The sequence below is a fragment of the Anas platyrhynchos genome, chromosome 27, assembly GCF_047663525.1.
Source record: "Anas platyrhynchos isolate ZD024472 breed Pekin duck chromosome 27, IASCAAS_PekinDuck_T2T, whole genome shotgun sequence".
Taxonomy (NCBI): domain Eukaryota; kingdom Metazoa; phylum Chordata; class Aves; order Anseriformes; family Anatidae; genus Anas; species Anas platyrhynchos.
Window position 1 is genome coordinate 3,783,330 of NC_092613.1, and position 129,655 is coordinate 3,912,984.

Genomic DNA, 129,655 nt, shown 5'->3' on the forward strand with positions numbered 1-129,655 from the left:
CTGCTCAGGAGCTTGTGTGGAAGCCACGAAGAGGCAACGAGTGCGGGGCTGTGGCTGGGCAGCCCAGCGAGGGCGGCTGTGCAACGCCCTAGCTCTTGGGCAATGCGTGGGGACGGATGGGGAGCGGAGCTCACCCCTCGCCCTCCATGTCCCTGACACTGTCTGCCCTTGTGGCCCGCAGCGAGGGTACAGCTGGCAGCCCCAGACCCTGCGCCACCCCACAATTACCCTATGTTTGCTTATTAGGGAAGTTACAGGCCTGTGCAAACACTTCCATTTGCTCTTGATAAAGTCAAGGGAGAAAAAATTGTGCCTGTGAGGTGCGGCCAGTCCCGGCGGGCTGCACACCGGGTGCGAGGGCCCTGTGGGGTCAGCTCGGCCGAGGACCAGAGGTGCCCCCGGTCCCCACTGTCACCTGGGCACTGCCCTGGCCCCGCAGCTCCCCAGACAGCCGCGGCGTTTGTCCCGAAGTGGGCCCGGCGTCGCTAACGGCAACTGCTAATTGTTCTCTTGCTCTGTACTATATTTAATTCCCCACTATTATTTTTTCCCCTTTTAATCATAAAAAGCCTAAATTTCCCTCGGGGAAGGTTATTGGCTCGGCTGTGGAAATATACCTGCAACTTGCACGGAGCTACACCACGGGGGGATTGGCTGTATTTTTAAACCCAAGTACAAAGTGTCTTCAAGCTGGCTTTGCTTAACCCTTTTTGGGGAGGCTGGGTGGGATTGGGGGGCTTTTTCCCCTCTGCTGGGCTCCAGCTGCTTTGCCTACCCGTCCTTGGGGCAGGGTGGTCCTGGGGGACAGGAAGATGGGCAAGGGGTAAAGGTAGGACTGGAGGAATTGCCCTTTTTCCCTATTTTCCTATGTCTTCATCATTTCTGTCTTGTTGGTGTCAGGGATGCTTTTTGTGCACCGGCGGGTTCCAGCCACCCTTGAGGGGTCAGAGGGGCTCGGGTTAGCACACGTAACCTGGAGCCACGACACCTTTGAGGATGTGGGCCAAAGTCATTCAGTCTGCAGCTATTTTGGGGAGCTGCTCCCGCGAGGCTGCACAGTGCCACCGTTGGGGCCAGCCGGGCGGGAGAGGAGGCACAGATGGGACAGACAGGAGGGAGCTGGCCCTTGTCCCTGCTGTTAATGAAGTTGTCTGCGGGGGTTTCAGCCCTGCCCTGACAGACCTTGGGTCCCCTTTCAGCTGGCTGCTGGTGGGGAGGTTTGGGGTTTGGGTTTGCAGCTCAAACCAAGGAGATTTGGGGTCACCACGTCACGCGGATGCACGTAGCATCTTCTGCACCAAAAGGACGTGTTTTTGTTTGTTTGTTTGTTTTGTGTTTGTTTTTTTTTGTTTGTTTTGTTTTGTCTTGTTTTGTTTTGTTTTGTATTTTGGTGTTGGTTAAACTGGACTCTGAAATCCTCACCAAGGAGGAAAAACATCTCCTGTTTGCTGGTAGCTGTAGCCTGCAGTCAGTCCTGGCCTGATTCTGTGGGGTGGCTGGGGCAGGAGGAGGGTGCAGTGGTGTGACGGGCACCGTGCAGACCCCAGGGTGGCCTCTGCATTGCATCCGTGGGCAGCAGCGGGGTCAGCGTGCCCGGCGCCCACAGGACAAGGGGGGCAAACTCGCCTCCTGGCCAAGAATCCCCCTGTTATGTGCATCTGCTGACAGCCTTCCCGCTCTGCACACAAGGGCCTGAGTGTCTCCCTCTTTCCTCCCCTAACAAAGGAGCCTACAGTTATTTTTTGCTTTCCTCTTGCATGCGGCTTCACCCTTGAGTTCCCAGCCTGGATTTGGGATGCCCAAGGAGATCCAGCAGGGCTCTGGGATTCTGCTTGAATACCACGACCTGCCCAGCATCCCCACTGCATGGCCAGCAGTGTTCCTGCTCCCACAGGCTCTGGCCAAACTCAAGCTCCAGCTGGGCTCCTGCCCAACCTGGGGGGGGGCTCTTGAGGCTGTCCAGCTTTTTGGAGGGTCGGGAAGCCAACACGGTGCAGCTGCAGACTCAGGGAACTCTCACCGCGAAGCCCGGCAGCCGAGGGCCGTCGTGGGAAGGGTGTGCGGGAGGTGTGGGTGGAGGGGATCTGTTGCCAAAGGAGCATCCTGCGGACGAGGCTGGGGGGCCCGGGGGAGGGAGGCGGCCCCGCAGTTTGAGAGGCTGCCCGCAAAGGAGCAATTTCAGCATGTGAAAGGAATGTGGCCCCGGCCCCGCCAGGGATGAAGGCTGTGCCTGGGAGCGGGGATGGCCGCTGCTGGCCTGACTCACCGGCCGCCTCTCCGCAGCCGCTTCCTCTCCGGGAGGCAGAAACTCCCAGTTTTTATTTATCGCGTGGCCTAAAGTAGGGGGTAAGGAAGGAAACGCTCTTATTTTTAACTCCTCTATCTCCCCGGGGTGTGGGGGGAGCAAGGCAGCCACTTGGCTGCGTGCGCCTGGGAGCATCCTCACGGCCAGGGCCGCTCCGCTCACCTGGGGCTGCAGCCTCTCTGCAGCTCCCCCCAGCACCTCGGAGTCTGCACCCATGCCAAAATATCCCTACGGGTTGGGAGCAGCCCAGAGACCACCCTGGGGGCACACATGGGGTTGACAGCGTGATGGCTCCGTGCGGTTGTGCCCGCATTGAGGTGGGTGCAGAACAGGCAGGGGTGTGTCCCCAAAACACATTCTGCTCCCCATCCCTGATGGAGCTGAGCGGGGACACAAGGCCCAGAGCGTGGGCTGGATGCGGTGCTCACCACCCCCAGCGTGGGGACGGGGCTGCCTCCTGTTCTGGGGGTGCAAAGGAGCCCGCGAGGGGCTTCACCTGTTTGTCCTTCTGGATGGCAGAAAGCTGGCCAGATGTATGTTTGCTTAGTGCAGTGGGATGTTTTGTTTTTTTTGCACTTCCAAGAGATTTTTACCACCCAGCGCTCTGCAAACATGAGCAGTCCCAGGGGTGCAGGAGGATGGGTGTGTTGGGAGCCCAGCTTGGGCCAGTGGTGCCCGGCAGTGCCCAATGATGCCGGTGGGCGCACCGCATGCTGGCTGAGATGCCACTCGTGCCTTTGATCAGAGAGGCTGATTTGTGCACAAAGTTTTGGTCTCTGATTCCTTGGGGGCTTTCTTTGAGCTCCTGTTGTGAAACCTTCATTTGCTTTTAACAGCAGCGAGTTTTTTTTTTTCTTATGATCTTCTCTTTCCCCCCTCTGTTGCCCTGAGATAAAGGCTTCTAAATTTGTCCTGTGCTGAAAACGCAGCTAATCCTGATGGACCTGAATTCGCATCTTCCCCGAAGGAATTGCACTAATTTTTTTTTCCCCTTTGTTCTGCCAGGGGACCTGTCCGTTTCCTCGTGGAAAAAAAAATCACTATTTAGGGCAAGGTTTAGATTCCTGAAACCTGTGTGTTTGTTTGCAAGGAAGGAGGACAGGAGGGAAATAAATGAGAAAAGCATCATGCTTTTTTTTTTTTTTTCCCCTTCCAATATTGTTTTTACAGCAGACAAGTTTTAATTAAATTGTGGAACTAGGGCAGTTGTGCTGTCCAGAAGATGCTCTGAGGACTCGATCCTTTTCCGCTGGTCCTTTTCCTTTTGCACTGGGAGCTCGGAGCTGCTTGTCCAGCCCCAGGTTCACCACGAAAAGGCTCCTGATGGGATTTAGGCACCGGGACGGGGGGGGCTTTGGGGTGTGTGTGGGACCTCCTGCTGCTGGCGGTGATGGGTGGGCTGGGTGCTGGATGGGGCTGGCAGCTGGGGGGGTTTGGGTGATGGTGCATGGGTGTGAGGGGCACAGAGAGGTGGCAGGAGGTGAAGCAGGATCTGCTTCAGCAGGGGACCTGCCTGCTGGCACCCGCACTTCAGGAAGCCCGTCTGACCACAAACACTTGCCTGGGGCAGAAAAATCCAGCGAGAGCTGCCTTGCCCTCAGCCCGGGGCTTTCCCCTGCTCCCAGGTGGTGCGGGATAGCCAGGCTGGGGGAGCGCTGCCTGAAGGGGGGCTTAGGAGCGGGGATGGAGGGCTGGGGGTCCTGGGTCTGTTCCTGGGGAGGATGGAGCAGATGGAGGGGTGGTGAGAGCAGCGCCCTCACTGCTGGGGCAGCCGCAGAGGGGCTGGGTGGGACGGGGTGGTCGCAGCAGCCTCAGTTTCCCCCTGGCAGGTGCTGGGGGCGATGTCACATCCCACCTGCACGGGGAATTTGGTTTGGTGAGGGACGCAAAGTGCAGCTGCCAGCTCCCAGCACCTCCCTTTCTCCTGTGTTTGTGTACGGGCAGCACCCCGAGAGCCCCCACGGCTGGCAAGGAAGCACCCGGTGCTTTTCCGAGGAGAGGAGTCCAGGGCAAAGGGGGCGAGAAGGAGACCCCGGAGGGGCTGGTGGTGGGGCTGGGGGCTCTGCTGTGGGGCTGGGGGGCCAAGAGCCCTGGGGAGCTGCATCGTGGGGTGAACCCAGGGCAGCTGGCGTGCGGTGGAAGTGCTCGCTTCTGCCGGGCTGCTGCGAGTGTGGCGTGCCCAGCCTCGGCGATGCGGGGACTGGGGGCCGCTCGATGGCTTTGGGGTGCTGCCCCCCCCCACCCCAGCCCACGCTCCCCCAAGCCGGGAGGCGGGGAGCAGAGGGTGGGGCCTCTTTTTGGGCATCCCCCCCCTCACACACACACACACACCCAGGCAGCTCCGGTTCTCCTCCCAGGCCAAAATTATTTGCATGCTTTTTCGAGCAGGACTTCCTGATTGCTCTCTATTGGCTGCAGGTAGAAAGCTGTGCGGAGACGGAGACACGGACAGCCGGACAGATCTCATGCAAACCTCTAGTTGAGCCTCTTCCCCACTCTTCTCCTCCTTCTTCTCCTCCTCCTCCTCCTCCTCGCAGCACGCCCGCGGCTGCCTGGCTCCCTTGGCTCGCGTCCTGCCCAGCACATGTAAAAGTTGTGCGAGAGCCCGTGCCCGCGTCCCGCTCCCCTCCGCTGTTCGCAGGGAGCCGGCGAGGAGAAGGGGGCGAGAGCCGGGCTGGAAGAAGCCCCCCTGGGCTGGTTCCCGTGAGCCCCGCTTGCCCCATGGTGGATTTCTGCGAGGGAAGGTGACTTGGGGAAGAAGCGGCGCTGCGCCGGGTCGAAGGCAACCATGAATGAGATGTCAAGTTTCCTGCACATCGGGGACATCGTCTCCCTGTACGCCGAGGGCTCGGTCAATGGCTTCATCAGCACTTTGGGGTGAGTGAGCCCTGTCCCGGAGCCTGCTCAGCACCGTGGGTTTGTTTCTCCGGGCAGAAGGGGAAGGGGAGGTGGTGCCGGGGCTGACCCCGCTGGGAACAGGGGCTGGGGACCTCTTCCTGCAGGTGCGGGGCCATGGGGAGTGCAGGCTGTGCCGAGGGAGCCCCTTCCACCCTGGATGGTCACTGCTGGGGCAGGATGTGGCCCTGGGGCTGGGGGGGCGGACCTGCAGCCCACGCTCTGGCAGCCGTGGCCAGAAGTTTGGGGACTGGAGGGGACGAGGTGGGCTCAAGCAGCAGGAGGGTCCTTGGGCTTGTGCATGGGGCTTGGGCAGCCACAGTCCCTCTGTGGGGCACAGCGGGAGGAGAGCTGCCAGCCCTGCCCCGTGTGGCTGCTGGTGGCTGTCCCCTGGGCCAGGCACCGGTAGATCTCCAGCTCTCGCTGCCCGCTTTGTGGTCCCACGGAGCCAAGCTCGCAGCGGGCGTCGCTGTGGGGTCACCACCCGTGGGTGCCCATGGGCACCAAGCCCTGCTGGGTGCTAGGGGCAGTGTGGGCACGGCCAGGTCCAGGCTGAGCCATCTCCTTACAGCCCCTTCCCACAGCAGAGCAGGAGGGGATCTCGCAGCCCCACCTGGGGACACGCAGGAACCTCAGGGACCTGTCCCTTGTCCCTGCAGTTTCTGTGCCTAAGCAGGAGCGTGGGAGCATTTGCCCAGGGAGATGCTCCGTCCCTGTTGAGGACAGGGCTGGTGGGTGCCCTTGGGCACAGAAGGGTTTGTACCTCACCGTGGGGTGCCTCGATACGATGGGGATCACTGGAAATGCCGCTGCCCCTGGGCTGCCCAAAGCAGGGACCCAAATCTTGCCCGCAGCTCCGAGCGGTGCCGGCGCCGCTTCCAGGACGTGGGTCTGTGCCAGCACCTGCCCCATCGCGCATGTAGGAGAGGCTGAGATCAGCCAGGAATGTTGCCTTGGATGGGATTCCTGGGGCAGGAGCTGCCTGGCCCTATAATCTGCGATGAATGCACTTGCTCCCACATGCCTGTGTATAACCGGAGCCGTACATACCGGCGCCCACACGTGTACGCGCACCCACTGCTGGGCACACGCAGCCTCCCGCTTAATGCCCTGGTGCCCAAAGCCCCGCTGCTGGGCAGGAGTGGGCGAGGGCACGGGCACAAAATCTCCGTGTGCCCACCTGCGTGGTACCAACCTCGGGTCCTGCACGTGCAGGATGCGGCCGCTCTGCGCCCAGCCCTCCCTGCTGGGCTGGGTGGGAGGACGCCCCCCAGGTCCCTTTCGGAGGGGTCTCCTGGCGGCTCGCTCGCTTTCCCAGCACGGGGATGTCCCAGGGCAGGGGCTGCGAGCTCGGCAGCGCGGCACTGAGCGCGCCTCCATCCCGGTGGGAGCCGGTGCTGGTTATTAGCCCACGCAGCGTGTCCCAGGGGCTCGCCAGGAGCCAAATTAAGAGGTGTTTAGACACTCTGGAGCTCCAGTCTCTTTGTAGCTCTCGTCCCCAGATCCCTCTATTTTATTTTATTTTTTTTTCAAAATGCTTCTCTAGTTTTATAAACATCTCAAAAGCAGGGCTTGCTTGGAGAGACCGTTCTCCCAGGCCCCAGCGTAGCTTTTGCTGGGCAGCCTCGCTTTCCCAGGACTCTGTTTCCTCTGGGTTGTTTCCCACCCTCCGAAACTGTTTTCCCTTGTGCCCCGCGACCTGGGAGACCCAACCGCACCTTAAATCACTCCTGCGATAAGGGAGTGGGTGACTCACTGAGAGTGCTTCTCCCCAGCCCTACTGCTGCCTGTTTGGGACCTTGTTTGGCTCATTTGCAAGGCAAATAGCTCTGCCAGCCCCAAGCTGGGCGCTGCGTGCCCAGCTGAGCACCCCACGGAAGTGCTCCCTCCATCCTTCCTCGATGAAGGCAGGAGGGTTCGGACTGGTGTGGTCCGCAGTGGGATCCCCAGTTTATATGGGATGACACGGAGAGTTTCCAGGTGCTGGTCCCAAAAGTTAAAGAATGCACCCCAATGTCCTGGTGCTGTGGTTCCCCATCCTGGCAGGGCAGTGAGCTCTTCCCAGGAGAACTTCTGGGGCCTTTGGGGCATCCTGGCGGATGTGGGTTTGAACGCCACCAAAATACAAAGCCGGGGGTGCCTGCAGGTGATGCCGCAGGATGCGCAGGGCTCTGTGCTTGGATGCACCCCAGGTGGGAGGCGCAGTGGTGCTGGCAGTCCCCGAGGCCATGGCTGCAGGACACCCGGACAGGCTGCAGCGGGGTGCGTGGCTCTGCAGCCGCTGAATTAAACCCAGTGAGCCCGGTGTTGTTCTGGACCAGGAGCAGCGAGCGGGGGAGTCCTTCACCTCCAGCCCAGGGTGAAGCCCTGCAGGGGAACAGACCCAGAAGACATAGGGGGTGCTGGCCGTTCTCACTGTCCTCGCTTTGAAGAACTCAGCCCCATCATTTGGGAGATCTTGCGGGGCTCTTAGCAGCCCCCATGAGTCCTGGGTGTGGGGGTCCAGCAGCCCTGCAGTGCATCAGGGAGCAGGATGCCCTGAAAAGCAGCAGGGAAGCAGGACCAGGTCCCTCATTAACACTAAGCCTTAACTTTTATTTCTTTTCTTTTTCTTTTTTTTTCTTTTTTTTAAAGTGGTCTCTTTTCCCTGTTCATCCAATGGACTTGCAATGGGGGTTGGTGGCACGGGGAGCCCTGCAGCCCCCCCCGGCTGAGCCTGTTCTGTTCATGGGCCCCATCAAAGCCCCAGGGCACGAACCCTTCCTCCTGCAGACGCTGCCTGCAGTGGGCGTTTGCTCTGCAGGAGGAAAAACCACCCGCTGAAGGGTGGGGAGGACTCATGTGCGCTCCAGTGCTCGGCTAAGTGGGGGAACGTTGGCCAAAACTCCCCAAGTCACTAAAATGCTAAAGATAAACCAAAAGGAGGAGGTTATTTAAGAAGGGCAGGGCAGGAGCTGAGCACTGAAGCAACACTGATGGGTCAGGGCAGCCGCGTTGCTGGAGGCATCCCTGGGCTGTTCAGTGCCCAACACATTCCCTTTGTGGCGATGGGAGAGTGGGACGGGTGTATCGGAGCTGCCAGAAGGGGTCTGGGATGTGGGAAGCTACCCAGGGGGTGCAGAGAGGTGCAGGACCCAGGGCTGGGCTCCTCTTCCCCCTTGGCTCCATTCAAGGCTGTTCCCAGCAGGGAGGATAGAAAGGGCTCTGTGGGGCTCTGCTGCTGAAAATTCGAGGTGTCCAAAGGAACGGTGCTTTTTATGCTCAGGGAAAACGACCAGGAACCAATCACCAGTAACTCCTGGCGGCTTTGTGCTCATGGAGCTGGAATTTCCAGAGCTGGGTCCGTGAAGGGGAAACGGCTGCTGCCATGGGATGCTCTGTGGGCATCATCCGTGCAAACCAAACCAGCGCCAAGCAGGGAGAGGAGCTGGGAGACCTCAGTTTGGGTCCTGCTGGATGCGGTGATGCCGTGAGCTCTGGGTGAAACTGCTGCCTGGAGTGTCCCCATCTCACCTTGTGTCCCCAGTGAGCCAGCACCCAATGGCTGGAGCTAGAAAGTAGCAGAAGGACGCGGGTGGGGACCCCATCTCCACCATCCCGGGGGTCTTGGGGACCTGCACTGTGGGCTGGTGGAGGGGCTGAGCCAGTGGTAAGCCCGCCTGGATGGCAGTTGGCTGTTGAACATGAAATACCACCTTTGATGGCTGTAATTGTGATTGCAGGTGGATTTACAGGGTGGAGCAGTTCAGGGAAACACAGCTGGTTAAAGGGTAACTTCAGGCCTGCTGGGTCAGGATGAACTCGCTCCTGCGGGGAGGAGAAGCACGCGAGGCGCAGAGCGGTGTCCTCCCCATGGTGTGGGGACAAGGCTGTGTTTTTGTGGCCGTGCCACGTTCACTTGCTTTATTTTTACTCCCGTTGCTCTGCCAGGCTGACCAACCCATGGGCTCTGTGCCGGAGGGGCTGACCCAGCCCTGTGCCTGATGGCAAGCTCTTCTCCTTCTCCTTCTCCTTCTCCTTCTCCTTCTCCTTCTCCTTCTCCTTCTCCTTCTCCTTCTCCTTCTCCTTCTCCTTCTCCTTCTCCTTCTCCTTCTCCTTCTCCTTCTCCTTCTCCTTCTCCTTCTCCTTCTCCTTCTCCTTCTCCTTCTCCTTCTCCTTCTCCTTCTCCTTCTCCTTCTCCTTCTCCTTCTCCTTCTCCTTCTCCTTCTCCTTCTCCTTCTCCTTCTCCTTCTTCTCCTCCTCGCCACCAGGACAGCCCCAGCTGGCCGCCGTCCCTGCTTGGGTTCAGGGCTGCCTGGCCTGGAGGCGCTGGAGGAGCTGCGTCCCCTGACCTCCGGCGAAGGCTCAGCCTTGCACGAGGCCAAGTGCACTGGCCGGGGGCCAGGGAATCACTTTGTGCTCGGTTTTTAGGCACGCAGCACAAACCCCACTGGACCCGCCGTGACGATTCACAGGGCTTAAAGCTAACCAGATGCAGCAGGCTCAGCGAGGCGCAGGATCAGGCCCCCGGTGCTCCCAAGGGGCGCCTTGGAAAGGCGAAGTGTGGGGTTTTCAGCAGTGCCTCCAGCCTGCTGCTTCTCCCTGCATCATCCTCCAGGTGCTCGGACGCTGATGAAGTTTTCTCATTAACACCTGGGAGATGAAAGCCGCGGTGGCCGTGCCCCACGCTGAGCAGCACCACTGCACTGAGAGCAGAGGGAGCCCCCCTTTGTGCCATCCCCCCGCGCTGATGCGGGTTTTTAGAGCAAACACAGCCCAGCCCCAGCAGTAACCCAGGTGACTCATGTCCACCGCGTCAGGATCCTTTCTGTTTTCAGTGATTTTTAACCCAACAAGGCTCGTCCCAAGTATCAGTTTAATAAAAACAGTGCTTTGCATTCCTGCAGAGCGTGTAATTCCGGGATTAAAGACACTGCGACTGCTCTGAGCTCATTAACTAATTAAGGTTTCCAGCCTGGCAGGTCGCTATCTGCAGCCTGGCGTCGCAGAGCGATAGTGCCAGGCACAAAAGTTCGAGGCAGTGGCTTGAGATGGAGCTGGCATGGGTAGGAAACGCCTGCGCCATTTGCTCTGGTTCTGGAAATAGGCTGCGTGGACCCTTAGCTGCAATGGAGAACTTAAATTTTACTTTTTTTAATAAATGGACCAAGCCTTCTGCTGCTGTAGGTGCTGGTAGGCACTGGCTGAGGGCTGGTGCTTTGCTCCGTTGCTCTCATTTGAGTGGTGCTGGGGGTGCAAAGCAGCGTTTCAGAGCAATAGAAACCAAATGAGCTTACGGCTGGCATTGGGCTGGGCTGAGGCTTTGCATATCTCCTGTGCGGTGAGATACGTGCGGTAAAACCCCTGTCCGCAGCTGCCTCTTCTCCTCCTGGCACTGCTTTGTCCCATACTTCCCTACCTCTCTCCCTGCCCTCCTGAGAGCCTGTGCCCTGCAGGAGCTCGGGGACGGTCCCGGGTCCTTCCCCAGGCAGCCCGGGCTGGGCAGGAGTGGGTCTGGAGCCCAGCACCCCCCTGCTGCCAACCACGAGTGTGGGCACAGCCGAGGCAGCGCTGCCTAGCGAAAAGCTCAATGTTTGATTACCAAAACCTCAGGGCTGGGTTTATTTGTTTGCCTTTTCCAGTCTTCTGGGGCTTTGCTAGTTGTTCTTAAGCTGTTGCTGCCACCAAAACGTTAGAGAAATGGTTGTTGTTGTTTTTTTTTTTTCTTGTTACTTGAAATCTAAGGTTAATCTGCTCCGAGCCCCAGGAGCTGGGGCTTCGGCAAACTTTTCTCCTGCCAGCACCGTGACCCCTGGGTACCACAGTGCGAGGTTTGGCTGCGCCTTCGTGGCCTGCTGGTTCCCTGAGCTGTACGAGGGATGGGTCCTCCCAGCGGGCAGAGGGGAGCTCCTCCAAACCCCCCTGAAGCGGCTGGGAGAGGCTGCGCACGACAGCCAGGAGAAACAAGCTCTGGCTCGAGAAGCAAAGGCCCCGCGGTGCCGCTGGCTGTGTGGTGGGACGCTGCTCCTGCTCCAGCACCTCCACTGCCAAGGACGCAGCAGCCTTGGGGTCCCCGGGGCCCCAATCCATCAGCACCGAGGCCAAATTCCTCTCTGCCGAGCTACGGAGAGGAATTTTCCCCTCCTCTGGAGAGCGGCTGGGGTAGGGGAGGGAGGCCGGATCGGCAGAGCGGCACCTGGGATTTTTCTTTCCATTGAAAACCCAGCAGCACTTTGCCTGTTGGGTTTGTTGGCTGCATCGAGAGCCCCCAAGGAGCGGGGAGAGCAGCGTGGGCTCCGCCGTGCCCTTCGCTGCCGTGCTATGTGCCCACCACACTTCTCCTGTCCCCATTGCGGCGCTCCCCCCAGGATGCTCCCTCTCCTGCACCCAGCCCCTCGCTTCCCAGCTGCCCGGCTTCAGGTGGGGACACGCTCCTCGCTTCCTCGCCCGGGGCAGGAGCGTGGTTTCTCTCCCTGCGTCTCCTCCTGGGGGCTGGCAGAAAGCAGGCGAGCGAGCCCAGCCTGTCTCGCTGCAGCACCCGGCGCCCGGCAGCCCTCGGGTGATGCTCACCCCTCCGCGATTTTGGGGCCGAGCACAGGGGTGCCTCGTCCCCAGCTGTGCTTCGCTGGCCTCGGAAACTTTGGAGCAATGTCCTGGCCTGAAATCATGGGGAAGGGCTGCAGCACCCAAGGCCAAGCCCACAGGAATTTGCTTAATGCTGGGAAATGAGGAGGGGGCAGGTAGGAGGTGCAGAGCCCTTTGTGTCTGATGGGCAGAGCCAGCATCCCTGGTAATAATTAATTTGTTTACAATTAACAACTGCTTCCAGGGGGCCCTACCACCTCCATCTACAACAGTTACACCCCCTGTGTCCTGGTGGGGTAGCTCCTGGCTGGAGGAGAAGAACCGTTCAGAGAAAGCTGAACCCCTCACGTTTTTACCAGTTTAACGGAGACCTGGGGCCGGGGGCTGTGAGCAGTAACCTCAGCCTCCAGCTCGGGCAGAAAGCCTGGCTCCACGCAGTGCCCATCGCCCCGGGGCAGATTTGGCTCAGCTGAGTGCTGAGCAAGGCAGGATCCGCTCCTGCAGGGTGTGGGCATCAGAGCCTCCCGCACGGGTCACTGAGCAAAGGCCCCGGCACCCAGCATCACCGTGCTTCGAATGTCGCTGCCATTCATCCCCGCGGTGTGCCCTAAAGGGCTGTAGGAAAAACACAAGCAGCAAAATCTGGAGGGTGGCGGCGAGCAGGGGGCGATGCCTTTGGGGCAGGCACCCATGAGAGGCTGCAGGAGCTGAGTGTCATCGAGCCCAATATTTATATAAATATAAACGCAAAGGGGTAGGGGGCAGGAGGCGCAGGTTTTGATGCTGTCCTTTTGAGGCCGGTGCCAATGCGCGTCTGCCCTCTTGGTGCTGTGGGTTCTGGGGAAGGCACTTGGCTTGCTCAGGCCCCGCTGCTGCCTTGTTGTCTCTGAAGCTCTGTCCCTGCTTGGTCCTGCAGGCTGGTGGACGACCGGTGCGTGGTGGAGCCGGCGGCTGGAGACCTGGACAACCCTCCCAAGAAGTTTCGAGGTGAGATTGGGGCTGTGCTGGGGCAGCTCGGTCACTGCAGTGACACCGTGGGGACACCACAGCCCTGAGCATCTGTGCCAGGGATGGGGACTGCGGTCCCAGCTCGCCCAGGACCGGGGTGAGCCCTTTCCAGAGGAGCCCGGAGGGATTTTAGCTGCTGTAGTTTGTCACCATGGCTTGGCCAAAGCCACCCTCCTCAGTTCACCTCTGGGTGCGTTTATACATTTACTGGAACCGCCTCCATGCTGGGGTGGTCCTTGGGACCCCATAACCCAGCCCTACGGAGCGGGGAGCTGCCCTCTGCAAAGGTGGGTCCGTACCCAAACACATCTCTAGGGATGCTGGCAGCTGGGTATCTGCCAGCTGGGAGCAGGGGGGAGAAAAAAAAAACAGGAGGGGACAGAGAGAGGGGCAGTTGCAACAGGCAAACTACTTCAAGGCAAGCCTGTTAGCGCTCAGCGCTAATTACATCTGCCCTGCTTGGCTGCACCTCAGAGGGAGCCGGGGGATTAAGGCACCCTTTTACGAGGCGGGCAGGGTTTAGGTAAATCCCTACCCAGCCTCGGCGGTCACGTTTTGGGCCGCGCCATCTCGTCGAGCGCTCGGGGCCGTGCTCGTTGTTCCCCGTGCTGGCAGCGCCGAGCGGGAGCGAGCTGCGACGGCCGGGCCGGGCGGAAAAGGGGATGAGTCACCCGAGGGCTGGGATGGATCCCGGCGTGTGGGAATGCTCGGGAGAAGCCCGGCCAGGCTGCTGGGGAGAGCCTCCTGCTCCCAGGCTGTGTTAGCCCCTGGGGAGAGACCTTTGGGCTCTGCGGGAGCAAAACGCTGCACCTGGGGCATCTCCTTTTTGTGCCCAGCGCTGGGAAATGGTGTTTTTGTGCCTGGCACACTGCAGGGAGGGGTCCCCAAGGGCATCCTGGTGGGTCTGGGTGCCTGGAGCACCCCGCAGGTCCTGCGGGTGATGTGGCAGATAGGGACCGAGGCATGGCTGTGCTCTGGGAAAACTTCCCCAAACCAGTGATTGCGTTGTTGGATTTGGGGGTTGGTTTACGGCAGCCGTTCTTTATATACCAGCTACCGTAATTTCAAGCCCCTTGGAAAAAAAAATCTGTTTAAATACTGGTTTCCCACTCTGCTTTGTGCCCCAGGCCCATTCATTTTTTTAATTAATTTTTTTTAACTGCCTGCAGTGGGGTGCTGTGCAGATGCCTTCCCCACTGCCAAGCAGCGACCTGGCTCTCCGTGGAAGCCGCTGCCACTTGTTTGGGTTTGGGGCTGACTTTGGGGACATCTGACAGCCCCGCAGAGCCCAGCAGCCCTGGCACACCCGGCAGCCATCCTGCTCCAAGCGGACTTTCACCTGGGGCTGCCTGGGAACAGCTGGGAGCTGGGCGCAAACCGGCACCAGTTCCGCGGGCTTGCTGGTCCCAGCAGCCGCAGCGTCTCCCTTCCTGGACATGGGCGGGTGTTGAATCTCTTTTCCAGACTAAGGTCTGCTCTAGACGTAGCCCTGCTCCCGGCAAACCGTATCAGGATATCCAGCCGCTTGTTTTAATGGCCGGAAAAGTAGCAGTCTGCCTTGTCGATAGCTATCACCGCGAGGGAGGTAAAAACAACGGGCTGGTGCTGTTTCCCTGCTGCAGCAGCAAGAGGCTTAAGAGGATTTTAATGGGTTGTTGCCGTCCCCGTATCCTGTGGCTGGACCCTGCCCTTCCCGGCTCAGCTCCCTGGTGCTCGTTGCCTCGCCGTCGGGGGGTTTTTGGGCACAGAGCGGGGAGCAGGGCCCTTCCCCACGCAGTCAGACCCAGGTGGGATTTGGAAGTGCCCAAAGCCAGCCAGGAGCCTGGCTCTGCAGCGAGGGGCTCCGGCTGGGCTGCCTGCATCGTGCCCTCCGAGCCTCTGAAAGGCACCTGGTGCTTCTCGGATATTTGCTTTTCGTTGGGTTTCCTCCCCCCCAAGCCTCTTTTTGGCCCTGTGTTCAGGCACGTTGGGAAGAAACAAATAAAACACCAAGTCCTGCGCTCAGCGGGGCAAATGCCTGAGTTGGGGCTTGGAGCAGAGACTGCGATGATTGCAGGCCAAGGGGGCAGCTGGAGCCTGGGTGCTGGTGCCCCAAATACCCTGGATCCTCCCCGGTGGACACGCAGGAGGTTTCATCTCCATGGCTGTGCCCATCAGGAGCTGCTCAGCCCCATCCCTGATCCACATCTGGGCGCTGCTCCGGCTTGGTGCTCGCCGGGCAGTGCTAACATGGGAGCTTTCCTCAGCTTCCCTGCTTTCCGCCCACCATCCGTCTTGCAAAAGCTCCTCGGCACGTACACCTGGGTGCCAAAACCTCCGGCTTCCAGCACGAGCCTTGCTGAAGCCTTTCCGTGTGCAACTGACTCCGTGCCTCAGTTTCCTTCCTTGCAAAACCTGGCTTGGCGTGCAGCAATGGGATGTGAGCAGCCCCTGCGGACAGGGCGTGCTTGGAGGCAGGGGGTTGATTTGCACCTCTGTCTTAATAGCTACGCTGGATTTTTTTTCCCCTCCCGCATTCCTCAGTTTCTCCTTTCTACCAGGTCCTTTTGCAACCTAATTAGCAATTTAATGAAAACGATTCAAGGTGCTGCAGGTGGCCCAGAGTGTTTCTGTGGCCCTGCTTGGAGGCAGTGGGAGAATGCAGCCAGGCATTACAGCAGCTACACTCGAGTCCCTGATTAAAAGCCCAGCGTCACAAAGCCTCCTTGGCACGGGACATGCCATTAGCAAATAGACCTGTAAAATGAAATGTGAAACTTGGCCCCTAACCAGCAGCCCAAGCCGGTGAGAACTGTGCTCTGTGCTTGTTTGTTCGTCACTCCCAGGTAAATAAATACGTGCTTGCCAGCGAGCTGGGACCGGGGCCAGAGATGGAAGTGATTTTTCTTTTTGTGTCTGAAGGTTCTGGGCTGCTATTTCAGGCGTAATTCGGGTGACCCAGGCTGCAGGTCCCTTCCTGCCGTCGCCCCCTGTCCCAGCGCAGCTTCATACTGTGAGCTGAATCAGATGCATGATGGAGCTGCCTCCTGGCTTCTAGAGGGCCGCTCTTGTGCCTGGATTCACAAATCCCAGCCCTGGGGGTCTGCACCCCCCCATTTGGCCACAGCAGCGTGGGGAATAGCAGCAAACTGGGGAGCAGAGCACATCCACGCTGCCAGTGTCTGCGGGAGCCAGGATCCCTTTGCATCCCCAGAGCGTTTCTTTTAGGACTGGAAGTGCAGCTGTTTGCAATCCAGATTTTAGGAGCGCTGGCTCGTAGCTTCCAGCACTGTTAATTAAGTCTCGTTGTGAGCAGGCACGGGAGAGCAGCAGCGTGTTTGCAGAGTCCTGGTGGCACGGCCACCGAGGGGACAGCATCCCACGGCCTTGCTGCCTCGGTTCAGGGGCTGCAGAGCAGTGAGGGTGGTGTGGGGACGCCTGCTCCTGTCCCTATCCCGCTGCCTCTGCTCCCTTCCTCCAGCAGGATCTGCTCCCGGTTCAGCCCAGCTGTGCTTCATCAATACGTTTTCTCCCCCTGAAGATTTCCTTCCCAAATTGCGTGGCCGTTTCCGATGGGAATGCTTCTATCGCGAGTCCAAGCAGTGGAGTCACTCCTGGCCTCTTTATTTATTACCCAAAACTAGTCCATCAGCTACCAGCGAGTGGCTCGACCTTCTACCTGTCCGCTTTGGACCCCTAGCAGTGGACGGGGTGGCAGTGGGCTGGGAGGATGCTGCTGGGTTGGGAGCAGGGACCCGCAGGGGCGCTGGGTGACGCTGGTCCCAAGCTGCTGCGGCTTCACGTGTGCCTCCCTCTGCTCCCAGATTGCCTCTTCAAAGTATGTCCCATGAACCGCTACTCTGCCCAGAAGCAGTACTGGAAGGCCAAGCAGACCAAGCAGGACAAGGAGAAGATCGCCGATGTGGTGCTGCTGCAGAAGCTGCAGGTGAGCGGAGCTCCCGGCGCGAGGCACTGGCCAGCGGGGACGGTCCCCATGGGCAGGGAGGGTGGCAGCCACGAAACCCCTCTCTGTGCAAACCCAGAGACATTCTGCTTCCTGGAAAACATGCCTGGGAAGCCAGGACCTGCCCTGGGTTTTTCTGGTTTTGGGTGTCCCCCTGTTTGGCTCTGCTGCCTCCTGTCCCGCTGCCTTCCCCCCGGCACCCAGGGGTGCCCGGCACGGAGCCGTTGTGAGCAGGACCTGCTCCAACGGGCTGGGGAAGTGAAAGGCTCCTGTTGACTTCCACGAGGTTTGGAAAAGGCCCATGTTAAACATTGCATAATCACCTCAGACAGCTGGCGAGGCCCTGAGGATGATTCATAGCACCGAAGCTCAGGCAGGATTCATTAAATCATCTCGCCAGGCTTCAAGCTGGTCCCCGCAGCTCCCCCAGCTTTGCTTTTGGTGAGCGAAGTCCGAGGCAGTGTCCAGCCAGGGCGTCCTGGCTTGGGTTGGAGATGCCGAGACAGGGTCAGCGCCTCCTTGACCACGCTCAGAAACATGCATTTTCCTGCTCTGCTTAGGCAGTAATTTGTAACGTTGACAGCCGTACTGGCCACGACTGGACAGAGAGGCTCATTTCTGAGCCTGATTGATTGAACCTTGCTTCAGTTTTGTCTTCAAGAGATCCTGTAATATCCTTGCTCTGTCCTGCTGCTCCCGGTGTTGCTCTTTTGGCACATGCCTCCGGCACCGGGAGCGGGCTGAAGGCAGCAGCAACCCCCAGAGAGCTTCCTGAAACAGCAGCAGCCCAGGTCCCGACAGGAGAAACCCTTCCCTGTACCCACTGGTGACTTTCTGTGCTTTTGCTCCTGCCCCTTTGCTTTTAAGGGGTTTTAAGGCTCAGTGTTTTCTCGGCCGACTAATTGCAAGTGCAGCCAGATGCACCACAGAGGTTTTCCTCCCACCCCTGACATCTTTGGAGCCACCCCGCAGCCTCTGGGGCTGCCCCTGTGCACATCCCTGGTGCCCCATCCCTACAGGGGACAGACCCCATTCCCTATGAGGGGACAGGCTGCCAACGCCAGCCCCTGTTGGCTCGGGGCAGCCTGTCCCCACTCCTAGCTCCGTGGCTTTCAGCAAGGGAGGAGCTGAGATCTGGGTGCAGATTTAGGAGCCGCCGTGGTGCCTGATGTCTCACCGGGGCCGTGTTGCTGCATGGGGTGGTTGTTAAACTCCCAGCTCGGCAGCAGAGCGAGTTTCCCCATGCTCTTGGTTTGTTTTCCCGATGGCATCAGCCACCGCTGTGGTCCCTGGCCAGGTGGGAGCACATCCCATGGGCGGCACCCAGCCCTGCGTGGGGATGGAGAATTTACCAAAGCGGTGGCGATGCCCAAAAGAGCGAAGGGGCTGGAGCCCAGTGCCGTGCGCCGGGCAGATTCGAAGCCCTGATTCGCATCAGAGACCGCCTGCCCCATCCTCCCGCAGAGTACAGGCTGTGATTCCAGCTTTCTTTCCCAATTCCTCATGCAAGAGGGGGAGGAAGCAGGACGGGCAGGGGCGGATGCTCTCCCAGCCCCATCCCTCGCTGTGGTTTTCCCATCCCAGCTCCATGGGAGCACGGGGCTGGTGCTGCCCGGGCTGTGCCCATGCCGGGGCCGGTGCCGCACCCTCGCCGTTCCCAGACGGATCCGCTGCCGGAGCAGATTCCTGCCTTGCACCACGTCTGTTGACAGCACCCCTCTGGCTGCCAGAGCCGCCACGTTGAAAATGTCTGTGGTTTAGGAGAGAGGGGCTGGCAGGAGCAGCCCGTGGCAGATCTGAAAATGCTGACAGCTCCGGGCACGGCACTGCTGATGTGCAGCCTTCTGCTCGTCGGTGTCGGTGCTGCCAGGAGCCCCCAGTGCCACTGGTCCACTGGGCAGGAGCATCGCCCCAGCCCTTGGTCTCTTTGTGGTGCCACCCCGTATTGGGGAATTTTGGAGAAGCCTCTCCAAATTTTTAAATCTTTGGCTTAAAGCTCCCATGTGCTTCATGTCGTTGCGTAGGGCCACAGCAGGGTCCTGGGCTCAGCTCTCTGATGCTGAGGACCGTCTTAGGGACCGTGGTACCTGGGGGACAGAGGGATGCTGAGGCCATGTCACAGCCTGTCCCCTGCCCTCCCCGTAGCTCAGGGTGCCGGTGGTGCCCCTGGGGCTTGCTCTGGGTGGGATGGGGCTGCTTCCACCCTGAGCTCTTCTCCTTTTGGCATCCAGCACGCGGCCCAGATGGAGCAGAAGCAGAATGAGACTGAGAACAAGAAAGTGCATGGGGACGTGGTGAAGTACGGCAGCGTCATACAGGTACAGCACTCACAGCTCCTCTGCCCCCAGGCTGCTCGGGCTGCTGGGTTTTGGGGAAAAAAAGCACAGATCCAGTGAATGTGAGCTGGGCACCTGGTGGGCAGGGGCTCGTGGTGCCCCTCCTGGGTAGGACCGGCACCGGGGACCTGGGGCTGTGCCAGGTCACCCCAGCTCACCCCAACGTTTGCTCCTCAGCTCCTGCACATGAAGAGCAACAAGTACCTGACGGTGAACAAGCGGCTGCCGGCCCTGCTGGAGAAGAACGCCATGCGGGTAACGCTGGATGCCACCGGCAACGAGGGGTCCTGGCTCTTCATCCAGCCCTTCTGGAAGCTGAGGAGCAACGGAGATAATGTGAGCGCAGGGCTGCAAAGCCCCCAGAAGAAGCTGGGCTGAGCGGTGCTCAGGCACGCCAGGGCTCACATCCCCACTGAGCACCTTTCTCATGCTCTCTCCCCTGTTCTCCTTTTGCTCCCCAGGTAGTCGTGGGAGACAAAGTGATCCTGAACCCCGTGAACGCCGGGCAGCCGCTGCACGCCAGCAACTACGAGCTTGCAGACAACGCCGGCTGCAAGGAGGTGCTGGGGCTGGCTGGGGGCTTGAATGGTTTTCTTTTTTTTTTTGTTCTTTTCTTGTCCCATTTCCCTTCTGGGATTGTGACCTTGCTCTCTTGCTGCCTAGGTGAACTCAGTCAATTGTAACACCAGCTGGAAAATCAACCTTTTCATGCAGTTCCGCGACCACATGGAGGAAGTGCTGAAGGGGGTAAGGAAGGAGATTCGGCCGCCGGCCGCTTGGGACACGACGGGCTCAGGGGATCCATCCCCATCCCCTGCTCGGGCAGGACACTGTAGCTGTTTGGCTGTGTGACAAGGGCAGGATGCCTCGAGGGGCTTGGTTTCTAGGGGAATTCATCACTCAGAGCACTTAACAGGGAGCTGGAGCTGGGATTTTCGGTATCTATGGGCAGGAGGTGCCCAGGGGGCATCAGGTTACCCCCTGCCTTATTGTATTCAATCGGCTCCCAAGGACAATATGAGGCACACATGGTGCCAGCTCTGGTTCCAGCTACGAGGACAATTTCTGGCTGTTCAGCCATGCAGCAGGGCTGGCTGCTGCCTGGGAAAGGAACTTTCCCTGCAGAGCTATTGTTCGGGTCGGAGGTCCTCCAGGAAGCAGCTGGCTGGATATTGATTGTTAGGACCTCACAGATCTTCATCCCCAGGCGCCTGCTTATCCCCAGCTTCCTCTGCATCCTCCTCCTGGGGTGTTAATGCCATAAATGTGTTGGTGAGCAGAGCCTCTGCCCGCTCTGGGGGTGCGAACAGGGGGTTTGTACCCATTTCACAGCCCGGGGAGTAGAGGCAGAGAGAAGCAGTTGGTGCAAGTAAACAGAGTGATGGCATCGCAAAGCACAGGGTGCCCCCGTGTCCCCACCACCCCATGCACAGGCAAGGTGCCCTCCCCTGAGCTTGGAGGAGCATTTGTGCTGCTAGAAGTGGCTTTTAGCAGAGCCACAGCCACCCTCCTTCATGGGGCTGGGGGGGGGAATGCTGCCTCCGTGTCCTCACTGCCATGTCCCGGTGCCAGGGGGACGTGGTGAGGCTCTTCCACGCCGAGCAGGAGAAGTTCCTCACCTGCGACGAGTACAAAGGCAAGCTGCACGTCTTCCTCCGCACCACCCTGAGGCAGTCGGCCACCTCGGCCACCAGCTCCAACGCCCTGTGGGAGGTGGAGGTAAGCGGGGCCGTGGGCATCCGGGGTGCCTGACCGCGCCTGGGGAGGCTGTTGGAAACAGTGCTTGTTTCGGTATGTTCCTGGCCTTGAATTTCCACTTTCTGGTGGCCTGAGTGCCCTAGTGAAAGCCAGCAGAAGGCTTGAGCTCTGAGAGGGAGCTGGAAGCCGCAGGTGCTGATGGACAGGCGATTTTATAGCTCGGGCTGCCCTGGAGGAGATGGGTGTCCCTCAGCCCCTCGGTGGCTCAGCGCCCCAAGCTTCTTCGCTTGTGGGCGCCTTTGGGACAGGATGGGGATCTTGTCACTGGTGGCTTTGCTGGGGGCCAGGACCAGGACTGGTATCACAGCTGAGTGCTCCTCTGCTCCTTCCAGGTGGTCCACCACGACCCGTGCCGAGGGGGCGCCGGGCACTGGAACGGCTTGTACCGCTTCAAGCACCTTGCCACGGGCAACTACCTGGCAGCCGAGGTAAGGGGGCGAGCACAGGGGTGCAGAAAGCTGCCCTGCCCTCGAGAGGCTGTCAACAGAAGTAGAACCCACCCTTAGATAGAGCAGCGATGTCCAAAATGCTCCTGGCTGCCTCCCCTCTGGCCCTGGCACACGTAACCGGGGGGCAGGAGGGGGTGGCTGGGATTTTTCTCTGTTTGCTCACTCTGGGCCAAGCGACTGTACTGGCACAACCTCCTTGTGGGATGGAAGCAGCAGATAGCTCATCCGGCTGCATTTAACTCTTCCTGTCCAGGTTTTGTCCTTCCTCATCCTCTGGTCAGTGGAGGCATCCAGGGCTGGGAAGGGCTGGGGGAGGTTTAGGCAAAGCCTGAGCCTGGAAACCCCCAAATGGGTTTTGCTCCCATTTAAGGCCAGCGTAAGGCCTCCTGACAGAGGCACAAAGAGGTTTCTGCTCTTAGGTAATGTGGTTTATATGACACTAATGCCCAAGGGAAAAGTGTTAGACCTGCTGCCGGGGGAGCAGGGACGTGCTGGGGGAGCTGGGTGCACCCCGTGCCGAAGGCGTGCCGTCACTGTGGAAGGTGACCCAAGGGGGCCCCTTCTGCCACGGGCAGGATGGAAATAGCACTTACTGGATCCAATGCTGAGCCTCTGAAATTTGGGTGCTTTAAACCAAAAGACATTCAGCTGACCTCTGCAGAGGAAAGAAGATCCCCATCCTGGGCTGCTGCTGCCTGGCTTGTGGTGCTCAGCGAGACCCTAACCTGGGGCCTCGAGGGATTTGCAGCGAGAGCTTGTCTTGCTGCCATGCAGAGCCCCGCGGCTCGCTCTGCCCCTGTCCTCCTCTGTGGGGCTGCAACGCTGTGCCCTGGGCGTGGGTCGCGTCCTCCAGCCCCATCCGGGCAGGTTTTGTCTCTCTGCAGTGTGCATGAGCAAGGAAGGAACAGAAACAACGCCCCATGCTTAGGGCTTTGGAGGGACTGAGGGGGAGGGCTGGGAGCTGTCTTTCATCTCCCTCTTTAACTTTTCAGGAAAACCCAAGTTATAAAGGAGACGTGGCTGAGCCCAAAGCAGCGCCCACGGTGAGCTGTGTGCAGCCTTGCTAGCAGAAATGCTGCTGCCGCTGCCTGAAACCACGCTGCCTCTTAGACTCTGCCTGACAGCAGGGAAATGCCCCAAAAAAAGAGCCCGCCACGGGGACAGTGCCCGCGCTGTGCCACCGGGTCCCGCTTGGTGCTGAGGTTGTGGCTGGAGGCTGTCCTGGCACAGGGCTGCCGAGCAGAGCATCCCGCATCCCGCACTCTAGAGTAGCATCCCCATGTCCCGCTTGCAAGAGGACCCCGCCGAAATCTGTCGGAGAGGGGTCCCAGTGCATGTTGGATCCCCAGGCCACGGGGGTGTGCAGATGAAGTGCTGGTAGAAGAGAGATTTGGACTTATTTTTTTTTTCCTCTCCGGTGAGGTTTGGAGAAGGGGTGTCCCCGTAGCTCAGGGGCATTGTGCCATGCTTGTGCTCTTGCAGCCCCTCGTTTGCCTCCGCACTGCGAGGCTCAGCCCGGCACCCGAGCCAAAGCTTCTGCACTGAGCGTAGCCGCTGCGTGTCCTCCGATGCTGCGTGCACAGAGAGGCTGGGCTCGGCGGGGCGACCTCCCCACTTGGGGCTCAAAGCCATTTTCCCTGGTGCAGGGGGGCAGCAGCCGCTCCAGCCGCAGGAACACGGGGGAGAAGATCAAGTACCGGCTGGTGGCCGTGCCCCACGGCAATGACATCGCCTCCCTCTTCGAGCTGGACCCCACCACGCTGCAGAAGACGGACTCCTTCGTCCCGCGGTACGTGAGCATGCGCCAGCATGGAGGGGTGGAAATAAAGAAGGGAGGATTCATCCACGGTGGGAGGTTTTGTCACAAGGGGAGCTTTGCTGGGTGCTGGGGGAAGTGGTGGGTGCCAGCATGTCTGCGCGGGGGCTGCTGACCAAGGCACCGTGCTGTCTGCAGGAACTCGTACGTGCGGCTGCGCCACCTCTGCACCAACACGTGGATCCAGAGCACCTACGTGCCCATCGACATTGATGAGGAGAGACCCATCCGCCTCATGGTGCGGCCCCACGCCCTCCTCCCATCCATGGATTTACCCCCTGGCTCCTTCCTCCTTCCCACCCCGCTGTGCCCAGGGGCACCCCAACCTTCATCCAGGGACCGTGATGACCCAAGGGGGCAGTGGGACGCCAGCCCACAGCCTCCCCCAGTCACCTTGAGCCCATCCCAGTCCTTCCAGTGGGGACAAACTGGGCCCCTGGTGCCAGCTGGGTGGATGCGGGGACACTTGGTGCTGCCCTGCCTCTGTGACACCGCTTCCCTGTTCCTTCCCAGCTGGGCACGTGTCCCACCAAAGAAGACAAAGAAGCGTTCGCCATCGTCTCCGTGCCCGTGTCTGAGATCCGGGACCTGGACTTTGCCAACGATGCCAGCTCGATGCTGGCCAATGTGGTGGAGAAGATGAACGAAGGTTTTCTCAGCCAGAACGACCGGAGGTAAAAAGTCATTTCCCTGTGGAGATGGGGCTGTGCTGGAGCCCTCCAGCATCTCTGCAGGATGGGGCCCCTGCCTGGGTCATGGTGCCGGCTCTGCCTTGCTTTCCTGCTCGTGACCCAAATCCACGCCTGCTTCTCCCAAGGATCTGGCGAGGAAATCAGATAACAGCACAGACCCGCTCTGGCCCCTCCTTTGCTGCTAGAAAAATAACTGAGGGGCTGGGAGATGGCCCCATGATAGGGGCAGCCTGGTTAGTCACGGTGTTATTTTTAGGTGGGTGGGTTCTTGGCGTTTCCTGAGCAAACACAGATACCCGGTGGGACAGAGCGAGCCGCTGCCGCCCTGCCAGCCCGCCCCACGCTGGTCCCATGGTGCTTGCACCGCTCTGAATGTGACTCAAGGGGCAGAGGCACTGAACGCAAAATCCCCGGCATGAATCACGAGCACAAACCCATGACATTTACCATGGCACCTGACTTGAGACAATAATTTCCGTAGGAACTGCAGGGGCTGCAAAGCCTCACGCTTCAGGGCAGCCACTGGCCTCTAGCAGTAGGGAGGATCGGCCAGCAGCTTCCCCGGCAGTGTTTTGAGCCCTGAACGTGGGCTTTTTGGTGCTACAAAATGTGCCAGCAGCATTGCAGGCACCTGAGCACGGGTGGGCTGTGTGCGGTGGGTGAGTGGCCTCCCTGGAAGGAGGGTCCCACCGCCCCGCTGGCACCGTGCCCCTTGCAGGTTTGTGATCCAGCTGCTGGAGGACTTGGTGTTCTTCGTCAGCGATGTCCCCAACAATGGCCAGAACGTGCTGGACATTGTGGTGACCAAGCCCAACCGGGAGCGGCAGAAGCTCATGCGGGAGCAGAACATCCTGAAGCAGGTGAGGGGCCAGGACCGTGCACCTGGGCAAGGCTGAGGTCTGATGCCCAGCCATGCATGGGAGGCTGTGTGGACGGTGACACAGCACTTACATCCCTGCTTTGGGGGCAGATCTTTGGGATTCTGAAAGCCCCCTTCAAGGACAAGGGTGGCGAAGGGCCCCTGGTGCGGCTGGAGGAGCTGTCAGACCAGAAGAATGCTCCCTACCAGTACATGTTTCGGCTGTGCTACCGTGTGCTGCGGCACTCCCAGGAGGATTATCGCAAAAACCAGGTGGGTTGGGGGGTAGAAGTGGGGAGCCCCCATCCCACCTCGTGTTGCACAGCCCTGGGGGGCTGCAGAGGTCGCGGTGGGGTAGGGGAGCATCGGCAGACCCTGCTGTGCAGCCTCACACTCACCATCTCTCTGCCCGCTCCAGGAACACATAGCCAAGCAGTTCGGGATGATGCAGTCCCAGATTGGCTACGACATCCTGGCCGAGGACACCATCACGGCCCTGCTGCACAACAACCGCAAGCTGCTGGAGAAGCACATCACGAAGACCGAGGTGGAGACCTTCGTCAGCCTGGTGCGCAAGAACCGCGAGCCACGGTGCGTGCCCAGCACCCCCATCCCGAGGGGCTTTGAGCAGCTTGACGGGTGGGATGTGCCTTGAGCAGAGGCAAAAAGAGCCCCCCCATAGGCCCCCCTTTCACAGCGAGCTGTCTCTGCCCCGCCCTCACTCCCCAGGTTTTTGGACTACCTCTCGGACCTGTGCGTGTCCAACCACATCGCCATCCCCGTCACCCAGGAGCTGATCTGCAAGTGCGTGCTGGACCCAAAAAATAGTGACATCCTCATCAAAACTGAGTGAGTAGTCATGGGGAGAGATTTTCCACGGTCGGGGTTCAGTGCCTGGCCCTGCCTACTGCCATGGTACCCTGTAAAACCCCCATCACGCCCCGAGGTGCTCCATCCTCAGCAGCATCTCCAAGTTTACTCCTACCCCACCCCAGGCTGCGGCCAGTGAAGGAGATGTCCCAGACCCACGAGTACCTGAGCATCGAGTACTCGGAGGAGGAGGTTTGGCTCACCTGGACCGACAAGAACAACGACCACCATGAGAAAAGCATCCGGCAGCTGGCACAGGAGGCCCGGGCTGGCAATGCCCACGACGAGAACGTTCTCAGCTACTACAGGTGACAATCCTGTGGCACCCTCTCCCCAGGCTGTGGGGAGACGGGGTGAGGACGTAAGGGTTGCATGGCCTCGCTCCTTCTCCACCTTGTCCCCACACAGGTACCAGCTGAAGCTCTTTGCCCGCATGTGTCTGGACCGCCAGTACTTGGCCATCAAGGAGATCTCCCAGCAGCTGGGGGTGGACCTGATCTTCCTCTGCATGGCGGATGAAATGCTGCCCTTCGATCTCCGGGCGTCCTTCTGCCACCTCATGTTGCACGTGCACGTGGACAGGGACCCCCAGGAGCTGGTGATGCCCGTCAAGTTTGCGCGGCTCTGGACCGAGATCCCCACGGCCATCACCATCAAAGAGTGAGAGGCGCTGGGGCTTTGGGGGACGTGGGAGGTGGGGTGGCAGATGTCCTCCTGTGGTCTCCATCACAGTCACAAGCATCGCTCCTGGCCGTGATGGCTCTCAGCAGGCCCCTGGGCAGTGCTCCTGCCCAGCTGGGGCGAGGAGACCCACTGCCATCCAGCTCATCCTGCCGTCTCCCCTCGCAGCTACGACTCCAACCTCAACGCCTCGCGAGACGACAAGAAGAACAAGTTTGCCAGCACCATGGAGTTCGTGGAGGATTACCTGAACAACGTGGTGAGCGAGGCGGTGCCCTTCGCCAACGAGGAGAAGAACAAGCTCACCTTCGAGGTGCGAGACCTGCTGGTGTCCCTGGCACCTCGCGCAGCCATCGGCCACCTCCACGCCTTGCAGCTGCCTCTGGGGCAAGGCTGGCTGTGCCGGCATCCCATGTTTACAGCCCCGAGCACAGCAAGGTCTGGAGCTTGCTTTGTCCTTCCCCAGGTCGTCAGCCTTGCCCACAACCTCATCTACTTCGGCTTCTACAGCTTCAGTGAGCTGCTGCGCCTGACACGGACACTGCTGGGCATCATCGACTGCGTCCAAAACCCACAGCTGATGATGCAGGCGGTCTACAACGATGAGGTGACGGGTGAGTCCCTGCTCCAAAACCAGGCACGGTCCCAGGGGAAGGTAGTTCTTGTGGTCTGCCCAGTGCTTTCCAGTTTGGGCTGCAAGAGAGCAAGCTGCAGGTTTGGTTGTGTGGAAATTTGGGCTGGGTATGCAACAGGAGACAGGAGATGCTGAGTCCTTGGCCACAGCAGAGAAATAGCCAGTCCTTCCTGCTGGTTCTCTGGTTAACAGCTACATTTGCACTCAAAGTGGGCCCTTCCATCAGTCTTCTCCCCCCTCTCTTCCCTCCGCATTAACTCTGTGGCTGCCCCTGCAGGGAAGAATGTGCGGAGGTCGATCCAGGGCGTTGGGCAGATGATGTCCACCATGGTGCTGAGCAGGAAACAGTCCATCTTCAGCCCCCCGAGCCTCAGTGCTGGCTCTACCCCTGAGCCAGTGGACAGAGGGAGGAGCATTGAGAATGAGAACATCGTGGTGATGGAGACCAAGCTGAAGATCCTGGAGATCTTGCAGGTGGGAGCTGGAGGAGCATCGTGGAGCTGCGGGTGGGACCTGTGGGATGGGGTGGGAAGATGTAGTTTTCTGATAAAAGGAGGCAGATGGTGTGATGAGAGGTCTCACTTTTGCTTTCTTCCCTCCCCGCTACTGCCAGTTCATCCTGAACGTGCGGCTGGACTACAGGATCTCCTACCTGCTTTCCGTCTTCAAGAAGGAGTTTGTGGAAGTCTACCCCATGCAGGACAGCGCGGCCGACGGGACAGCTCCAGCCTTCGACTCCACAAGTAACTCTTCCCCTTTGCTCCTGGTACAACCCCAGCTCCAGCAGCTCTCCATCCTCCACCTCTGCTGGCAGGGAGCCCGGGGAATCGGAGTTTGTGCAGGAGGGACGAGGTGTCCCGTGTCCATCGTGGACGCTTGGACATGGGCTGGGGAGCTCGGCCGGATCCTGCAGGGTTTCTGCTGATGCACAGGGATCGTGTTGGCTGCTCCATTCATCTCCCTTTCCTCTCCCTGCAGCTGCAGCCATGAACCTGGATCGGATCGGCGAGCACGCAGAGGCCATGTTCGGTGTGGGGTGAGTCCCTGCCCCTCTAGTGCTTAGGTAGCCTGGCCGTAGGGCCCTTCCTTCTCCTGCCTGTACTCACTCTGAGGCTGAGAGCTGCAGGTGATGAGGAAGACGAGGCTCTACAGGCTAATGCAGCTGTCCCCATCAGCCCTGAGGGCTGACTGAGTGCACACAAGCTCCCACGTGGCTGCTAACACCAAGCGCTTTCGTCCCGGCTTCAGGAAGACGAGCAGCATGCTGGAGGTGGATGATGAAGGAGGGAGGATGTTCCTGCGGGTGCTGATCCACCTGACGATGCACGACTACCCGCCGCTCATCTCCGGCTCCCTGCAGCTCCTCTTCAAGCACTTCAGCCAGAGGCAGGAGGTCCTGCACACCTTCAAGCAGGTAACCCCCGAGCACCTCGGTGCTGGTCCTGGCTGGGGTGGCTGCACCCGATGGCCCCTTTGCTTGGGAGGGGGGTCCGGGTGCGGATGGGAGTGGGGTCTGTGCCCCAAACCGGCTGCACAGGGGAGCCCCCGGGAATGTCACTGCAGGTTCAGCTCCTGATCTCAGCCCAGGACGTCGAGAACTACAAGGTGATCAAGTCAGAGCTGGACAAACTCCGCACCATGGTGGAGAAATCTGAGCTGTGGGTGGACAAGAAAGGCAACGTCAAAGGGGACAGCACGGGGGACGGGAACAAGAAGGAGAAGAAAGAGGTGAGAGCCCTGAGCAAGGTGCTGGGGAGAGGACTGGGGGGCAGAGGAGCAGCTCACTTCAGTCCAACACCCGGCAGCTCTCAGTGGGCCACGCACACCTCTTGGGGAAGGGTCCTGTGGGGTGCAGTTGTGGCCCAGGCTTTGGAGAGGTGTGGCAGGACCCTGACGCTGCTTCTGTCCCCTCGCAGCACACTGCTGATGAAGAAGTCATTGCTCCAGGAGAGAAGAGCAGCGAGAACTACCAGATAGTCAAGGGGGTGAGTGGGACCGAAAACTGTCCCCAGGGCTGGCTGGGGCACCTGGAGGAAGGGACAGGGAGAAATTGGGGGATACTTCCAATCTTTTCTGGGGTTCAAGCGTCCATTGAGTTCAGTCTCTTCTGGGGCACATCTGGATATCAAGCAGACCCCTGGTGCTGGTGGCCATCCTGCTGGCTCCCAGGCTCAACTCCCCTCTGGCCTTGCTCCTTCTCTCTCCAGATCCTGGAGCGGCTCAATAAGATGTGTGGTGTTGGCGAGCAAGTGCGCAAGAAGCAGCAGCGCCTGCTGAAGAACATGGACGCCCACAAAGTGATGCTGGATCTGCTGCAGATCCCCTATGAGAAGGTGGGTGGGCAGAAGCCGGCTGGTCCCAAAGCGTCTGGGCAAGGGGTGGGGGACATGGGGACACCCTGGGTTGGGCATGGCTGGGTCCTGTGGCTGGGCAAGGCAGGAGGGGCAGCAGCCTGCTCCATCCCTCTCCAATCCCGGGTGTTTGTCCCCTCTCTGCCCTTCCTCAGGGTGATGCCAAGATGCTGGAGATCCTGAAGTTCACCCACCAGTTCCTGCAGAAGTTTTGCGCTGGCAATCAGGAAAACCAGGCCCTGCTGCACAAACACCTCAACCTCTTCCTGACCCCAGGGGTAAGGAGAGGGGGGCAGCGGGTGGTCACAGGCAGCAGCACGGGGAGAGGCTTCTGCACCGCTCCTGGGGCTGAGAGCAGGAGATGGAAAGGCCAGGAGGAGACCCCTGGAAGAGGCAGGGCCGGGGCAGGAGGGGGGCTGTGCCTCGCAGCCCCCAGCCTCACTCCGTCCCCCTGGTTCTGCAGCTCCTGGAGGCTGAGACGATGCAGCACATCTTCCTCAACAACTACCAGCTCTGCTCAGAGATCAACGAGACGGTGCCGCAGCACTTTATCCACTGCGTGGCCACCCACGGCCGCCACGTGCAGTACCTGGACTTCCTGCACACCATCATCAAGGCCGAGGGCAAGTACGTCAAGAAGTGCCAGGACATGATCATGACCGAGGTAAGCGCCTCTACCCCTCTCCCCTACGGGGTGCAGTGGGGCACGGCTCCCAGGAGGAGTGTGCTTGGCTTCTCCCTCGGGCAAGAGCCTTCCCAAGCATGCTGGTTTCTCCCTGGAGTTGGAAAAATCTCCAAGAGAGATGCAAAAATCTGAGAGCCAATAACCATTCTGCAGTGCCATTTTGCATCACAAATGTCCACTTTTCCCCATAAACGCACGACCCATTCACCCGGCTGCTCCCTCTCAGCCCTCCCCGGTGCAGAGGATGCGTTTTTCTGCCTCTCGAGGTTTCTCACCCTCCTTCTGCGGAGCGGTGACCAGTGACCCTTCCCCACAGCTCACCAACGCTGGGGACGACGTGGTGGTTTTCTACAATGACAAGGCGTCGCTGGCCACCCTCCTGGAGATGATGACGGCAGCCAGGGACGGGGTGGAGGAGAACAGCCCGCTGATGTACCACATCTCCCTGGTGGACCTGCTGGCCGCCTGCGCCGAAGGCAAGAACGTCTACACGGAGATCAAATGCACGTCCCTGCTGCCCTTGGAGGACGTGGTGCGGGTGGTGACACACGAGGACTGCATCACGGAGGTACGGGGTGCCTCTCCAGGAGGGCACTGGTGGCTTTGCTCTGTTTTCTGTTCCTCTGATGGTGCCCTCACCCTGTCCTCTCCCTCCCCGGCAGGTGAAGATGGCCTACGTGAACTTTGTCAACCACTGCTACGTGGACACAGAGGTGGAGATGAAGGAGATCTACACCAGCAACCACATCTGGACTCTTTTTGAGAACTTCACCCTGGATATGGCCCAGGTGCGTGAGGAGGGCCAGGCAGGGGTGAAACAGCAGGAACAGCTGCTGCATTGGGTGGGGACAGCTCAGTGCCACTGAGGCTCCTTGAAGCCTGGGGAGTCAGACAGGGGGCATGGGCACCATGGGCACTTGTGTAGCTGCCATGCTGGGGAGCAGTCAGAGCTCTGGCATGGACCCAGAAGCTGTGTCACCATCCATGTCCCTTGGCTCAGCAAGGTCTCAGCAGCTCTGCGTGGCAGCATCATCCACCCAGAACGCTTGGTCACCTTGCCCTGGTGCCATCAGCGTCCTCCCTTCTCCTCACAGATGTGCAAAAAGCGAGAGAAGCGCCTGCCAGACCCCACGCTGGAGAAGTACGTGCTGACGGTGGTGCTGGACACCATCAACGCGTTCTTCAGCTCCCCCTTCTCGGAGAACAGCACCTCCCTGCAGGTAATGAGGCTCTGCACGGCCAGGCCACGCACGGAGAGGGGAAAGGGGCTCACCAAGCCCTGAGTAGCGAGGTCTGGAAGCACCTTGCCCTGATCCAGACCTGCCCACTCTCTCCTGCAGACCCACCAGACCATTGTGGTGCAGCTTCTCCAGTCCACCATGCGGCTGCTGGAGTGCCCCTGGCTGCAGCAGCAGCACAAGAGCTCGGTGGAGGCTTGCATCCGCACGCTGGCCATGGTTGGTAAGGAGCCGTGCCGTGGGGATGCTCTGCTCCCCCCCAGCCACGAGGATGCAGCTTCCCCGGGGCTATTTCTGCTCCGGCAGAGCCCTCGCCCCTCCCGCAGCCATGGCAGGGTGCCCTGGAGAGGCTGCTGGCTGGGATCCGGGAGGTTTGGCTCTGGGATGTGCTTTTTGGGCTGTAATTTTGGTGACCGGGGTGGCCAGAGGCGAGCTGAAAGCTGGGTTTGGTTGGGAGATTCCTGGTGTGTCCCTCCTGGGGCTGGGCCCAGAAACAAAGCCAGCATTTATGGCAGATTTCCCTCGCCAGGACTTTGCCCTCGGCCTGTGGCTGCCTGGCTCAGCGCGAGGGTTGTCAGCACTGAGTCACCGTGTGGAAAGCATTGCGTGGTGGTGAGACACCGGGTGGGGACAGCGGCCAGAGCCTTAGGATTCCCCTTTGTAATTATAGGCAGGGCACTTACAAGCTCCTCGTGCTGGGCTTTCCCAACTGCCAAGCAGAGGCAGTGCCTCTCTCAGTCCTCTTTCAGTCTAGGGGGGGCTGCAGGCAACGTGGTGCTGCTCTGGGGAGGGACGGATGGAAATCCTGCACCCCAACCTACCCAGGGGCTTTTTCTCTTGTATTTAACTCCTCTCCTCCGTGCTGCAAATGAAGAGCAGGAGAAGGGGTGCCCAGCCCGAGGCAGCGTGGCAAGACCCAGCCGATGGCATGGGCTGGGCTGTGGCTGTCCCCAACCCCGGCCCCCTCTCCCGCAGCCAAGAGCCGCTCCATCGCGCTGCCCATGGACCTGGACGCCCACGTCAGCTCCCTGCTCAACAGCAGCTCCACCAGCACTGTGCAGAGGAACACGTCCAGCTACAAGACGGCCACGCGGACCTTCCCCCGCGTCTCCACCACCCCAAACCAGTGGGACTACAAGAACATCATAGAGAAGCTGCAGGTACGGGGCCAGCAGGTGGTGGTCGGCGGCGCAGCGTGTCTCCACTGCGAGGCAGCGAGAAGACATGGGCTCTGCAAGCCTGTCCCGTATTTGTATTTGTGTCTCCTTGGTATGTTTTGAGCTAAAGGTGTGCGCTGTGACTTGTAGGACATCATTAATGCCCTGGAGGACCGCTTGAAACCGCTGGTGGAGGCTGAGCTGTCCGTCCTGGTGGATGTCCTCCACCGGCCAGAGCTGCTTTTCATGGAGGGGACGGAGGCGTACCAGCGATGCGAGAGCGGAGGTTTCCTGTCCAAGTGAGGATGCTTTGAAATTGCCATGGGGTTGCTGGGGAAGGGCTGCTGACCTTCTCCCTCTGTGGGTTTTGTGCCTGCGGAGTGGAGGAGTGCCCTTGGGGACCCCGTGTCCCTCTCGGCTGCGTGACGATGGCTCTGCTGTGCGTGGCCAGGCTGGTGCAGCACACCAAGGACCTCATGGAGACGGAGGAGAAGCTGTGCATCAAGGTGCTGAGGACGCTGCAGCAGATGCTGGTGAAGAGGAACAAGTACGGTGAGAGGGTGAGCACCGTGGCCCCTTGGCACATCCCCTGCCCCACTCCTCGGCTCTGGCTGCCCGGGCTGGCAGCACCCTCCCCGTCACAGCCCATGGGCGCTCAGCCTTGTTCTGCTCTGGCGCTGGCACTGGGAGCCTCGTGACGTTTATTTGTCTTGGCAGGGCAACCTGCTGCGGAAAATGCTCCTGAACAATTACCTGCAGAACAAGAAGTCCAGCTCCAAAGGCGAAATCATGGATGCTGCTGGGGGAGGTGAGTGCCCCTCTCCTGCCTTTCCTCATCTTTCTGTGCAGCTCTTGCTCATGTTGAATGCCTGGTTCCCAAACCATGGAGGTATAAGGTCTGTAGCTGGTCTCCATGCTCGCACCTCCATGGAAGTAAAGGATTTAGGGAGAAGAAGGGATGGGTCTGAGATGTCCCTGGGAGTGACTTGGCCGTGCTCCTTCTCTTACACCACCATCACATCCGTCTGTGTCCTCTCCTGCAGGCCAGGACCAGGACTGGTCCGCTATCGCTGCTGTCCAGTGCCGGCTGGACCGAGAAGGGGCCACCAAGCTGGTGGCTGACCTCATCATGAACACCAAGAACGAGAAGATCTTCCAGGAGAGCATCCTGCTGGCCATTCGGCTGCTGGACGGAGGCAACACTGAGATCCAGGTGCTTGTGGTGGGCACCAGCCCCTGGGGACTGGGCAGCCGTGGTTTGATGTGTGCGGTGCGAGGGTCCCAGTGTGCAGAAGAAAGGGGCGCAGGGCAGTCCTCAGCCCCTGGCCAGTCCCCGAGCAGCAGACTTTACCAAAAATTTAGGTGCATGCATTTGCTCGCCATCTGGGGGAGGAACTGCAGAAATTTCTCTGCTTTCGGGTTTTCCAGCTTGGTGGCTGGATGCTGTGAAAGGGGCAGGTTGTTGCCGAGGGTTTCTGGAGTAATGCTGATGCCCTCTGCCGGGTATCGCGGAAATGACTCAGATTTGCAGCTCTCAGGTGATCACTTGTAGGTTATCTTGAATTCCTCATCATGGGGAAGCCGATGAACTTTACACACAAAAATCAGGGGCTTCCAAGCCTGGAGCTGCTGTAGTTGCTGCTTGCTATGTCCCCAGCCCTGCCCAGGGTGAAGGGGGGCACAGGCACAGGGGATGATGCACCCCTATGAGTCCAAGAGGACTGTGATCTCCAGGGCTATTGGAAATAATCCTGCTCGCCACATTATCCCAGGCAAGGGCTGGAGTGCTGGAGGCTACTGGATCAGAGGGGCAGGCTGGGGTGGCTTGGATACTGCAGCAGAGACTGGAAGTGCTGTCCTTCCTCCTCCCAGAAATCCTTTTACAACCTCATGACGAGCGACAAGAAGTCCGAGAAGTTCTTCAAAGTTTTGCATGACCGGATGAAGAAGGCGCAGCAGGAGACCAAGTCTACGGTGTCGGTGAACATGAGTGACATTGGGAACAAGCCTCGTGAGGACAAAGACGAGCCTGACCCTGGCACCAAAGGTATGGGGCCGTGTCCACCCAGCAGGGCCAATGCCTGCCTCGTTGGACAGCCTGATGCTAATGAGGTTGGGTTGCCCAGCAGGACGAGGAGAGGCCTTCGTGATGCCAGGCACCCCCTCCCGATACCCGCTGGCGTTAGGGTTTCGGAAGGGCCATGACGGTGGAGAGCAGGGCCAGAACAACGAAATGGGGGTGACGGTTCTGATTATGGAGCCTATCCTGCGATTCCTGCAGCTGCTGTGCGAGAACCACAACCGGGACCTCCAGGTTGGTTCTGGGGGCTGCTAGGGACGGGGGCAGAGACTGTAGGACTGGGGTGCAGGAAGATGGATTCCGCCCCAGCTGGGTCCAAAAAGACATTGTGCTGGCTTCCCTGTGCCTCAGTTTCCCCATCTGCAAATGCACCATCCTTTAGGATTAACTTGGTGTCCTGGAAGGAGCCGATCATGGCACAGCTGTTTTCATGTGACTGGGTGCTGCTCTTGGGGGGGTCTGTACACTACAGGGGAGGCCCTGAGCCTAATTTTGCATCAAAATTAGCTGGAGGTTGTGCTGGGAGTGGGGCCAGAACCTGGTGTCCCTGTCAGAGTGATGCTGCTCAGGCTTGTAACTGCAGGCTTTGCTCGACAGAACTTCCTCCGGTGCCAGAACAACAAGACCAACTACAACCTGGTGTGCGAGACGCTGCAGTTCCTCGACATCATGTGCGGCAGCACCACGGGGGGGCTGGGGCTGCTGGGGCTCTACATCAACGAGTACAACGTGGCCCTCATCACCCAGACCCTGGAGACCCTGACCGAGTACTGCCAGGGGCCCTGCCACGAGAACCAGGTCTGTGCACGTCGCTGCAGGTCTGGGTTCGTCCTTGCGTGTCCCATCCCATCAGGGATGCCCAAGGAAGGATTTTGGGGGATGCATGGGACAGCAGCAGGGATAGGGGCAGCTCTGGACTTCAGGGTGTGAAGGAGAGCGCAACGTGGGCTGCAGGGGTTCCCTGTGGTGCACAGGGACAGTGTGTGGGTTACAAGCTCCTGCTTGGCTAGATAATATGGTGATGCAAAAAATAATTTGGTGATGGAAATGGTGCCACTGGCGGGGAGAGGAGGGACCTGGGGCTCATGGAGCAAAAGTGATGGTTCTGCATGAAGGCAGGGCACAGCTTTGGACCTGAGCTGTGTTGGAGGTGAAGCTGGGAGGGATGGCAACACCCGTGGGATAACCTCACTGCATTGCTGCCCTAGAGCTGCATCGTGACCCACGAGTCCAACGGGATCGACATCATCACAGCCCTCATCCTCAACGACATCAGCCCCCTCTGCAAGTACCGGATGGACCTGGTCCTGCAGCTGAAGGTAGGCAGGGCCTGGGGCTGGGATGGTGGCCACGTGTGTGCAGCACTGCGTGGGCTCCCGGCTTGCTGGCGCATCCTTGGGCTGAGCTGTGGGGCGAGGGGGGTCTGAAGCAGGGGATGCGTGGGGCTGGTTCATCTCCTGTGTGCGTGGCTTGGATTTATGGCAGCCCATGGTGCAGGGGGGTTCTGCCCACTTCAAGGTCCTGGGCACAGGTAGGGTATAGCTCCTCTCAGCACGGGCTTCTCCCTGCCAGGACAATGCCTCCAAGCTCCTTTTGGCCCTCATGGAGAGCAGACACGACAGCGAGAACGCCGAGCGGATCCTCATCAGCCTCCGCCCGCAGGAACTGGTAAGGGCTGAGCGGGGTGGGAGGGTGAAAGAGCCCCCACGAGCCCCTGTAAGCCCCCGGGCTTGTGGCTCCTGCTGGAGGTCCTACACCTCTGGCTCCTGGTGCAGTTTCTGGCTTGCAACCCCAAAACCACCTCGGGTGCTGCCCTGACACTGCTCACACACCACCAGCATCCGTCCTGAGTCGGGTTCCCGGAGCTGTTTGTGGCCAGTGGAGGAAAATGAGGTGAGGAGACCAGGACAAGCTCACCTGCCCTCTGCTGCCTTCCAGGTTGACGTGATTAAGAAGGCCTATCTGCAGGAGGAGGAGTGCGAAAACGCTGAGGTTTCCCCCCGGGAAGTCGGCCACAACATTTATATCCTGGCGCTGCAGGTACCGACGCTGCAATCTGCTGTGACAGCAGGGCCCCCACCAGGCTGGGCTCCCCATGCTGTGCTGGTCTCCCACTCACCGATTTGCACATTTTTCTCTGTGTTTATTTACATTTCCTCCAGACGGGCTGGGAAATGTGCTTTTTGCCTCCCACAAAAACCCAGCACCCTGGCTTAGTGGCCATCCCCCTAATCCCCCTAGTGCGCACCCCGTGTTCCACTCTGGTGTGCAGAGGCTGCTCCATCCTGTGCTAACCCACTCTCGCTGTCCCCCTTCCAGCTGTCCCGTCACAACAAGTCCCTGCAGCAGCTCCTGAAGCCGGTGAAGCGAATCCAGGAGGAGGAGGAGGAGGGCATCTCGTCCATGGTACGGAAAGCCCTCGGGAACAGAGGCAGAGCTCCCCGACCCCGAGCGAAGGCTGTGAAAAGCCTCTCCTCCCAGCCTCACTGAGCTGCCCTGCTGCTTGTCGTTCAAGATTTGATGGGGTTTAGTGTTCCTGGGGGTGGGGGGACTGAAGAAAGATTTAGAAGAGCCAGTGTAGCCAAATCTACAACCCAATGGCACGTGCACCCGTTATAACCCAGCTGCAGAGAGCTGTGTGTGTGGGGCTCCCTGGGGAAGGCTCAGCCACGGGTGACATCCAGCTTGCTGCAGGGTGCTGCCCTGCTGGGCTCCTGCTCCTGCTACCTGCTTCCTCCCTTCCCTTCAGAAAAGGAAGGACTGAGTCCTTTGCTGTCATTTCTTGCCTCTGCCTTAGATCCCGTACAAGATTCAGCAGTAATGTGATTTCCCTAGGGTTTTAGGGGCATTGATTTGTAATTTGTGGATTAGCAGCTTTTGGATGTAATTATTGCAGGGAATCGAATGTCTGTCACCTCAGGGAGCGCTCGTACTCCTCTAGGAAGCTTTAATTCATTTGCTTTTCCTTGAAACCTAATCGGGTTCAGTACGTTTTGAGGAACGGCGTTGTCAGTGCAGTTAGACCCGAATCCCCCCGGCTGTTCCCGCTCTCATCCTCTCTCCTCTCCCCACATCCCAGCTCAGCCTAAATAACAAGCAGCTGACGCAGATGCTGAAGTCGACGGCTCCCATCCAGGAGGAGGAGGAGGACCCGCTGGCGTATTACGAGAAGCACACGTCCCAGATTGAGGCAAGACCTGTTTGCTGCTGGGTTGCTAGTACACACACGGCTGATGAATCCCACGTGTGCTCCGGCTGTCTCGTGCCCGGTTATTCTGCACCGGGAGCCTTCCCATCCCTGTGCCTGCTAAAAGCAGACGGGTCCTTTGTGCTGCACAGAGCTGGAGGTAGTAGCAGAGCCTGTTGGGTGCTGGGGGAGCACAGGGTCCCCCCAGACCCTTCCTTTCTCTCCCCGCAGCAGCTGGGATGCAGTGGGAGCAGCCCCATCCTTGCTTGTTGGTGTGGTCCACGTGCTGTCAGTGTTCGTCCCAGCACAGCCACTCAGGGATGCTTTTGCTGGGTGGAACTGTAGCGTTAGATGTGTGGCTGGTGATATTTGGATTTGGGGAGGCACAGCTGGGGCTAGGAAAGCGGAAACCAAAGCGTGGTACGGGCAGGATCTGACGGCACCCTCCCCTTCGCCCTGCTTCCTGCAGATTGTGCGCCTGGACCGAAGCATGGAGCAGATAATCTTCCCGGTGCCTGGCATCTGTGAGTTCCTCACCAAGGAGACCAAGTACCGGCTCTTCACCACGACGGAGCAGGACGAGCAGGGCAGCAAAGTCAGTGATTTCTTCGACCAGTCCTCCTTCCTCCACAACGAGATGGAGTGGCAGAAGAAACTGCGCAGTAAGAGCAAACCAGACCTTCCTTCAGCACTGGCCAAGCTCGGGCTCTTTGAATAGCTCCTGTTTTGAACCTGGGGAGCCAGCTGTGCTTTCAGGGGGCTGTGAATCCTGGCAGCAGCCTGCAGATCGCATCTCTGCCCCTTGTGCCCCTTGCTCTCTGCAGGGCGCAGTGTGCTCAGAAGTTTGCAGGGAGTGGAGGTTAATCGAGACCTTCCAGCCCAGGGATGTTTGCTCCATGCCTGTTAGTGCAGTTCCTCTGAAATGCCTCTCACAGCACATTCTCTGGGACAACACCGACAGCTGTGTTCCCCTACAAAGCCCGCTCTTTATTTGTTTTCAGCTGCCTTTTCCTAAGCCAGCATCTAGCAGCTGTATTTGGGACATAAACTTGTTCCTCTGCACCATCCAGACCCTAGGTGCTTTCAGGGCTGCACCAGTACGGACTTCCTGGCTTAAAATAACAGGAGCTCCGTCAACAGGAGTTGCACTATAAATACAGCGATCCAGCTAAGAGGTAGTGTAGCAGCACTGAAAACACTTGCAGATCCAGTCTAAACTATCTTAGGAATTCGGCAGGAAACAAGTTTCCAGTATGGCTGGGAAGTTGCTGGCTGGGTCTCCTTTGGGACGGAGAATCAGGCTGAAAACACAAAGGCGCTGTTGTTTTGAAGGATGCGAGGATGTAGGAGGTGGGAGATGGGGAGGAGGGGGAAGCAAAGAACGAAGCCAATCTGATTCCAAGGTGCCAGAGCAGGTCAAAGGCCCCAGGAGCCGAGAGGTGTGAGCGGTAACGATTTGAACATGCAGTTGTGTTTCAGGAGATGAGGAGGGAGCTTTTGTCAATGGCATGAAGGAAGCGGGAGGCAAGGGTCCCTCCAGGCCCGCTCGCTGCACTGAGCTGAGCCCTTTGGATGTCGGGGAGGTCAGAGCCTTCCCCAGCTGACACGAGGTTGGCTGAGATGTGTGTCTGCCTCCTCTCCCTCCAGGCATGCCGCTGATGTACTGGTTCTCCCGCAGAATGACGCTCTGGGGAAGCATTTCCTTCAACCTGGCTGTCTTCATCAACATAATCATTGCTTTCTTCTACCCCTATGTTGAAGCCACCTCCATGGGTGAGTGCCCCTGCGTTCGCTGCTCCTCGGGGTGGTGGACAAAGGAGACCCTCGTGTGCAGGGAGCGCTGGGCCCCGTACTTGTGTTCTCCCCACCCTTTCTCTCCTCTTGACTCCTAAAGCCCCAAGCCTTTTCTGCTGGTCCTGGCAAGGGACTGAATCAAGATTTCAGTTGCCAGCCCTCCCACGACTTCCTTCTTAGGGAACAGTCTCTTCTCCCCAGGCTGTACTTTCTGTGTTTGTAAAATGGAGGAAGTAATGACAGAATATGTACCAGCTGTCTGGAAGTCTTAATCATTTACAGTGGTTGTGAGATCTCAGATAAAGGATGTTAGAGAAGTGTATCAGTAAGGACCATCTTAGCCAACACTAGTCTCTGCAGTCAAGCATCATTTCTGTCTTTTTGCCCTCTGTTAATCAGCACGATAGTTTTTTTCGGACACTTAGGACAGCAGCACAGTGTCGGATTGACAACGTGCATTTAACTTCATGCCATTGAGTTGTTGTGGGTCTTCTCTTCCCAGGAGTGCTGGATTCCCCACTGATCTCGCTGCTCTTCTGGATTCTGATCTGCTTCTCCATCATGGCCCTGTTCACCAAGCGTTATGGTGTCAGACCGCTCCTCGTGGCCCTGATCTTGCGATCAATTTATTACTTAGGAATTGGACTCACTCTGAACATCCTGGGAGCTCTCAATGTAAGTTCTCATCACGCTGCTAGAAAGGGAGCACAACGTCTCATAGCACAGGAGACTGTTCTGCGTTCCTGAAGTGCAGCAAACCTCACTCCTTCCCATTTCTGGTTGTTCTCCAGCTGACCAACAAGATTGTGTTCGTAGTGAGCTTTGTGGGCAATCGTGGCACCTTCATCCGAGGCTACAAGGCCATGATCATGGATGTGGAGTTTCTCTACCATGTTGGCTACATCCTGACGAGTGTCCTGGGACTCTTTGTGCACGAGCTCTTCTACAGCATCCTGGTACAGTAAATGCAGATTTTTGGGGCTCAGACATAGCCAGAACGCCCGGTTAGAAGCTAGAAGTTTCCTGTGACATCTTCCAGGAGCTGATCAATAACGGCAGTGAGAACAATGCACTGTGCTCTAATCTTTGCGTAGGCTGATCTTTCTGCCTTCCGACAGTATCTATTACTGTCTTTCCCAGTCTTTTGCTATCAGACTCTTTCTAATCTCTACTGTGTACTTTATCTGGGTCAGCTGGGAGACAACGTGAGCTGGTGAGGGCAGAGGCAGGGGACGTGTGTCCTATTCTCGGCTCTCCTGCTGTGCATAAGTCACTTCATTCTTCTACAGTAAGATGGAAAACTTAAATGCTTTATGTGAAAGTTAGTCGATGTCTCCTGGGTGATCCAAGCTCTCGGGATAAAAGGGGTATAGGTAGGCCAGGCATTGTCACAGAAAAGCACCCTATGGCATTTCTTTGCTCCTGGTCCTTTCAGCTGTTTGACTTGATCTACCGCGAGGAGACCTTGTTTAATGTCATCAAAAGCGTGACGCGGAACGGGCGCTCCATCCTGCTGACAGCCCTCCTGGCGCTCATCCTCGTCTACCTCTTCTCCATCGTGGGCTTCCTGTTCCTGAAGGATGACTTCATCCTGGAGGTGGACCGGCTGCCGGACAGCAAAGCCAAAGGTGCTTCAGGCCGTGCCCTTGCTGGCTGCGGGGCTTGGGCCAGGCAGAGCGTGGGCCCCTTCTGCAGCTGGATCATTGCAGGAGACCCTGGGAGCACGGGGCCAAGCTCCTGGGAGCACTGGTTTGGGGCTGGGGGAGAAGGCGGCTGCCTGCACTGATTTAGGGACCTCCTGCTGCAGAGAATGGGGTTTTGGGGGCTAGGAGTGACAGCAGAGAAAGGGGTTGGCAGCTGAAAATGAAGTTTATAGTAGAGGTCTTACTGAAACCTAAGCAAAAGATTCAAAACCTAGAAGAGGCTAGGAGAATACGAATGAAGCTTCTTCATTTTTTACGTTGCTTGAATGTTACAATGAGATGCAGTTGAAGAGCACCTGGACACAAGCAAAGAGCTTTGCTAAGGCAAACTGATGCCCTGACAAGGCTGTGCTCTCTTTTACTTGCAGATGACCCCTTGGGGATGCAAAGGAACATGGAGACCTTCATGGAGTCATGCAGTGGAGACAAAATTAGCTGCTCTGCTGTGCCCACTGCCTTGGAAGGTAAGCAAGCTCATTACAAAGCTGAGCTCTGTTAGCAGCAGAGTAGGCTGGCTGCTTTGTTTGTTTCCATCTTTGAAAAGATGCTGTGAGATTTTTCTGAGCTCGCTGACAAACAGCCCACTGTTTGGCACATATTAAGCAAGAGGCCCGCAAGCTCTGTACTGACCCTGGCATAAAAATGTTGAAATAGATTCAATTTAGTCATAAAGAAAGTGGGAGCTTTGGGAGCGCTCAGCCAAACACCTCCACTGCAAGAAGCAAGCTGGAGGAGCTGCTGGTTGGGAGATCCACACCGAGCACCTGCTCCCAGATGGGACACTGCACCTCATCCTGTAGCTTGGGATTCTTTGCAGTGGTACTTCTGCCCTGTGTGTGCTCTTTTTGCTTTTATTCCCCCCCTGCCCTCCCTCTGGTATTCTAGAAGCAGACGCTGACCAGTGGGAACGAGCCTGCGACACGCTGCTCATGTGCATTGTCACTGTCCTGAACCACGGCCTGAGGAACGGAGGGGGTGTGGGTGACATTCTGCGCAAGCCATCGAAGGATGTGAGTTTTGGCAGCACGTCGGGCCCCTCTCTGCCAAGTCCTGCTGCAGATCCCACTGTGGAGCTGCCCTTCCTCCCTGGAAACTGTGGCACTGCCAGCTTTTTCCCCTACAGCCGTCCTTCAGTGCTTTCCTCCTCTCTTCCCCACCACACCCCAGTTATTGCTCCTCACCTTGCACCCTCAGCCTACGGCCGTTGCAGCAAAGCACAGTTGGGGTGGCTAGAGGAGAGGTGTGTGAGATGCATGTTTTTTTTTCCCAATTGTCCGTTACAGGAATCCTTGTTTCCTGCTCGGGTTGTCTACGACCTCCTCTTCTTCTTCATTGTCATTATCATTGTCCTCAACCTCATCTTTGGGGTCATTATTGACACCTTTGCTGACCTGAGGAGCGAGAAGCAAAAGAAGGAAGAGATACTGAAGACCACTTGTTTCATATGTGGTGAGTGCTGGGACCCTGGCTCAGCGTGCCTGCAGGAACTGCCCCCGTGTGGTTCCTCTCTTTTAAGGCTGACCTGTGGCATGAGGGAAGGAAAGGAGTTTCCGCTGCTTTGGGTTTTCATTTGGTTCACAGCAAAACTTAAATCTCTTCACTGATGGTGGCTGCAGAGTGAGGAGGCTTAAACAAGGACACAAACCGAGAGGGGAAATTATTCCTCCTCGCCTCCTGTTAATGAGGTGTTAAACTAAATGCCACGTTGCGGTGTTCTCGTCGCTGTGATCCCTCCTGGGACCAACACTTATCAAGTGGGGGAAAAAAAATGCACCATATTACTAAGGAAATGAAGTACAGGAAAATGTTCCAGAATGCTTTCAGTCATAGGAAAGCATCCATAAAAGCCAATCCAAGCTTAAATATAACTTTTTCTTTTTTTTATTTTTTTTCCTATTGGATCCACTGGGTGCATTTTGTTCTTTCAGATATACAGGCAGGAAGCATAGCTAGTAGTACTTTAAATAGAAGCCTCCTGAATACACGACTGGGTTATTTTCCCCCTGCTTTCGATGCTTGTTATGTGCTAAATGCCAACTAATTATTAAAAGCACTTCTTGAAAGTCACACCTGGGACAGGAGGCAATTATCTGTACTTCCTTTCACATTTGTTTGCTTGCTCACTTCTTACCTTCTCGTCTCCCCTCCACCTTCTCTGTGCTTGACTACCTTTCCCAGGACTCGAACGGGACAAGTTCGACAACAAGACAGTGTCCTTTGAGGAGCATATTAAATATGAGCACAACATGTGGAACTACTTGTACTTCATAGTGCTGGTGCGAGTGAAGAACAAGACAGACTACACCGGGCCTGAGAGCTACGTGGCGCAGATGATAAAGGTACGTGTCCTCTCAGAGCAGCTACCCCGGGGAGATATTTGGGAACAGTGGGCTTGCCAAAGAAAAACAGTTTTGAGAAGGAACTTTTGCAAAATATTTAAGAATGTTGTTGCTCCTTGGGTTTCTTAGGTGGTTAATTCCACTTGGCAATCTCAGCCAACAGCGCATTGTCTATTTGATGTTTTGTACTGTGTATTTAAGGATTGAACCAAGGGCAGAACCAGGCAGTACAGAGTGTGACTTCAAGGTTATTTCAAGGCAAAAGGGAGGGTGAGGAAACTTAGAAAAGAAAAACCTCTGAACTTGAATCCAGATGGCTGTATGAAAAAAGGTGCAAATGGACCAGTGCTGGAAAATTTGCAAGGATACATACAAAATGAGCCTCGGGGATTTTTTTTAGTCCCCGAGCATAGGCAGGCTTCCTGTTAAGTTCCACCTGGTCTCTTCCCAGAACAAGAACCTTGACTGGTTCCCTCGGATGCGAGCCATGTCGCTGGTCAGCAACGAAGGGGAAGGAGAACAGAACGAGATCCGCAACCTTCAAGACAAACTCAATTCCACGATGAAGCTGGTGTCCCATCTCACCTCCCAGCTGAACGAGCTGAAGGAACAGGTACTGAACGCTTATAAAAACAGGAACACCTGAGTGTAAAACCCCCCTGTCCTTACCAAAATAGACAGCGAGGCAGAACAGGAGGCAGCATAGGCAAGAACAGAAGGCAGAACCAGCCCCATCCAGTACAACTCTGGATACAAAGCAAAGGGCTCGTGTTCCTGACCCCCAAAACAGAGCTACGCTTGGGTCATGTGCTTTTTGATACTTCCTCACCAAACTCACAGGGTGTTCTGACAGATGCTTAAAGCAGCCTAGTCAGTCACAGACCTGAGAAGCATGCTAACGAACAGAAAAAAAAATCTGGTTTCCTACCTCATTTTTGTCCTTGTTTGAACTCTAGATGACAGAGCAAAGGAAGCGCAGACAAAGGATGGGGTTTGTGGATGTCCAGAATACCATGAACCACTAAGACAGAAAAAGCATCAGCTTCACCCACTGAGGGACTGAACGTATCTATCAGCTGCCGAGGCTGCTTATTCCTGGGTCCTGCGCACGGACATCACTGTCAGAGAAAGCCGGGCCATGCGGAGGGGCTTCCAAGTCAACATTTTCCTTAGATCGCTTGTAAGCAATTCAGGAAGCAATGACTGGCGAGGATTCCTCAATACCTGGACCCACATGTTACTCCAATGCCCTTATAGGAAGATAAATTATACAAGACTTTTATTCCTCATTGCAATAACTCTTTTATTTTGCAAACGTGGGGGGTTGTATCTTTATCTCCATGTGCTACGTGTGGGTGGCCTCCACCTCAGGTGTAGTGTAACTAGCGGTAGGGCTGCAATATTTAACGCATTCCAGGAGCGTCACTAGTAAAACGTGGAACTTTGCAAACCAGCCATCATCTCTGCTGTACCTGTTCCATGCCGATTCCTCTCCATTTAGAGTTCTGTTCATCACGGTGGTGCAGTAAAGAGGCGCTAAACTCAAGGATATGGATTTGAGCATTTAACTCACCAGATGAGGATGAGTACCTGCGCTAGTACTACGTGGACTGGTCTTTTGTCTTGTGTGGACAAAGAATATCTGGGCAGTAGTAGGAGACTGCAGGTTTCCAGGAGTTCACTGTGAAGGGGTGTCCTGTGGTTTAGTTTCATCTCTGGTGTAATGTTTTACTTTTTTGTTTGTTTGTTGTTGTTGTTACTTAAGAACTAAAGTGTAAATTGCCTTAAGTAAATTAAAAACAAAAATCAAGTTATAATAAAAACTTAAACATGGTAAAAAAAACTCCCTTCCTGTACACTCGGGGATGCAACAGGGCTGTTAGAAATAGAAATACAGAGCAATCCAAAGACCTGAAGCCAGAAGGTCTTACCCTAAGTGCTCCACCATCCAATGCTCTTGGTTCCAGCTGTTAAACATTACAATGTAGCCATAGAGAAGATGAAGAATGCTACCATGATCAACTACCTTGAACACCAGCCTTGTTTTCTGAAGCTTTGGATCAGAGCCTGCTGCAAAGTTTCAAATTCTTTCACTACTTGCCAGGAAAACACAGTTCAAACATAAAAAGGAGCAGCTGTTGGTGCTGCGCGGAGCCAAGCAGAGTCCTGGCATAGCTGTGTTCTAGACACATCCTTCCCAAGCCAAGCAGTGCTGCGGCCATCCCAGCTACATGCCTGTGCCTCTGCCTCCAAAAACAGCGGCTGATGCAAGCACTAGAGCTTTAAAAGGGAATAAAACTGAGCCACAACAAAGGACTAAGCACACTTGAACTTTGGTTATGGCCCTGTTGTGTAACACATCACAAAAACTGATCTTCATCCCTCACAATGCAGTAACCCCTACAGAACTTTCCTTCCGTGCTGAGGAAAGCCTGTCCAGCAACACACCGCTCTAGACCCTGTATGGGACTAAATCCCGTTACACTCTTCTTAAACTCCTCTCTCATCACCATGGCAAACGTTCACCCTCAGTCATCTCCTGTCTTCCCAAACAGGAGTTCTCCAAAGGAAAATAACTTGTGATAATTAAAGTTATCCCAGCTCAATTTCACTGTTACCCGTGCTAACACAGAGAACCACCATTACAGCTGTATTTCTGTGTTATCACCACTGCTGGCTTCCCAAGCAGATTTAAAGCTAGTGTGGATGAACCTATGTGCTCTGGCATTTCCTGATGGTCTGTTTCTCATAATACAAATGATCAGATCTAACAACACAAAGCGCCTTCCTTTACATTGATCCAAGAACTTTCATCACAGATGTGTTCAGGTATGGCCTAGATTTCCAGAAAGAAAAGAGTGGGTGTTAAAAATAAAGAGTATAAGGTGTAGGTCTGAACAAAAAATGCTGTTGCTAAGAGGAATGAATGGTTTTATTCATCATGGCAACATACAGAGCTTAGGAATATATACAGAGGAGAATCTGGGAGTTAGCCTATCACTTCAAGTCCTCTTCAGATTTCTTGGCGGAAAACCTTTCTCGCAATTTTTTCCATGTTCCTTTTTTCATGTCTTCCATCTGTTTGAGAATGTCTGCAAAAGGAGAAGGGAGAGGGAGATGGGGAAAGAGGAAGAAAAGCAGAAAAGCAAAAGCATAAAAAGCCCTTTTTTTAAGCCCTTTGCCTTACATATATTTGCCTTTTTTCACTTCTCATCTTAATGAATTTCTATTTCAGGACCTGAGGCAAGTTTGTTTTCCCTTCCAATCAATTGTGCAGGGAGTCCCTTATCACTAACAACTAATATTCAGTTTCCACGCACTGCAATCGAAGTTAGGAACTGGAGCAGAACAAAACTGCACTAGCTTCCTATACGGCATTTAATAAATGATTCGGCTGAGAGTACTTCTGCATCGTGGTACCCTGTTTTCTCTCAAAGTCTAATACAAGAGAAGAAATACTGAAGGGAATATGAATGCAGTGAAACAGAAGCTGAGAATTTTCCAGCGATGTAGCAAATGTGCATTTTTTTCACACAGCTCCTGCCTCTCTGTCTCAAAGAGCCTTTGCAAACCCTCTGCTATTCCTGCCCCCTGCAAAACACAATCGACTTTTTGTCCTGCTAGATTACTGAAAATCTCCTCAATTAAGCCTGTACTTACTCCTTGTTAACCACCCTAATAAACTTGCACAGCAGTCCAATTCAGTCCTTTAGTAACTGGTAGAAGTATAAAGCCAACACAATAAAGACTAGAACGCACTTTATCTCTTGCACTGATTTATTCCCAAATCAATCACAGTATTAATACCTGTTGCTAGAATCATCTTGCAATCTTGCACTGTCACTCCAGTGAAGCTTGTTTCTTTCAGGCGTGGATACTTCACAAACAGACAGGTGAGAGAAGGAGAAAGAGAACAAGATGTTACTTGTAGTGCACTAACACAGGTAATTATGTCACCAAATAATAGAATCCTAACTTATTTTCCATCAAGCTCTAAGAATTCTGTTAATCCATACCAGGAACTATAATCTACATTGTTCATACATGTCACAGAGGCTAAAACGTCTGCAGCTCTGAGACTGAAGGCACCCGGCAGTGCAGCATCCACCTGACTGCTCATTTGCCTGCTCCATTCCCAGAAACCCTGCTGGGATGTGGCCTGCTGCACCGACAGCTGCAGGTCCCCCAAAAAAGGTTGATGATGGCTAATACCAAAATGTTTACCTTGTTTTTGTAGTAGTTGGTGTGGATTCTGAGTAAGCTCTCATACATTTGGTCACAGGTCTCAGGGTCAGCAATCTGGAAAAGGATAAAAGTATCGCACAAGTCCTATTTTAAACCTGCAGAGCAAAACCATTTCATTTTAGCTAAAAGCTCATGAAAAGAACAGTAAAGGAGTATCTTTGTTACTTTTTCAGAGCAATGCAGGATGCCGGCGACCCCTATTATGCTGCTCCAGAATGCAGCAAATTTTCTTTCCCCTCCGTCTCTCACCAGCTTGGCCTACAAGAATAATGAGGCACCTAAGTTCCAGAATGAACCTTGAATTCTGCTCAAAAAGATATGACAGATCAACTGAACACACAGCTAACGCGAACATAGCTGTACGGTTTTCTCACACTTACTGGCCAGCGCTGTGAAATCTGTGAGATTTCTTTGATCAAAGGCTGGTTTGGCCGCCTGTTTTATTCTAAAGGATCAAACAGGATAAGATACTAAGATGGAAGATATAAAATCCTGGCAAGGCTAAAAATAGTTTATAATTGATTAGGGAAAAGCAGCGTGTAAGGTACCGTACAGCTTGTGAAGGGTAAATGGATTTCTATTTTGGTCTAGTAAGTTGGAAAGATTTTGCTAATACCTAAAACTCTCTGAGGTGCCTCCAACAGGTGCATCTGCCTTGCAGAGCCAGCTATTTAGCAGCACGAATGGCACGTCAACTTCTTTTTCTATCCTACAGCAGGGCCGACTTGACCAGAACTCTGCATTGCTGCTCGATGACATCAAACATAAATGATTAAAACGGATACATGAGTAAGTATAGTATGAAGAGCAGCAAGACAGAATAAAGTGAAAACAGCTCATCTGTCCTCAGGCACTGGCACAGGTTCAGCACAAGGCAGGTGATGCCTCCCTCCCCTGTGCAAGCCAGGAGAATGAAGGAAAGGCTCTCCTGATACAGCAGGTAATGGCTGCACTGGGAGAGAGGATACAGGGACAAGCAAACTGTTAAAAATAAGCACCATCACACAGCTACCTATTAAATAGGTAGCTGAAATAGTACTGCCTGTAAAAAATCAGCAAATCTTACTCCATGTGAATTAAACGGGCATTACACTGACAAAACGTCTTTTAAGGTTCTAGCGCTTTTTTCATACATTCCTCCTGCTGTCTGCCAGTACATTTCCCTTTACTGTATTAAGTCTTTATACGTACAAATTGACATCAGTGCTGCAGGCATCAATTTAGATTTTCAAGATGAGTGGCAGCTTTGGGATCTCATAACCAATTGGTGCAGCACATTCAGCTGTCCTGGGCATATGAAAAAGCAATAAGCACTTTCTGAAATGTCTGCTGCAGCTTATTCTGGTGACCAATATAGAATTAGGTGCCTATAATGGCACATTGTAGGAGAAAATGCACACCTGGAACAATGTTTTTATGCAAAGAAAGGGCACATTTACATTCCACAGCACCACCTCCAAGCCTGTAAATGACTGCAGCCCAAATCAAGTGTTTGCTTCTTTTATTTCAGTATTGAAACCTGAACTCCAACACAGTTACAGCTGGAAGCCAGCTTTAAAACCACCGCATCCCAGCAGTGATGGATTTTGCAGCATACCCCACCCCGTATCGTGTTATCAGCCCATCCTCACAGCACGCAAACCACCCTGAACTCCACGACGGCCCTGACAAATTTTCTGCATCCCCCTTCCTTGAGCGCTGCAACAGGGGGTTCGAAACCCACTGGAAGGGGGCACCTCACAGCACATATCGCAACCCGTGCGAGATCTCCGCGTACAGTGAAGGTGCCGGGAGGGAAAGAAGGAAAGAAAGTCAGAGGTAGGGAGGGAGGGAGCACAGCCCAGCCCACCGCACCCCCTGTCCCTGACCGGACCTCCACAGCTCCAAAATGGCGCCGGGTCCTGAGGCGAGGCAGCGGCGGCGCACCGCGCATGCGCGCCCTCCCCCCGTCTCCCTCAGGCTCCAAAATGGCGCCGGCCCCTGAGGAGCAGCAGCGGCGCACTGCGCATGCGCACCCCGCCCCTCAGGCCCTAAGATGGCGCCGGCCCCTGAGGCACAGCGGCGCAGCGCGCATGCGCGGCCCTTTTCCCCCATCCCTTGCCCAGCCCTCAGCGCCCCGCGGGCCGCTTCCGCCCTCACCTGCGTGTTCTCCCCCTCGCGGAAGGCCTGCGCCACCCGCTGCCGCAGGAAGATGCCCAGGTCCCGCTGCCGCTTCGTCTCCTCCACCGGCCACTCCTCGCACAGCTTCAGGAACCGCCGGTACCTGGTGGCCGCCATGGCGGCCGGGGCAGCGGGCACGTGACGGCGGCCGCAACTACGGCGAGCGAGAGGGGCCGGTGAGGGGGGGGGGGGGGGGTGCGCATGCGCAGTGACAACGCGGGTGGGGGGGCAAAGGGGGGGGGGCAGGTTGGGGTGGTTCCCCTGTGGTGCCTCAAGATCATCGAGTGCGTTAATCAGGCACCCAGGCGTGTGCTCGGATAATGATTAGGGCTGGAGGAGCCCCCCAGGGTCACCTGCTCCAAGCACCCCCCCACCACTGTCCCCACCGAGCCGTGTCCCCAAGCACCAGCCCCAACCTCTCCTGGAGCCCCCCCAGGGACGGGGACTCCCCCACCTCCCTGGGCAACCCGTCCCAACGCCTGCCCGCTCTGTCTGAGCAGAAATGGCTCCTCATTGCCCACCTCAACCTCCCCTGGCACAGCTCCAGGCCGTTCCCTCTGTTCCTGGCCCTGGGTATCTGCGAGCAGAGGCCGACCCCCAGCTCCCCACAGCTTCCTTTCGGGTAGCCAGCTCTGGAGTTTCCCTTCAGCCCCCTCTGTCCTTTCCCCATCCAGCCCCGAGGGCCTGGTGGCAGCATCCAGCAAGAGGCTGGGCTGTGCTGCAAGGGCTGAGGGAGGTCTGGATAAAGCCCTTCAGGTGCGTTGTGTCGGCCACATTCAGCACCAACCTCACTGCACAAGAATGAGCCAAGACAACTGATGACTCAATCCTTTCACCGCTGAAGCAGAGTGTTTGTGTTTTATTTTTTTTATAGTCATTGCAGTTTGTGGGCAAGAAATATGCAAGACCGTGAACAACATTCAGTAAATAATCGGGTCTTCCCAAATCCACTTCAGGCCAAGTAAAATATGCAATTGGGCCAGATGACTTAAATTTTCCGGCGATAAATTGCTGCAATTTACCAGCTGTATGCAATAAAATACAAGTGAAGGGGTCTCCCTTGAGATCTGATATTTAAACCTGTGGAAATAATGGCTCTTTTGAAAACACACAGCCCTAAACAAAAGATAACATAACATCAGGATGCTCTGGAAGTGCAAAAAAGACGGACAACAAGTGAGCGTTACTTAGACAACTTTATTTGTATCCCCAGTCCCCAATAACTGGGTTCTGTACCTCTATTCCTTGTGTAAGGACTTTTCATACAAGTTTCCTACACCATGCAGGAAGGAATTATATTTGTTCCATAATAAAATCTGTCAACAAAAGCTGTAAACATTGTATCAAGTTTTTGTTATCGTCTCCTCCAAACACATACACAATATTTGTATCAAAGAATTTCTAGGTGAACTTTAAAGTCTAGTCCCTGATTTTATTATTATTTTTTTTTAATTAGGAGCTTAAGTACCTTGATGTGAATGTTTTTTGTGACTAGTATCTGACAGGATCATCACATTCCCATACGTCAGCCCCCAAGGAGCTTCTTGCCTAGAAAGTTTAGGAAACATGCCCTGTTATGTCCTGCAGGGATATTAAACCTTTGCAAGGTCCAGTTCTTGGTCTGAGGAACACCTGCTTTTACACCTTAAGCAGTACAGAACCAGGAGCTCTGCGTCTGGTACATTTGTGTTTCAACAAAGCACCAAATACCCGCGCTGTATGGAAAATGACTTGCAAGAACAGTCTTGCAGCGCTGGGCACGTGGAGTGTGAATGTCAGGGTGTGCATTTTTCTTCCACTTGTGTCTGTGAGTGTGTTCGGCCCGTAGCACTGAGCGTGAGATGAGAGTAATGCTGCAATCTGTTAAGACCTGCCAGCTCATTTTAATAGTCTCACTCAAATGCACAACATCTTCTTAGCCTGCTTGGCTTTGTGAGTGTGGTGGAGGTGAGCAGGTCCTATTTTATCATTAAGACTCTTTCAAGTAATGCTTTCTTTTGACTCGCAAATAAATCAAGGACAGCAGTAAAACAAGAAAGGAAAATAAATCTTCTGATTGATTGCAGACAGAACAGATTCTTTCAGCTCTTTGCTTTTTACGCTTCAGTTCAGTAATGGCACGTAGCAGTTTTTCCTAGCAAGCTGTCCATGCTCTCATTCCAAACCGTGCACGTGACATTCAGCAGCTGTGAGGGTCCCATACAACTGACCCAATGCAATACTTCTCAGGGATATCGGTCACTAGTAAATTCAGGCTATTTCACAGAATTCGTCATTTTCCTTCCAAGATGTTCTGAAGAATTTTGATGAGGTTCTCCAAGCCAAAAATATAGCCATGGTCTGGCCCGTCATAAGTGGTGTGGTTGCATTTGGAGCCTTTAAAAGTGGTGTGGGCAAAGTCTATCATGCGGACGTCCACTCTGGCGTGATTGGTGCCATGTGTTGTGGTGCAGTTTGTTTTTTGGAAGTGCCCCTGGAGGTGATTATCCAAGGGTGCTGTGTTCTCCTTGTGCTCCAGTCCATCATAAATGATGAGAAGTGAGCTGGAGTAGAACCTGTAAGAGCTTTGCTTCCTGATGACAGACAGCAGAGCTTTTAGCTGCAGGATGATGGGCTCCAGGACGTCTGTTCTGAGGTGGTTACCATTGCACAGGAACTGGCGCAAGGCTTGCCTGAATCCTTCAGGTGAGAGTTTCCTCCCGTAATATTTATCCTTGCAGAGAAAATGGCCAGTGTCCACTTGGTAGACCTTGAGGAAAGAGAGCAACAATCCAGATTCAGTGGATGTCTTATTGTCGCGTGTGTGTGTGTGTGGTGTGTCCCCACCAGTGTTCTGGCTTTTGCCCTTATCTAAAAATTTCAGTCCAAAGCTGAGACTCAGATCCTCTGCAGTTGAACAATACTGGCAGTGTACTGCAGGCTTCTCACTGAATCCCACCTCCTGCCTTTTCTGGAGATTTAAACTCTTCAATTTAAGCCACTGGTGCAGATTCTTCTTGTGCTTCTATAAATTACCCCTTTGTAAATCCTGTATAGCTCTAAGTCATAGCCACATCATTACTGATTTATAGCATTTTCCCTCTGGCTATGTCAGGAGTTTGCAGTAGTACAGGAACACCCCAGCTTTGTTCCTTCTCTTAGTACAGGTAGCAATAATCTTGTTTTCTTAAACAGAGGGACAAGGTACAGACAGAAATCTTTATGTATGTGAGGCAGTGGTAATACAGAATAAGAACTGGAAGCGTGAATTCAGAATTAGCTCACATACCAGCTGTAACTTAAAGGCTAATCTGCTCAGCAGAAGGATGTCAGAGACCAGAAAGAGACATAGTTTTTGACACTGTTTACACTGCAGTGTATGTGCTTTATAATCATCATTGTCATAATTATCCTTCAGGCAGAGCAGAACAACATTTTGAAACCTGCTGGAGAACTGTGAGTGAATCAAATGTGTAGCTTCCATTTCTAGCAGGGAGGGCAGTGATTTTAATCAAGAGGAACCATAATATTTAGCACAAAAGCAACCCCTCGCTCTTGCAGCAATCAGACGAGACAGCTCAGCAAAGGCATGAGTGGATGGAGCAAGTGATGCTTTCTGTTTTTTTTTTGTTTGTTTGTTTTGTTTTGTTTTGTTTTGTGCAGCAGCCAGGAGCTGAGCACAAGAGGAGAATCTGTGCTCATGTACAGGCAGATTCTCAGCTTGAAGGTAATAAAAATCTCCAGAAGTCAAACAGGTATGGGAAAAAGGTTCCCCTCTGCGTGCCATATTCTGTACTCTTCCCTAAGCATCTGCCCTGTCTGAGGATAGGATGCACAAATTGAGTGGCTTGCTCTTACAGCCTCTATTTGGTGGGAGACAAGAAGGAATTTACTTCAGTTTACACCAAGGGAAAGAATCCCTTTGGATTTCCAGCTTGGTTTCAAGCTGCATGTCAGGCAGGCATCAGAAGGACCGGGGTCTTACCTGCATCCCACAGATGCGAACACCCAGAGAGGCAGAGGTGCTCTGTTCACACTTCTTGATGTGACGCGCTTTCTTCTCCTCTGAGGCGTCATCTCCGTGCTGCCGGGTGCCCATCTTTAAGTCCAGGATGCAGGGGTAGCTGTATTTTGATACCACATTCTCAAGCAATAGAAATTCTGGGCATGAGTTAAGGGAAACCCAATACTTTTAAATTCTAATTGAAAGAGGTCTTAAATCAGAGCAACTGCTGACGCTTTCCATAATAGCTCACAACTGTAATGAGTCTTTCTGAGCCAATTTTACCAACATGTCATTGCTATGGGCCCCTTGCTGCCAATTGCAGTTAATTTACTGTAGTACAGTCCTACCAATTAAAGCACCAACAGCTCCATTCTCTAGTGACACCGTAGCCCTGGGCTGTCAATCCAACACCTTGCCTCAGTGCTGTCCTCACCCCAGTGGGTGTGGGGGAAGTTGTTAAACTGTATTACTCACATGACTGGTGGGTAATGGAGTGTAATAGGAAAATAAAAGGCGAGGCGGCTGCTAATTCCTTTATAGTTGTGTTTTTAAATGTATGCCAAGGGGATCTTTGACTTAAGCTTGAATACACCCTTATGGGAAATATTTTTTTTCTTTTTTTCTTTTCTTTTTTTTTTTTTTTTTTTTTTTAAGATAGTGGGAGAAGAGAGCAGCTATATTCTTTTGTTTTTTGTTTGTTTGTTTGTTTGTTTTTGCACAGCAGCTGGACAGAGAAGGGATGCATACCACTGCAATAAAACATACATTGCTCATGAGCTGATATTTGTAGCAAAGGCTGCGATGGAGGAGAGAGAAGAGAAAGGATACGGTGAAGTTTGTTCTCATTATACTTGGAGGACATGCGGTTCAGGTGCTGCCTGTGACAGTGCAGTCCCCAGGGGTTGTAGCTTTTTCTTTCTGGCTGGTTTCCGTTTGCATCTTCCAAAAGTGGATCTGTGTGGTACTGAAGGTCTGTCCTCAATAGCATCTTCCCTGGGCAGCTAGTCAAAGCACACAAAAGAACACGCTCGGTTTATAAGCTCCAGAAGAGAATATTCCCTCCCCTCCTCTTTTGTAGAGCCTCAAACTTGATAAGGGAAATTTTCAGGGACTCTCAAAGGAAACATATTCATCATGTCCAAACTGCAGAGATCTTTTGTTACTCTGTAAAAGTAATTTTCAGAAAGCCAGCTATTGCTGGATGCCAATATTTTCTTTCATTATAATTTCAAAGTGTGCTTGGCTTCTGTGAAAAGCACCATTCATGGTGTCAATGACCAGGAATCTCTATCTACCTAACAGGCACAACACAGGCAAATTGTCCAACAATAGGAATGATTCTCAGTTTCCACAGGCTGGCTTTGAGGAGGGAAGTGAGGGAGCAAAAAGGATATTTGTTCTCCTTGTACGGACATTTGCTGGCCCCAAAGCCCTAACTCCATTCACACCGAGGGCAGCGGTTTCACGGTAGCAATATTACACCCTTCAGTCATAGCTGACCGAGGTCTTTTCTGAAGCAATTTGACATGAAAGATGTCTTGTGGAAAGCCTCTGCAGGTCCTGAGGTCGGGGCGTGCTTGCGAGCACCGTGATGCCTTTCAGAGACAGCTCTCCCTGGGGATGAGGACAGGATTGAACCAACCTCGAGTGTGGCTACCGACCTGGCTGGCTACCAGAGAGGGGCACTACGTGCTCGGTGTGCTTGGTGGCTCTTCTCATGGGGCCTCTCCTCCTTTTAGAGCTGGCTGCACTTGGAGGAAACAGGCTTAAAGCAGAGTATGAGGCATGAAATCGAGCACCTCAGCCATAGCCAAATCTGCCCTGCTCCCTCTGTGGGTGAACAGTGAAGCCAGCAGGCTGGACCTTGCTTTTGTTCTCTAAGCCTGGACCTTGCCTTAAACCAGGAGCTTTGCCACCAAAACCATCCCGGTTAAACCCCCCCGAGACCGGGACGGCTCCAGCTGCCAAACAGCAGGCCAGGGCCCGGAGAAATCTGCAGGGAGCCTCCTGCCCGTGGCAAACCCTCACCTGTCTTTGAAGGTCTTGGTGATCTGCGTGTGACACCTCTTGACGAGCGTGTGCTCGCTGCCGGTGCCGGTGCTGGCAGCCCACTTGCACTTGTGCCATATCGTCACCGCCGAGTCGCCGATGGCGTGGTCCAGCCGGCCGCAGCTCTCCGCCTGCAGGCCGGGGCTGGCGAGCAGGGTCAGGTTGCCGAGGCTGTCCTTTTTGAGGTGCACAGAAATGACACCTGCAGGAAAGGAGGAAAAGCAAAGCAGAGTGAGGTTAACCCCTGGGTTAACCTACAGGCTCAGCACCAGCGGCACAGCTGCCCCCTCGTGTCTTAGTGGTCCCTCACACTGATCCCGGCCTGGTTTGAGGCCCATTAAACACCATTAGCCTGAGACCCTTGGAAAACAGCCACAGGCTTTTCTAGCGTTCCTTCCCCTCCTTCTGTGGGCTCTGCTTGAAAGCTGTCTCCTCCGAACACCATGTTCCCTCCTTCTCCATTCCTCCAGGCTCTGTTACGCAGCAAGTGACCCAGCAAAGACCCCTGCGTTGGCCCAGGAGCTCCTGCCTTATTTATGACGAGGGATTAAGGTCTCACTTCTGAGCGCAGGGCAAGGTGGAAATGCTCTTCATTGGTAGAAAGCAAAGGGAGGGTTGGGGAACGGGAATTTTCCAAAGACGACCAGCGTGCCAACTGCTTCTTTTAACTGGAGAGCCCCCAGGAACAAGGGCAGAGGCACACATAGGGGCTGGCAACACTGCCTGCGTACGTGATGGCCACACATTGTCGTGGATGTGTCCTTCCCCCAGCACCAGGACCCCAGTGGCAGGATGATGGGAGGGACTGGACCCTCACGTGCTCCAGAGGAGGAATGCAGACATGAGCACCGATTATTTCTTTCCGCTCTAAGTGCTTAAAACACCATCGTATGTTTTCGGATTGTAATTTTCCCTGACTCTAATGGGAAGCACAGGGCTCAAATGCCATTCAGCCCATCACACGTATTTAGCCCAGTCTCTGCCCATCCCTGGCATTGGGACTGCTGCCTCCGCGTGTCAAATAACAGAGCAGGAATGGCCGTGGCTGGCGTTCCAGACGGCTCTGACCTTTCTGGGAAAGGCTGATAACAGCAGTCCTTCTCTCAGGGCAGCGCTGCTCCTGCAGCCCTCTGTCAGGGCTGTCCGAGCCTCTCGAGGCAGCGCAGGCATTTTTAGAGCATCGCCCTTTCGGTCTCAGAGGGGATGCCAGCCGCGTGAATCATCAGCGGCAGCACCCCGCTGCTTTCAAGTCTGGCAGCAGCAAGGCAGATCCAAAAGAGGACGGTCTGGGCTGTTGGACCAACAAAACTCATCGCTGGAAAGAGCCCCCGTTAGCAACACACGGGGCTGGGGCTGTGCCAGCCGTCTCCCGGGTGTCCTCGCTTGGTCTGCTCCTCGTTGCGGGGAGATGCATTTCTGCAGCTTACCACCGAGGCAGCTCTCTTCTCCCAAACAAATTTGCCAAATAAATATGCAAACTGCCTCCTCTCCGTTTAAAGTGAGATTACGGAGAGTAAACACAGACACAGGGGTTTGCCCTCCCTGCCTGTGCTTTGGGTTTTGCCAACCCAGGGAAGATTTGCAGGTCTGCAGCCACCAGCCACCTCCGTGCGACTTGTGGTGGTCCTGAGCCTCACATCCCTGCGGGTCCCACTGTGCCCTCGTGTCCCCTGTATGGCCCCCGTTTAGGTACTTTGCCCCAGGTGCAGCCCACAACCACTTCTGTTCCCTTTTGCCATAAAAAATCAGCATTAATCCTAACTGTGTGCCACAGCAGGCTGGGCTAAATCCACTAACTTTGTGTTGAAATGAGTGAGGAACATACGCAGGCTGCTCTGCCCAGGGGAGACAGGGGCTGGAAACCCCTGTGGGGTTCTTTCTGTGGGGCTAGAAACCTTAATTAGGGGGTGAGTGATATTTTTAGCTATCTCAATCCTTTGCTCATGGTGCTCATGAGCAGTAGGAGCTTGGGAGCTACGTCTTCCTCAGGCTCCAACATCACCCGCATGATCTCTAGCAGTGTCCCGTTTGTAAAATCCATATTACAGATTACCAAGAGCAAGTGAAATTCCTGTCAGCTCAGATGTTTGCTTTGAATTTTCAGGGCAGGTGGACATGAAAAAAGCCAACTTTTTTTTTTTTTTTTTTTTGCTGGAATCAAAACCCTTTTATCTTTAAGAAGACAGTGAGGGGGGAACGGAGTCCTTGATTCTAAAAATCTAATTCTCAAATCTAGCACTACGCCTCAGTTCTGGCACTACAGCAGCCTGTAACCTTAAAAACTGTCCCAATTACATATCTGCAAGTCAATGGAGCTGTGCTGATTTACATAGTGCTGACAATCTGGCCCTAAAAATGTTATATATAGCATGAAACTAAGAGTTCTTAAATATCTTACATTAATATGAAAATTAATGGGGAGATTTTCAAAGGCAAGAACAAGCAGTTAAACTGCAAGGGAACGTGATCATCTCACCTCCTTCCCCCTGAACACCGCTTCATAAACCTGCATCCCAGCCTTACAATTACTTTTGTTTCCCGATGTATTTCCTTATGGGATGGCTGGTTTTTGCATATGTCCTGCAAGTGACCTCTGTGTGCAAAACAAATACAATGCTGCCAACCATCTCCTTTATTGCTACGAGAAAACATCTGTCTGGGAGCAAAGATGGGCTTGGGAGCAAAGACGTACTCAGGTGCTTGCCTTTGTTTGCTTTTCAGTGCCACCACCAATGCAATCCCACTCACTGGGAGCCCAGCAGCGGGTATTTCTGGTGCCATCACCATGCTGGTGGCACCCCAGGGACCCTCAGGAGCTCCAACCTTGTATCCAAACCCCCCTGCAAGCTCTGTATGGGGCGGGAGGAAGTTTGGAAGGGGCTGGTGTGGGAAAGCCAGCCTCAAGGTCACCGACCTGCCCCAAAGGGTTAAGTGAGCAGTGGATGTTTTTGAAGCAGCCAACTGGGTGTAGGATTTGAATGATGACATTTGAGCAGTGCTGCACATAATGTCATCATTACATAATGATCCCTGAGCCCCCCCCCCCACCTAAGAATAGAGATGAGGAGCGTGGACACGTGTGAGCGGGTGATGAAGACCTCAGGATTATTCCCCCTGGTGCTGATCTGCCTCGTGGGAAAACGTCCCACCTCTTTAATTTACCCAGCTTTCAGGGCTGGGACGGTTACAAGCAGGAAAAAAAATGAGTCTGCCCAATGCCAAATTGGAGGAGAATTGCTATTTAATTACCCCTCATTGCAAAACTCACTGGGACTTGCAATAGAAAAGAAAAAGATGACAAAAAGGGATTAATAACCGGGCCACCCCTGAACTGATAAGCTGGGACTGCTTAATGTCTTTATTAGAGAGACAGAGCAGGGCTCAGCTCTCCAGCACTAAACCCTGGCTCCTGCTAAAGGAAATTGCTTAGAGGAGGACTTGTTTTCTTTCTTAAGCATCTTTTTAATATTGTCCCATAAATCTACAGAGGCTCCTGACTTTCTGGAGAAGGGGGAAATTGGATTGGAAGTGCATCAAGACCTCAGCTGACACTTTGAGCTCCTTTCCGTAACGCTGAAGGACCAAAAGATATTTTAAGTTTTTAGGTGACAGCTGAGCTTCTCGCCTCTCACAAAAATCCAGGGTCAGGAGCTTTACGAGCAGCACAAGTCTGGCAGTAAAGGCAAAAATAGTGAGGGAATAAGGAAGGGAGGGAGGAAAGATATCTTTAAAAAAATAATAAAATAAAATGAAAACTTGCTAGGACCCTCACGGACACCCAGTGCTGGGTTTCTGTAGCTAAAGCTGAGAGAGCGGGGTTTGATTTTTAGAAGCTAAGAGGTTCTTGCCTCTGGTTTTCTAGGGATCCGTGCTCACAGAGCACTGTAGCAGGGCTTGGCTCAGGTGGAGCAGCCGTCCAAACAGATGTTTAATACAGCCCTGTGCTGTTTTTTTCCAGGCTTGGTATTTCATGCTGGCCCCAAGGACCACCTCTCCCCCAGCTCATGCTGGTGCCAGCCCTGACCCTTTCCTTACCCTCACCAATTCTCTGCCTCTGGCCCAAAACTTCACCTCCTCAAAACCAAGGGGTGTGGGGCAAAGGCAAAACCCCTGAACCCTGCTCCTGGCACAAAACCCTTTCTTCTCACTCTATTTCAGAGCAGCATCTCAGCTCCCAGGGTTATTGTATGGGGCCAGCTGTTGTGTGATCCCAAGGGCACGGGCAGCTCCCGCAGCATCACAATAGCAAAAGGTCAGGGCAGCACCGAGCAGGAGCGGGCCAGCTTCTTAATTGGGGTTAATGAAATGTTAACTGCATGGAAAAAGCAGTCTATTTGAGGGCTAGCACCCACAAGGAATGAAAGGTAGCCTGGGCAGGCAGGCCGCTTCGACTTGTCTTGCAGGTCAAAGCCACTTCAGAAATACATGTATGTGGTGCTTCTGCCTGGCCACAGCTCCTCTGCATCTGGGCAGCACAGCAGCACGGGGTGGTTTGGAGATCCCCAGCTGCTAAATAACCTGGCAGTGTTCATACAGTGTGTGTGACTTGTCAGATCCTGGTTTGGAGAAGTCTCTCCTACCACCACTCACACGGCGTCACACCAACCCATCCAGGGCCACGGCCAGCAAAGTCCTCAAAGCCAGGCTGGGAAAAGCCAGCCTCACAGACCTGCTTCTGTGCACACATCCTCACTGAGCAAAACCCGATCTGCACAAACAAAGGGGCTTCCCATCCCCAACCGAGCCATCCCTCCCATGCTGCCACCCCTCCAGCCTTGAACCCACGCTCAGGGCTTGTCCTGGTGGCACCCCCATTACCCATTTCCCACGCGCGGGGTCGCACCTTTGTACTGGGGCGTGAACTGCCGCATGGCCAGGGGCAGCGACTCGTAGAAGCTCAGCTCCTGCGAGACCAGGGGCTTGCAGACCGTGTGCTCGTCGTACTTCATCATGCTCATGTGGCCGCCCACCTGGTGGACGAAAGGCTCCAGGAGGACCACCTTCCTGCCCTCGCTCTGCCCCACCATGCTGCTGCTCGGCGCAGGGCTCGCTCCCGGTCAGTGGCAGCGGAGGGGTGACGGGTTTTGGGACATGCTGCGCTGGGCCACCTCACACCGGCTCCGGGCTCTCACCCCGTGTGGCTTCTCAGTGTGGCGCTGACTGTGCCTGCAAACAGAGGATGAAAGGGACAGCATGAGAAGGGGGGGACGAGCCACCACGAAGCCTCCGCCTGCAGTGGCATCGGCAGGGCTGGGAGCGCTGCCTGGCCTCGCACAGCCCCGGGTACTGGCCGGGAGCCCCGGTGTGACACGTGGAGTCCAGGAAAGACCCGATTTAGACCTGTTGCGGGTAAAAGATGCAGAGGGGGACGAAGGAGAGGAGCTATCAAATTAATGCGGTGGCCTCATCGAACCAGCTGGATCAGGGCATTCCTTGGACCAGGAATGCCGGGTTATTAATACGCTGTATAATACCACCCCTGCTGTGAAACAATCTCAGTTTGCCTTATGAGACAGTGTTAATGCTGGTCGTAGTCTTTCCCCAGGCTAGGACATTGCTCGCGAATGAGGTTTATTAATAAAGCCTCTGTGAGCTGCTGTCCTTGGGCAGCTCCCTGCCTCTCAGCACTGCCGGTGGGGTTAGCGACATTTTCTACACCTTCTAGAGAAATGTGAGGCTGGGACATTCCCTGCCATGTAACACCTGAGGGCCACCGGGAGCATTTCCTGTGCTGTGCTCATACACACAATGTGAGGATGTGTCAAAGCAGCACCCGCACGGCTCCCACCCAAGCTGCAGCTCCCTCGGCCCCTCCACGCTGCCAGGATTTGCTTCCCAGTTCCAGCCCCAGACAGAAATCCATCCATGGCTGAGGCAGGAACGAGTTGCTGGTGTAAATAAGGTAGGAAGAGCACCAACACATCCCAGCAGCAGCACCCTGGCTTCTCCTGCAAGCGCCCAGCAAACCCTCTCCCTTCTTCACTTTAATTCTTTGCAAGGATGCTCCTGCTCTGGTGGACATCGGGCAGGGGAATCCTGCAGCCATTGAGGAAGATAAAAAGGAAGATGAAATATTTACACTGAGGAAGCATCAGGCTCCATGCCACCAAGGCAGTAAAATCAGAGGAAGATACTCCAGACCCCAAACTACAAGTGATGGAAAAAAATAACATATATTGTTGTTCTTTTGAGGGCCAGTTCGTATTCCTACAGCCCTCCAAAAGCAGCGTGCAAAGCCCTGGCTGGCCTGCCCCTGCTAACGTGGGTGACTTTCTCCTTATCTCTCCAGCCTGGGACCTCTGGCATCCCAGTTCTGCTAGAAGAAGCTCAGTGCAGTAGAGGATAACATCTTTGGAAGGTCCATTTCCCCACACCAAAGCTTGCACAGCTGGGTGGGCGCGACACCACCTCTGCCACCCCGCGGCCGGTGCCGTCACCCTCTCCATAGCCAAGGGACACGAGGGTGGCACACGGAGCCACTGCTCTCAGATGCTGGTGGCCAAGGGGGGGCGGCATAAACCTGCAGGTGCCCCATGGCAGGGCACCCGCTCCCTCTGGGTCTCTTCCCTCCTGCACCTGCCAGCTCCGAGCTCCGAGTTGCAGCGCGTTCCTCGCCCCGTCACAAAGAGCCGAAGCTCCGACGCTTGCATTTCTCCTTCTCCCCCCTCCTGCTGTAATTAAACCCCTGAGCAAGCAGGCTCTCCACGCAGGTGCCCGCTTTGTTTTTCGCCTGGAGGAGTGAGATGAAGTGGGTTGGAGGCACAGGAGGAGAAGAAACCCTCCTACCTGCAAAGCTCGCTCCTTCAGCATCCCCCAAGGTGGTTTGTTTTATTTTTTTTTTCCTCCCTCTTCTCTATTCTTTCGTCACTGCACACTTCAGAAAGGAATTTCTACTCTACAATTACCAGCCTGCACCAGCTTGAGCGAACAAAGCCAGGCCACTTAGATGAGTGCTTTTCAGCCCAGGAAGAAAGCAGCTCTTCAGAGCCTTTCTAGAAGTTAATAAAAGCATTTAGCATTTTGTTAAGTTGCAACAACTTTTAAAGAGGATTTCTCCCTTGAAAGCTGTAGGTTTGCTGTTGTGTTTCTCTCTTTTTTTTTTTTCCTTTTTTTTTTTTTTTTTTTTTTTTTTTAATCCACTCCCTTAGTTGAAAAAAGGAGAAAAGCAAAAAGCAAGCGCATTTGTCAAAACACCTCTTTGGAGCAGAGAGTGCAACCTGACTTCAATCTGTATTTATTGCTTTAGAGACAGTCCAAGGCTGAAACGCGGCTGACACAACACACAGTGCTGGGAGCCTTGGCATCGCTAAGGGAGTCAGGGAGAAAAAAACACAATTTGATAAGGCTCTTATTGTTTGCTCTTAAGCAAAACTCCAAGCAAGATTTGCACAAGGGAGAGAGGGCTTCTTTTCATTTACTTTTTGTTCTGAAGCAGCTCGTTCATTCCGCGCAGATAAATGTTCCTGCAGACACTCACTGAGCCAGGCTGAGCTCCTCTGAAACAAGACACTTGAAATAATTCACTTCTGCCAGCTCAAGTTATCGTGAATGCCAAAAGATATTTACGTCACTAAAAATACATGGAATTACAGATAAATCTGTATCCTCAGAAATAAAACCAAGGCAACCTTGAATATTTTTTCCTCCAGCTAAAATGAAAAAGTAACCCAGGCACTGCAGATGAAGAAGAGGCAGAAAATTTGGGGGAAGGAAAACATTTCTCTTTACAGGGAACTCCCCTCCCCAGAAAAACCACCCGAGACACGATGACACCTGCAGGGAAGCATCTCCCCGGCTCTCCCCCCGCCGCTGTCAGCGCACGGCAGCTTCCCTCGCGGTGCTCCCAGCACCACACCGCTGGCCTGAGGACGGTTTGCATTTCTGACACTCGTGTGTGTGTGGCCCGAGGACCTGCCAGGCTGTTCCACCCCAGCCAAACCACGGCTCTGCCTTCTGCAATTCGTGGATGGGCTTGGCCAGGACGCGCTTGACCAGGGCTTTTGGGGACATGGCCGGGTGCTGCTCCCCTCTGTGCTGCTCTCAGTTAGGGCCAAATGTCAGAAGAGGCTACGAAGAGCAGTCTATTTACTCCCAACTCTAAGCACAGCCAAAAGAAATCAAGCGGATGAAAATCTCTGAGCTTTAATTAGTGCCTGCTCTGTCCCATCCCGCACAGCTCTGGGCCCGACAGCCGGGGGCAAACAGAGCCCAGCTCCGGGAGGATGCACACACCTCCAGACAGCCCTGCTCACCCAGTGCTGCTCGCAGAAACACTTTGGAATATCAAAAAAGGAGAAATGCCATAAAAATAAGTGCCCTGTCAATAGACCGGGCTCTCAGTGTCTCTGGGCACCTCAAGGAGCGGGGCTGCAAAGCCTTGTTTCAAGCGCTGCAGGGTGCTGCATTTATTATTATTATTATTTATATTATTTTATTATTTGTTTTCCTTAATTAAAAGGCAAGAAAGTAACTTGGCTGTTGATCTGAAGAGACCTGCGTGTCCGTAGCTCTCTCTAGCACGGCTGACCTAGATTCAAAGCCAGCTCCTGCGCCGAGCGCCAGCCCAGCCCTGGAGCAACGCGCGGCGGTGTTTTGCAAATCTAATTGCCCCATTTCTGTTCAGTTTCTGGCCTTGTGCCTCCGAACACCTCAAAGCCTTGGCCGTAAGGAACATCCGACTGCTTCCAGCCCAGCACACATCCTGCCAGGGTCAAAGCAAACTCGGCCTCCCTCAGCTGCTGCAAAACAGCAAAAACTGCTCCCAGCACAGACCCCATCCCGCACGGCCTCCCCTGCCAGCCTCCTGCTCCCTGGTGCAAATGCAGCTAAAATCCCCAAATCTCTCCCCCTGTCACACAGATGGGTTTCCCATTACAGCTCTGGAGTTATTTATAAATACAGCTCCTCTTTCTCCTCTCTGATGGTGCCTGGTTCATCTCAGCCTTTGTGCTGAGGTTGGGTCACCCAGGACAGGGGTGATCCCACAGGGGCTGTGAGCAGACACAGCATCGGTCCTCGATGAATTTCCACTCCACCTTTTCTGCTCTTTCCACAACCGCAGCCACAGCCAGCATCGTGCCGGGAGTGAACAGCTCAGCTCTCGGGGCAGGAGCCCAGCTCGAGCCATAAATCCTGACGTGCAGAAACCCTGAGCTCTTTTATCTTGCATTTCCTTTCTTGAAAGAAAATGACGTTCATAAACTTTACGACCAGTCCCCGCATCCCTCGTGAATAAGATGCAAAGATACAGTTTGCTGCACTGAAGGATTTATTTGGCAGCTCCGTGAAGCATCAGGAGGGAGGGAAAGGAGCCGCGTTATCCTGGATGGAGCGGCCCCAAAAACACCCGGTCCCACTGCTGGGATGGGGTGAGCACAGGGATAGGCACAGGTCGGGTACCCCAGCATCCATAGCAGTAATATTGGGGTTTATTGGCCATAAATCCCCACATTTTAATCACTCCCAGCGCTCACTGCCCTGAGATGGCACCTAAAGGGCTGCCAGTGCTGTGGGACGTGGCACTGGGTCCCGAGGGAGCAGGCACAGCTCACTCAGCCCGTCCTAGCCCTGCCACCCCATGCTGTGACACGGGGTTCACAGCAGCCTTGCGACCACAGAAAGGATGCACGGGCACAGCCTGAGCTGCTCGGGGCTGCTTCCCCTGTGCGTTCTTAAACCCAAGGTCCTGCAAGCCCATCCTGGCCAGCTCGTACCCATGAAGGGCAGGCTGGGTGGGGACGGCCACGCTGCCTGGGGACACACTGAGTGTGTGTTGGGTCCTTCATCAGCTCCCGAGCTGGGAGCAGCTCTCCCACAAACAGGGGCTGTTTCTGAGAAACTGACCCACACTGGCCGAGCACTGGGGGCTCATCTGGACACACACCGATCCATCTCACCTTGGGGCTCTGACCTGGACGTGCTTTCCCTTACCTTCCAGCCAGGTTTTTTTTAGGAGCTGTGCAAAAGCAGGGACCTGGATCAAAACCGACCTTCACTTCCCCTCGCAGTGCTGCCGACCCTCGCTCCAGCACAGCTCCCGCTGGCTTTGGACCAGCACCGGCACCACCAGGCCCTCAGCACCAAACCCCTCTGCCCCGGCACCAACCCACCCCTTGCTTCCCAGCAGTGCCACGAGCTTGATGGAGAACCCAAAGCCACGATGCTCATTTTTCACCCACCCTGGTTTGCTCCAGAGCTTCCCACCCACCCGGGTGCTGCTCTCCCCGTGCTCCCATCCCTTGCTGCAAGCCACAGCTCTGACTTCCAACAGCCCCCCGTGTGCTCTCCGAAATCGGGCGCTCGGCCACCTTGCCCTTGGCCACCATGAGGTTGCCCTGGCTCTCACCTGATGGCCACCGGCTTCGTGGTTGGTGTCGGCGCTGCCTGGGCTGGGCTCTTGCTGCTGCTCGGTGTTGCTCGAGGATGAGAAATGAGGGAGCTGGGGGGGGAGCCCGCAGACATTTGGGCCATCACCTGACACTGCCGACATTTCTGGCAAGTTCCTGGTATGTCCAGCTGACAGCTGAGGTTTAAAGGGGAAGAAAACAGCCTGGGGTGTTACAGGAAAACAAAGCTGTGTGCGCGAGGGTTAAGGCTTGGGGGAAAGGGGGCTGGTGGGTGCAGCACCCCCACCACGTGTGAGGTTTTCCAGAAATGTGGCCACGCTCCAGCTGTCCTGCAACCAGCTCTGCAGGAAACCAAACGATTGTTGCTTTATTTCAGTGCGTGCAAAGCTCCCCCAGCTTGTGGTGCTGCTGCTTCTCGCCCTTCAGCAGCAGGCTGGGGCCCAGCTGCACCCTGCAGGGAGAGGGCAGGGGCTGGCGCTGAGCCGGGGGCTTCAGCAAGCAAATTCTCCGGCTGTTTGCTATGGGAAATACACCGGGACGGCGCGGGGAAAGATGGGGCAAAGGGGCTGGTATCGCGGTAGGGAGGCAACGGAAGGAGCTGGGATGCTTGGGATAGACTGAACCGATGAGCTAACGGGCCTGGGAAAAGGAAAGGTATTTTTGGAAAGGGGAGGTGGGGGGGGTGAGACCAGGCTGTGCCCGAATCCGTGCAGCAGGTGAGGGCTGAAGCAGCAATGGGGGTGCGGAGCCCGCTGACGCCCGGCCCTGATCCTGCCAACGGCCTCGTGCAGGGAAAATCGACACCCGGCACGCTGGGACCAGCAGGGGAGTGGAAAAGTCCCGGAGAGTTTCCTGCCAGCGCCGCAAGGACAGCGCGTGCCCCCGGCTCCCCAGCACCCCTGGGAACACAAACACCCCCCTGCGGGCACCCTGCCTCCTACGCCTGCTGCTGCCAGCCCGGCGTGTCCCAGCGAGACCCCTTTGGTATTTTTGGGGGACGCACGGCACAGGCAGGCCGGGCATCCCACAGGACGAGGAGGTGCCTGTGCTCGTCCCCCTCCTGTCCCAGGGATAAAATAAAGGGGGGGCACCAGCAAATCCCTGCCAACAAGCGGGGCTGCGATGGGGAGGGCAGCGGGGGGGGGTTGCAGCAAGGTGATGGGAGGTGGGGAAGGAAATCTTGCTGCTGAGCTAATGATCGATGGACGTGGTAACGCTCGCTAACTGGTGGGGAGAAAACAGGATCACGGAGGCCGGAGGGATCGAACTGACAGTCGGGGGCAGAGGCCGAGATTAAAGGCGAGGATAAAACACAGCCCCTGATTCCCTGCTGCCTGAGTCCTGACTTCACTCTGCTTTATGCTGCTGTATTAGCTCGGGAAAGTGCCTTAAAACAAAGAGAAAAAATCCAAAGAAAATAAAAAAAAGCTTGATTTCGGCAGGAAAAAAGCCCGTGCAGGCACTCTGTGAATCCAGCCAGTGGTGCATCCCTGCCAACAGGCTTCTTTTTTTTTTACCCCCTCTGTGCCCTCACTACAAAAGGTTCAAGAACTTTTTGCCAGGTGCTTGTGCAGCCCCGTACCTGGCTGCCTTCTGCCGAGGGGTGTGAGGCTTCCCCCAGCCGTGCTTCAGCTCTGCTCAGCCTCACCTGCACCGTGACAGCCCTCGCGCCACGGGAGAGGAGAGGTCGGGTATAAAACACACCGGGATGGGGAAATCACAGCCCCACCGTGCTGGGGAGAAAGCAGCTCGCTGGATGGGGGGGCCACAGCCTCTGCGAGACCTTCACAAGACACCATCTGTAAGGAAACCAGGAGGAATCTCAGCAGCACCCGATAAATCAGGGAGTAGGGACTGAAACACGACGATCATCCAGCAGCATCAGCACCAGGAGGCTCCCAAGGAGCCCCGTGGTCCCTACACACATTTGGGGACACGCTGCCCATGGGTTCGGCTCTGGAGCATCCCTCCAACCGCAGCCCTGTTGAAGGATGCGACCTCGCGTGCGGTTTTAAATCTGATCATTATTAAGCCTGCAGGAGGAGGGGAGACCCCTGGGCAACACTCCCCAGCTCAGCGAGAGGCAGGACCGAGCACCCCAAATTGCCCTGCGGCGCCCAGCACGTCTCCAGCAGCCCCTTTCCCCCTCGCAGAAGCCCGCCCTGCTATCATATGCATTTTTAATGCCTGCGCTAATTGCTTCAATCTCATTTTTATGTCAGGCGCACCACTGGGCCGGGAGACAAGACCTCGGCAGCTCTTGCTCTGGTAAAAACAAGCGCACGGAGGACGCTGAGATGGAGCCCGCGAGCGGCTCGGGGCCGCGGCCCCCCGCGCGCTGCCCCCGCCAGCAGCCGGGCTGATTGCCGCTGCCGGGCGGCCGCAGAGCCGCAGAGGCAATTACTCAGCCTCTTGTAAAAAGCAGAGCGCTCTAAGGGGAGAGCGAGCCCGTCTCATATTAAAACTATGCTAATTAGGAACTAATTACGGGCACGGAGATATTATTACCCTTGGCCAGCTTGAAGGCTGCAGCCTCCGTCTGATGGAGACGTTGGTCCCGAATACAACCCACTGCCAGCTCGGGCAGGGACTGGGACAGGGAGGGAATGCCGTTATTAGGGGAGGCCAAACCTCAAGCAAGCCGGCACAGGAGGCTCAGGATCCCTGGGTTCTTGGTACCCTCGGCACCAAAGCCAGGCCTCATCCTGACACAGCTCAGCCAGGACCTTGCTGGAGCCTCAGCTGCTGGCTGGCAAATGCAGGAACCCTCCTCCAGGTGCCCTCACTGCTGGCGCCACCTCTGCGAGCAAACCAGGAGCTCCAGGGGGAGCACAGGGTGTGGGAAACCCCCCTGAACCATTTTTGAGCTGTTTTACATGGAAGCTGCTCAGCTGAACCCTGCGAGCCTTGCTCGCAACTGGTGGCCAGCAGCTCCTGGCCACCCTCAGCGTGTTTTCCTCTGCTGTTGCTGTTTGGACACAGGGAGATGTTTTGGAGTGGAGAAGTAAACAGCCTGAACCCAGCCCTAAGGGAAGTCTCTGTCAACAAAAACAGGGCAGGTGCTTTCCTCCATCAGAGGGCAGGTCGTGGATGCTCCTGCCCTCAGGAGCTGCTGTTCTGCCTGGAGTAGGGGATGGAGGAGCCCAGGGGCTACCAGGGTGCAAAAATCCAGCCCCGTGGACCAGCTGGGAGTCAAACAAGGCTTCCACAACGTTTTGGGGTTTCATCTTGGAGACCCAACTCAAAGACACCCTTGGGCTTTGGGTCAGACCTTACCAGCCTCCCCCAGTGCAGAAGTGCTCACACAAAAATAACTCCTGTCCTTGCCAACTGACGGCGGTGGCCAGGCAGGGCAGAGACCTGGCTCTGTCTGACTGCACCTTACAGGGAGATTCGGTGGGTTAACGTATCCAAAAGCCTTTGGAAACACCTACCTGGAGGCACCTGCCCCAAGTTCAAGGGCCCTTGCTTTAAAGGTTGAACAAAATCACATTGGAAATCCTGGAGAAGGCAGTGGGGAGACAGGGCAGCGCTGGCAGGAGGCACCTTGGGCAGGGCTCCCTGTCTGTGCTTTTTACTTCTCTGGTTCACGTTGATCTTTCCAGGAGAACTGGCGTGGTGCCCTGACTCCGCGTCCCATAAATAAGGCACAGCATCAGCTGTCATGTCAGCAGGAGACAAAACATTTAATGTGAAAGGCTTTAAATGGAAGCAGGAAATGAAAAGATAAAGGGCAAATTTTATTTTAGATTCCTTGTTGGTACATATTTTCCTTTCTGCCAGTGAGGGGATGCGATGGCTTTATCAGCCCACTGTTTGAGAGTTTATTTATAGAAACTTAATACTTTGCAAGAAAGTGGGAGGGGGATGTTAGCAGCGCAGGTTGGGTGAATGCACGGCGTTAGCAGAGCAATGAGCAGGGAAGGGAGATGAGCTCCCTCTTCTCTGAATGGAGCTGGGATTCTGGGAAAGCTGCTAGTACCGTAGAAACCATCAATGCAGCCTGTACAGAACACGCAGGAGCATGGCAGCAAGAGCGGCATCAAACCGGTCTTCTGTGCTCTCAAAATTGCAAATGAAAGGGGGAAGACTATCACGGAAAACATCCTGGCAACTTGGTTCAAAGCAAACATCCTCTGGCAAATGTAATTACACCAAACTGAGGACTCTTTCCTAACCTTGAATACATTGCAGCTGTAACTTAGCAACGTAGACTGGGTGAAAGCATCTAAACAGGAATGCAGGTTCAGAGGAGAGATTTAGCCTCACATTCCCTTTTGTTCCCATACCTTAGCAACAACCCAGCTCCGGAGAGGAGGCAGCTGGCTCCCATCGACTTCCACAGCAGCCACAGATCCGGTCACCTCTCCTGCTGGTGGAAATCTGCCCCTTTATAATCCAGACCTACATTATGAGAGCAATTAAATATTGCTCTAACCAAACACCAGTGAGTCAACCCTGTCCACTGAAGTTACACAACGATGACTCACGGACTACTGTCGCTGTCTCACAAGTAGACTCCGGAGAAGTTAAAGCTCGTGGTGTACACGCTCTGAGTCACTGACACTCAGGTGAGACGGGAATTGAAAACGCTCAGGCAAACAGATCCCAAGGACAACTTCCCAAGGACTTGCCAGCATTCATGCAAGATTTGCCTGGGTGTCTTCTACTCATTTTGCAACCTTGGAAACCTCGGGTATCTGGTAAATAGTCTAAAATGACTTTTTGCCTTCATTCTTGATATAAATAGCCTCCTTTTTATAGTGCCTTGCAATAGACTTGCTCAGAGAGCATTAACCCATGGGACACCAGGAGGAAGTGTGGTGCCTGGTGACAGACAACAGCCCAGGAGCAAGGGCAGGGACGTTGTCCCACTCCAGCGCTGTATCCCACGCCCTCACCACCTCCCGAGTCTTCCTGCACCGTCACCTGGCATTTCACACCATGTCCCAAAAAAAAGGCAAGCTAACCACGGCCTAAGGAGGTCCCAGCACATGGGATCGGCAGCAGCTTAGAGCAGAATCAAGACATGGTGCAGAAGCTGTTGTCACACCCACTGCGCGAGGGATCTGCCTTTGAGAGAATAATGGCAAAACGTATGAAACTCGAGGCACCCTCAGCCACCGCAGACTTGCTGTTCCGTCCCATTCCCCGCTTTGAATAATGCTTTACAGAGGACCACAGAAATAGTGATTAAGCTGAATTAATATTTACGGTTCCACAACACCCAAAGCTGTCACTCCCTTCAAAACGCAACTAAACAAGACAACTGCCTTTCATCCTCACCTCTACTTAATGCCAACTATGCCCAAAACACGGATTTAATTTGCAACCAAACATTTGATACTCCTGGGCTATTGCGCTGAGATCACCGAGCGTCACAAGGATCCACATTGTCTCATTAGGCTGTCACGCAATCCCCATACCATCTTCAGTGTTATACTTAGAAACTGTCAGCCCTCCAGAGCAGGAACTACTTGATCTACATGAGCAGAAGCATTTGGAACAACCTGTGACTCCTCAGAAAAAAAAATAAAGGTAACAAATCATTTGTAATAAATTTATTTTATATATTGGCTTACAAAGCTAAATTGAACGTGTAATAAACAGCACCAAGCCAGTTAAATTTATTCTACAAAAACAATTGTAATACAAAAACATGACTGCAATGCTTGACCTTTCACTCTGGGTTTGGACGGTTAAAAAAAGTTAACCCAAAACCTGCAAACATTAAAAAAGGCTTAAGAATGTAGGCACTGGTGTTTGCAAAGACGACAGCAGTGAAGATCTCGTTACAACATTTCAGAAGAATCAAGGCTGCCTTCGCTTTATTCCCTGTTTAGTGGTTAATGCCTTGAAGACAGCTGTCGATTCTCCTCTTTTGGTCAAACACCCTACCTTTGCAACCGAAACCGAAATACAGGGATAAGAATCAACTCCGTTCAGGACACCTCCCATGTAATGCACAAGACCTCCTGTGTTTTGTTCCTCTCTCCACCCATTTTGGCTGATGGCTAGCAGGAGGCATGCAAGGAGTCTCTGCCTTCCTTCCGCTGCAGCCTGCAGGATGCAGAGTGCAACACCCCAGCAAAACCAGCAGCGGGGGGAAGAGGTGCAGACTTCATACAGGGAGGTGAGCAGGGACTGGCACGAGGAACCAGCCTTCCACGTGGCATCCCCAACCCGTAAACCAGGCAGGAGAGCTCTGACAGCCATCCTAAGCTTACCTGCCAGCCCAGAGCATGGAGAGGAAGCTCTCCACCCATCCAGCATCAGAGATGAACGCAAACATTCACATGGTACCCAGAATGGTAAGATTAAAAACATCTGCTGGTTACATGGGTTCAAATATCTGCTGGCTTCTCTCTGCAGGTCTTACCAGCTTATGCCAGAAATGAATTTGGTCCCTGCTGTCTCAGTGGTGACCTGGACAGCAGTTTTATAGCACTGGGAAAAGTAGATTAACAGTATCTCTGCCCAGTCTAAGCTGCCACGCACTGAAGCTGTTTTCTTTGGAAGAAAAAAAAATATATATAAACACACACACACCAAAAAAAAAACAAAACACAAAAACAAAAAACAGTCCTTTGCTGGATATAAAACCAAACTTAAGTAATTAAATTATGGCAGATACAAAAGACAATGCCTGCAGCATGCACAGAGGATTGATCGCTGCTCCTTGTACCAGTCGCGAGGCTGCAGGAACATTGACTTGGCAACCCCTGCACTGACACTCCAAGCATTGTAATAGCTCTGCTCTGACACACAGCACACACATTGCAGCTGCCCAGGATAAACATGTACATTCAGCCCTAATAAACTTTCCAAAGCTGCTCTTCAATAGCCCACAAAGCAGTCCCTTTGGCTGTAGCCACAAGAAAGCGCTTTCTGATACTTCCTATATTCTTTGCTTTTCACCCAAATTCCCCCCACCCCCCCAGAAAACATAAAGCACAGAGATTGCAGACTTAAAAAGTGAAGCAGGATCACAAACGCTCCTCCATCCCTCCCTCCCCAGCCCAGCCCAAACCATCAAGGCACATCAAACTGCCCTCCCTCTACGACGACCTCCACCTGATTTTTTATTACTCATTTTCCCCATTTTTGAAGGGTGAAGCAGACACAAACATTCTCCCTTTAAGGAAGCAGCAAGTGCTTTCATCACTACCTTTGTACTGATAAAATCAAATTCTAACAAAATGTATCTTTACTGCCACCCTAATGTTTCCATGGGAAATGTTAATCTCCTTTAAACACATTCCTTGATGGATGTTGCCACCAATTGGCTTTTGCAGAATTGAGGTCAAATTTTAAAAACCTAACCATTGTCAGAGAGATCCTAAGTCTCTTGATATCAAGTATAAAAATTTGTTCTTTTTAAAAAGTTGTTTTAGGCATGCTTGCCTACAGAAGCCAGATATCTGCTGGAAGGCTTTGGTGTGATTCTAGCTTCCCACCAGCTCAAGCCCATATTCTTTCCGAGCCAACATTATTGCCCTGAATTTTTGTGTGTGAAGATTTTCAGAAAGAAGAGCAAACAGATACGTGCAATCCCCAACCCAAGGAGAGTAGGACCGTGACCTGCTCTTTCCCACCACCAGAGAAGGGACTGCCCCCTTGCAGAGGAACATATCAACAGTTGCTCAACTTCTGCTCCTCTTTAGTGTTCTGAATCTGAGACGTACGAAGGCTGAGTCCATCTCCATACTAGCATATCCTCTCCTGCTACCCTGTGTGACTCTGTCTGAATCCGTGACTCATTTGAAGCCAGAAACTCCACAGCTCTGTTCCAGACGCGCTTCATTTTTTTTCTGCAAGAAACAGCGACAAAAAGAAAATAAATTAGAATTGTATCCTTATTGTGCTTTCCTGCTCACAGCCATTGTGGCTGCTGATCAAGCTAGGGCTGGCTTCCTCCTGTTCCCTGTGCAGACAGCAAAGGAGATTAAACCAGAATTCTAGTTTAGAGGTGATTTCAGCTCAGGACATGAACACACGAGTCCTGCCAGTGGGGAAGATGAGACCCTCTGGCAGCACAAGCAATTGATGACTGCCCTGGATTTCCAGCCCGCTTCACGTTGCAGAGGCACTCGATCTGCAAGCTGCCGCCACCCCCTTGATCTCTCCCCTGCAGAGATCTCTCAGACCAAGGAGAGCAAATTGGAGTTCACCTCAGTTTCGAATCAGTTTTCTAGTAATTCTGGGCACCACATACACAGAGATCAATTAAAACCAGCTGAAATAACTCCTTTTCCTACTGGTTGTATTGTGACTAATACAGAGGGAGAGCATTTAAGACTGCAGCGCACAGCATTCTGTGCTGCCAGGCAAACAAAGCAGCACCATTTAACCAGAAGGAAAAAAAAAAAATCCTGCAAAGATGAAATAAGTGGCATGTAAACCACCAAGAGCCAGGCTGCAGCCCTTTGGCCTCACCACCACCTTGACCACGCTTCCTTTTCAAAAAGGCATCAATATCACCTATCAAAACCACCATCAAAACCAACCACTTCAGAAGAGCCTCCCAATACCCTATTCAATTCATGTAAAGGTTTGCCCTAAGAAGTGCAGCACCTTCTGGAGAACAAGATACAACGGCTCAGAAAAAGGAGAGCACCCTAACACAGATCGGATGAAGGAGAGAAAATAAGATGCACCCTGCCCAGGAAAAGCAAAATCCACTTACTGTGTAACAGAACAACAATAAAACTGTGTGACTGCACAAAACATCAGCCTCTGGACTGTCATATTAATCTGCAGCAGGCTGAGACATAGCCTGAGTTATGTCAAAATCCTTTATGAAGTGAAAGGCCAGACAGACTTCTTGCAGTCCAGCTTCCCAGCAATTCTCTGCTCATGGTCTCTTAGCCAGTAACTGTAGTTTTGAGCTGAGGTGAATAACATCGTGCTGACAAAGCTCCTTAAAGAACAAAGTTCAGCTCACCTGCTCTGAGGAGGGATGAGGCTGTCCCGAACGTGGAGGATGCCGACATAGGGGTAACGCTCCAAGTTACGTTCCCATTCCTTGTAATGGTCCTGGACAACGGCTAGAAGGCAGGAGGACAAAACAGTGAGAGACGCTGCAGATAGGAGAACATTGCTACCTGGGTTTAGAAAGCTACTGGATTCTACCTATGATCTTCTTCACCATCTCATACATGGCTTGCTCCTCTTCCTCCATCTTCCGCCAGCGGTACCTAAGGAAGATCAGGATCCCCCAAAGAGTTACCAGACCTAGAAAAATAGAAAAGAAATAGAATTCAATACTGACATCTGTGTACTTGCCCAATGCTAGCAGTTTTATTTTTGACACCTCCCTGGAAGCAGCATTCTTCCTGCCAGCTACTCAGGCCTGCTTGGAACTGAGTCCAAGCATTTCATTCTGTTCACCACGGCAGCTGCACCCCACAAAACTGTTGGTACTGGCAACACCTGCAGCAGCAGAACATGCGTGCATGTGGGAGGTGGTCAGAAGGCCTCATCACAGACTTTTTCTCCCCTACCAGAAACCTCAGCAGGACCACAGGGCTGTAATTGTCTAAATCCCAGAGCTCTCTCCTTGCTAGAGGCCTCCCCCACAATAATCACTTAGGAAGACTGTCAAGCTCCACTGCTCTGAAGATAGCTCCTTGATAAGGAGATAAAGCCTGGGGCTCCAGTGCCAGCCTGAAATTCAGATCTATAGTGAAGGTTTAGCATTGACAAATGTCCCTGTTACAACATGAGCTAACTTTAGCATCTCAGTCTCTACAATAAACATAACTATCCCCTTTCACCCCCACCTTGTCTGGATAGATTATCAACTATTCAACACTCATCTCTCGTTATCACCTTGCTCAGTAAGACTTCTGTCTCGGCTGGGGCATGACAGACTATTCCAATAAAACCTGTAACACTGGAATGCTACAAGTCATTACTAAAGAGTCCAGAAGACTTTGTAGCCTTGTGCACAAAGAAAAAGAAAAAATGAACCTTTCAGGTAGGTTAACGTCCTTATTTTGCAGACCACAGTAATGGGTACTTGAGGAATACTCAGAGAGCTAATCAGCTTGCTGATTTAAAGTAAGTGTTAAGCACTCACAGCTCAAGAGCAGGTCTACAGGTCTCTCTCTATTGCCAGAACAAAGGTTAATTAGAAATTAACTCATCAGCAGATTTATTTCACCTCTGTTAGTAATTTCATACAGCTGGAAAAATGTGTGAGCACATGCGTGTTCATCTCTACAGCCAGCAAGGGGAAAAGCTGATTAGAAACACTGACAACTTACTCCAGAAAAACAGGAAAAGGTTCATGATGGCAGTGACCACTGCCCGACGGAAACGGCAGCCGAGACCCATCTGAGGATGGGCAGATTCGAGACAGACCACTTGCTCCGCCTTGGTAACTGGTTCAGAAAGGTCTGTGCCTCTCAACCTGATGGGAAGAGGCAGAAAATCTTCAGTGAAGAGAGAACACACTCCAACTGCAGTCTTTAATCAAGAGAGGGAGAACAAACAGACTGCAGATGCAGTAACTCGTTCTATACACCACAAAGAAAATACACCAACATCCTTGCAACTTCTCTTTTCCAGAACATTTTGGGACTGGCTGCTTAGCAAGGAATGGATATGGCTTTAGAAAAGGCAGCAGGGCTGGAACTCCCACTGGTAAACTGAAGTCTCCCTCTGCAGACTCTTTGACAGCACCTCTCAGCGTGTAGAAGATTAAACTTTAAATTGGATTCCCACCTCCCAGCACAGAGAAATGGAAATGTTTACTGAGTCACTCATCAGCAATTGCAGAGAGAGCAGTTGAGGGAGACTGCAAATGTCCATGGAGGTTGCGCTGTTTTCCTCAGTACAGATGAGCATAAACAGTTTAGCTAGAAAAGTGACAACACATCAACTGTATCTGCAGTGAGAAACAGACACACCCTCAGAAAGCATTCACGGCAAAATCGATAACACATCCTCCTGCAAAATCACTCGTCCACACCTGCTGCGCTAGCCGATATGCTTTTAACTCCCTTCTTTATATATAGATCTACACTGATGTGGTTTCCTTATTAGATACTCTAAGCCAACAGGCATCAAGCAAACCAAGTGAGAGCCATCAGATTCAGAGGAATTAGACTAAAGGGGATTTCATTTTTTTAAGCTACTAATTCATTCTAGGTTTGCAATGAATAACCTATTAGACAAAGACATTTTCTCAATTTACTAGCGCACAGCTCACAAACTGCTGACAGCTTGTATTTGGTTACTGGATTCTACAGTAGCTGGAGATGCACAGTTGTTTCCCACCCCTTGTCTTATTTACAATCCAAATTCCATGAAAATATTTAAAATATGCAGGAGAATCACCGAGTGCAGAGCTCATTTTCAGTTCTGCCTCTCAGACTAGCACCTAGAAAAATAACCTCACGTAGCGTTTGCTAAAAATGCCACCCGCAGGTTTTTAAGCATGCTGAACACTCGTTCTGCACGCTACGCAGACTTCATGAAAGTGGATCCATTTGGCGAACAGCCGGCAAAATTGCTAATTATGAAAGTAAAAAAATGGAAATATATCGTACCACAAGGCTCCTGACACGAGCACTGCTCCCGTACGAAAATATAAATTTGAAAACTCTGGATCCCAGCCCGCCCACAAATCCAAGCCTGCCACCAGGAAAGCAATATCCTGTCCTGGGAATTTGCCACGCACCAGGAATCAAAGTAGTAGACACTGTCTGATCATTAAATCACAGCAGCAGCCACCGAAATTTTTTTAGGGAAAAAAATAAAGCAGTGGCAATTCATACAAGCTATGCCCATAAGCTCTAGCATTACTACTGTAATACTACAATTCATTTAATCAGAGATACATTCAGCAATATTAAAATGCAAACAAATGTTCAACTTCAGAGGTAACATACAGTGGAGGCAGCCCACACTTCCCAGAGGCAGATAATAATGTCTGTGGACTCTGGATAACAGTCTTTCATTAAATTAGGGCCTGAATGTTGTGTTGTTTTTTTTTTACCTGAAGAAACTAGTATTTCTGCCATTTCTCATGTACTGAAGTGGGTGGTAGCCAAGAAACCTGAAAGAATAAAGCCCCACTGGTGACTGACCAACCCCTACATAGTCCCAGTTTGTTCCTTTTAACATGTACTGTGTGTTCTGCCAGAAAGACAACTGACACTAAAGAAAAGATCCCAACCATTCAACAATCTATTTCCTCTCTTCCTCACAAGAACTTGCTCCAAAGGATCCCAAAGCATATGGGCTGTTACCTTCTGAAGAGAACGTTTCACTGACCTATATAACCCGATCCCTCTGGTCAAAGGACACAGTTCCACACAATACTGAAGCTCTGGCTACAGTAAGAGTACTGAAGGAACGCATTATTTGGGCAAAAAGTGGGTACATGGGCATGTTTAACACGAGTACTGTAGTCAAAAGACTGTGAGCAAGACACCAGGACCATTACTTCTAAACCCTGCAGTAAGCACAACGTAGCAGTTGAGAGCCACAAGCAGCCATGACCTCAGATTTCTACTTCATCTGTGAAACAGCGTGTTCGTGAACGCAATGTCCCCCAGTGCACAGGCTGGGAAACACGCTCAGAAGGAATGTCTGCAGTTGCCAATCTCTGCAGCAGGACCGTACGTTTTATTTGGAATCTTGCCTACCAAACACTGACAAAGCCAATCTCAGATTATCTTTGGAAATCTAATGAGGAATGAAAGCGTTTTGTGCACACCGCACAGGATGTCAAATTACGTAGCAGCCAACACCAAGAAACATGATTTTGAAACAGTGGGCTTCCACTTACCATATTCCTAAATCCTTGTTACTGTTCAGTATCCAGTGCAGGGCAGCCTCAAACTTCTGTGGGGAACTACCAGTTATATTCTGCACAGAAGAATCCATAAGAAGATTGGTTTTTCATTCATTTAAAATACCAAATAACATTATTTTATTACAGCAGGGGGAGAATTTATTCTATACAGTCTGTCCCTAGGTTAATTCTTATCATAATTCTGCAAACCGAAGGAAAGAAAACTACATCTGAAGCTTGGTCTGGACTAAAATCTTCTGACTCTGGTAGATGATGCATGAAGCACTCTGTAAAATAACACTATCCCGGACTGTTAAGACTAACCACTAAATACAACATAATCTTACTGACAGTTTACCATGAAAGAAATGGAATGCTAGATCAAAGCAGTCTGTCTTCTGACACTTTTGGGTATAGAAAAATCTTTCTTCTGCCCAGCCCTCAATCCAGGGAAATTTCTGGTTTCACAAGACTGATGACTATGGCGAAACAACAAACCATTAAGTTAGATTTACAGGGGCTGAATCAGAGATGTAGGAGAAGATTATTTTCAAACGAACTGCTGAGAACAGGACTGGCCAAAGGGGAGACTAGAGATATGGGAAAGAATCAAAACAGGATGAGGAAGTAAAACAGATGGTGAATTGCTTTAGTATCTATTATTTATTGCCTTGTAAGAGACTAAGCACTACGTTATAACAATAGCTGTTCACAGCCTACTCACCACCACGTGATCCCTTGCTTCACTAACCCAAATGCATTTGCTTTTTAGATTCTCAGGGTTTCCGCATTCAAAATTACCTGGTAAAAAAGTCAAAGAGAAATCATGTTTTTTTAAAAAAGCCTTCGAACACTTCAGAAGCACACTGAACTGTCTATAAATGCTACCCTTTAAATTCAACTATAGCTCTGGGCAAAATGATTACAAGGTGGGATTTATATGGTAGGCAGATAAGATTATGACTATTAATAAAACCCTCAACCACTGCATATAGGTTGGAAAGGGGCAATCAAACCTCATGTTTCAGTGTGTGAACTACTCTGCACAGAACGAGGGAAAAAAATGCTATTTCTTCCCTTTGAGGAGCATGTAACTGCCTCTCTGACCTAAAGCCCTGCAGAGGGGCTCCTTCCATCAAGCACCAAAGACTGCAATGCTGAAGTTCCAGATTAACACACAAAATGCTTCTAAGAAGCCTATAGCCCAGCTCTGCCTTCTACACAGGCAAAGGAATATTGGCCAGGAACTTGGGTTTCTACATCGTGCTTCACAAAGCTGACTAAACAAATGTGCTAAGAGACTATGTAAAACTGGTGGGCATTTCACAATACGAAGTCTGGTTTGAAAAGCTTTAGCAATTCTATGAAATTCCAGTTACCTAAAGGATTCAGCCCTGCTGAGGTCTGAAATCTGGAAAATGGAGCTTATGCACCATCACTGATTAACACTATTATCTAAAAACCACCACCAACAAAAAGGTTTTATTTGTCCACTGAACTTCTAGCAGCCTTCTCCATCACAAAATACTAGTAATGGATTGGACTGGCGCATATATGGTAGAGACTGGCTAACTACTGTGTGGGGTTAGCTCCTCAGCCAAGTGAACCTGCCTTACTCAAGGCCGAGAAAACACAGAAGCATTCCCATAGTCAGCTACCACACTTCAGCAGAGAACTGGCAAATTTCTTAAGTCACTTCAACTCCATTTGTAGGAACACGCTGTAAGTTTACACTTATTGGCTCTGAGTGTCTTGAAGACAATTTCAAGATACTTGTAGAAAAGAACCATAAAGCTGAATATTTGTACCTCAAGTTCCCAATACATCAAGTGCAAGGAACACTTGCTCCACAAGAGCACAGTGATATAAGCGCATTAGCTAAGCACTGTTCAGATTAAAAATAAACACATCTTTTTCTATTTTTCTATTACCTGACTTTCTCAGAGCTCTTCAAGTGGAACTGACTGTTCTGCAAACCCCTCTCTTCAAACTAAGGTTAAAAATGTCCAGACAGCTGGGAGAGGCAGTTTGTTGAACGTTCACAAGTGCTTTATACTGACAATTGGAACTCACCGGCTTGTATGGACAAGTAGTTATACAACTCATGCAGTATGTTCATTATTATGTCCTTGTGCTTGGCTTGACAGAACTGAAAGTCAGAAACAGGTAACAAACATGAATAAACTGGCAGCAACAGGGCAGCAGTCAGACTAGCTAAAAAACGTCAAAATGAAATACCAGCAGTGGGGCTTGGCTCAGTTCTGCATCACTAGTTCAAATTAAGCACGCCCACAGCAAAGGGCTGCAGTTTCTGAGTCAAAAGTGAGCTTGCACATCCTGTACAAGTGGCTCCAACTCCCCCAGCTCGTTGCCCAGGCTGCTCCACAGACACCCCCTCAGACAGACCGCAGATCAACTCTGCATGCCCCAAACACCACAGGAGACCAACCATAATGCTGAATCCAACACATTTTTTTTTCTCTCAAAATAACGCATTATGATTAAAAAAAAAAAATAAGGCTGTACAAACAATTTGAAATGAAGTTCAGGGAATTGGATTAAGTCTTGCATTGTTGAAGCTGAACACAGGTAGGGCTTTGTCTGTAAACCAATATCACTTCTGTTACAACTATTAAAGAAATTGATTCACATAATCGGGAATTTAATTTTTTATCTTTCAGAGTCTCATATACAATCCCAATTTAATCTGGCCCATTAATTCCAACTCATGAAATCAAAAGATAGAACTAATAATTTTATAGTGATACTGATAGCGGTGGAAGCTTCCCAGAATAATTACTCTTCTGTGAGAATCCCCAATCCCCAATACTTGAAGATAAATAAGTATATGCTTACATCATCTGTTCTTTTGTCACAATCCACATGCAAAAGATTAACTACGGGAGAGAAGAAGGGGAAGAAAAGTTAGCTGGCTGCAAAACAATAGCTTTGATCAAGAAAGCAATTATGTCTTTTAAAAAAGGCTCTACTTTCAAGTCTGATTCTGCTGTTCTTAATTTACTCTGCACAGTACCTTGCACATTCAAAGCACTGCTTTGGTAGGCAGTGCTGAAAGCAAACAAATAGAAGTGGTTTTGTATCAGGGTGAAAACGATGAAGCCCATTCATCTGCAAAGTAAAAATTGTGGCCCAGGTGTTTTAACAGCTCCTGTTTAAGTAGATGCGAGTAGATGAGAACTCGCACTGATCTTTTGCAATCTAGTAATGCCACCCGCTGTATGCCATGGTCACCTGAAATATCACGGTAGTAACAAGGATTTAAACTGAGACTTTGCGAGGCAGAAGCAGCAGGTCTATTTCACTCGGAGCTGTTAGTTCTGCAGCTTATGGCCTCTGGTTTAACAGCTGCCTCCTGCCCTGACAATTGGACACGGACTGGCCACGGGTTGGTCGTGCACTCCCTTCTAGCACTGTTAACTACCTGTGTACTTAAAAGAGTGCTCAGCTGTGCTGTATGACTTCTTGCTTTAAAGTATCATGGGTTTAGAAATTACCTAACAACATCCTAAAGGGCCCATCAGAAATTCAGTGACATTGGCTAGCTTTATTCTGGCTTTGAGGAACCAGGACACATCCTAGCACACACAAAGCGCACAAACATCTACAAGCAGTGCGCCCAGTTTCAGTTCCTAACCAAAACTCCTCGTTCAGTTCAAAGCCATAAAGCGTCAATATTTCAACTTGCTTTAGCTGGGGAACTCTGCTCTGTAAGCAAGGCAATGGGGAAGCCCGTTGTCACATCCCACTGAAGCTCTGCCACACTGGAGGTGCACAAGTACCAATTCCAACTCCGTACTTCTCTGTGGTCAGTGCTTTGCAGAGTCTAACATTAAAACACGCCACAGGCAGTTACACGGGCATTATGTGACACAATGGACAGTCATAAAATACTTCCTAGCAGGAACGTTGCTCTCCATAAAACCTGGGGTTTTGAAAAACTGAAGGCCAAACTCATTTGAGCGGGGAAAAATAAGCACACACTTGACTGACTTTCAATGACACTAACAAGGTTTCCCAAGGACAAGGGGAAAAGGAAATAGGGACAGAAATAGAGGTGTCAAGTTATGGCGCTGATAATGATAAATCTGACGGTGATAGAAGTAATAAAGGGAAATCAGGAAAGGTAAAGTTTAAAAACTGGATTAAAACAGTGCACGTACAGTTCTCCTCTCCCTTGTCAAGCCAGCCTGACCCAATCATCTTCACCATGAGGATGCCCAGAAAAATCATCAGCAGCACGAAGCTGGCAAGGAAAAGGAACTTGGAGAGGTAGTACTCGAGGCCTTTGCCCTTTCCTTCCATCCGCTGCCTGGGGTTTGTCCGCAGCAGCTTTGTGCGGGGCGTTATTCCCTGTCCTGCTGCCGATGCATCCCAGCGGCTGCCCGAGGCCAGCCCTGCGTTGCTCGCAGAGCTCCAGGGGAGCCGCCGGGCCAGGCCCCCTGCCCAGCCGCCAGGCTTCGGCTCCCTGTCCTCCTTCCTCCGAACACTGGACAGCAAATCCTCTTCCCCTCTCCCAAACTGGTGGCTCAAGCCAGAACGTGCCGCTGCAGATCCCCAGTGGGTGCTGGGCGCTACCTCGCTCTCCTGCTTCCACCAGCTGTAGGAGGACAGACCCTTCCTATCTCCTGCTGTCTCTGACAGAGACGGGGAGCTCTGCCCTGTACTTCGTCCTAGCGACAAGCCCCAACTGCTCCTAGACGGCAGGTACCCGCTCCCATCGCTGGAAAGGGGTTTGGAGCTCAGCCCCCCACTTCTGCCTGTGGATGTGCCCCAGGAGGATTCGGAGCTCAGCCCCCCGGCCCCATCCAGGGCCGTCCTCAGCCCAGCCCTGGCGCTGAGCCCCCCGCCCCTCTCCACAGATGTGCTCCACTGGGATGAGGAGCTCGACTCCCGAAACCCATCCAGGGATGGCCTAGACACATCGCTGAGCCCCCTGCTTCTCTCTGCTGAGCTCCCCTCAAACACTGAGGAGCCCGAAACCCGAAACCCATCGGTGCCCAGCGCTGACCCCGCGCTCAGCCTCCCCCCTCTCTCTGCAGACGTGCCCCATGGCGACGCGGGGCTCAGCCCCCCAAACCCATCCAGGGCTGGCTCTGGCCGAGCCGTGCGCCCCCCGCTCCTGTCCTCGTCCAGGTACCACTGGGAAGCGGAGCCGAGCCCCCGGGCCGAGCCCCCCTCAGCCCTGCCGCTGTACCGGGCCCCCCCCCAGGCCAGCCTGCCGCCCTCCCCTGAGGCCTCCCAGCGGGACACTGGCGGCTGCCCCCTCTCCTCCTCCTCGTCCTCCTCCATCTCCTCGTCCTCCATCTCCTCCTCATCATCCTCCTCCTCCTCCTTCTCCCTGCCGCTGGGGCCGAAGCCGAGGCGAGGCCGGGAGGGCGAGGCCTGCTGCGGCCTGCCGGCGCTGCGGGCCGGGCTAGGCGGGGCTCCGCGGCCCCTGCGCTTCGCCGCCGCCACCTCGGCTCTCAGGCAGCCCAGCTTCTTCACGTAGACCTTGCGGGTGGTGTCGGTGATGGGCCCCGGCCGGTAGCCGAGCGCCACCAGCTCCTTGCGGAGCTCCGCGTCCGTCAGCTCCGCCATGGCCGCGGCCGGGCTCGGGGCCTCGCCGGAAGGACTCGGCCGACGAGGAAGCGCCGCCGCCATCTTGGGGAGGGCTCGCGGCCCCCTCCGGGCGGCCATGTTGGGAAGGGCGGGAGGGGGCCTCAGGCGGCGTCCCTCGGCCCCCGTGGGCGGCGCCGTATGAATAGAGTTATTGGGGTTGGAAGAGACCTTCAAGATCATCTGCTCCAACCATCCCCTGCCACCACTGTCCCCACCGAGCCGTGTCCCCAAGCACCAGCCCCAACCTCTCCTGGAGCCCCCCCAGGGACGGGGACTCCCCCACCTCCCTGGGCAACCCGTCCCAACGCCTGCCCGCTCTGTCTGAGCAGAAATGGCTCCTCATTGCCCACCTCAACCTCCCCTGGCACAGCTCCAGGCCGTTCCCTCTGCTGTCCCTGGGTATCTGCGAGCAGAGGCCGACCCCCAGCTCCCCACACCTCTCAGGGAGCTGCAGAGAGCAATGAGCTCTGCCCTGAGCCTCCCCTTCCCCAGCCCAAACACCCCCAGTGCCCTCAGCCACTTCTCACAGGACTTGTGTCCTAGGCCCTTCACCAGCCTCGTAGCCCTGTTCCAGGGCCTTGATATCCTTCTTGTAGAAGATTGTGCAAGTCAAGTGAAGGTGCTTCTCAGGGAGGGAATGGCGCTGCCCACCCCAGGAGAGGGGACAGGGGGAGGAACGGGGAAAGCAAGATGAGAGCAGCCTTATCATTCCCAGCCGACCAGTGCCACTGCCCCGTCACCCTGGGAGCCACACTGCACTGGAGCGAGTAGGGGTGGTGAGCTCCTCTTGCCTCGCTCCAACCAAGCTATACCAATTTTTGACACTTTTAGGGACATTTATGGAGTAAGAAGTGTCTTTCCCTGCCACCTGCCATCCCCCTACACATGTTTTCCTCATCCCTTTCCTCTCTGCCAAGTTACAGTCGTTGAACTGGCACCTGCCAGGCGGGCTGGCACTTTGCCACCACTTTGGGCAGGATCAGGATCTGGGTCCTGGGGATTTTTGCTGGGGAAGGAGGTTCCTTACGTACTTGAAGCCTAAAAAGGCAAAACCAAATGTCAACTCGAAAATTTATTTTGGCACAGCAGTGATGTACAGTAATTGCTTTTTCCTGCTGCCGCCTGTAAAGAAAGTAATGAAAGTGGCTGAAATACTGTGGCTTAATATCAGAATTTAATTAAAGATAATGAAAAAGTGGTGATGAATGCTTGCAGACTGTCTGTGCATCGTCGTTTTTGTGATCGACGGATGATACCAGAGCCGTGGAATCACAGTGCCACAGGAGTGGGACCTGTGGGGAAGGGGCTGTGGAAGAGCCCTGGCAAGGCTGCCTGCCACTCACCTCTGTGAGGATGGAGTACAGCAGGACACAGAAACCTCCACTGTGTCCTCAGCTTAGATGTTGCATCTTGTACAATTCCAGCAAGTGAGGGCATCTTTGATTTTAATGAATGCCTTAAATACAAGGCAAGTCAGTGAGGCTCTCAGCTTCCTCTCGCCCTCCTTTCATGCTCACTTTGCTGTCGTGCCCTTCGTCTAATTCAGGGCATCAGACAAGGCTTGCCTTGCTCTTCTTGATTTATGTGAGAAAGCAGCAACAAGATACTGAGATTTGTTAATCTGGTTAGCAACAACAAATATACACTTAGTAGAGGCCAGGGAGCCCATTAAAAGAGCATACTCCATTCCGATGGGAAGTGTGAATGTGCGAAGCCGAGCCTCCCCTGCTCACTAAGTGGAAAGCACAACTGACAGCTAATAATTTGGAGTAGTGTCTAATGTAAATACAGAATTAGAATATGCTCTTAGTACACAGTTTCTGAAAGCTCACAGCTTGCAGACAGTTTGGAGAAGCTCTGCCTAGACTTGCAGATGCATGCTGGTATCTAAGCATGAGCTCATACAAGCTCATGAATTAAGTGAATTTCTCTTGCTTGAGGAGAGCGGAGCAGAGCAGAGAAGAGCACCACTCTTCATCTTCATTTGCTTCTGGAAGTCAGGGAAGTTGCAGCAGTTGGCCCAGCATTGTGTGACCTTCAGAGTGGAGAACACGGGAGTGGTGTTTGAGAGTTGGAGGACTGGGGAAAAGTTGTGATCCTTTTGCAGAAGGGAGGTTGGCGGGACCAATGCTCAGCAGAAACAGATGTCTCCTCGTGGAGAGAAATCCACTGCCCCTCTTCCTTCTTCCCTAGCAAGCCAGCTCCTGGGAACATCACTGCCTTCCCTGGAGGTACCTGAACACCATGGTGGCAGGAGAAGACAGCCTCTCAGAGATGACAGAGGGGACAAACACCTATTTGTTCCCATTATCTTGCCAGCAGTGCTGCTGGTGAGGTTGACAGTGGACCCTCTGTTTCGTGCAGCCCCTCCATCAGCCACACAGCCCTGGGCAGCAGCAAAGGCTGCCAGGGCGAGCACAGCCCTGCCAGTGCTGCAGATGGGCTGTGATGCTCAGAGATCCTTGGCTAAGGAAAGCCAGTTCCCAGCCCACAGTGGGAATATCTTAGCTCTAAATATCCTGAGCTGGCTGTGGGAAGATGGGACAGTGAGGACGGGACACCCTCCACCTGTCCTGCTAGCCCAGAAGCTGTCTTAGGCCAGCTGGCAGTGACTCAGCTATCGAATGGGAAGAGCAGGAGTGCCATGCTGTCTGCTTCTTCTCCTGAAGCACCAAGACAGGAGCGGTAAAAGCAGAGGGGTAGAAATAGATCTGCACCATCTTTACACGGTGCCTGAAGAGGGGAGCGTGCTGCATCCCAAAAAGCACGTCAGCAGATGACTGCCCACCCCTGACAGAGGGGCTGCCAGAGAAACTGCCATCCCACCCCCACCTCTTATCCCATGGTATTTGGGTGACAGTCCTGCATATGCCACTAGGGGAAGTGTCAAATCTTACTTGGGAGCCGACTGTGCCGATTTAACACCCTGTCACTCACAGCCGCGGCACAGGTGTGACCCAAGAACACCACTTCTTGTCCTCCTCATATGTCGTGTCCTCAGCCTGACAAGCTTAGGTTAGAAAGGGCCTGCCACTTTCATCCTTTTCTCTCGTTCTCCTCCTTCCCAGCCTCCCTTCCCCCAGCTGTTCATCCTGCCATGGGACTTGTTTGGTTTCTGGAGCAGCAACATCTTCCTACCTGCTTGCAGGCATGGACTTCAGCGCTGCTGGCTGAGCCATGCCAAAGCAGCCTGCTGGGGGCACTGTGCATACAGATGTGTCCCGAGATTTGGAACCCCTTTTTCTTCTTAACCAGATACATCCCTGACTGCAGGAGTCATGTTTGGGAGGGTGGTTGGGGTGAATATCTGCTTTGTTCCCACTACTCAAGCCTGCAAGTTGGAGGGAATTTTATTCCGAAAGCTGAAGGCCCCCTTGCACTTTGGTGTAAAGTTATTGCTGCAGAACGAGAGAGAGTTCATATGGTTATTGTCACAAACTGCCATGCATCCCGCAGCTCATTTATACCTTGGTCAACTGGGAATAGAGCACAACCAAGGACTGGGGTGAAAGCAGAGCTTGCTGCTGCAGCCCAGCAGTGACTTGTGTGGGTCAAAATGGAAGAGCAGAGGGAGACATCCCAGTAAAGGCTCGTTTGTGGATCTCCTTATAGAAGTCTCTGCAGCGCCAATCTGCATGGAAATGGTCCAGGAAGCAAATCCCAGAGGATCACGTTCACTTTCTTATTTACTTTTGCCACTTATTTACTTTTGCTTGTCACTGGGTAACATTCCTTCCTACACAGCATGGGGAGCCAGGAAACCCCCTCAGTGAAAGAGCAGAGCAAGAGGGATGCTGAGAGACAGCTCCGACCTGCAGTAGAGCTTCTGTAGGGATCTAAGAAGCAGCTTGCACTTCAGCTGGAAACTATCCATGTTTTTTTGCCACCCCCCCATGGCAGGGCAAAATTAAGCCTAGGGTAAGGATTTAGGTCTTTCAGAAGTAATGAGTGCCCCTTCAAAGCAAACAGCCTCATCTCTGACCTTGCTGGGCACTGGTGTAAACACAGTGCAGCTCCTCTGGTGATTTCCATGACAGATTTCCCATGGGTATCACTCCACTGCAGACTGATTTGCACTGGCTGAGCTCCGAGCCCAGCAAGACATGTAGTTGCTTTTATTTCCAGCCTAATGGAATGTATTATTTTCCTCCTGCTCAGACTCCTTTATAGCGGTTCCATAGCTCAACCTGCCTCAGCAATAATCCCTGCAAACTTCCAGTTACACCGAGCTGATCAGTCTATTCAGTAGGAGTATACCTTCGAATCAAATATTAAAACCGGAATCCACTCTGTGCTGGATGTTGCATTATACATCGGGAGATTTCATTTCTCCTAAGGGATGGCTTGCAGCAGACAGTGCACCAAGGAGCTAGAAGCATGTATGTGTTGTTCTAGCACAAACACAGCTATTTAAATGAGCCTCAGTAAGAACAGAATTTGCGTTAGGTTGGGAGGATAAAATTGGATTGAAGTCGGATATATTCACATACGTACCATTCATCTCATCAGTCCTCATTTTACATATGTTGGATTTCCTGCTGCCAGTAGAGAGGAGCAGCTCTAAAATAAGCCAAAGGTATGTAAATGGAGAGCAATATGTTCAAGTGGAATTACGATGTCACATCGAGGTTTGCTTGAGAGCCAGAAATCGGGCCAGAGCTCTGTGTCATTTCACACTGTGTCTGTTCACATCATAGCTACGGGTGAGGTGTTCCCTGCGATGCTGTTTAGATGCGTGTAGCCCGGCTGAGCAACAGGGAGTTCAGATTGCAGGTAGAAACTGCACATCAGGACTCCGGTATTCTCCCAGCTGTGTAGGAGAATTGCCCTGCTGTGTCTGGAGCATTGAGCTGGGTGGGAACCCACACCCAAGCTCCTCAGCCTGTGCTTCTGTCCCTGGTTTGTCCCTGTAAATGTTCCTCAGTTTCCCTCTTTGCCAAAAGGGAAGGTTAAAAGCTATTAGTCCACGAAGATTAATTACTCATGTGCTGCAGCATGCTTTGTACTTCTCAGAAGGACGTGATTTCTCTAGAACTGGAAACCCTCCCTCTCGTCTTTCCCACACTTGCTGCTTGCCATCTGGCTGAGACGCACGCAGAAAAAAAAGGCACAAATCCTCCATTTAATTATACTGCGCATTTTATTATCTCACCTCAGATTTTGTTGTTAATCTCTTTTACAGATTTCGTTTACATAAGTGGAGTCTTTCAGCTTTAGCAAGCTGCATCGCTTTCTCTTCTGATGCTGCAGATATCAGTCAGCTAAAAAGCAAAGAGAGGAAAGAACAAGTGTCCTTAAATTTATCATTCAGTCTTTCCCAGGCTTTCTATATCATTTTCTCCTCCTCAGCTCCTCACCTGAAAAACAAGGAGGCTGAAATCAGCACAGGCCAAAGTAAAATAACTCCCCCAGGGATAACAGGGACTCTGTTGTCTGGGGTATTTAAGCCCAAATCAGACAAAGGTTCAGTGATAACACTAGTGATAATCATTCCATCACTCCTGAGGCTGGAACAGATGCATCCCCCCCCCCGCCCCTGCATTTTTCCTTTTGCAATTCCTATACACTAAGAGAAAATCCCAGGGCTGGATTTGTTAGCACTCAAGACCTTGAGCTGCAGCCAATTCACCCAGTGTTAAGCCCCAGTGCAGGGAGCAAGGTGTTCACACCTGCCTGTGGGTGCCGAAGTGCCTCACAGCTTGCATTACAATTCTAATGCAGCTAGCATTGTAAGTGTTGTTCGAAATTACACCCTAAAGACTGAGGACTTTTGGGAAGGACTAGGGAGGTGGGAAGCAGGGCTGGGGAGAGCTGCTGGGAAGTGTTGCAATGCTGCTAACAGTTAGCAGTGGCTCTGGGGCCAGGACAGCACCCTAAGAGAGGGTATAACCTTCCCAGAAGGGAACCACGTGCATGCGGGTGGGTGGGGTATCTGAGGACTCTGTAAAGTGAGCAAACATGACACAAAAGCCCTTCTGAGGAATATAAATATCTCGGTGATGATGAGCTGCTGAGAGGAGGGAAAGGCAGAATTCCCAAGGCAGGAATCAACCTTCTGACAGTACCGTCTGGGGTGTCCTGTAACACCTCCGCGAGCATTTTCTCCAGGACATCTTGGTATTTTTCCAGCTGCCTCGAGATGAGCCACATCCCGGCTTTAACAGGAACAGCTAGCTGTGGAGGAAGCACGAAAATCAGGAAAGGCTGAGGGGAGCAGAGGCAGGCAGGTTTGAGTGCTTCGACCCCACTTTGCTCAAGTCAGTGAAGGGTCTAATGCTGATGTGAGATGATCCTTGTATGGGGAAAAGCAAAATTAAATCAGCCCCACGTACTGCAGTGCAATCTTGTGCTGGTGAAAATGCCAAAGTTTTCATGCGTTGGAGCATCTATGGTCTGACTCAGAAATACAGAGAAAGGCACCTACCGGCAACAGAGGCTGCAAAGAAAAATCATTTCTACACCTTAAAATCCCCCACTATCTCATACCCTGACCCTTCGAGACAGCAGCTTTACTGATGCTGGCAAAGCATGCTGCCTTAGAAAGGGCTGAGGAGGAGACATTGCCCTGCCTCCAGCCTGACTTTGAGCCGTGGCTCAGATGTGCTGGAGGTAAATAGAGCTGCTCCACTCGTGGCTGGAGGCACGGGAGGGCTGCAGTGTCTGGGGAGCATTGGACAAGGGATGTGCCAGCTGTTTAATGCTTTGAACTGCAAATCTTTGCTGTTTAAATCCTATTATTGATCATCGGTGTACCGCAGTTATGAGAGCACTTGCACATCGACCTGTGTCTTGGCCAAACTCCAGGCTGGCCCCGCTGCCCGTCCCACTGCTTGGGCTAGACCTAAAAGCTCCTTTGGCTGGCAGAAGGCAGCCGCGCTGAGCACAGGAGTGGATGCATCGACCGGGCAAAGGGCTCCCTGTATTCAAGAGGGAAAGTGCAATTTTCAGACTTAGCTAACCAAGTAAGCGTGCCTTTGAGGGCTTAGACTGGCACTTAAATCCCTAAAATTGGCAATTTTCTGCTCTATATACAGGCTTTGGGGGGTGCAGCTGTACGGACCCAACTTTATAAATAAGATCCTGGCAGTGCAGAGGACTGAGATGGGAGGTGAGTGACACCAGACAGCTGATCCGGAGCTGCCTGAAAGAGTGACAAGTTAAAACCAGACCTGAAGCAGAGCTGCAAATTACTGCCTTGCAGTTGGCTGGCGTTCACTGAACGGCGGAGACAGACCACATGTTGTTTCCATCTTCCCATGCTAAGGGAGAGGCCAGGCAGGTCTGAGGGGTGACCAGGCTGCTAAACCTCTGAGATAATTTATGGCTTGGAGGTAAAACCTTTCTCTGATGCATCCTTGCCTGGTTGCCTGGCAGAGCTGGTAGGAAATGGGCGTTGTTGCTTTACACAGGTTGTGAGCTCCCTAATAACACCCTCTGGCTTCTCATGTGGCACCTGGTGGTTGCCAGGCCCCATGGGGCAGCCCTTGGGCTGTCAGTTCTCCCCCACGTGTCCCTGTGAGCTTTCAGAGTCTCAGGGTTCAACGTACCTGGATTGTTGCAACATCTGCGCCAGCCTGCTCAGCAAGGCCTTCCTCATCCAGCTGCTGCAGTGGGGTCAGGGATTTCTTCTGCTCTCTGTTCCTCTCCTTTTCCTGTAACCCCACAGCAGAAAGCAAACAGGGGAGTGGTGCCGTGTGGCAGCTTTGCACAGGTACCAAACCCTCTCTGCATCACATCGACAGCCACGGAGCAGGGCAGAAAACCAGAGGGACTGGAGGTCTGAGCGCTGTCTGCAGCATCCTACCCTAGGGCCACAGCTCACGGGGAACAGACCCATCAGCTGCGGTCATCGTGGCCTTGGGACTGTAACTGTGATACGCAGGAGGGGCCGCAATGTGTAAGGCTGGGTTACGGTACTGAGGGTAAAGCTCTGCAGCAAACCTGACACTCCTGGATGACTGCTTTGATCCGTGCAAGACACCGCTGGCAGCAGGACGTGGCAGCTGAGCACATCGACCTCACGCAGCCATTCCGTAGGCTCAGTCCTGGTTCTTTTCTGTCTCAGTGGCACCGAAGTTTAACAAAACCCTGCACAAGCTCATTGCAAATGGAGAGCTCTGTGCAGACAACACATATTGCCAGACTTTCTTGGAAGTCTGTAACATCAGTTCTTTCCCACTTACAGGGCTAATCTTGGCTTCAGGACCCTTCCTTTCTTCCTACCCCAAACAGAAAAGCCAGAGTTGCTTTGGGGTATGACCGACAAAACAGGATGAAAGATGCAGCGAAGGCTGTGCTCAGCGCCACGCTGACTGCTTGCTGTGCACTCGCTTTGGTTTGAACACGTGCTCGGAGGAGAAGAGGCAGCCTCTAGAAGAAAGCTAAGACTGATTTCACCCACGTACCTCCAGAAGCCCCTCAATCACCAGCAGACACATAACTAAAAGGGTGACGATGTATGAACCGTCTGGGGACTGTGCGTGGGTCCCCATCTCCTCCTTCAAGGAGGCTGAAGGATGTCTGTGCTCCCCATAAGAAGAAATCACTATCCAGTGAGCAAGTAGGTGTTGGGAAAAAAAAGATTCCTCCCCGGTATCAATGGATTGTGTCGTGCGGGGGAAGCTCCCTTCGGCTGTGTTTAAGGAGAAGATGCAGTCTCTGAGGCTGCCTGCCTGACACCTTTCAACAGTATTAGTTTTACATCAAAAGAAAAAAACATTCTCTCTGCACATCCCAGAGGTGACAACCATCTGGAGGATGGTTAATTATTTGTTACAACAAAAAGACCCATCAGTATGATGATGGGAGGCTGCAGCTTCTCTATAGGAATCACAGCCACTAGCATGGAGGAAAGAAAAGCGAGAGCTGCTAGCAGCAGATGATGTCCCGCATGGGTTTTTTAGCTTTTATGTAAAGGAGTCCAGGCTCTTCTTTAGTCTCATGTCTTGGAAGTGTTCTCTGCCATCTCCTACCACTTTGGGATGAGGAGGGACTGCCACTCTTAGATGTTGTGTCCTAATGGAGGGGGCAGACGATGGGATCAACAGTGGCATGGTGTACACAGGGCTTGGGAGCAGAGGGAGGAAGAAGCCTTCCCTATGTTTTTCAGGGCTCCTACCACTGCAGGACATCCCATGAGTTACCTGCATCTTTCGGAAGTCGCTCTGGGTGAAAAATGGCACGAAGCCTTCGGTCTGTTCAGCCAACATGGACACCACGTACACCAGCAGCAAACTGGCCATCGCCTTCTTCGAAACCATGGTGAGAGCCTGAACAACACAGGAAGGAGGGTGCCGGGGTGATAACAGAGAGGGCTGTTTGACAAGAAATCCCTTCGGCTTTTCATCAGCTGCAATCTAATTTAGCCACCAGCTAACTAAAGGTATATTTACTCATCCAGTTGCTCCTAAGCTGAGAATAGAAGTGCCTTGACTGACAGTTCTCCTCTCAAACTATTTCTTGTAAACAGATTTGTTCTTGAGCAATATCTCGGGAGACTGAAAGCCCAGCCCTTCAGTACGGTTAAAGACTCCCTCTGTTCTGCAAGCTTTAGCCCTCCAGCTGTAGTGGTTTAAGACCTCCACACATCCAGAGCAAAACACACGCGTCAATCCCACTGACAGCAAGGGAGACGGTGATGCTGCAGGAGAGAAAGAACTTACTACAGCTGTTCTGTTAAATTTTGTTTTTATATCCCTCACCCTTGAAAATCTGCACCGATAGACTGAATCCTTTAATAAGCCTCACTGGGTTCAAGAGAGCTGGGAAGGGTGTTTGCCAGCCCTGCTGCATAAAAGTCTGGTATAAAGGGCTTTAAAAACTACCTTCTGAAGTGATTTAACAGTGACTTTGCATTGGAAGAGAACTTATATAAACATTAAATGCTCTCTTTAAATATTAAAATATTCTCTCTGGACGCGTTTAATGAAGTCTGCTCTCACGGCTTAACTACTCTACCTGACTGGAGCCTGATCCTTAATTAGTTTCAGAAACCTCTCGGTTTGGACATTATTAAAAAGACATTGTTAGGTCAAATTTGACCCCTAAATTAGATTTCCCATAAATATCAGCTAGTATTGAGCTGGAGGCCAGTGGAAGTTAATAAATATTCCCTTCCTGCAGCACTTGCCGGTCACATCCCCCAGCTTCGTGCCAGGCCAGGGGAGCTCCCATGGCAAGTGAAGGTGGCTGCAGCCCCACTCCTCTCCCTCGGCACCACTCTGCACCCAGGAGAGGGCATCTCATCCCTTACCACTCACACCGGGACAGAAAACCATCAGGCACGCTCAGAGATCACCCTGGGAGACCTCGCGAAATGGAGCTGTTGCTGGAGTGATCAGAAGGGGAATTTCTCAGGCTCTCCCCTTGTAATACAGCATGTCAATATGCATATGTGCTGATAATGCGGTGTTATCTCCGCAGCATCAATCTTTTGTGTGGTTTCATTTATTCTAACGCTGCAATGAAATACTGCCACATACAAAGAAATAAACTCAGTCACCTCCTTCATCTCGTATTGACTAGCCCTTTGTGAATTGATTCTCTCCCTCTTCCTCCAGAGAAACACCCCCGCACATTACTCCAGTCAAAAAATATCTTTTCTGAATGTCTATTCCTTATTTTGTAGGCAGGACATGTCTGTCAGACCCGAGATCTCCGGCTCAATGCCTCTCCAGGCAGATATGTACCTTGTTGTTTGTGAATTTGCTTCCCAGCTACAAAGAGAAAGCACAAAGCAGGAGGATCCCAAGTTCAGCATCAGCACAACAAAGCACCGAGGTCACACGAGGCTGGGAGCAGCATTGCCCAGCTCGGCTTATGCCTGAGTAAAGCGGGAGTGAAGTGCCAATTTGAGGGCAGGAGGGGTGAACATCCACCTGGTACTGGTGTGAGAACAGTGACAAGGAAGTAGGTTTATCAGCCAGGCTCTGTCTTCCAATAAATAAATAAATAAATAAATAAATAAATAAATAAAAATGAAGTTGTTACCATCAATAGGAGCTGTACAAATACATGTATTTTTCCTCTTGGTCTGTTTAAAGCAGTTTCCCAAGTGCAGAGGGCACCCAGGGCTTGCCGTGCCTCTGCAGCACTCTCCAGTGTCTGCTGGGTGCTCACGGCAAACGAGAAGGCAGAAGGTGATGGAATCAATGCTTCCACCATGTGTTAAGAGCCGAAAGCACCTTTCCCCTTATTTAAGCATTGATTTCCTCCTTCTTTGTCAGAGCTCTCTCACGTTTAGCAATTGCTGCTGAAGCCAACGGGTTCTGGTGCCTCCAGCACCCACCCGAGCACCCACGGGTCACCCCACTGAGCTGGGGAATGGAAGCACAAACCACACACCTACCTGGTGAGCGCAGCCCGGGTGCTGGAGGTCAGACCTCTTCTCGTTCCCTCTCACACCTGGATGCTCCTGCTGTGCTCCCCACCCTTTATATACCCACGCACACAGCTCTGCACACACCGGTGCCCCCACTCCCAGCAGGGCCAGGGAGCAGCTACCTGGCATGCATGGAAACGAGCATGCCAGATGGGCAGCACCGTTATCTGCATCGGATTTTTAAGAGTTTCTCGTTTCCAGGATGATCCCCTGGCAGCTGTTCTCTGTTCATCCCACAACTGGACAGGGCCCCTAATGCAGATCGCTGCCTGCCTCAGTTTCCCCATCTGTAAGGTGGATAAATTCTTCTCTCAGCTTGTCTACGTAGGCTGTGAGCCCCCAGGATAATGTCTTTATGATGCAAGTGTATCAGCAGTCAAATGATGCATGCACCGATTGTATTTCTACTGTCGTGTTAACAAATCACAGTAACAACAATACCAAATGGTGCCAAAACCACAGCAGAATGAAGTTTGACCCACTGGCATTACGGAAGCATCCGTTCAAGGCAACAAATCCCCTGGCAGGATCTACAGCTAAATATTAGTATAATAAATAAAACGATATATGCTAAACCTATCACCAAAAGCTTTAAAAACTGAGCAGATGAGTGGGGAGATGCCAAGGCAGCCCGAGCTATTTATCTGCCCATTTTGAGACCCGTGTGACCCCTGTTACCATAATAACCACACATCTCACAATCCCGGGCACAGCACTACCCCTCAGGGACCGAACCATGCACTAACATCTCCCTCCAGATAAATGAGGTGCAGAAAGAGAAAGCGATTTGCTTAAGATCTCCCAGGGTTGTCTCTGGAAGCCATCAGACAGGCGCTGAGGCTGGAGGGTTTGGGATCAGGCCAGAAACGTCCCGGTGCTGCTCACAGAGCAGCGGCTACGCACGAGGAACCTCGAGAGCAAGCAGCCGCAAGTGAGTGAGATGCAGGAGGAAAAAATGAGGTGGAGAAAGCAATGAAAGCCTCCTGCATCAAATGGCTTCACGGGGTGTTAGAGCAGGGTTCCTGCCCGGCTGGTTGAGCACTAAGCACTGGTGCTATTTGCTGGAGACAAGAGGAAAAGAGCTACAGCCCAAACCCCTAAAATGACTTTCCTCACCTATCCGCAGCGCCGCTGATCGATGCGATGTGTACACACCGTGCTGCACGGCGCCCCTCGCAAGGCGATTGCTGCTGCCACCGCAGTCAATACTGCTCGATTTGGGCCAAATCCTGGCTTAAAATTGTGGCAGTCGCTGAGATGCTTCCCAGATCCCTGTGTATTTATTACTGTTTATCGCTGGGCAGTGAAGTGGTCCTGGCTATAAAACTTCTGGGGAGCTCAACATAGTTTTTCTCCCTGGGACCATGGGTATGTGTGTTGATGAAAAGGATATTATAGAATAGGTTGTTGGGCTAGATTTTATTTATTTTATTTTTTTCCTCTCCCACCTTTGCAAAAGAATTTGTGCAAAGCCCATTTGACACTGGTCCTTGTTTTAATTGACTTTTTCAGTATCTTTTTTTATGGTTATGATGGATGCAGCTGACGAGTCAGCAGATGGTGTTGGGAAGTGACAAATTAATTACCAAGAAAGGTCACTTTTGCAAAGCACTAAACTTTCCCGTGTCTTGTCCCCTTTTACCTCAAAAATGTGGCTGGCTGGCAGCTTTCCCATCCATCTGTGGTGAAGCTTTCTGCATTGGAGAGCACAACCTTTAAAATAAAAAGGAAAGATGAAAATTAATCATATCTGTATTAGCTGGATGCTGTCGGCCAGCTTCACCTCAAAATTGTGCAAAGGTACAAAAAAGGGAAAGGAAACAAAACTGGAAATAAGGGACCTGACTCCAGGACCTCCACAGTGGAAGCACCAAAGCAGGTGGGAAAAACGGGCACAAACGGGCACCCTTTTGTCCTATTTTTCCCAGTCCATAAAGGCAGGCTTGGCATGCCCTGTCACCAGTGCAGAACGAGGATATGGGAAAATAAAAGTCACAGCTGGAAGTCTGACCCCTAGCATCACAAGGCAAAAACTCTGCCCGGCTGCAGTCCCTGTAACAACTCGCAGTCTGCAGGCTCCCTTAAACCCTCCAGGTTTTATGAAGCAAAATTACAGCAGAGGTTAGAAGCTTAACCAAAAAAAATGATATGCAAAATGAAGCCGCTCGCAGTCCTGCTTGTACCTAAAGTTAAACGTTTGCCATAATTGGGAGTAATTTTAACAGGCAACTGGCAGTGGTAGTGCAGTCCGTTAAGCCATGCATCAATTGCAGTGTCAAAGAATCAAGGGAAAATGAGTTCCCTGTGCCAGCACCACCAAGCATTTGTCTCCATGTCCTGTACTTTTCCCTCCAAGTCACTCCGTGCCTGGGGTATTTTGGCAAGTGGCTGGCATCAAAAACAGGAGCTAGAAGCCAGCACTGGTCTGAAGCTGAGCTTCGGCCCCAGGCTAAGGCAGCACATAGAGAGCAAAGGGGGAAAGAACAAATGGCTGGAGCCCTGCTGCCGCTCTGCCTGGTGCGTGGTTGGGAATTTGTGTGCCCCAAAGGCTGTAATTTGGGGCTGTCAGAGCCACAGCACAGCAGGTCACCCTCTTTTTCCCCCTTGTCCAAAAATCTCCTTGAATGGGGCCAGCACATACAAGATGGAAAACCTTGCCTTTGTGCTTGGAGGAATTCAGTTTGCTCTCACAGCTCCATCAGACCCACAGTAGCCATCAGGTTTAGGCAAGTTCACAACCCTCAGCCCCTAATTCCCCTTCCTGATTCCTACAGGAGTATCAATCTCACCTCCCTCACATTACAGTGTTTTTACTTGGAGTCAGATGGGTCAAGAAGCCCGGCGCGTGAACTGCTGAATTTAATGTCTGCAGTCACAGCTGAAGTCAACGTGGGTAAGGAATTCATTTTAGGCTCCTGCTCTGGAAGTGGGAGCAGAAAGCTCTTTCTCACAGCCCAGGCACCATCCTCCAGCTGCTGTCTCTGCATGGACGCGTTACAGATTTAGCAGGCACTGCTGTCTGTGGCTGCTGAACTCTCCTAATGAATAAAGCACCGGTGGCAAATTTTAATGCAGTTTTCAAAATATTAATGCTAGATAAATATTTGAAGAATCACGGGCTTAAAACACATGTTAATTTGCATCATAAATATTTTAATCACGCAGGCATCCCCCTCCTATCCCCGCGCTTGCTTTGCACCCACTTCCATTTCTCCCCGCTGCTCGGCAGTGTAATTCATGGTAATGCTCAGCCGTGCAGCCGGGCCGGGAAAGAATCAATAGCAAGGATTTAACTCCTGCTGACTCCCCAAAACAGCTCGCCCTCCTGGTTCTGGCAGCTGATAATGATCTTTTGGATTAATGGGGAATTTGCCTTGTGTTGTTCCTCTCTCCACCCACTCCACTGCCTGGTTCCTGGTGCTGAGGAGCTGGGAGCTATGGATGAGGTACAGGACATGGGAAAGGAGGAGGACGCTCTGGATGTGCAGCAGAGCACAAGGAACATCCCACCACCACCTTCCAGAGGTGACAAACTCATTTGTACCTGCAAGCACACAGCTCTGTAGCTCCTCAACACCAACACGTCCAGATGCCTTCACAGCAGAGCCATCTCCATCAGGATGGCCTCGATTTACATCCCAGCACCTCCCTGAGCTCCTCTGGGCACTCAGCACACCTTTGAGAGCCTCCAGCAGCCATTAAAAGCTGATGTGTCAGTGCTACACCTTGTAACTCCAAAGTCTTTCTAGAAACCAAGCTTAAGGTCACCTAGAGCAGATACCCCAGAAGCGAGGACACCTGAAAATTCTGCCTGCTGCCTCAGTTTCTTCAGGTCTGCAAAGGACATACAAATGAAAGAGAGAGGACAGCACATCCATCTGGCTACAGCCTAGAAAGATTTAGGTTCTTCACCAGAGGCAGAAGAGACAGTCACCAGTCAAAGGACCCCATTTCCTAATCATTACATTTCCTCTAAAAAAACAAAAACAAAAAAAAACAAAAAAAAAAAAAAAAAAAAAAAAAAAAACACACACACACACACACACACAAAAAAAATGGTTTCTATGCTTATAAAAATGTTATGGTTTCTCAACTGAATTAAAAAAAAAAAAAAAAAAAAAAGACAATCGATTCCTTCCTTTGTTTTTCTTCATTTTTGGTCACTCCTTTGCCATTCTCCACCCAGTCTGGAACAAGTGAAGAGAGAAAGGAGAGGAGGTGAGAAAACAAGATGGGATACAGCTCATCTGTTTCCATTTTGGTGTTCAAATCCAAACCACTAGTTTTACACTAGAAGGCTCAGGAATATTTTTAGGAATAGTGAAAAATGCAGTCTCACGCGCTGTGAGGGGCTGAGGTTGCCTTGTCCCTCATCAGTCACTGCTGTCCCTTTGCCCCTGGGCTGTCCCTTTTGCCCCAGGGCTCAGCAAGATCTGGGAGCCCCTTCGTGCCTCCAGCACCCCCAGCCCTGGGCTGAGGCACTGGAGGCAGGGCAATCACTTAGGAATCCTTCAGGAAAGGAGCTCCCTACCCACCTCACAGGGAATATTTATTAGATTTGATGAAAGAGCAATTTAGCCTTTACACACACCAGGCACCCATTGACCTTTTATTTTCGTATTACCTCTCTTTACACCCCCTACTGTTCCTGCATCAAACAACAATATATCAGGTTAAGCATAGCAAGACGAAACACTAAGGCACCAAGAAGTGCATTAAATCGCTGCTTTGCAGGGCTGCTTGCGCTGCCAAATCAGCAGGAAGGTGATGTATGATATTCTTGCTCACAGGCGGGATGCAAAATGCAGCCCCACAGTCCCCTTTGCAGGCGAGGTTTGCAGGTACAGCCTGCCTTCCTGCAGAAGGCAGCAGCGGTTTTCCTGAGAAGGGAAAGGGAATAAAAACTGAAGTAAGAGTGTTCGAGATCCAGCCCCCAGCCTTTGCTGCTGTTGGCCACGGGGATTATCTGTCCATGGGAGAACTGCAGCACAAAAAGACATCGCTGTTCTCAATGCTGCCAGCTCCCACGAGATCTCCTGATACAGCGGGCTGGATTATGCTGGATGCCCAGGATTTATCAGCGCTTTCAATGGAGAGTCACCCTTTTCATTCCAGAAACCCTCAGCATTTAATAGCAGTTTATCTGCAGCAGGGGAGAAGAGTTTGCTGCCGCTTTATCTCCTTTCAGACTTTCAAGACACCAATTCAGTCTGCGAGGCAGCAAGGAAACGGGGTCAGATGTCTTCAGGGTGAAAAAGAGACCATGCACGTGGCAAGTTAATGAGCATGGGTGGTGAGACTCCAACAACCAAATGGGTGATTAGGGAAATATCCCAGCCGGGACATGGGAACACCAGCTGCAGGTGTCAGACAACAGCAGAAAGATCTGCAGAGACAGGCGCGTCCATCCAGGCAAATCTGGTTCCAGCACAGGACACAAATTTGATAAAATGCCTGCTTAATCCAGGGATGTTTTGCTTAGGTGATGAATAGCAACCTCAGTGAAAGCCTCTCAACCACAAAAGCTTTAGAGAGCTAAAGCAGTAAAGACCAAGAATTAAGGAGAATAAATATTAATGCAAGGAGTGAGAAATTAATCATTTTTTCCAGGTGATCCTTCCATTACTTGGGCTGCTGCATTTCCCTCTTTGCTCACGCTGTGTGGGGCAGGAGCACGTGCCCAGGGTTCATGCAGAGCCCAGCCCTGGTGAGAGCACGGAGATGCAACAGTGGCACGAGACCACAAAATGCACATGGAAAGGAAAAAGATGAAGTAAATGGGAAGGGAAAAGGAAGTGCAAAAGAAAAGGGTCGCTGTACCAACACGGGATTCAGCCTGCAACAGGAATTGGTGCAAACCCTCTGCTGGTTTCAGTGGCTGGAGGTCAAGCAAAGCGCCAGGTTTAGGTCGGCCAGGCACAGCCCAGAGAGGTGCCGTTACGTAAAGGGATGGGGAATGCCAGGGTGGGCTGGACGGAATAAATGAATCCAATTATGGGATGAAGGGCAAAGGGAGAGAAGGGACACATTTGGTCTGGAGCAAATCCCTGCAAGGCTTTAAAGCAGGGACAACAAGAAAAAGACAAAATGAATTCCAGTGAAGGATGCGCAGCCTCGACTCCAGTCAAGAGGAATAGCAGCCTCAAAATAGGGCAATAAGGTACAGAATATGGTTGTTCTGGTGGGAGACCCAAAGCGTCTTTGCTGGGAGCTGATGCACCAGTTTTGGCTGTCCATGGTCCCATAGGGATGTTGGAGCACAGAGGCGTTCCCTCCAGGTACCAGAAGCAGCTCCTCTGAAAGCAGAAAACAAGCAACCCACCTCCAGACTTCCTCCACGATTTTCCCAAAAGATTACATCCCGGCTGGCCAACTCGCAGCAGTCTCCACAGAGAAAACCAAGGGCTATGCACTGGAAATGAAAAAAAAATGACCCAGTTATGACAAAATGAAACAGCATGTATGAAGCATCACTACAGAGGGCTACAAACATCCACAATAAGGCCCCGAGGAATAACAGTTCAACTTCAAATGAGATTTACAAATTAAAAATAAAAGATTATTTCTGTTTGCCTAAACCCCGTTATCTGACTGCTCAGCCATTCTCAAAGCCAGGCCACGGCAAGTGATACCGAGCACTGCAGAACAAAGGCTGCTCTTTTGCATCCCTTCAGCATTCAATGAAAAATCTTTCCTTTTGCCTCTCAGGCATCGCAGTTACGTGTCTGCTCCTGGATGGGCAAAGCAGAGCTGGGAGAGAAGAGCTGGACAGAGATCCCGAGCTCCCAGCTCTCCTTGTAAACACCCCTTAACTCCCACCTGCCTCAAAGAGCTGCTAAAACAGAACAAAATCCAACCAGGATTAATTTATTATTATCTTTTTAATTATTTTTTTTTTTCCAGTTTGCAAGACAAAGAACTCACAGGAGCAGGCAGCATCTTCCTGCTTTCCCTCGTCAGAGTTTGGTTTGTGCCATTACGCAGCTGCTAACATACAGGGAGAAGTGGTCGTGATGCTTTGGTTTGCTGGGCTGTGCTGCCTGCTGGTCCCGCTGCTACGTGGCTGGTGAGACTGTCTTGCAAACCGCTGCAAAGCTCTGGTTTATCACTTAGTTAAAGGTGCTGACAGCACCACGCTGAGTGGTGCAGGTCTGCAGCTGAACCGGGATTGCTCAGCTCGCCGGCAGGAAAATGACAGGTCCCAGGGACTTTCCGTCCCTCCAAGGAAATCCTAGGGTGCTTGCAGAGATGTTACCTAGATCAGTGGCAGGAGGAAATGCCAGGGAGGTGGCAGGGTCCTGTTTGCTTGCACATGAGATGTGGTTGGCAGCAGTGAAGCTCTCCCACTTCCCAGCTGCCTTCTGGCTCTGGTGCATCCACCCCCTGCAAAGCTGCACTGGTGGGGAGAGCCCCAGGAGGGAGTGAAGGGGAACCTGCAGGGAAAGCAGGACCTGGGGGTCCTCCTGCCCAAAGCTCATGCATGCAGTAAGCAAAGCAGGAGATAGACTTGTGTGAACTCTAATTTTTGGGGAAAGAAGCAAGGGCATGGCATAAAGAGCCTCTCTGCACCACCAGCTCCTTGTCCTGGGTGGACGCAGCCGTGCGAGCCCAGCAGAGCCGTGAGCAGCCAGCCCCACCAGCCACAGCCGAGTTAATCCACGCTGAGCAAGGAACAGCCAACCAAACCAAACTGCAAATACATCTGTGTCCTCCTTCTCCCTGCCACGCATTTAAATCTATTTGATCCACTCTAACGGATTGATCCACAAGTTTGTGCACACACATCCTGCTTTGGACGGGGCGGCTGGCAGCGCCTCACCCATCACGTCCTGTCAGCTCCACTCAGCCTCACCTCCGCTGGGAGCCGCTGGGAACGAATCCAATTACAGGATAAAGGGTTTTCTTCCCCTCCATATGGTCTCCATAACGCTCCAGCTTTATCTTGCTTTAACCCCTTTCCTGGCGAGGGAGCTCACAAGCCCAGCATAAGCGGCTCAGCGCAGTGGCCGCGCGTGGCTGCTATCTGATACGGGGAGGCGAGGTCTTCCCAGGGCAGCTGGAGGACCGGGAGGCACCGTGATATTTGTGCTTCCCTCTCCTCCTGCCCAGGAGGGAGGAATGAGCCCCTCCAGCAGGTATATTCAAAGCAGCGTGTTGCAGAACCTGCCAAGAGCACAAAAGCAAGCTCAGCATCACTTTGCATTCAGTGTTGGTGCCTGGTGCTCGTGGCTGAGGTTTAAGGTCCTGTACATGAGGCCATCACCAGAATTTAAGCTCAGACATTTGCCTCAGGAGTGATTTCTATTACTTTTGCATTTCTCTGCAGCTTATTTCCTGTGTGCCCTTGGGCAAATCGCTCCTTCGTATTTGTCCAAGTGGCCATGCTCCTTGCACGGGGGCAGGGACGGGGACAGCAAAGGGCTCCCGGCTGCCACCCCCACGGAAAAGCCACCCCCAACACGGCTGCGTGGCTCGCTCTGCTTGCCACTGAAATCCCAGAAACCAACCGTATCAGCTTGGTTATTTGATTATAATTATCGTTTCTTGCTTTACACAGGACATGAAAGCCTGGAGAAGCTCAGGGCTCCTTCACGCAATGTGCTGACAAACAATGAATAAGAGACAATCTCATCTCAAAGAGCTTAGCAAAGCAGAAAAGCCTGTGTGAGGGAAGAAAAACCTTCCTTCTCCTAAGGACAAACACAAAGGAAGCAAGCTTCTCTTCTTGCATTAAACGGGGCCTGAATTTTGCTATTGCTTTCTTTGCCATGGAGTCAGCATAGAAAGCAATTGAGAGCTCTCTGGGAGACAGTCCGTAAAGTTTCCCCGCTAAGAGACGCCAAATTAAAGCCATCACTTTCCATTTCTGTGACAGGGACACAGAGGGAAGAGAGGTTGCATTCAGGGCACGTCCTGGAGGAACCAGCTAACCTCCCTGGTGTCGTTTTCTTCTGCAGAGTTGATTCGAGGCCTTCGGCATTGCTCCGGCTGCCGCTGACCTGCGGAGAGCTCTAAATCCATGCCAACAGCAGCCTTGGGATATCGACCAAAATGCTGCCCTCAGCCTGCCAGGGGGGGAAGCTGAGTCCACGAGGACAGCTGGGAAGGGACAGCGCCGTGTTCAGCCCCATTAGTGTAACACAGGGGACTCAGGCTTACCTGCTCCACGTTCAGGTCCCCAAAATGGGAAAGGGGCAGGTCCAGACCTAGTCCAAGATGATGTGAGAGTCCTCTTGGCCCAGGTGTTGGTAATCCTGTGTATGAAAGGCTGCTGGGTGCCAAGCATGAAGCCCAAGTTGTGCCGTGTGTTAGCTGGAACAGGGAGAGGAGAGGATCTGCACTGATCCCCCAAAAAAATAACCAACACCTCTGGACCTTTTCCCCCAAACTTGGTGCACCATCCAAAACAGGCTTCCATTTTGCCTCCTCCCCCCTCAAATATGCTTCATTTGTACAACTTTTTTTACTCTTTAGGAGAAGATGAGACACCACAAAGTCTCATGGAAAGAAATATCAGGAAGTGAAAAGTCGCAGTCCATGGAGATAACCACGTTTCTGTGCAAAGCCCTGGAGAAACACCAGAGCTTTCAGATGCTGCTGGCACTGGCAGCAAGGTCCAAGTCTTATGAAGGTGGACAGGCGTAGTGATATCTTTTAGGTGAAAGGAGTTGTCTTGCACCATGAAAGATTCCACAGTGGAATTGAGAAGCACATCTGCACATGCCTCTTTCTGTGTATTAACTTTCTCTTTTAGTACTCAACTAATTCTGCAAAAACACGCTCAGCTTTTGTACATCCAGAAGCCTGACTATGGACAGGAAAGGCATGAAACAGCGCTGGGGAAAGTTTTGAGATGTAGGGCCAAGGGAGTTCTGCCCATAGAAGTCTTCTCCTCAAGGAAAACCTTGTGGAAAGTCTTGAAAAGATCTCGTCTGGGAACTCCACGCCCGGTGGTTCCCCAGGACATGCAGGGAGATCGCTCTGAGAGGCACGGACGTCCCATGGGGATTGCTCATCCCAGGGCACCTGAGGCTGCTGTGACCCACTTACTGTTGCCATGTCCTACTTCTGCTCCTTTCAGACCTGTGCAGATGGATCAGTGGGCCAGCGATTAGGACATCATTCATCCCACCCACACCCCTTAGCCTTCCGCTCCTGCCCTCTAGCTCCGAGAGGCTGCAGAATAGCAGGAGACCTCATTCCTCCAGCAGGACAGCATTGAGTTTTTCCATCCACCTTGCCTTGGTGGAGGGCAGCTGTGGGAAAGAGGCTAGCAGCTTACGGCATTAACAGATCAGGGCCATTAACACCACCAGATGTCAGAGATTAATGGAAGAGCTTCGCTAAGGCGCCTTAGGCAGGTCTCTTGGAGAAGGAGTACCCCTGACCCAGAAGGAAGAGCTTGGCCAGGATGGAGCCCTGGTGCTCCAAGGTAGTGCTGATGCTGCTGAGAAGGGTTTCACAATCTTGCGTGCACTGGGATAGAGGTCCCACACCTTAAGATGAGCACCAAGAGACCAGGAACTTCCATCCCAGTGTGGCTACAGGCTGGTGCTGGTCTCTCTGCACCATCTCTGGAGGGAACTGGAGATGACAGCATCACCAAAGTTTCCCTTCCCCCCCCAGGGAGCTGAGGTTCTGCTTCTCCAGCAAACAGCAGCACCGTCAGGCTGGTTTCAGAGCTGTGGCCAGGGATCCTCCCTAAGCCCTGCCAATCCTTGCAAAGCCCCAACCCAGAGTGGTGTCCAGCTCTCTGGGACTGGGAGGAGGCACGGATGGGAGATACTGGATGGTGTACTCCTACCGAAGGTCCTTGGAGGGTCAACCGAACAAAATATATCCTCCATCCAGGAGAGGAGGCAAGACAGAGGAGGAAATTTAGCTCTTTTCACTCTAGCACAGCCAGGATGCAACACAGCCAACCTGCCCCCCAAATGCTCTTTTTACCAAACTTGCAGCCTTTGGGATGGAAGCAGCTTCCCCTCCTGCCTTTGCTCAGTGCCATGCATGCAGGTGGCCCTGACCCACATCAGCAGAACCTGGTTTTGCCCTGTGACAGGGACAAGGGCCCAAAACATGCAGTGCCCACGTTGAACCAGGCACGGGAAGCACAGCACGGCCAAACTCTGTCTGCTGCTCTCCCAGTGACCTGCCTGAGGATGGCAGAGCAGGGCTGGGCACCCCTTGGGCCCCCAAGGCTCCGATGGAGTCCTTCAACCACCCAGGGACCCCCCAAAGGCTATGGTCCACCATAGACTCAAACACAGACCCATTTCCCCCATTGGTCACCCAAAGAAACATCTCCCCAACTCACCATCTCTTCTCCTGCCTTCACCCCTCTTCCAAAGGGCTCCCCAAGCCCTTCCCTTCCTCCCCCCAACTCCTTAAACAATATTAAACACTTAATGGAAATTAATACGCTTTAATGCAGGTTTTGGGGCCAACTGGCTGCTTAGAGGGTTCTTAAACCATCAGCCCCTCTCAATCCCGTTGCCCTTGTCATACAAACTTAGCCTAGCCCCTAATCCGGCCTCCCCCCGCGCTCCCTCAAGGAAGACCAAGGGTATAAAACCTCCCTCGGCACCGCCAGCCCTCGATGTGGTGCGGGGCCAGCGCACCACCTCTCCTTCCCTTGGGATTTACTGTTGTTCTTAGCACTTAATTCAGTTTTGGAGTGAGGGGAGGGGTCTTTTATTTATTTTTTATTTTTTAAACACTGGGTTGGGGCTCCCCCCCCCCCCCTTTTTTTTTTGTAATCAGGGTTGAAACAAAATTAATTAAAAAAAAGAAAAAAAAGAACATTTGCTTTAAAAGTACCCTTAAAAGCACAGCAGCTGCCATAATACTGGCAGGATGAACGGGACGGAAGGTATCAATTTTTACGTGCCTATGTCCAACAAGACAGGGGTGGTGCGAAGCCCCTTCGAGTACCCCCAGTATTACCTAGCCGAGCCCTGGAAATACCGCCTTGTGTGCTGCTACATCTTCTTCCTCATCTCCACCGGCCTGCCCATCAACCTCCTCACCCTCCTGGTCACCTTCAAACACAAGAAGCTCCGGCAGCCGCTCAACTACATCCTGGTCAACCTGGCGGTGGCTGACCTCTTCATGGCCTGTTTTGGCTTCACGGTCACCTTCTACACGGCCTGGAACGGATACTTCGTCTTCGGCCCCGTTGGCTGTGCCGTGGAGGGCTTCTTCGCCACGCTGGGAGGTAAGGGCTGCGGGGTGGGAGCCTGGGTCTGAGGCCAGGCTTGGCAGCGGGTGATTTTGCTTCTTCAGGGCTTTAGGAGCCCAGCTCCATGCCTTTGTGGTGCTGTTGGGATGGTCCCACCAGCATGGGGCTCCTCATGCAAGATGCTTCTTCCCTGCGGCTTGAAGATGGGGATGAAAAGAGATTTAGGCAAGTTTGATCTTGATGCCAAGATGCAGCCACCTCACCACTCGCAGGGCAAGGAAACGAGCAGGCCTGGGAAGGGATCCTGGTTTGCAGGATCAGGCCTGGGGTCATTTGGCCAAGCTGCCCAGGGCGCATTCAGGGGTCTCGCATCAAGGTCATGCAACTAGCAAAGACCCGCTGGGGATGTAGATGCGGTGTCCTTGAGTCAGTGCCAAACATCTTTACCAAAAGGCTTCCCTTTTTGGAACAAGGTGAAGCATTTTGGAGGGTTCAGAGACAGAAGAGACATCCCAGGAAAGGAGAGGGAACCTGCAGAAGGGGCATGGGCATGGAGAGGAGGAGAGCAAGATGAGGAGAGGGGTCACAGCTCATCCTGGAGCAAAAGGGAGCTGTGGCAGCTCTTAACCAGAAGAGAAGAGCAGCAACACGGAGGGGAAGGAGGATTCCAGACTTTGCAGCAACCGCTCAGCTCTGTCCCAGTTGCACCCAGTTTGGATGCCTTTGGGAGCTTCCTTATTCCATTTCTCAGGGATGCAAGCACTGCTAATGCTTCACCCTGCAGAAAGCCCCCCTGCAGAACAGGGAAAATCCATTTTACACCCAAACCCCCGCAGCCAACCAGGCCCACACTACATTTTGCGATTTATCTGGCAGCCGCTAATCCTTGCTGCAGACACTCACAACCACTGCAAAGACTTTAATTTTTCCCCCCTAAGCAGGGTATTTCCTGCAACGATGTGGATCTCAACAAAAGAAGGATCTTCTGCTAGGCAAAAACAAAGCTAAGCATCCTGATCCAAGCCACAGACCAGGGAATGGCTTAGGATCGGAAGACCCCGTGGGTCTGCACCGTTTCCAATTGAGTGAGCCTAGGGGTTTTCCAGCAACATCATTCGCCCTTCCAGGTTTCCTATCTACTAAAGCAAGCAGTGGCTCCTGAGCACAGGGAAGAAAGTTGGATGGGAAGCAGTCACTGAGCAGCAGGTCTCCAGTGAATCCTAGCACAGGGTGTAGTTATCAGCAGATTATCACAGCTGGGGGCATTAGCAGGCTTACAGCACCGACTAAACGCTCCCAATCCCCTGAAGTTTAATTATCCCTTATAAATACATGTGCATGCACGCTCACCCACACAGCCTCCCCCGCATGCCTCCCCCTGATCCAGCACTGGCAGAAGACTCCTGGAACACACATTTAAAGGCATCAACAGGTCTGAATGCATCTGGCATTGTTGCCGGAAACTATGCTTCCTTGCACCCTTACTCCCTGTTTGTTTTTGTGTTGTGTTTTTGTTTTTTTTTTAAATGATGAAAAAAACACAACAATCCCCTCCTCCATCACCAGCATCCCAGCACAATGCAGATGCTCCCTCAGCTCCCAGAGCGTTTACATGTCTGAGCAAGGTTCTCAGCTGCTGCATGGGATGCAGGTTATCCCTTGCTGATCCCCCACCCCTCCATCCCCGCTGCTCTTCGCTGTGCCCACGAAGGGAAGCACAAGCCCAGAGGAGCTCTCACCACCACCGCACGCCCTCCTTCCCTTCCTCCCTCCCTCCCGCAGGCCAGGTTGCCCTGTGGTCCCTGGTGGTCCTGGCCATCGAACGCTACATCGTCGTCTGCAAGCCCATGGGAAATTTCCGCTTCTCCGCGACCCACGCCATGATGGGCATCGCTTTCACCTGGATAATGGCCTTCTCCTGTGCTGCACCTCCCCTCTTCGGCTGGTCCAGGTGAGTCGGGGGATGCTCGGCATCTCCAGCTGCAATTGCCCTTTACACCCCGCAGGGAAAGAATGGCTTTGCTAGGCATGGCTTGTCCCACCTGTGCCGTGAAGGTCCCATTTCTCTCTGCAGATCATAAAGGGTGTTTGAGCAACCAGCTCCACAGACAAGGTTGCTCTGGGGAGCAAGCGTGGCCTTGCTCATGTGCTGCTGCTGTAGCGTGGCTGCTGGGAGCCCTGCAGCACCTTTACCAGCATCCCTGCCATGCTCTTCTGCAAAACCCATCTGTTCTGCCCCCAGCACTGCAGTGAATTTCAGTCCTGGCTCTTGCACGCACCCACAGCCCCTGCCAGGAGCTGATGCATCAGCTGAAGCCCACCCAGAACATCGAGGAGTGAAAGGGAGGAGTGAGACAGAGGTGATTTCCCTAGAGCTGCAGCTCCAACCCTAGCTGCCACCCCCAGGTCATAACAAGCCCCTGTCACCTCTTTGGGCACAGGCAGGAGGTGGCTTTGGAGCAACAAAGTCCCTCCATCATCCCCCTAAAACACGGCATGGGCACACAGCTCCTCTCTGGCTTTGGATAAAGATTCAGGGCCAGGCAGGTCCTTGGCTTCCCACCCAGCCTGACCTGTCTTGCACCCAGGATGTGAGCTGTGCATCCCATTGCCCGACACAGCTGCAAGGACCAAGCCCTCCAGAGCTCAGACCCACCGAGCCAGCAGCTCTTGTTCCCGCTCAGCTTCCCTCCATCTGCAGAGGGAGAGAGCAGGTGGCTCCTGGCAGGCAAGTGCTCAGCCACGTAGGAAGGAGATAAATAGCCCGCTGCCCGTGGGAGGAAGCAGTGTCACAACAAAATGATGCTCTGCACCCGAGCGCAACGTGTCGGCACGGTGTGAGCGGTGCTGCAGGCTGCAGGTCCCACGGGAGCTGTGCTGCACAGCCAGCCAGGCCAGGGGCACAGGGTGCAGAGAAGAAGCTGGGGAGCAGCTCCCCTCAGATACATGCCACTCTGGGAGCATCCCCCCTTCCTTGGGGAATCCAGTCCCCAGGTTGAACCCCTCCTGTTGTCCCAGGGAGGGTCCTGGTGATGGTCCTAACCTTTCTCGCTGGCAGATACATGCCCGAGGGGATGCAGTGCTCCTGCGGCCCCGACTACTACACCCACAACCCCGACTACCACAACGAGTCCTACGTCCTCTACATGTTCATCATCCACTTCATCATCCCGGTCGTGGTCATTTTCTTCTCCTACGGGCGCCTCATTTGCAAAGTCCGAGAGGTAACAGCCGGGGTGGGGGCACGCGGAGGGGTGAATGGGCACCGGGTGGGCAGCACGGGGAGGTGATGTTGAGGAGGGGGAAAGTTGGGGGCTGCCCCTCACTGCCCCCCACCCGCAGGCAGCCGCGCAGCAGCAGGAGTCGGCCACCACGCAGAAGGCAGAGAAGGAGGTGACGCGGATGGTGATCCTGATGGTGCTGGGCTTCATGCTGGCCTGGACGCCCTACGCCGTGGTGGCGTTCTGGATCTTCACCAACAAGGGAGCAGACTTCACTGCCACGCTCATGTCAGTGCCTGCCTTCTTCTCCAAGAGCTCCTCCCTCTACAACCCCATCATCTACGTCCTCATGAACAAGCAGGTGAGACGTCCCAGGGCACGGCTTCTCCCCTGCGTGGGGCTTCCCATTATGCCCAGTGTCACCGTGGGCACCTTGGTCCTCCCCAGTTGCATCTCAGCCCAGGGGAGCAGCAAGCTCAGGGCTCTCAGTCTCACAGCTCACCTCTGCTGCCCTCGGGTGCCATTGTTCTCCTTTTGTCTCCCCCCTTCAGTTCCGTAACTGCATGATCACCACGATCTGCTGCGGCAAGAACCCCTTTGGGGACGAAGATGTCTCCTCTGCTGTATCCCAGAGCAAGACCGAGGTCTCCTCCGTCTCCTCCAGCCAAGTTTCACCTGCATAGACCATGGACAGTTTGAACTGGGGTGACCACCGAGCTCGGGGACCAAGACAGACACCCTCACACCCACAACCTGATCCCACACAGTCACTCCCTTGCACACCAGCAGCCCCCTCCTGCCATCCTGCAGAGCTCTGCGCTCCTGCCTGGCAAAGCAGCCTTGCGCACACTGCCACGGCTTCCCCTCGTCCCCATGGGTACCAACCTGGCACGCTGAGCCCTTCCACAATGCTGCAGTCCAGCACCAGGGCACCCCCAGGTGCAAGCAGCATCCTGCCCCCTGCAAACACCAGCCCTGGGGCACCTCGCCCCCTGCACATTGATGCTGTGCTAATCCCATACTGGGCAGCCAGTCTGCAACCAGAGCTGGGGTGCAACAGCACGGGGGAAAGAGCAAGCTCCAGGCTGTTTGGGGTAGGGGGGTGTCCTTTCATGGCACCTACTGGTCCAGGAGGGAAATCTGCTTTAAAGCATCTCTTGCCCCAGGATTTGCATGCAAAACCTTTCCTCATGGCCTCCACGTGCTCGTGCAGAGCTGCAGGGTGGCAGCAAGGAGGGTGGATGCTTCTCTCGCTGTGGCTTCACAAGCAGATCCACAGCACCATTTCCATCCCATGCTCTGCAGCCTCTGTAGCACCTCTGCAGGCACCAAAATCCACATCCCATCCCATCCCCAGCTCCCAGGAGCTGGTCAGGTTTTGGGGATGCTCCCTACTTGCCCCAAGTGCCAGCAAAGACCTCAGCTTGGTTCACATCACGTTAAAACAGCAGCAGCCAGTGGGAAACCCTGAAGTAGAATATTTGCCTCCCATCCGCTCAGAAACACGCTCCCTGCTAGCATCCTCCGCTCCCTGGTGCTCAAGGGAGTGCCTCAGAAGCATTCAGCCCTCATTTGCAAAAAAAAAACTAAGCATAAACACAGACAGCACTGCCGCAAAATCCCCAGCAGCACGAATCCGTGGCTGGAGCGGTCTCGGCTGCCCCTTGCCAGCACCCGAGCCTGGGTCTCGCTGGGGCTGCGCACCCTGCTGACAGCACAGCCAGCAGAAATCAATACCCGTAGTCTTTATAAATCAATATAACAAATGGAGCTGTGAGCAGGCTCTACTTCAAGCCTGACTCCCTGTATCCCCAAGACAACACTGTAGATATATTTTTTTTGTGTGTGTGTCTTGGAACCTGTAAATATTTGCTCACATACTTTGAAGTCTCTATCTTTCTCAGCCCTTTCCTTCTCCTCCTTCTCCCAGCTCCAAGGCACAGAAATCGTCTTTCACCTTCGCTCCTGCTGGCTGGACGAGCACGGCCAGCCTTGGAGGGTGGGACCGGTAGCCAAGCACTTTCCTGTACATATTTTATAAATAAATAACATCGTGTCAGCACAAGGACTTCTACAGATGAGAAGTAGGGATTAAAAAGTAAGAAATAAACAGAAGCAGCACAGAGAAAAATAAAGATGCTCAGTCCTTTTCCTTTCTCTTGGGCCATGTCAACAAGACGCTGATGTCCAGCTGAGAAAACACCACGCTGCTGGTAGGGACCAGCCCAGGGCTGCCTCAAAAGCCAGGAAAAGGGGACCTGGGAATTATCAAACACAGGTCACAGAGGTGAGACCAGTGACTGTCCCCAGTGAGCTGAAGCACCAAAAGGGGTTAGGAGCAAAAAGAGACAGGGAAAAGGCACGGGGCAGCTGCTGTGGCTGTTGTATCATGGCCACGGGGGCAGAGGTGCTCGCTGCCCAGCCTAGCACCATCCATTATAGTGTTTTTTTTTTTGGCCTTTAATATCTCGGCGTCCACCACACAGCCTTAAATAAAGCTGCAGCAGAGAGCTTTTTGCAGAAAGTTCCCCTCCCCACGGGGCCCTTAGAGTCGGCAGTGTTAAGGAACTGGCAGAGTCAGGGAAAAATTGTTCCCTGTGTCAGGGAATTTGTTACCGAGCCGGCTGGAGGGCGATCCCAGCCACGTTCACTTCTGGGGCTCTCACCTGCAGCCACCCCCCTCCTTTCAGCACACACGTGCCCCTTCTCAGCCATTTTTCCTCTTCTTTTGGGCCAAAGCAACCAAAGCTGATGGGAAGCTTTGCCCCCAGGCTTGCCCCCAGGGCAGGGATGCAGGGACAGAAACCCCCAGCCCCAGCTCCCCGGGCTCCCTCGTGCCTCCGCTCCCAGCAGGACTGAGCCTGCATCGCCCAAATTCAGGGCTCCTGGCCAGAGCCCGATGCTGGGGTCACTGCCGGAGCGGGTCTCAGTTCTGCTCTCACACCGACAGCCACGCTGAATAATTCATGGCTCATCCTCCCCTCTCCCCGGGTCTCAGGAGCCTCCTTCCCTTCACTGCCAGAGCACCGAGCCCTTTTCCTTCTGTTCTTTGAAGCGGAGGAGTGGAAGCACCGGGGCTGTTTTACAGCAGGTGCCTGAACACACGGTGTACAAAGGAAGCAAAGAAGCCCCATTGGCATCGCTTATCCCACCCCATGGACTTTTAAGTGCAATATATTGTGAGAACGCAGCCCTCCATAACCCTCCTCTCCCCTTCCCCCCCCAAAACACAGCACTGTGCTAAGCTGCAGACCCCTCTCTCTTTTTTCTTCCTGTACAATATTGCAGTTACAAAGGCTGCTTGGCTTTTGCTGCGATGCAGCGATGCCAGCAGAACCAACAGCATTGCAGCAGGCCCTGGAGGGAGAGAGCAGCAGCCCACGGGGCCAGGGACCCCCTCGGAGGTGGGCTGGGGGCTTTGCAGGAGAGGGAATGAGCAGAGTGCCCCAGCCCTGCGCTGTCTCTGCTCGTGATGCTGCAGCTGGCCAGGCAGCAGCAGATGCTTGCAGCAATCCCTTCTGGCCACCCCCAGCCAGCTGCCTCACCAGATGTGCAAAACCTTTGCAAAAAGTTTTGTTTTTTGTTTTTTGTTTTTTTTTAAATCTGTAAAGCCAGCAGAGGTCACAAGCACCTGGCCTGCCCCTGCAGTCTCAGGGATGCTTCTCAGAAGGAATTTCTGTTTTAGAACAGTTTTACCTCCTTGCTGCATCCATCCCAGTGCAAGGAGCCTTCTCAAGGTGGGTGCCGCCTGCACGGGTTGCACGAGCAGCGCTGGCGACGTGCTCAGAGGTGCAGGCAGCCTGCGATCATCCACGAGGCAAAGGAGGAGCTGCTTCCCTCAGGGAAGAGGCTGAAGATGGGAATAAATGGATAAACCCACCCCAGGAGAGCAGCCCCGCAGCAGTGGTTAATGACGCTCACCTCCCCTTTAGCACCCCCCTGCAAGAACTCCAGGCAGCAAAGCAGCAGCCCCACTTTCCCCAAAACCACACAATTTGGCCCATGCAGGGACAGGGCAGAAGTGCAGCAACCAGGCAATCTGTGACTACAAATTAAAGCCTCATCGATTCTGGTTTTTTGGTTACTGAAAACATCTCACTGAAGGGAGCTTTCCTTTTTTTCTTCTCCCACCTTATTTTGAACACTGTTGGAAGTGCAAAGTCATAATTTCCTCACAGCTGCCTTCCAGGCCATGCACCCCTCATTTTTCAAATCCAGGGGCTTTTAAAGATATTCTTTATTGATCCTGCACTTATAAATAAGTGAACAATAGGAAAAGATGGTTATTTCAGTTATTAAATTTAAAGAGCTGACAAAAGCAATCAGAAGATATATCACTTAAGAGGAGATTAAAAGGAGGAGCAGCAGGAGCCCAGATTCCTGACCCCATGTTTCAGATTGGTTTAGATGTGTTTATCTGTGTATTTTTACTGCTCAGATGGCAATATAATAAAACAGTACAGTTGTGTGCATTGCCCAAAGGGGTTTTAATCACTCACTGATTTTGCAGCAGCTCATCCAGCCTCTATGCCAAAGGCTTTCCAGGTGGGCTGCAACAGCAGGGCTATGCTGGGGGCTGGGACCCAGGAGGTGCCCCCAGGAGAGGGAATCCTGGGGTGGGGGGCTGCAGCCAAACCGGGGAGCACAACAGCTACAGCAACAAGCTGGGGACCTGCTGTGTTTGCATGCCCCAGCCCAAACTGCCAGCGGCTTGGAGCTTGTGGCAAACTGAGCTGGTGCAGAGGCAATGCAGGATCCGACCTGTCCCCGTCCTGGAGGCAGCCGTGTCCCTCCTTGCTCTTTCTGCTGGGAACACGATGCACTGGCACAAATCAGTATTTCCCAGGCTTTGGAAAGGCAGACAAATGGGAAGCTGATTTCAAGATTCCTTAACTCATTTGCACACAGTTAAGCTCGAATTCATCTTCATTAGGTTTCCTTTTCACCGAAGCACCTTGCGTGGCAAGGACAAGACATCCAGTGGCAGGTTTTTGTTCTTTAAAGTTTGATGAACTTTGTGTGCAGATAGGATATGAAACCAGCACACCAGGCGGTTGTAGCTAGGAAATAAGCACTTGGTTAAACAACCTGGGGCAGGAGGTACCCTTTTGGAGCCCATGGCCACCCCACCTTTCCCACACAGGAACCTCCCCATGCACAAGCACCAAGGAACTGCCATGCCAAATCCCCCAACCCATCCTCAAGGCTGAATAAAAATAATTCAGGTGTTATTTCTTTCCGCTTTTCCATAACTACATCAATATTTTCAGGCACTGCTCGCTTGCGAACAGCAAGGATCATTGCAGCATCGCTCATTCCTAGCAAATAATTGCACAGAGAGCAGACACTGTCACCTTCTGCAGCCTGCGGTGGCTTAGCCCAGTCAGCAGCCCCTGGCTGCTGCTGCCTAAATTCACATGCGATTGAGGAAAAGCAGCTAGACGTAGACCAGAAAACCGAGACAGCTGGAAATTCAGGCCCAAAGGGCATTTCAGCGTCTAACTCTTATCCACGCTGCAGCTGGGATTGCTCCTCCTTACCAGAGGATTGCCATCATCTGTTTTAGGAAAAACTGCAGTAATTGGCTCAATTCATTTTAAATCAGTTATCGTTTGTGCAAGCAGCAGTCGGGGGAAAAGCAGCTTGTAGTTAATAACGTCCCTAATTTGGAGACATCCTCACGGCTGAGGGAGGTTTCGGCTCTGGCAGGGACAGGCACGAGGCTGCGGGGCTGGAGAGCAGGACCTGGCCCGGTGCCACAGTGCACAGCACTCATCCTGCCCTGGGCTGAGCCCCCTCGGGCCGGGCTGTCTTGGGTCTCTCCCGGGATGAATTTATCACATCTGAGCACAGAAGCAGCAGCCAGGATGCCGGAGGGTATGGCTTTACCTATTTATCTCTGCCAAAGGAAAAGCATCTCGTTGTCCAGCCAAGCCAGCAGCTCTGGAAGCATCAAGATTTAAAAAAATAATAATAATAAAAATCCATCCTCCCCTGTGTGCTGTCACATTCACAGGGCTGGGGGGTCCAAATCCCACCCCAGCCCTGCTCGGAGATGCACAGACCCTGGTACCCAGGGGGGAGAAGATGCCCCTCAGGCTGCTTCAAGGAGTTTCTTGGAAAAGCTGCAGGTACAGCCTGGTAGGGCCCAGATTTCCCCAGAAATGGTCCCAGAAGCTTCTCCTCCATGAGGCTGAACCCAAATAGACCTGGGCAGCATCTGCACCCCCAGGAGGGTGCACAAGCACCCACGTTCCTGCTACGTGCCTGCACGGGCATCCCAGCCTGCATAAAGGCTCTCCAGATCCGTCACTGCTGCATGTGTCACGTTAGCAGGAATAAAAAGATTCAAACAGCAATTCCTTACTTTTATGAGCAAATGGCCCTGGATGGATGATTCAGGCAGCATTCAATTCCCAGCAAGAAAGTGTCAGCAAAAACCCAGCCTCTTTCATGTAGGTGGATAACCGCAAATAAAAGCGGGGAATTATTAGCACTTAATACTTGGTGGGTTTTTCACTCCCTAGTGCTTTTCTCTGGTAGATGCCAAGCACTTCAGATAAACTAACAGGCAGAGCTTCGCCGAGGGGAGATGTGCAGCCTTGTGCAGCTCCAGGCACCACCACCATCCTTATCCAGAGCTCTCCTCCAGCCCGTCCCCTCCGCAGCCCATGAGCTCCCTCCACAAGCCCTTTCTGCCCTTCTCCCACCTCCTGCAGCCCTCTTTGCCCCTGCTCTTGCCCCATGCTCACAGCTTTCTGCCCCCAGCATGGGGGGGAGGACAGTGCAGAGCAGCTGCCCCATGAACCCAGGGCTGCTCGTGGCTTTGAACGGCCACCGAGGCACACGCCAGCCTCCTCCAGACTCTCTCTTTCTCCTTTATCAAGGCCACCTATATTTTTCTTGTTCATCAGACTGACAAATGGGCAGAAAACAGACTTCTGGCTATTTCCTGCACAAGCTGCCCACTCCTCCTCTCCCCTTGGCAATGACTGAGAGCTGAAGAAGCAGGAATAGCATATAAATTTCCTCCCTCCTATAATAAATACCTCTATTACCTAGCACTTTCTCCCAGCTCTCCGGCTGGCTGCTGCAGGCTCCCTCTCCCTTGCTTGGCAGCTCGCTGCCCACCGGGCAGACGTGATGAACTGAAATCCCTCATTTCTATGGAGAATAAGCAGCGGGACTGCACCGGGTGGGATGCAAAGGGCACAGGGCAGCACCAAAGCCTTGCTGCAACAGTGCTCAGGACAGGAAAAAACCTTTCCCCTGGGTGTCTGCAGCTTTGCAAAGGGAGCCCCATGATTTAATTCATCAGGGAAGGTGGGACTGGGGCTTGTCCCCTCTCCAGCTGCTCTGCCCCGGTCCTGAGGGGACCCTGGCACTGCAGGGTGCAGTGGGGCTTGTCCCAGGTCCCCCTGTGCACCTAAGAGTGGGCATGAGAGTTAATGCAGGAAGGCACTAAGGATAAACTGTGCTTAACATCTCATTAAGATGTTGCAGGCAGAGCAGAAAGGTTTGGTCGCGGTGGGAAGCCCATCACGGGAGTGATTTGCTCCACGGTCAGCAGCGAGAGCAGGCTCCGGGTGCAGCCTCCTTTCTGCTCGGGAGCAGCTGTGCTGCAGGTGGCTGCTGCTGGAAAAGCGCTGATGGCAGAAAATCACCTTGTGTCGGGAAAGATGAAACACCTCTGCCACCCTGCAGAAGGCTTCGAGCATGGGGAGAAACCAGAGAGCACAAAGGGGAAGGTTTCACCGAGCTGGGGCTATAAGCAGAGAGCCCACACTGCGCTGGAGCAGCCACATCCAGCTCAGGGGCTCCAGGTCATGCAGAGGCTGGTGGCAGGGGACAGGGCTTTGTCACACTGCACCCACACAGCCTCCTTCTCCAAAACCAGGGTGCACAAAGCTCCCAGCCCACGCAGCTCCCTTCTGCTGGGGGCACAGAGCAGGACAGGAGAGCAGCTCCCGCCTCCCACCACAGCGTGATTTGCTGTGCTCAGGCAACATAAAGCAAACAAAAAGCCCCAAACTCAGAAGCGGCGTGAAGAAGCGAGCTGCAGACCTCGGGGCACAGGGCAATCTGTACGAGTTTCATCCAGACAGGAATGTCCTTGCAGCGGGGACCCCCACGGGTGTCACTTGGCATCAGCACGGTTCCGCGGGCGCTTTTGCATCTCTGCTACGGAGAGCTCCCTGCCCTGGACGTGGCAGCATGTGTGACAGCTTGTTTACCCACAGTCCCTGCCCAGAGGCAACTCCTAAACACATTTCATGCCACGTGGTGCTGCAAAGAGACGTCCCAGGGCCAGGATTTGTCCCCTGCTTTGCCTTGCTGAGCAGCTCCTGCATGCATGCCTGAGCATGGCTGCTGCCTTGCTCCAGCCTGGCCACGCCGCTGCTGTGGCTGGCATCCAAAAACCCCCCGTGCAAAAATCACATTCATTGTCCTGCTGAGACCACCCAAGTTTCCATCCTCAGCTGAGATGCACAAGTGAAAACAAACCACGGGGCTGGCAGATTGACCACCAGCTGCCCCCTTGCTGGGTTTCTCCTCTGTACCTCCTTTTGCTCCCAACTTTTTCCTGCAGATGCTGGGGACACCCAGGACAAGGCTCGGTTTGTCAGACCAAGGAAATGCCACTGCACGCTGGCCACCAAACCCCATGGACATGCAGCTTGAGCACCGCAGTGGGACAGGCACCTTGCGCCATCCCTGGCCCTGGTGGTCTGCAAGGAAACGGGCAAAGTGGTCGGAGCAGCAAGCTTGGGACTATAGGGGTTTTTAGCAGGGCATCCTAGGGGCAGGCTGCAACCCTGGAGATCAATGTGCACCCTCCTTACCGGCACTGCAGAGCATCAGCACCCACTCTGTTCTTCCCTGCCAGTGTCTCCATCACCCACATCCTGAAAAAGGAGCAGAAGAGCTCACCTCCAGCCCCAGCTGTGGTTTGGGATCAGGGTACCCCCAGCAGCAAGCACCACACCTGCCCTAACACAGCTTCACTTCTGAGCCCCTTTCCCAACCCCAAATCCCTCCAGACCCCAGCACACGGCCCCCAGGAGCATCTCTGTCCCCTTGCCCCACAGCCGCCCACGAGCAGCCCTGGGCTGCCGTCACCCTCAGACGTGATCGATGTTGGTGCTTTGCAAAGCCTGAAAAAAACCCACCCTGAAAAGGAGCATTAGGGGTGGCAGCCACCCAATTTCCCCCGTAGCCAGCACTTGGCATGTCGTATCTATTTCCTGGAGTCTATTTAACTCCTACATTTAACAAGCTCCTAAACAAGTAATAGCAGCAAGTGGCAGCACCCAGCTCCCAAACTGCGAGTGGCATTTCAGGGGCCAGGCCGCCATCAGCACAAGCAATGGGAAATTTCTCAAATGTCTCTTTGATTTATGGCTCTAGTTAATTCTCCAGGAGGCCTGCAAGCTGCCCCGAGTGCACAAAACCTCGGAGGGATAAATAATTTAACAGGTGGTTAAATATTCTTTAAGGTGCAGAGAACATCGGCAGGAGCAGAGATTTCAGGGGATAACACCGAACTACAAATTGAGTGGAAGAGGTGGGGGGAGATAGCCTGAATTGGGCACCAAAGGAGCAAATACAGCACGGGCAGCAGGACAGCAGAGCCAAGGCTGCGGGAAGGAAAGGACCAGGACTTCCCACTGCTGCTGCTTCCAGCAGGGATCAGCGTGGGGGGGGCAGGCTCGGCCAGGGGGTGTAGGAAAAAATCCCAGCCAGGTGTGGGGTGTGCTGCCTGTGCCAGAAAAATGATGAAATGGGGAGCATGGAGGGAACAGCCTGCTGCCTTGGAGCTGGAGCAGGACATTTTGGTGGCAGATGCTGGGTGAAGCGGGATGTCTGGCACCTGGCTTCCCCCCTCCTGGTCTTTATTTCCCCCAGGCACAGAGATCGGGAAGGCAGCACCCCCCGTGGGGGAGCGAGTAACATCCGAGGCCGTGCTGGACCAAGAGCCACCAAGGAGGGAACTGAATCAGAGGAGGAAGGTGAGGATGGAGGAGAGCACCAAGAAGCCCAAGCGCTGCCATCACGAGGCTCCATCTGGATCTCAGTCCAAGGCCAAGAGGTGCTGGGGCTCCCAGGGCAGCCCCCCAGAGCCCACAGCCCACGGCAGAGCCTCCCCACGGAGCCGGGCCAGCTGCAGGGAAGCCCAGGAGAGGTAGATGGCAGCAAAGACTATTTTTTTTTTGCAGCAGCAGCCAGGATGCAACAGCCCTGTTACAACCCCCACCCAGGCACCATCCAGCCGTGGCACCGCACCAGGACTTAAAGCTGGTCGGGTCCTTCGCTCTGCCCACGGTCTGCTGAGTTTTCCCATCTCGTGGCTCTTTTCCCCTAGGGTTCTCTCCTTGAGCATGATTCAGGGCTCGGGATGGATGGTAATTTCTCCCTGGTGAGGTGTCTGTGTCTGCTGAGAGCCAGGAAGGAGAGCCCACGCGCAGTCCCTGGCCCTGGAGGGTTTATCATAGCCACCCCTGGTAAATGGATAATGAATAATTCACCGTTGGCTTTGGCTTTATGAAGTATTCATTGCATTCAAGCTTCTCAGGGTAATTAACTATCCTACGAGCCCCATGTAACACAACCCAGCCACAATCCATCTTCAACACTTCATTAGCGGGTCTCCGTGCCACTTAAATAAATTAACGGGGAATAAACACACAAACAAAGCTTTTCCCTCTCCGAGAGGCTCAGCCACTCTTTCTCACGCTCTCTCATTCAGATAACACAAAGTTTTACCCCTCTCTCCCCTCCCTGCTACAACGCTGCTGGCTGATCGCTCCATCCATCAATGCTGGGGGACCGTGGCACGCCAGCAGGCTGTCACCGCTCCAGCTCCATCCCATCCCGCATCCAGCAAGGCATGGAAAGGTCTGACGTCTGCTGCAAACCCGGTGCTGTGCTTTGAGCTCTGCCCTGCTTGGAGCAGCTGGGACAGGCATGGGACACCCGTGCCACCACTGGTCCCAGCCCCGGATCGAGCCCGCCGCAAGGTGACACAGCCGCCAATAAACGCAGACAGGAGTGGGACTCGTCGCTGTGATAGATGTGCAAAAATTACCTCCAGCCTCCGTTGCTGAGTCAGCCTTTCTGACTTCAATACTTCACAGCAATAAACAGGGAGATAAGAGCTGGCGCGAGTGGGACGCAGCAAACCTGGGCGAGATGAGCGATGGCTCTGCCAACAGCCCGGCGTGCTGGGGGGGGCACTGAGCACAGCATGTAATTAAAGCTGATTTCTGGAACAAAGCTCTGCTCCGGAAAACATCCCGAAACCTTGCACCAAAACTCTCAGCCCCATGGCCTGTCCTGGTGCTGACCTGGCAAATTTTGAAGGTGTTTTTTAAGCTGAGAGCACTCACCATGTTCCCATCGCTGCTGCAGTGCTCCCAGGGCTCATCAGAGGGGACGGGTGCCAAAGCCCGGCTCAGAGGTCTGCACAGTGAACATCCTGCCAGCCCCAGGGGCCTCTGCACAGCTTCACCAGCTCCTCTCCCTGCAAAGCCTCTCCCTGGCCCAAGCAGCTGGGTATCAAAGGGAGGGTGCAGGGCATGAGCTGCCTGCTGCCCACCCCCGGGTGTCCCCAGCTGGGGCTCATTTCCCTTCCTCCTCCACTTCGTGCTGGCTTTTCCTCGCATGTTTAGGGGCAGGCAGGGCTGCTGGGCTTGCCATCCCCACTGCTGATGCCTCTTCCCAGGATCTAGGCTGTGCCAGATCCATCACAAGCATCTATGCCTCTCCGAGCACATCCATTGGGGAGCCCCAGCCCATCTCATTTTTGCTTGCTTTGTTGGACACCTGGCTGAGTTCCTCCCCAGATCCCGCTGACTTCTCCCTGTGAAGCCTGGGCAATTCGTGATGCAATTCTTCCACAGGGCCCAGCCTCATCCTGGTGGTACCCAGGCTGGCTTCTTGCACCTGGCATCATTGCTGGGTGGTCTGCCGGGCTCCCAAACACAGGGACAAGGCACGTGCTGGTGTCACCTCCACAGGGACTGACGAACAGCGCGAGCCCCATTGCTAAGAGTGGTGGTGAAAGAAACCCATCCCCCTGAGCTGGAAAAATGCCGTCTGCCCTGCTGATGGATGGGGTTTTATAAAAAAGTAACCAAGCAGCTCAATGGAGGGCATCCTCTGCACCGGGAAAAGCAGCTCGAACCCTCTCCATCACTGCAGCAGCCGGGCTGTCCCCGGGGAGCCGCTTCCACATCAGCCCCGGCTGCTAATAGGGAGAGCACGCGCTCGCCAGCCGGAGCCGTGTAACCTGGCCCCAGGCGAGGCCATAATATACCTTCCTAGACCCGGTACATGTGTTCTGTCTTGTTATAAACCGTGTTAAGGACAAGGAAAAAAATTTAATAAAACTACTGTATTGGAAAGAAAAGGCAGTGGTGCTCGGTGGGGATGGCCATTGAGGCAGCGCAGCCGCGGTTTGCAGGGCTGGGTGGCTCAGCTCTGCAGGGCAATAGGGACCCAGGTTGGGGTTTCCAGACACCCCGTGCCATGGCCACGCATCCTCCTGGCTGCCACAATCAGCATCTCATCGAGGCACCGTGCAGGGCGCACGCTGCTGAGGTTGGCATTTGCTTGAGCGCACTGTGTTCATGAGGCAGGGCCAAAGCATGCGATTTTCATTTTGTGGTTTCAACATTTAGCTCCAGCGTTGGCAACATCAACCCTAATTATTTGCAAGAAGTCTTGAAGGCTGTGGGGATAAATCAATATAAACAACATGTTCATAAGCTCTGAATCATGTTCCTAACAGCATTATGACTTTAATTTGAATCCGAGAAAGAGGGGGGCTTGGGTTTGGTGTCCCCCTCCCTGTTTCTTTGGCTTACTAGTTTTTGCTGTTTGTCTGCCCTCATCACCCACATCCCATGAAGGACGATGCTGTGGGGTGAGAGGGGAGCAGGCTTGGAGCAGGGACAGTTTTGTGGCCCCAGCTGTTACCCATCATCACCACTGGGCACGGCAGCAGAGCTCCCACAAGATCACAAGATTAAGGACTGACTTTCCTCGAAGCCTGAGTTTTACCTCCAGTACATCAACAAATTCAGGTCCATATCCGTAAGGATATCACCACGAGCTGGAATTGAAGATTGTGGTGTTTTTTCATCCATCCCATCCTGAAACCTGGCACGGGGCGCAAGTGAGGACAAGGCACAGGCTCGGGCATCCTCTCGCCCGCGGGCTGCGGTGCTGGGGCTCCCTCGCCTCTCCTGCTGGTGCTGCAGATGGCCCACCAGATGGGCAGCCGCCCCTCACGCCCGCACCTTGCAAGCAGATTCTGTCAGGTTGAAAAAGGAAAAGCTTAATTAAGCAGTTGCGTGCGTACAATTACGGATAATTAAATCTCCGCGTTTCACTTCTTTGTTGTTCGGTGTTTGCAAAAAGTTTCGTAACAATTCGAGGCAACCGTTGCCCAAAGCAGGATCTTTCCTTCCTCTCTCTCTCCTGCTTGATTTTAGGGGTTTCTTTTGGAGTGAATCAAGCGGCACCAAGAACCTCAAGATGGGCAAGACCCTGTGAGCCCCAACCCTTGGTGCCAATCCGCTGGGGTAGGGTTCACAGAGCTCAGCTCCCACTGCAGACCCGAAACCAGAGGCAGGTTTGCAGGAGCGCAGTGCATGCACAGTGCAAAGCTGCCCGGTACCATGCTGCTTTGGCTGCCCTGTGTGATTTCACACACTTGTGAAATCTTATCAGCAACACCCGTGCTCCGCTCTGGCCCCAGCACAGGGCTGGCTGCCAAGAGCCAGTCCTTGCTCCATCACCCTCAAGGGCTCAGTCCCAGAGCAAAGGGAGGAAGACCAGGCAAAAGCCCCCGAGCACAGGGGTGAAGCTTTTTCAGCACCCACACCCAGGAATTTGCATCCCAGGTCCGCTCTGCCTAATTAGTGCCTGCAACCCATTGTAACCCATTTCCCAGTGGGGACCAGCCACCAGCCCTGGGAACATCATGGTCACTCCTCATCAACACCCTGCTCGCGGGCACGGGTCCCAGCCACCGCCTGAGAGCCAGACAAAAGTAACTGGCTTAATTTGTGGTGGTGCTTTTGTTTTATGCAAGGAGCAGAACAGTCATAAAGCTCTGGAGGTAGGTACTGGAGCTGGGGCTGCTTTTATTGTTTGTAAGTCCTTGAAGTTTTGCCATGTTTATGAAGGTTTATTAAAAAAAACAAAAACCACATAACCATCAAACTCTCAGTTCTCTAATTGAGTGTATTTCAAAGACACGTGTCTGCTTCTAATATGCAGCTATATTTATACCACCATCCATTAATTTTTATTTACCTTGTAGTGAAACTCATCTTCATCCTTAATTCCCAGGGTCACATTTGCTTTGAAATCAGAATTGGACCTAACAATCAGCCGTATATTTAACGTGCCATTAAATTCTCGGTTCTGCTTTCACAGTTTTCAAACCAGTCGGCTTAAAATACAGCAGCGGTCCCATTTTTCCCCGAGTACCTGGAGGCCAGACAGCAAAAATGAATCTTCGTGTGGCTGAAAGATGTCAAGCGCTTGGAAAGAGCCCAGAGAGAGCAACAGAAATGATTGGGGGGCTGCAAAGCGAGACCTGCAGGCAGAGACCGGGAGCTCCGAGGCTGAGCAGTTCAGAGGAGGCAGAAGGGAGACACGGTCACAATTTTCAAAGGTGCGAGCGTGCTGCGGGAGAGGAAAGGTGTAATCCTTCCTTGTGTGCACGGAGAGGTTAGGAAAAGAAATAACGAGTGTCAGAGCCGGAGAGATTTAGGCTGGGCAGGAGAAGCTCTGCAGGGCTGAGCATGTGAAAGGGATGAAGCCTTGGGTCTTTAGGCAAACAGACTGGCTTGTCCCCAGTGTGGGGACATCGGATGGGCAGCACCAGGCTCCCCATGGTATTGAAAAGTCCCAACCCCAGCCCCAAACCCACACAGGGCACCTCCACCCTCCCCTCTGCCTCTTCCAAGGCAAAGCCCCCTCGTGCCTCATCCTCCTGCACGCAGAGATCGGAGACGCCAGAACTTTGTGCTGCCACACCTTTGCAAAAGTAAGGAAAAAATGAGAGGGAAGAGGAAAACATCATTCCTGGTGTGCTGTGCTGAGCCCAGAGCTGGGAGCAACCCCTCCCTGCCGCCCACCCCGCGACACCTCCCCGCGGAACAGCAGCACCCTCGGGGGCTGGGTTGTGCAAGCGGTGCCGAGCGGGGCCGTGGGACCTGGCTGAGCGGTGCCTTGATGTAGCGAAGAGAAGATTAGGAGACAAGTGGATCACAGCCTGTAATTAAACACCCAGGGAGGAGGTCTGTGATGCCGGAGAAGCCTTTAATCAAGCCTTTAATCAGTCAAAGCCCAGCTTCCCAAGGGATGCGGGCAAGGCAGGCATTGCTTGGAGGCTTCCAGTGAAATCTCTCCAGATCCTGCCTCTGGTTCTGGGCACAGCTCCGTGAGCTCTGTGCTGGGGTCCATCAGCACCAACACCGGGGTCAACACCACAAAGCCAACCTCAACACCGCCGCATAAAGGTGATGTGGGGTGCAGTAAGATGCTCACAGCCTGAGTGTGGGGTGGAGAAATGCACCTGAATGTCTGCACCCTGCAGTGACGGCCCCTAAGATGCCAAGGAGCTGCATTCAGGGAAGCCAGCGTGACCCTGGGGTTTCACCTTTGCACCTACACTGGCCACCAAACTCCTTGTTGCTCTCTTGGGCTGAGCACGCTGTGGAAGTTAAACCAGGCAGCACCGACAGCAAACAGCAAATGCAATATTTTAAAGCCCTTCCCAGCATAACAATCTCAAGTACTATTAATAACACTTGTAAGAAGTTTTTCTTGAATAGATATGATTTTTATCTTGATGGTGTCTCTTTAAATCATTTTTATCCCCAGGAAGTTTGCAAGGAGAGTATTTTCTGTGCACCATTTATCTTGCCAAATATCCACCACCCCTGTTTATTATTCACTCCCGCTTCAGCAGTCACCAATGGGACTGGTCCCCACCCTCCACTTGGGCTCCTGTTCCCAACTCGAGATGATTCCTGTCCCTCTCTCCACCCCACCATTCCCTCTTGACACTTGTTTTATTGGTGGCAGCAAAATGAAATCAAGTGCTCAAATCCCCATGGCTGAGAAGCCATCAGGAGGTAGGAAGGGGTGTGCGCTCAGCTGCCAGACACCCTCACTGTCTTAAGTTAACGTTAAAGTTAATAAAACCCCAGAACATTCCCTTAAATTCTCCATTTTTCTCTGCAGGAAAAAAAAGGAAGGAGCCACGTCCCTTTTGCTACTGCCAAGCACTCTTCCCAAAATAACCCAGTGCTTTGCAAAATCCTCCCCCTCCACCTCTCTCCACCTTTCTGCAACCTTGCACATGGATTTTGGATGCTCTCCTTGTACCAAGAGCCTGTGCAGCCCCCGGGAGTGGGCACCCAGAGCTGCAACAAATATTGGCTGATGCACACGCAGCCCATGGCTGTGATCCACGGGAAACAGGTGGGCTTGGGCAACTTCTTAATTTCTTACTAACTTCTGTATGAACGCAGCCCCATGGCTTTTAAACCAGCCCCAAAAGGGCTGCACCCCACAGGGATACGGCCCCGATCGCCTGGCAGCAAGGGGAGAAAGAGGATTGCAAAAGGACTCACAGGGGCTCCTCCGGCAGCGGCTGCTTGGAAACACCTTGCTCTTTGCAGCTGGATGTGTGGCTGTCAATAAATCGATAGGAACATCAGCGTGCACGCAAACAAAGAGAGGAGCGGAGTGGAAACACAGCTGAGCCGGTGAGCAGCCGTGCCTCCCATGCTGAGTGGGCAGGGAACGGGATGGAGACACGTGCAGGTCCGTCGTGGTGCCAGGGACATGCCTCTGGGGACCCAGCTGGGTGGGGAGAAAATCCCAGCCACGACGGCTTGGGGATGGGCTCTGGGTGGGCAGGAGGTGGTGACAATGACAGTGGCAACGTGGAGAGGAGCTGCTGCTCACTGCAGGCAGCAACAGCCCGGGTGGGTCCAGCACAGCCCCAAATATAAGGCTCAAGGGACAGCTCAGCTCCACCACCTCCTTGCAAGGGGATGGATCGCCCCTAATCTGCCCTCCCTGCATCCTGCTCACTCCCCTCTTCACCTGCTGTTCCTGAACCTTTTCCCCCAGGCACTGGTTTCTGAGGCACTGCCAGGAGGAGCGCTGTGAGCCGGCGCACTGCTCCGTCCCCTGCGCTCCACGGACACTGCTCCTTGGGGAAGGGCCACGAAGACGGCGAGCACTTGATCTTGAGCTGAGTTTCCAGCCACAGCAGTGTCACTGTCTGTCCCCAACAGCATCCTCAGTGCGAACAGATGGAGGAAAGCACGCGAAAGCCTTGGGGCAGGGAAGGCAGAGCTGGGCAGTGAGGCAGGCTGGGGGGAATCCTGCTGTCACATCCATCACTTGCTTCGAAATAAAGACTTTTTAAGAGGAAAACCACGGAGAAAGGAGCAGATTCTCTTAGAAAACAACTGCTCTGCTTTCAGAAGGCCCTCGGCAGGGCTGAACTCACTGCAGTGGTCACGCTAGCACGGGGAGCACTGGGGTGGGTGAGAGCAGCCAGCAGAGCAGGCGTCGGGACGCAGGAGATGCGGGCACAGCACCAGGACACTCATGGGTGGAAAGGCATAAGAGAAGAGCATCTCTGCCAGGGACCATGGCTGGGAGGGTGTGACACAGAGCCTTTTTCTGAGCACAAACCACGCCGGCCGGCATCGTGTGCCGAGGCAGAGCAGAAGGTGGAGCAGCCCCAGGTGAAAGCAGGAGGCTGCGGCACAGAACTGAATCGGAGCGAGAAGGGAGGAGGCAACGCGGAGCGCCGAGCAAAAAGCAGATGAGAGACGGGAGTAATAAAATCTTGCAAACTAGATTAAGAAATGACAAGAGGGGAAGGCAGCGCTGGGCGCGCGGTCCCGCTGCAGCTGGGGCCGGTGCGCGCACCTCCCGGCGTGCTTTTATCGGCTGCGGCAGCCTGCCATCCCGCTGTGCAAATGAATCTGCTTTTGGTGTATGATTAAAGCCAAGCACTCCCGCTCCCCTTGTTTCTGAAGGCTTTGGAGGGCTTTTTAAAGGAACACCTGTTACCAAGACCTGGTTAATGACTCATTTGGGGAATACTCGAGGCTCTTCTGTGCTTAATAGGTTTTGCATGTGCAGAGGAGGCAACTGGTCATGGACCGGGTGCTGGGAAGCAGCTGGTCCCCAGGAGGATTTGCTGCTCAGAGCGGCTTTCTTCACTCTCAGTCCCTTTCTACCCTGTGGGAACAGGGACCACAGCCACAGCGGGGCTG

At 53.4% G+C, this 129,655-nt stretch overlaps 6 protein-coding genes and 2 long non-coding RNA genes across 12 annotated transcripts; 2 read left to right on the forward strand and 6 right to left on the reverse strand.

The window, feature by feature from the left end:
- Positions 1–4,620: 4,620 nt before the first annotated feature.
- ITPR3 (inositol 1,4,5-trisphosphate receptor type 3) lies at positions 4,621–45,198 on the forward strand. 2 transcript variants are annotated; one of them, XM_072028607.1, is made up of 58 exons: positions 4,621–5,182; positions 12,681–12,751; positions 16,576–16,697; positions 18,947–19,033; positions 19,229–19,387; positions 19,513–19,611; positions 19,715–19,798; positions 20,624–20,770; positions 21,142–21,237; positions 22,251–22,301; positions 22,905–23,047; positions 23,213–23,312; positions 23,588–23,748; positions 24,485–24,626; positions 24,737–24,898; positions 25,044–25,216; positions 25,355–25,474; positions 25,621–25,803; positions 25,904–26,155; positions 26,345–26,489; positions 26,643–26,790; positions 27,088–27,284; positions 27,424–27,553; positions 27,789–27,846; positions 28,059–28,224; positions 28,374–28,538; positions 28,727–28,795; positions 29,018–29,143; positions 29,317–29,439; positions 29,625–29,825; positions 30,163–30,414; positions 30,509–30,634; positions 30,941–31,066; positions 31,187–31,307; positions 32,060–32,244; positions 32,392–32,540; positions 32,693–32,801; positions 32,959–33,049; positions 33,285–33,454; positions 34,114–34,288; positions 34,368–34,555; positions 34,919–35,119; positions 35,530–35,640; positions 35,894–35,989; positions 36,260–36,361; positions 36,641–36,727; positions 37,401–37,511; positions 37,978–38,170; positions 39,156–39,281; positions 39,805–39,977; positions 40,094–40,258; positions 40,738–40,930; positions 41,374–41,469; positions 41,891–42,015; positions 42,289–42,454; positions 43,184–43,344; positions 43,796–43,957; positions 44,301–45,198. In XM_072028607.1, exons 1-58 carry the CDS (start codon positions 5,094–5,096, stop codon positions 44,367–44,369), a joined length of 7,998 nt encoding a protein of 2,665 aa, XP_071884708.1. In that variant the 5' UTR covers positions 4,621–5,093; the 3' UTR covers positions 44,370–45,198. The 2 variants fall into 2 exon arrangements, with proteins under 2 accessions (XP_071884708.1, XP_038024111.2); XM_038168183.2 differs by having other exon boundaries at positions 4,622–5,182; positions 34,371–34,555.
- Positions 45,199–46,258: 1,060 nt separating this feature from the next.
- On the reverse strand, positions 46,259–49,903 carry UQCC2 (ubiquinol-cytochrome c reductase complex assembly factor 2). The gene is made up of 4 exons (XM_027445082.1): positions 49,729–49,903; positions 47,569–47,643; positions 47,152–47,221; positions 46,259–46,436 (listed from the first exon to the last, which is right to left on the reverse strand). Exons 1-4 carry the CDS (start codon positions 49,864–49,866, stop codon positions 46,342–46,344), a joined length of 378 nt encoding a protein of 125 aa, XP_027300883.1. The 5' UTR covers positions 49,867–49,903; the 3' UTR covers positions 46,259–46,341.
- On the reverse strand, positions 47,854–49,456 carry LOC139999619 (uncharacterized). Its single transcript, XR_011805130.1, has 3 exons — positions 48,781–49,456; positions 48,206–48,334; positions 47,854–48,034 (listed from the first exon to the last, which is right to left on the reverse strand). It is a non-coding gene; the product is annotated as an uncharacterized lncRNA (long non-coding RNA).
- A 1,023-nt stretch (positions 49,904–50,926) lies between the features above and the next one.
- Positions 50,927–66,278, reverse strand: IP6K3 (inositol hexakisphosphate kinase 3). Of its 2 annotated transcripts, XM_021277127.4 has the most exons (6): positions 66,129–66,278; positions 60,627–60,949; positions 55,763–55,985; positions 54,563–54,735; positions 53,714–53,889; positions 50,927–52,498 (listed from the first exon to the last, which is right to left on the reverse strand). In XM_021277127.4, the coding sequence occupies exons 2-6, from the start codon at positions 60,808–60,810 to the stop codon at positions 52,022–52,024; spliced, it is 1,233 nt and encodes a 410-aa protein (XP_021132802.4). In that variant the 5' UTR covers positions 60,811–60,949; positions 66,129–66,278; the 3' UTR covers positions 50,927–52,021. The 2 variants fall into 2 exon arrangements, with proteins under 2 accessions (XP_021132802.4, XP_021132803.4); XM_021277128.4 differs by lacking the exons at positions 60,627–60,949; positions 66,129–66,278 and adding an exon at positions 56,094–57,485.
- A 5,397-nt stretch (positions 66,279–71,675) lies between these two features.
- Positions 71,676–84,601, reverse strand: LEMD2 (LEM domain nuclear envelope protein 2). The gene is made up of 9 exons (XM_027445042.3): positions 83,116–84,601; positions 81,791–81,831; positions 81,008–81,083; positions 79,659–79,735; positions 78,929–79,008; positions 76,398–76,543; positions 75,262–75,363; positions 75,074–75,176; positions 71,676–73,940 (listed from the first exon to the last, which is right to left on the reverse strand). Exons 1-9 carry the CDS (start codon positions 84,593–84,595, stop codon positions 73,790–73,792), a joined length of 2,256 nt encoding a protein of 751 aa, XP_027300843.3. The 5' UTR covers positions 84,596–84,601; the 3' UTR covers positions 71,676–73,789.
- Positions 84,602–89,670: 5,069 nt separating this feature from the next.
- MLN (motilin) lies at positions 89,671–103,933 on the reverse strand. 3 transcript variants are annotated; one of them, XM_013106255.5, is made up of 7 exons: positions 103,786–103,933; positions 102,256–102,345; positions 97,576–97,646; positions 93,697–93,822; positions 92,101–92,205; positions 90,619–90,727; positions 89,671–89,910 (listed from the first exon to the last, which is right to left on the reverse strand). In XM_013106255.5, the coding sequence occupies exons 3-7, from the start codon at positions 97,606–97,608 to the stop codon at positions 89,885–89,887; spliced, it is 399 nt and encodes a 132-aa protein (XP_012961709.4). In that variant the 5' UTR covers positions 97,609–97,646; positions 102,256–102,345; positions 103,786–103,933; the 3' UTR covers positions 89,671–89,884. The 3 variants fall into 3 exon arrangements, with proteins under 3 accessions (XP_012961709.4, XP_038024468.2, XP_012961711.4); XM_038168540.2 differs by having other exon boundaries at positions 89,671–89,814; positions 103,786–103,931; XM_013106257.5 differs by lacking the exons at positions 97,576–97,646; positions 102,256–102,345; positions 103,786–103,933 and adding an exon at positions 95,901–96,005.
- A 3,853-nt stretch (positions 103,934–107,786) lies between these two features.
- On the forward strand, positions 107,787–112,597 carry LOC101791298 (green-sensitive opsin). The gene is made up of 5 exons (XM_027444903.3): positions 107,787–108,147; positions 109,894–110,062; positions 111,170–111,335; positions 111,454–111,693; positions 111,884–112,597. Exons 1-5 carry the CDS (start codon positions 107,787–107,789, stop codon positions 112,013–112,015), a joined length of 1,068 nt encoding a protein of 355 aa, XP_027300704.1. The 3' UTR covers positions 112,016–112,597.
- A 2,981-nt stretch (positions 112,598–115,578) lies between these two features.
- LOC106019326 (uncharacterized) lies at positions 115,579–123,013 on the reverse strand. Its single transcript, XR_005261141.2, has 3 exons — positions 122,720–123,013; positions 122,419–122,566; positions 115,579–121,831 (listed from the first exon to the last, which is right to left on the reverse strand). It is a non-coding gene; the product is annotated as an uncharacterized lncRNA (long non-coding RNA).
- Positions 123,014–129,655: the final 6,642 nt, after the last annotated feature.

What these genes read in the sequence shown, in the direction of transcription:
- ITPR3 (XM_072028607.1), top strand. Translation starts at nt 5,094, where the DNA reads ATGAATGAGATGTCAAGTTTCCTGCACATCGGGGACATCGTCTCCCTG. An exon ending in AACGTTCTCAGCTACTACAG is followed by an intron (nt 25,804 to 25,903) that starts GTGACAATCCTG and finishes GTCCCCACACAG; the next exon opens with GTACCAGCTGAAGCTCTTTG. An exon ending in AGGACATGATCATGACCGAG is followed by an intron (nt 29,826 to 30,162) that starts GTAAGCGCCTCT and finishes CCTTCCCCACAG; the next exon opens with CTCACCAACGCTGGGGACGA.
- UQCC2 (XM_027445082.1), bottom strand. Translation starts at nt 49,866, where the DNA reads ATGGCGGCCACCAGGTACCGGCGGTTCCTGAAGCTGTGCGAGGAGTGG. An exon ending in GCGAGGGGGAGAACACGCAG is followed by an intron (nt 47,644 to 49,728) that starts GTGAGGGCGGAA and finishes ATCCTTTTCCAG; the next exon opens with ATTGCTGACCCTGAGACCTG. An exon ending in CAAGATGATTCTAGCAACAG is followed by an intron (nt 46,437 to 47,151) that starts GTATTAATACTG and finishes CTCCTTTTGCAG; the next exon opens with ACATTCTCAAACAGATGGAA.
- IP6K3 (XM_021277127.4), bottom strand. Translation starts at nt 60,810, where the DNA reads ATGGTGGGGCAGAGCGAGGGCAGGAAGGTGGTCCTCCTGGAGCCTTTC. An exon ending in GTTCACGCCCCAGTACAAAG is followed by an intron (nt 55,986 to 60,626) that starts GTGCGACCCCGC and finishes CCTTTCCTGCAG; the next exon opens with GTGTCATTTCTGTGCACCTC. An exon ending in TAATGAGAACAAACTTCACC is followed by an intron (nt 53,890 to 54,562) that starts GTATCCTTTCTC and finishes ACTCATGCCCAG; the next exon opens with AATTTCTATTGCTTGAGAAT.
- LEMD2 (XM_027445042.3), bottom strand. Translation starts at nt 84,595, where the DNA reads ATGGCGGCGGCGCTTCCTCGTCGGCCGAGTCCTTCCGGCGAGGCCCCG. An exon ending in GTGACAAAAGAACAGATGAT is followed by an intron (nt 81,084 to 81,790) that starts GTAAGCATATAC and finishes TCTGACTTTCAG; the next exon opens with TTCTGTCAAGCCAAGCACAA. An exon ending in CCTTTTCCTGTTTTTCTGGA is followed by an intron (nt 75,364 to 76,397) that starts GTAAGTTGTCAG and finishes CTATTTTTCTAG; the next exon opens with GTCTGGTAACTCTTTGGGGG.
- MLN (XM_013106255.5), bottom strand. Translation starts at nt 97,608, where the DNA reads ATGGGAAAGCTGCCAGCCAGCCACATTTTTGAG. An exon ending in GCGACTTCCGAAAGATGCAG is followed by an intron (nt 92,206 to 93,696) that starts GTAACTCATGGG and finishes GTGGGGTTACAG; the next exon opens with GAAAAGGAGAGGAACAGAGA. An exon ending in CAGATGTTGCAACAATCCAG is followed by an intron (nt 90,728 to 92,100) that starts GTACGTTGAACC and finishes CTTCCTCCACAG; the next exon opens with CTAGCTGTTCCTGTTAAAGC.
- LOC101791298 (XM_027444903.3), top strand. Translation starts at nt 107,787, where the DNA reads ATGAACGGGACGGAAGGTATCAATTTTTACGTGCCTATGTCCAACAAG. An exon ending in CTTCTTCGCCACGCTGGGAG is followed by an intron (nt 108,148 to 109,893) that starts GTAAGGGCTGCG and finishes TCCCTCCCGCAG; the next exon opens with GCCAGGTTGCCCTGTGGTCC. An exon ending in ACGTCCTCATGAACAAGCAG is followed by an intron (nt 111,694 to 111,883) that starts GTGAGACGTCCC and finishes TCCCCCCTTCAG; the next exon opens with TTCCGTAACTGCATGATCAC.